Source organism: Micrasema longulum, unplaced genomic scaffold (genome assembly GCF_059751315.1).
Source record: "Micrasema longulum isolate JH-2025_06_02 unplaced genomic scaffold, ASM5975131v1 h1tg000480l, whole genome shotgun sequence".
NCBI lineage: Eukaryota > Metazoa > Arthropoda > Insecta > Trichoptera > Brachycentridae > Micrasema > Micrasema longulum.
In genome coordinates, this window is record NW_028277677.1 from 27,548 (window position 1) to 159,165 (window position 131,618).

General features: G+C 32.4%; 3 protein-coding genes and 1 long non-coding RNA gene across 5 annotated transcripts; 2 read left to right on the plus strand and 2 right to left on the minus strand.

Moving 5' to 3' along the window:
- The first annotated feature begins 11,887 nt into the window (after positions 1-11,887).
- Positions 11,888-14,743, plus strand: LOC148281265 (uncharacterized). Of its 2 annotated transcripts, none has more exons than XR_015822392.1 (4): positions 11,888-12,021; positions 12,214-12,394; positions 12,873-12,944; positions 13,026-14,743. It is a non-coding gene; the product is annotated as an uncharacterized LOC148281265 (long non-coding RNA). The 2 variants fall into 2 exon arrangements; XR_015822391.1 differs by having other exon boundaries at positions 11,895-12,060.
- A 3,007-nt stretch (positions 14,744-17,750) lies between these two features.
- On the minus strand, positions 17,751-23,677 carry Vamp7 (Vesicle-associated membrane protein 7). The gene is made up of 4 exons (XM_088226937.1): positions 23,160-23,677; positions 20,377-20,605; positions 19,290-19,357; positions 17,751-18,451 (listed from the first exon to the last, which is right to left on the minus strand). The coding sequence occupies exons 1-4, from the start codon at positions 23,361-23,363 to the stop codon at positions 18,290-18,292; spliced, it is 663 nt and encodes a 220-aa protein (XP_088083063.1). The 5' UTR covers positions 23,364-23,677; the 3' UTR covers positions 17,751-18,289.
- An 85-nt stretch (positions 23,678-23,762) lies between these two features.
- snz (sorting nexin snazarus) lies at positions 23,763-47,862 on the plus strand. Its single transcript, XM_088226936.1, has 17 exons — positions 23,763-23,938; positions 24,017-24,245; positions 27,405-27,718; positions 27,980-28,152; positions 29,532-29,718; positions 32,058-32,331; positions 33,580-33,789; positions 33,870-34,041; positions 35,094-35,257; positions 35,350-35,523; positions 36,286-36,420; positions 40,130-40,270; positions 40,586-40,719; positions 42,016-42,318; positions 44,461-44,594; positions 45,886-46,034; positions 47,670-47,862. Exons 2-17 carry the CDS (start codon positions 24,018-24,020, stop codon positions 47,724-47,726), a joined length of 2,949 nt encoding a protein of 982 aa, XP_088083062.1. The 5' UTR covers positions 23,763-23,938; position 24,017; the 3' UTR covers positions 47,727-47,862.
- A 12,136-nt stretch (positions 47,863-59,998) lies between these two features.
- Lrp4 (LDL receptor related protein 4) lies at positions 59,999-116,456 on the minus strand. The gene is made up of 32 exons (XM_088226938.1): positions 116,220-116,456; positions 105,732-106,104; positions 94,209-94,991; positions 93,170-93,299; positions 77,181-77,287; positions 76,431-76,590; positions 72,257-72,407; positions 70,169-70,491; positions 69,317-69,503; positions 69,074-69,227; positions 68,102-68,311; positions 67,840-68,021; positions 67,280-67,443; positions 67,017-67,151; positions 66,827-66,932; positions 66,584-66,734; positions 66,324-66,485; positions 66,011-66,226; positions 65,643-65,923; positions 65,397-65,559; positions 65,187-65,320; positions 65,013-65,100; positions 64,820-64,925; positions 64,425-64,728; positions 64,006-64,346; positions 63,777-63,900; positions 63,581-63,678; positions 63,265-63,508; positions 61,641-61,899; positions 61,081-61,308; positions 60,530-60,708; positions 59,999-60,289 (listed from the first exon to the last, which is right to left on the minus strand). The coding sequence occupies exons 2-32, from the start codon at positions 105,892-105,894 to the stop codon at positions 60,140-60,142; spliced, it is 6,183 nt and encodes a 2,060-aa protein (XP_088083064.1). The 5' UTR covers positions 105,895-106,104; positions 116,220-116,456; the 3' UTR covers positions 59,999-60,139.
- Between the last annotated feature and the right edge of the window lie 15,162 nt (positions 116,457-131,618).

Sequence of the window (131,618 nt, forward strand, 5' to 3'; positions counted from 1 at the left end):
AAAAGTGACGACATAACTTTGTAGTAACGTCAAAGGAGTTATTTATACTGACACACGAAAAATAATTTGTATCTGGCGTGTTCATTTATTTTTTTAATACAATGCTTGAAACATAAATCAACATTAATATATAAAATCAGCTTTAAAACTAAAATAAAACTAAAATAAACCTAATTATTAACAATTTATTTCAACAGAGAGGGAAAACGTTTTTGAGAAGGAAATATGGAAGTCTAGGCATTTACAGGGCTGATGACCTGTCATTGGCTGGTTTAAGTGGCCACTTTACACACTGTGTAACATTCACCATTCTGCCTATATTTGAACATCTTTATTCCTTCAATTCTTTCATCTGTTGATGTTTGTGAAGTTAAAGAGCTGAAACCTTTATTTATGCGGGTGAGATTCATTCAGCCAGTCTGCAAGCATTTGGACATACTCAAACATTGTCTAATTATTGACGACGTTTTACAAGGTTACATCATTTTGCAAAAAACGTTAGAGATGGGACAAATTGATCAATGTAAATTGATCGAATAAAAAAATAATTCATTTGATGTTGTTCATGAAAAAAGTATAAATGTCTCATTTTTTGGTGAATAATTGTGTTTAAAACACTATAATAGGCTTGTTTTTGCGTTTTTTATATCAATTTTCGGAAACAGAGTTTCATGATTGCATGAAATAACTTATGAAATCGATTTGATCAGTGATCAGTAATTTCCTATCACTAATGAAATTAGTTTGACAGCTGTCATTCTAATCAAGCTATGTTTTAAGGACTATAATTGAAAAATTAATTTAAATATGGATTAATATAAAACTTTCGTTTATTTGACTTCATTGTGTTGAATTCGAATATAATGAACCCATTATTTTTATCGCTTGGTAGTTAATTTGAAGTGGTTTGGGATTTTTTTCCCCCTTATTAATAAAGCCTTAAGGCCTTCTACCAAAACTTGATAACATCGCCCAAAAACAAGTTACATTAATAAACATAAGAAAAAGATAAACAGAAAGGAATAACAATATAGATACAAACAATAGACAACAAAAATATAAGGGGATTCTACAATTCTAAAAAGTTTGGAACGAGTTAAAAATGAGAAAATATAATTTTTTTTTTAATGTATCACTTACAAAAAATATTTAATTTCATTGGTTAGCATAGAATTAGGGAAAGCCCAGAAATCACTTACACACATAAAAAAAAAGGCGACTAAACTATTCCTTAAAATTAGTTTTACGTTTTGACCTCATAAGTTTCTTTGTAGACGTCGCTCAGTACACAACTCCCGATTTGAATTCAACTATGTCGTGTTGTGTCGTTTTAAAGTGTAGAAATACTGCTGGGATCAAAAAGAAACAGGATGGGATCACATTTCATATGTAAGTAGAAAAAGCATTACTTAAAACTTTAATTATTTTCCCATTGTCAGATTGTCAAAGAAAACAAAATGGAAATTTTGTTAGTGTTGCCAGGGTAGTCAAACTTTTTAAGCTACTTTGCTCATCTAATGAGAGAACGAACGAAAATTTTACTTCTCGGATTAAACAATGCCGGGGTGGACATTTGACCGACATTATCTTTAATACGTTAAATATTATTTAACATGACATAAAAATAATCGCTTTATGTCAAATAAAATTTGATATATTTTTTAATTCAAAGTTCATTAATTAAAAAAATTATAAAAACTATTAAACTATTATCAAATGACCCTTTACTTATCTACTCTGTTGTGTCAATCAATGTTTCAGCGTGTACAATAAAATTTTAGAGAAATTAACAAATTGCTTTTTTTTAAAAATATAATTATCTAACATTTGTGTTATGATTATATTTTTCACGATCTGGCAACATTACGCGGCAAATTCACGCATGCGCGCAACGAAAGTGGGGCAAAGTTACATTTTTTCAAATTGTGGACTGGCTGCTTTCTGCATAACTACGTTCAGTTTTTTATCCAGTATGATAAAGACGTATCATTCTTAATTAGTGCCTTTTCGACCACAGGTAGGCAGGAACGGGCAGACGGGATATAAATAGTAAAAAAAATGATCTGGTGAGCGGGAGGGAGGCTGCTACTACCGCGTGTTCAATCAAGCGGGCTTAAATACATTAGTGTCTTTTCTGGACGATAAAAAAACCACAAGGCAGACCTAAATGTAAAGGCAAACTTGAAATATGACACTCTGGGCTTCCGCCGTCTACAGAGGGATTAAAGCTTCCTACTTATGAAGGGACGGACGTCGATATCGCCGACAACGAAACACGAGTGTAATTATAGATAACTTATTTAGCGTCATTTACCGAAGCTATTTTATGCAATATTGAAGTAAAGCATTCGTCATTACATGTTGAAGAACTACATAATGGGCCTTACTTATAAACCTGGTATAAAGTTACGCCTAGGCATAGTGGCAAAACCAGGATGCAAATACCATCCTTATTCTACCACTATAAGGATTTTATTCTGTATTATGGATAACTTACATAGCGCTATTTTTGTATAAAATAAAATACCTCAAGGGCGCTTTACATAATGATTCTATAGATAAATACATTTGACTTTCAATGCTGCAGAGCGGCGTTTATTTAATTTTAAAAAAATAATATAAGAATTTAAGTCTAAAGACTAGGTAGCTAGGTTGCATTACCAACATTTTATCTAATTAAACCGAATTGGCATGAAATTAGGTTTCATTAAAAAACTTTTTTTTTTCCTCAATCAAATTTTTTTCCAGCAAGTATAATACTGTTTTAGAATTCAAACTAAATGCGCCATCTTTTAAAGTCACTCGCCAAAATAGCACAGTACTTTTTTTTTCAGTACAGTCGGTTAAAGTTGGGTGATGTAATTATTCTAATTCAATGTTGGGCAAAAATCTAACATTTTATCAAAAACTGAGGCAGTAACGTTTTAATTTTAAACTGAAATTTGCAGAAGGATTATTCATGGTTGCATTACAGAAAAAAAATCTAAGAAAAGTTAATATTTGTAGTCACAGGAATTGAAAGATCATCACAGGGTGTCAGTTTTTCCGAATTATTTTTTGATACTTATAATTTAAAAAGTGCTTTGCCAAATTTTTCAAAAATATTTTTCTGATAACTGTCACGACTTGGCCTATCACCCGTTTCCGGGCTGACGTTGATTTCTGGGACGCCTGTATATAATAGAAAATGCGTGAAAGTATATTCGAATGAACGCCCTGACTGAAAGGGTTCGTAATAAATATTTTTGAAATAGGATAATTTACAGTCTGGTAGCTTAATTATTTAAAGAACATGTAGTTAGGAAAAAAAAATCTTGACAAAAGTAAAAATAATCTACATCGAAAAGAGGTTAAAAATGTCAATGCTTAGTAGTAAATTTAATCTCAATAATCAAGTTACGACCAACTGGCGATATTTTGTAATATATACATAAATTAAACTGGCATAATTTTACTGCAATAAGCATTTTTATTATTATTCTTAAAGGTGGGGGTTAATGCTATACAAGCTCCTGACGTCACTGCGACCTGTGAAAATCTATTGTGTTCTCGCCCTGGGTTGGTTGGTATTCTGAGCGGAACTGGGGGCGAAAAGATCGGTCTGTTAGCGTGTATTTAGTACGTAAATAGTCAATACGCGTTAAAAATGCGTTTTCTAAGCGCGCTTTTGCGTTCAGAATACCACCTCAGGTCTTTCAAGAACATGGCTACTGTGTGAAAGGCGAGAGTTCTCATTTCGCTAAATCTCCCCCTCCAAGCCCAGATCCGTAAAGTATCGGGCTATTAGGTAGGGGGCGAGCTCATTAACATCCTCAGATTTAACCAGTGGTCTCCCGAGGATGCGACTTCTTTTATGATGTAAAGCATCACATTCACATGGAATTTGTATAGGTGTTTGCTCGGCAGAACCTACATCGAAAAGTTTCGGAAAGGTTCATTCTAGAAAGGTGTCTGTTCAATCTGCAGTGCCCTGTGTAGGCTCTAGTGATAACCCTCACTTGATTTAATTACCGTACCTTCGGTAAGATACGGAAAATGGAGCGGGTTCACAATAAAATACCAAAATATAGTGACGTTGGCAAGTTGTAAACAGACATGGTGGAGACAAGGAAGGCGAGTGGCGTTTCTTTCTTTATATATTGTTTTTGCTTGTTTTTTTGATTAAAATAATGACATCAATGTTCGATTGTTGCAAACTTATCAATTTGATTAATGTGCGAGTGCCTGGTCGAGTTACCTGATATAATACTCTGTTCTACTGCGGTCCATCATCGACCAATTACAGCGCGAATTCACCAGTAATGCGGATGCATATACTCGCGAACCAATATGCTAACAACGTCGATGTCTTTGACGTGAGTCTTGTAAATTTTAAATATCAATGTATATGTTCCATATCAAATAGAACTTAATATTCTGTTTATATTGTATTTTATAAAATTATGTACCTAGCTGCTTTAAACCTTTAACTGCATTTCTTTAGCTTATTTTTTTTATTATTGTTATGACTATTTTTTATTTTTTTTAAACCAACTAAACTTCTAAACACAGTTCAATATTTTATTTATTTACATTGTATTTTATTAAATTTATGTTCTTTATACACTCATCTTTTTATTTTTATACCAACTATACTTCTTAACACTGATCCTATCTTTAATTTCTTTATATTGTATTTAAAAAAAAAAATGTTGTTTATATACTCATCTTTTTTTATACCAACATTACTTCTAAACACTGTTCTATCTTTTATTGGTTTATATTGTATTTTTAAAATTTTATGTTGTTTATATACTCATGTTTTATATAACTTCCATGTATGTAAAAGCCTTTTGGGAGTGAAAAATTAATAAAATAAATAAATATATGTATATAATTCTTCTGTACGTGTGATGTCACTGAACTTCTCCTAAACGGCTTAACCGATTTACGTGCGGTTTTCAGAGAAATATAGATCTTTGCGCTGTGCGTGTTCGTAGATATTAAATCGAATTTTTTTTTCATCGACCTACTAGGGTTACATTCGACGAGAACGCATATACAAAAAAAATGGAAAGATGTTGTTTTTTTTGTGATTAAAAAAGTTTGTTTTTGAATGTTTACAAACAACATTCGCTTTTTATGGATCCCAAACAGATTCTTTCCTTACATTCCTTACAATTTCTTCCCATTTATTTATTTTTACTGGATTTTTGGTAATACTAAAATAATATTAACTGACATTAAATAAACTTTTGAAAATCGCATTCATGAATAAAGTGCTTTCTTGTTGGTGAGAAGAGTTTGACATTTGCAAAAAAAATTCTATATTTAAAAATAAATTATTTTATTTTTAGAAATTCAACCATAAACAAGTACCTAGGTATCTACTTAAATTCAATATTTGAACATTAATAATTTCTAGTTTTGAAATTCAATCATAAACAAGTACCTGGGTACCTACTTATCAATAAAAAGTATTTTTCCAAAGTAATAGCAGGCAATCCAGCGATCGGGCAGGACAACGTCTGTCGGGTCCGCTAGTTTACTATAAAGAACAATTTACTACCGTCACTCTACTCTGGGCCCCGCAATACTTACTTATTTATTGATTAAAAATAACACGTACTGACTAATACTAAATAAGCACCTATCTATCGGATCAGATTCTCGCTAGAATCATTATTAAAAGTTCGCTGAAGGGTAGCGAAATGGTAGAAATCGCAGATTTCATCAGACGCGAAGGCGCGCGGAAAAGGGGATCCGAGTTCGGAACAACAGTATTGAGTTTCACAAGATGGGTAGGTAGGTATTTATCGTCAGATCATTAAAATTTAGGTGAATAATCACTACCCGAATATTGTTGAAAGGGGACAGCAACCAGATAAGTATAAAATCTTGCGTCAGACTTTTATGGCTAACCTACAGGCGTAGGTTAGGAAACCACTACACTTCGTGTCACACATGCAATACTTCAGGAGTGATATTCTGGATCTTCTCTACCCCCTAGAGAGTGATTAACTTAAAGTTTTTATTTATTTATTTGCTTTATACAATGGCTACACTGATGATTAAAGTCAAATGGTGTATAAAACTGATTCAAAAACGAAAAAAAACGCATACGGTTTGGTCAATTCAATTTAATTAAGTGTTTTGGGTAATGAATGCTTAAGGTCGCATTAATGGTCTAAATTGAAATTTTCATATTTAGTTGCCGTGTTCGTATTTGTTTGACGTTTAATCATCAGTGTGGCCATTATATGAAACAAATAAACATCTTCAAATTAATCCCTACCTAAGGGGGTAGAGACGATCCAGAATACCACTCCAGGTCACCCATGACGGGAATCGAACCCGCGAACTCTTGCATGGTACGAAAACGAACTGAGCATTTCGCCGGGATCGTAGAACAACGACGCATGTGATTTTCTCGAACTTTACGTGAGACCGGTTTAAAAAAAATACACTTTCTATCACAACTTAATAAGTACAAAAGTATACCATTTGATTCCTGGATAAATTATACATATTTTTTAAACCTAGAATAAAAAGCCTTTATATAACTTTTTCAATACCAAATATAGAAGAAAGTCAATATCGCATTTTTCGCACGTTCGTCGTTGTTCTACAATACCGACGATTTGATCACAAGGACTAACAAGAGAGAATGGCCGTTTTCACACCACATCAAAAATCCACTCGGCACAATAAAATTACATAGGGTGAATTGATTGTCATCATATTATAATTCATTATTTAAATTATTTTATTTATTTAATGGCAGGTAAACGCTGCCAGTGAGCCTTGAGGCCGACTTTTGCATTTTTTCCTGAGAGTAAAAGCTTAATAAATGAAACGAAAAAAATAAATTATAAATTAGCATCCACCCACCCTAATTTCATCGTACGGTGTACCTATGCATGTGAAACGGGCCAATAGGCCGAATTCACACCGGCCGCGGTAGTACAAATCTACACGGCACGGTAAAATGAGGAACTTCAGCCCTACGGGAAAATGTATACAAAAAATGTTTTCTTGCGCGCGGTAAAAATTAGATAATTAAATGGTACGGCAAAGTTTATTGAAAACGTACGAAAAAAATATTTTATAAAAAACGCACTACTTTGAACGACGTCACTGGTTCATATGAACCAACCAATGATAAGAGAGCTGTGAAGGATATCCGGTTTGCTTACGGTAAACTAACTAATTCGAAGAACTGGCAGAGAAGAACCTCTGACGTCACACGCGGAGTTATTTCAGAAATACAAAACTTCAAAAAATCATAGCGCTGATAATATTAAGATATGTATTTTTTTTTCAAAATTGGCTTAGTTTAATAGTCAATTAACACATAAAAAAATACAAAAAGAAATATAAACTTTCTCATAAGGGTGGATTGATTGTCATACTACATAATATTCTTATTTTAAATTTATTTAGTGGCTACTATCAGGTTAAATTCTTGCCAAAAGAAAATCAAGTGGAGATTTTTAGTCGGCCTCATGGTGTACTGCTTACTGCTTAGTGCGCCTGCCCGCCATTAAACAATAAAAAAATATTTTTTCAAATATATCAATCGGCCCTGTCATCTTGTCGTGTCGTGTGGATTTTTACTGTCGTCTGAAATGGAAGATTGAAATACACAGTACCTATTTATTCACGATTGAAGGTAAAAATAATACAGGTACGAACTCAGTAATTTAGATAAAAGGCGCCTGTAAAGGAGATTCCATCGAGCTAAACGACGCAATTTGAGATAGTTGAATGAGTGAGAAAAATCTAAAATGATATAATAAGTATTCGAGAAAGTCTTACTGCGGGGGAAGCTCCTTGGGATCATCCAGCCCCGAGGGTGTCGCCAGCGTGTCCGTGTCTCCCCCCTCGGCGGTCTTGTCCTGAGGTCTGGGGCCTTCAATGGTGGTTACTTCCTCAATGTCAGAGTCGATCCCTTGGGCAAAGTCCATGTAAAACGAGTCCCGAGAATCGCTGGATCCCCGCCGAAGCTTCAGCGAAAGGTCCGGAGAACTGTCTTCCATTTTGAAGACCAGTTTTTTCTTCGGAAATTCCACAAAATGTTAGTCGAAGAAAACCTGTATCTTACACATCTTATCAATTAAAATGTCAGCATTTAATTTGAGAGTAACTGATTAGAATATGCTTAAAATATTATTTAATATTTTGGTGTGATTTCCACTGAGCCAAAGGGTTCCATAGTTTCATTTTATAGTTTACGTGATGCGACAATAATTAATTACTAACGTATACATGTTTGTACAATTTAAAGTTATTCATTTAGGGCATTGCATAAGAATTAATTGGTGTTTTTATTTCCGAGGCGTAATGTTAAAAAAATGTTTTACAAAATAATATCTCTGTTTTTTTTGTTTTAACAGGATATAAGTTTTATTGTTATCGGTGCGCGTTGGTGTGACCATTTTATTTTAATCGTGGCATTGTACTTTTTGTGACAGATTCATTTGGGCAAATCTGGTTTTAACTGTTCGTTGGATCATACAAATTTGGAAGCGCCATTGTCTGTAAACGAGTTTACGTTTTGTAGTACTACGATAATATCGTGAACTTGGCATCTGTAAGAATAGTGTGAAGTTATCCAGCATCTCGCTCCTTTTCGTTCATACCTACCGCTGAACACATTGACATCAAGTGTTTATGTTTCTCATAGGACTCACAGTTTTGGACACAGTATTTCATTACATTCAATATAATTATCAGTCACCATACTATAACTTTGTTTAGATATTCAATTAAATACATAAACATTATATGGATGGCGCAAGACGTATTGTCAAATAATCGTCAGAGAAATGTTATTAATCTATGCAGTCGATACGTGTAACATAAACTTAACACTAAATTGCCATGTCCTCATAAATAAACTGTCAAACTATTTTTAATCACTTAGTCACAGGTAAATATTTATGAAATACAATGAAAACAAGCGCAACTCGATTAGCAGGCCGCGGCGCATAACACAAGCTCCCGCCACATCAACAATCTCAGATTGACTGATTTCTTTTAGTTCGTAGATTGGCCGCTAGATGTACCGCAAGTTGCCTGGAAAACCCGAGTAAGTAAAAGTAGACGTATAAATGCTGACCACCTAAGCCAAATGTCAACGAGCTCCTTGCATTGAAGCATTAATTTCATACAAGAATTGGTATTTTTTTACTAATATGCACATTATGAGCATGGAAGCGGGGACTTTTTTTAAACTTCTGCGCACTCTAGCGGGTGGATGCGATACCAAACGCCAAAGGAAGGCAAAAGGCGTATCCAGGCGTATCTTTTCGCCCCTTTTCTATTTCGTCTTTAATTTATAGCCGCGCCGTCAAAAAAATGCACATTTTATTTGTAGCAAATGGCGTTTACTATGCTGTTTTTGAGTGCATCAAGCGATATCTGCGTAGGGAGCCGAGTGTTACACCAATATATTAAGATACCTAAAGGGAGATTTTAAAGGGTTGAATAAAAACTTATATTCAAGTTTTAAGATATATCCGAAACAATGGATAAAAATAATACTTTTGCTCAGGAATATTTTATTTATATCCAATATATTCATGGTAGTATATAGCTAATTCTACATGATACGTAGATATTTTTTATTAGCGATGACTGGATTCGGAACACAGTCCGTTTTTTTGTCAGGGTGACAAAATTATTTAAAATAGGAAATTACGAAGTTAGTGAAATATACTCCAAATAATTTATGTATACTGTTGCGTGGATATAATGTAATTGCAATTATAATTATTGGATTAAATAAAAGTAGTCATTATTGGTTTGATTAATGTATATTTTTTATAGTATTTGTACATTTATATATTAAGTTTTAATTTGTAACGTTCATATTATGAATAAGTATTTACTTTAAGATTATGGAAAACTTACACCTGAAAATATTTGGCCCATCTGATTTTTTAAGTCGAAATTCAAAACAGCATAGTTTTTATAAAGTATAATCGGTGAAAAATTCGGAGTAATGGAAAATGAATGGAAAAACTGCCATTCTTGCAACTGACGTTCTGATTACAGTGCCTTGTGCATCATCGGGAACAGATATATTATAAAGTTCTTAGCAGAATCTGATTTGAAACATTTACATCTAGCCGGAATTTACAAACAAATCATCACGCCATTTCCCCGTAAGGGTAGGCAGAGAAGATAGAACACCACATGACTTTATCTTCGCATCCAGATCTCGCTTCCCGTACATTCATACATCTTCTCATGCACCCCCTCCGATTATTTCGACTTTTGACATGTCCATCTTCACGTATTTGTTGGATTTTATGGGATATACCTATATAAATTAACTTTCAATCTCTCTCACTTCTTTTTAACATAACTAGCTTTTACCCGCGGCTTCCCTCACGTGGTATTTGCGAGAAATGAATTACGTAATTTATAACTTTTGTCGTTATAATCAATAGAATTTTTCCGGTGGAATGATACATTTTTTCGGGACAGAAAGTAGCTTGTATCGATTACCGATCCTCTAACTACCGCTATGAAGAAAGTGCGACGATCCATTAGTCCATGGCGACATCGCATTTTTGTTATTCTGTTTACAAATCCAAAATATTACTACAAAACCAAAGCGGAAAGCAAACCAAACTAACCATAGATAAAACAAGTCAATTATAGAAATTCCAAGAATTAATTTTGAATTGATTCTTTATTTTGACCTGATTCCACCTTACCACTTGATCATTTTCAAATAATGTTGCCCATTGTTGATATATTTTTTTTTCTTTGTTATTCTGGATGAAAAATAAGCATCCTATTTTACTTCTCACCTCTATGACTATCTCTATGCAAAAAATTATGTCAATCAGTCGCTCTGTTGAGACGTGAAGAAAACACAAATAAACACAGTGTACACTTTCACATTTATAATACTATTGTGGATTCACAACCCTTGCGCACCAAAAATGTTTATTTCTGATAATGGTCTAACACTCCAATCTTCTCAAGAGAGAAGACATTTTAGTCTTTGACATACTACATCATTCTTCAACAGTTCCTTTTTGGATGAGCTACCTCTTCATATAAAAAATGCACCTTCCTTAGCCGCTTTTAAGAAACACTCCTTTCTTTCTGTAAGTATATTTTTTATCCTTTTCTTTCTTTCCTAGGTCCTCTTTATGTCTCTTTCCAAGCCCATTACCTGATTCAGACATGTAAAATCGCCATTCCACGTTTCTCGGCTTCAACTCGTATGGCACCCAATTTCCTTTCTTTTGGATAAATCCCAATGCTTTTAGGCGCTTGGAAATGGCTGCTTGAGTCACGCCCAATGATTCCGCCAGTTCTTCTTATGTTTGACACGAATCTTGATCGACTAACGCTTCTAATTCTTCATCTTCAAACATTTTCGGCAGTTCAGGCCGCTCTTTGTCTTTGCTATCAAAATTGCCACTTTAAAAGTGTTGAAACCACTCAAAACACTGTGATTTTGCAAGAGCATGTTCGCCATACAATTCCATGAGCAAACAATGACTTTCGGCTGCAGTTTTCTTTGCAAAAAAGTGACTTAGCAAAACTTCCCGCGAATGCTGTTTTTTTTTGCCAATTTTCAAAATTTTCCACGATTGAAAACAATATGATGCGCACAAGCAAATCAAACACTGTCGACTGATTTTGACAGCTTATGAATAGAGCCTTAAAATGACATGTATGTCAATGATTTGCTACAGCGCATACACAAGTGCAGACATTAAGTGTCAAATTCCGGTTAAGTTATAGACCTAATACATATTTTGACCAGTCTATTTTTTGATTGGCTGGAAGATATTGCTTTTAGCCATAGCAGAAACCGCATGCGCACATCAAACTGAAGGCGACTCAATTAGGTACTCATAAACTCATAAATACGTTTTGACCCGTTAGTTTCTTTGCAGACGTCGCTCAGTACGCAACTCCCGATTTTAATTCAACTATGCCGTGTTGTGTCGTTTTGAAGTGTAAAAATACTGCTAGGATCCTTATAAAACAGGATGGGATCACATTTCATGTGTAAGTACCGAATACATGTGTATGTAGCAAATGAATTAGGTAAGCACTCAAAATTTTTATTATTTTTCCACCTGTCAGATTTTCAAAATAACAAAATAGACATTTTTTTAGTGTTGCCAGGGTAGTCAAATTTTTTACGCCACTTATTGTTAATAAGAAAATTGTTTTTTTATCGATTTAGTTGAATTTTAGCTTCCCCGCTGATATAAGAAGGAAAACGGAGTGGATAAAAATAGTACAAAGAGTACGGCAAGATGAGTTTTGGAAACCAACAAAGCTAAGCATAATTTGCTCAATTCATTTTGAGGAGAAATATTTTTATGTCACAAAAGGTAGATTGAAAAAATTAAGCAAAGGAGCTTTTCCACATAAGGTATGGTTAATTTAAATAAATATATTTTAAACATTATTTACATCTATCTTGTTTCCCTTTAAGTGGATTTTGATGCAGTTTTTAAGAAAAATGTTTTTTATTAAATATTATTTTTGTTCTTGCCCGTGGCTTCATTCGTATACAAATTTCGATGTATTTTTTCTCAACTCTCACGATGATGGAGCCGCAGGTTAAAACTGGTTTATACATACAGTAAAAAAGTGAAAATTTCGTGAAAATATTAAAATAAATCAAATAAAATACCTAATTTATATAACACATTGAATATTTTGTTTGGACATGGAGACCAAATATTGTCTTTTAAGTATTTTTATGTCTGCGCATTGCACGCGCATCACATGAAAACTACTGGAAAAATTATTTATTCTGTTTTATATCAATACGCTTACAAGGGATCGGGAAAACGAGAAAACACAGGTGGGTGAAGAGATTTAATAATACTATGTTATTTTTTCAGCATTTGGTCACGACAGCAGAAAAGTTCGAGACACATATGGTAAAAAAAACTGGACCTTCGACATCGGACAATGTGTGTATTGTTATAACTTATGAAATAAATAAGCTTGTTTTTGCATTTTTATTACATGACAGTTTTTTTTTTCAATTTCAGGGTCCATATCCAAAATCACCTGTTCGATCAAACTCGGAGATTGGTGATGTAAATATTTCCAATCTTCGATCTTGACAGTTTATTTGACTCACCGAGAAAACTCAAACTGAAATCACAATTACGCCATAAACAACTGTTTTGTGAGAAACATGTTCGACAAGTAAAAACATTGCATCAAAAAATAAACGTCTTGCTAAGAAGAACAAATCATTATAAATTATCTTAAGAAATTTAAAAACCAATCGCTATGTCAATGATGATGTTTATGAGCTACTTTCAATTACTCTTATTAAATATATTAACTGTTTTTTTCTATGATATATTTGTGGCCCTTTAATAATAAGGAATATATTTGTTTTTTAAAATATTTTATTTCCTTTTTTAAATGCTATAAAATAAAAATGTACCTTCTAATCTTTTCCAAAATATTTTCTCCTCTTTCTTATATTACACAAAAATATTATACCTGTCTATTTATTATAGGAGCAAACAATTCATAAACATTTCTTGTACACCCACGAACAGGCCATGCCTTTGTGCGATTTTTGTTGACTATTTTTACTGTTAATATGCATTTCATTGCTATGTAATTATCCTTTATTTTCTGAATGCTCTGTTTTACCTCTTATAAATTTTGTATAAAAAAAAAGTGAAATAATTAAAAAAAATACAATTTACTTATTAACTCTGTTGTGTCAATCAATGTTTTCGCGTGTACAATTAAACTTTTAGAGAAATTAACAAATTGCTTTTTTTTTTTATATTACATTTGAGTTACGGTTATATTTTTCGCAACATGGCAACACTAAGTGGCGACGTTAAGTATGCGCGCGGCGAAAGTGCGACATAGTGGGGGCATTTTTGGACACAGTCCGATGTATTCAAATATGATTGTAACGGACGGTTAGAAATGTGAATAAAGTATGCAAAAATATAGTTACGGACCCCGGTATCTATAGGCTAAATGTTGGACCTACAATAAAGGATGAATATTCCACTTTCGGGTCTGACTTTAGCGATACCGGGGTACTATAGAGTAGAAATTTGTGTTACAGGCCCTAAAAAGGGCCTGAAGCTAGACGTTTGACCAATTATTGCCCTAAAATGGGACTTTGCATTTGTGTAAACGAGACTAAGGACTGCTTTAAAAAAGGCATTTGTAAACGCGACTAAGGTCTGCCTTTAGAAATGCATTTTTGTAATTGATGTAGCGCGTGCGGTGGCTCCCAGCGAAGTGACCGAACCGAGTGCCGGCACCTCCCTATGTGCACTTTGGTGGAGGCGCGCCGACCGGGTAAAGTGGGAGCGGTATTTCCCCCCCACTCCCGTTTTGGCCTAACGCCGGTTCGGACGCAGGTAGCGGGAGCCCGCAACACGCCCTATATAATGTGTACATTTTAAATAATAAATATTGAGTTCGCCTCGAGACATCACGTTAGTCAGATCGTTTCATTTCGTCACCCCGCCCGACCTCCCGCTCTACTACTGGATCTACTGGACTTGACCATCGCTTCACCCCAGGACTACGAACCAGTATCTTCCACCGAACTACGCAGTGACACCGGACTTGAGAGGAATTTCGAGACTTCATAACTTTCGGGATTTACGACCCCGAGAGCGACGACGGCAGCGAGACACGGCCAACACCTACCCCTTGCTACAGGATTGTGGAATACAGTCCAAACTGTTACTTGTACAGTACAATGATTCTACGCTCCTTCCGGACTATTCCCAATTCTATGCTTTTAGCAATAAGCACGCGAAAGAGAACTTTTTTGTAATATAATTTTTAAATAAATAAATATATATACATATAAGAAAAACAAAAAACTGAGTATTCATAAATATATTTATTTTTAAATTATTACAGTGCTTATTATAAGAAATCATAATATATACAATTTTATGAACTAATTACACATTTTATACAGTAATAATAACTAAAGACATTCATGAATGCAAAATACTAACACTGAACAGAATGACAATGTAGCATCTCGCAATGAACTTTGTTCAGCATGCTTATTTTGCAAAATAATATAATTAGCCTAATGCTCATTGAGGTAAATAAATATAAAGTGCGATATGATGTCTGTTTCATAACACTGGGGGATCAATCTTTAAGAACCAATTTTGATTATCCACATCAAGCCAGAAAAACATTTTTGTAATGTGGACCTTGTGTATTTTAAAATGAGTAATTAATTAATTCACTGGTTTACTGGCTCAAATATAGTTAGTAGTTCAGTTAGTTATTTTCAGTCATGCTTGAAAACGGTCCATAACATTGGCTTTATCAACAAACAAAAAAAATTGTAATAATGGTCATAAAATTATCTATCAACAGCTATCATGAAATGTCATACATCAGTTAATATGTACATATAAAAGTGTACCAAAAAACTTACATTTTTTTTTTGATTTTTTTTATTAATTTACATTAAATAATATGGATCGAAAGCATCGATTCTTTTTTATCCATCTAGTGATCATGATTCTGAGGCAACTTTTTAACATATCATTAGACTTGTGAGTGTTTTAAGTCGAACTAAGACTAACGATGGGTCTTCAAAACTCTTAGTTTCTATGCCAGTCGGAATATTTAACTTGATTGAAATAATTAAGTCACCTTTTACCAATTTCATAATTGCTAATTTACAAATTAATCAACTCAACTAAAAGGTGGCGGATTTAGGATCAGTTGCATTAAAAGTATTTTTTTTATCTAAATAGATTAGTAGTACGAAAGTACCTTTTATTTATCTTTCAATGCAACTAGCCGTCAATCAAAAATTTCAGTATAAATAAACCAATACAAAGCAAAATGATTTTGGTTGCAAAATCTGTCAATTTTCCACTAAATACATATTTATACTTTGAATAAAAAAAGTTAAAGCAAAAACCATGCATTGAATGCAGTATGTAGAACAGATTCTTAAAGAAGTCGCATCACCATGGAGTATCTAGTACTTAAAATAAATACACATTAGTTTTCAAACAAACAATCCAGAAATCAAGTTGCCTTTTCCAAAAAAACATCACCAGACCCAATGAAAACTGTTCATATAAATTTAGAATGAAAAAATAATTGAAACTATTGATTTTTTTAGGGCAATTGACTTCGCACATTTCATTCTTAAAAAACTCAAATGTCATAGAAAAATTGCACAATTGAAATTACAGAATTAAATAATTAGAAATTAATAAATCGTATTTTAAATGATTTTTAATGTTTGACTTGACACCTGTATCTTTGTTAGAGTGTAAAATAAACTCGACAAAGGTAATTTTAACATATTACAACAGAGATGAAGAACATTTTAGAGAAGGTAATATAGAAGTCTAGGCATCTACAGGGCTTATGAGCTGTCATTGGCTGGTTTAAGTGGCCACTTTACACACTGTGTAACATTCACCATTCTGCACATATTTGAGCATCTATATTAATTAATTCAATCCTTTCATCTGTCGATGTTTGTGAAGTTAGGTAGTTTTATTTGAGTATTTTGTGATTTTAAACAACGGCATCTTTTTTTATTTCTAAAATCACACTAGTGCTTCAAATATCAATTGAGGAGCAAACATTAAAAAAGTGATTTGTCACATAAATATAGAGCTTAATTTATCAAGCTCTATATTTATCATATATTATTCATTTATGAAGGAAAACCTGTTTTTAACAAAACTATTTGTTTGAATGTATGAAATATTTTATGTAGGAAAAAACACGTTCTGAATGCATAGTGTGTTTTTTATCATGGATTTACATATGAACAATGAAATTTGATATAAACATATTTTTTTCAAATTTGGACAAATCACTTTTTGAATGTTTGCTCCTCAATTATAAATATTCTTACATAAACCAGTCTAAATGAAGACACAGTTTTTTATTGTTTCATTGTTTGCAATTTGGCAGCAATCACAAAAGAAAAACAATAATCTGAAATTAATATTAAAAATAAGAAAAAAAAAAAAGAAACCAATCATTTACTAAGTATGCATTTATAAACGAGAAATATAAATATTTGATTTCAAATCAGACTTTAATAGAATTTTCAGGAACTTAATGATACTGATTTTACACGCTACTTCATACATCTATTATTTTATTAATTAAAATATTTCTGACATATTACCCAGAACATCTCAAGATAATTTCAAAATCTAAAAAATGTAATATTATTTGCAGTGCATTTGAAGCATATTATATACTAAAACAGGACAAAAACTATGTAGTATAAAATAAAACATAAATTTATGCGTAATTGAATCAAATAATTGGTTTTGACATTTACAAAAACAGATAGCAAAAGTTTCCTATTTCCAAAAGGCTTTCACTTTGAAACATGACAATCTCTTTCCTTCTGAAATTTGGCACAAATAGTAAAAGATATTGTTCCTTTATCCATTAAAAATATCATACTTATGTTTATGAGAATAAATCTATGAACTTTGAATGTGTATTATTTATTCATTAAATTAGATCACAAAAAAAACTATTACCGAACAATACAACAAAAATAATAACAAACAATAACAATTTCACAATATATTAATGATTATTGTAATAATTCGTATGTGCCAAATGCTTGAAACAATATATTATAAATGTATAACACAACTGTTTTTTTAATTTACCATAACAGATTTTTCATAGTAAATCACAATTAAAAATTGACCTAAGTTGAGCAGTGGTTACATTATATTTTACTTTGATTCTTATTTATTTTCACCACAATAGGTTAGGAGGTCTAATTAGTGGTGAATTACAGCACAGAATAATCAGGCAAAAGAATAAAAAATGTTCTTACGAACTCAGAACCTTCCACGTGTGAATCAAGTGTTTTAGCCATTGCAACACGGAGGCCACATATATTCAATATTAAAATAAATTTCTGAGAATTTTTTTAACAGGGTTGCATGTTTTGTTTATCTAACACTTTTTGTCAAATGTACAATGATTTAAGCTGTGAAATATTGTAAAGAACATTTGCATAAACAACAATTATCATAATTTTTAAATTCAAATGTAAATGGTTTCGATAATTTTTTTACATTACAGTTAAACGACATTCAAAAAAATATGTGTAGGACATTAGAAATAACCTTGATTTTTGTCAGCATAAGCGATTTAAAATTTAGTTAAAAAAATTACTTTATATATAATAAATTTTGATCTACAAAATTAATATTTTTGGTTGTAAAAACTTAACACAGGAATGAATATTATTGCGCCATTGTTAGAATTTGGTACCAACAAATCACTTACCCACACACGAAGGCCAAGATAAACCACCACAAGAGATGGAAATAATAAAATATATGATTACAACAACCACGGATCCCAAAACAACATATAACTTTATGTTCTTCCAAAACATTGATCTTGCCAGGTTTCTGGATGTACTTCTAAAGGAGACCGACTGAAAAATATAATAAAATCATTATTTGTGGCACAATTATCTACGACAGGTGTGCAAATGAAAGCGAATGGAAAGCACAAAAGATCTGTTAAAAGATTTACATATTCTATGGCAATGTTGAAGGATGTAGAGAGGGAAAAAGACTAATGAGAACAGGACATGACCAAATTCAACAAATACTTAAAGATAGACATGTTATAACTTGAATGACTTCAGAATACATGCATAAGGTTTATTTTTAGTTGGTTGGAAGAAATTGCCGTTTGCCAATAAACCTGCCAATGTACAATTTATATTATGTACAAAAAGTTAAATAATAAAAAATAAGTAAGAATAATCAACGTTCATGCATATATGTACAGAAACAGCGTAATGGTTGGTTTGTTTAAACATAAATGAGTTTTGAACAAGTGATTAACATTTTTAGTGACTTGCATATTTTAGAACATCAATGAAGGAAAATAATATTTCATTTTATTGTAACATTTTTGAGAAATATTTGATTCTATCAATGACTCTAAAGAACATACATATACATATGTATTATATTATAAAAAAATATGATAATTAAGTTTGCCTTGACAGAGGAAAAGATCAATAAAAAAAAAGGACAACACAGATCAATGTATAAAGAAAACCAATATAAATTGACAGCCTATAAATATCAAAACAAATAAACATGAATATTGTACTATACAATATTTGAAAATTTCCATAACAATATCATCGAGATAGTGAAATGAATCACCAATCACCAATTTAGTAATCAATAATTATTTTATACGGGTTTTAGGATGAGAAAATTTTGATTTATTTAAGAAAATGAATAAACACATACATTATTTGACAAATTTTCCGTTTTGTTCACCAGAAGTTCAAGTCGTTCCCCACGCAGAGCAACATTATCTATAACAAAAACAAATAAATAAGTTTAAAGCATATTATAAGTTTAATATATGTATGCATACGTATTTTACAATAAATGCTTGTGCTTTTAAGGACACACCAGAAGTTGAATTTTATAATGAGTTCAGTCATTTTAAATAGAACTAATAAGCTAATAGCCCAGGAATTTTAGGTTTTAAACATCAAATGTTTCATAACCAGCTGATTTTTTGCATATGTGTGGTACTGGATGTGGTACTTAATTAATACTCAAAACTCCCTACCCGTCCCCCGCTTGCGTCTTGAGATATTTCATTATAAAGTGTGTTTGGAGGTATATTATATACTTAAAACCGTTATAACGTTTAAACGCAAGTAGCTAGAATAATTTGAAGTATGGGGTTTTAATCACAAAATTACATTTTTATTTATTACAAAAAAACATTGGCTGAAAGAGCTGCGTTGTTTCACTATCAAGGCGTAATAAAAATACTATTTTTGCTCACAGCGATGGCGGGGCTACGCACATTCTGTAAAAGTTCCAATATTTGCGCGATAAGTTTCGTGCCTTGAATAAAATAAATGGGGAATTGAGTTGACAAATAAAAGGCTTATGAAACAGCTGTAAACAGTCGTGGCCAAATTTGTATTGTCTGGGTCTGATGAAAAGGTCTAGCGCGGAAGTGATTCGATGTTGAAAAATCGACAAATGTCAACCGCCGATAGCAAAAGCATGCCGCTCCAGAGTATAATAATAATTTTAAAATCTGCAACTTCTATTATTTCAACGCCATTCTCCGAGTTTTTCTAGCTGCTTGCGTTCAAAAGTTATACAGTTAAACTGCGATAAGGGTCTAGAGATTGGAAGGAGTTAATGAAAAGAGTGAGTAGCTATTTCGGAGAAATAGCTACTGCTACTCACTCTATTTAGAAATTATGTTCCGCGGAACATAATTTTGGAAACCCTGCTATAAATAAACACGTAATATTATTTATCAATTAAATTTTTTTTAATTTAAAAATAATAATTTTATCATTACCTATATTTTTGACCATGATATTTTTAAGTTCGTCTAGCTCTCCATGGACTCTGGAAATGGTGTCAATATCTTTAGATTCACTGTAATGTTTCATCTCTGCAGCTAGCACTCGGGAGAATTCACTATTCATGGCGTATGCAATAGCAGTAGTGGCAGTTTCACCAAATGAGGCGTTGAAGCGTCTCTTGACTTCGTATAGGAAGAGAAAAGCGCGAGATCTTTCAAATTGCTGAAAAGAAAAATAGAACACATCCAGTGAGGTAAAATCGTCATCTGAGGACACTAGTGTATAAAGAAGTTAAGTTATTTTTTTAATTCAAAATGTACATCTGAAATATACACATACAAAATAAATATAAAGAAAAACTGATTAACCCGCGAGACCAGGTTGTAAGCAAGTTTTTGTGTTTTACAAAGGTATGTGTAATTACTAGTTACATAAATACGTATGTTTGTTAGTGAAAAATCTTAGTGGACGCTCATTGTAATTTATTATAGACACTCACACAGAGACACTTCTTACATGTTGGTCCAAGATCCTTCAATCTTCTAACTAAGGAACTACAAAACATTAAATCACTGGTTCAGTTTAAAGTAGGTTTGAGGTCTTGGATTAGCATGGAAGGAACAGATAGACACATTCTTTAAAAAATTAATTAAAATGAAAAATAAATGCATTCTGCAAATAAATCATGTCTTCGTAATATCAGCATATGTTAATTTGGTTTTTCTTTTATTTTTCTTTTCTTTTCATGTCATACCATATTTATATGCTATAAACTTTTTAATAAATAAAAAAGGAATGGCCCACGCTCAGACGCGGAAGTCTTTACGGGCATTTTTTCCAATTTATGTTATAGCTTAATTTTAAGATGTATTTTTCTAAAGTGTATTTTTGAAATTATATTTCTATGTAAGTAATACATGCATGGAAAAATAAACAAAAAAAAAAATAGAATTAAAAGACACGAATGTCAAATTTGGAATAACATCGCAAAAGCAATAAATCCGTTATTTCAAATTTGTTATTTTAAGTATCACTCATCTTTTATTTTTACAATAAAATAAATAAATACTCTTCTTTTTTTACATTCGCTCCGAAGTGGAGCATGTGGAAATCTTAGAATTATAATTAAGTAATATTGTAAATGAGGTAAACTTTATAAATTATGGTTGCGAGCTATCTCGCTAGGTGCATTTTACATCACAAAAGTCAGTAGATGGAAAAGTCGAGGAAATTTCAAAATAAAAGCAAAACATACTGTTCAAACAAAAATATCCACAAGGTAATATAACATCTAAGTACTTAAGTTGTTTTTTCAATTAAAATATAGGTATGCATTAAGTATTTTAATATGTACCTTAACCACCATATGGACAAAGATATATTTACCAGTGAACAATAATAAAGTGAGTCATATATAGATAAAAGTGTAACAATTGTACTGGCTGCACATTAACATTATTGTTTATTTCACTGATATAAAATTATCCAAGCCATTTTAAATTGCTTTATTGATTTGGTAATCTTTGCTTCAGCTGCTGTTGTGATCATTTTGTATAAACGATAACTTCAATATTAAAGTTAAAATCACATTAGGAGATTTATTCATCAATATAAATATATTTCGTCAGGTTTATAATTACACTGATCAGCTACATGAAAAGTAACATTGCATTATTCCAGTCAATTAAAGATTTTGAGGAGTAATAGCAGGTATGATTTTAAGGTAGTATTGTACGTTTGATATAATTTAAGAGATTTTAATAGCAATAGGCCCTGTAACGGCGTAAGTGGGAAGCCGCCATCCCAGACAGAGTCAAAGACAAAGTCAGAAGGTAGGGGCACAGCTGCGCCGACCGCAAGTCAACCTCAATAGCCCTGAAAAGGGCTTTCCACCCGGTCCAAGTGGTGTAGAGAGGCGAAGGCAGTCAGCAGGCAAAGTGGAGCGAAGAGCGAAGTGCAGGAGGGCGAACAGGGCGGTGAACGGAATAAAACGCGTCTGAACTGTTCAGAGTTAGGAACTCAACTGAACTTTATTCATACAAAATAATAGCTTTATAAAGCGGTGCGCGTCGGGCTCCGTGAGTCAGCCGTCCCACCCGCTTCGGCTGCCTGAGAGTGGTGGGGGTAGCTCACCCCCGCCACTCGCTACATGCCGCCGGCCGCAGGTGGCGTAAATACGGGCCCCTAGCGCCCGTATGGGCTATTAACACGATTAAGATACAATATGAAATGCAGACATAAAAGAGTAATCTCTGACTATATTCCCCCGGTATTACTGAGGTCAGGCTCAAAAGCGAATCATTTATCTTTATTGGAAGTCTAGCGCTCAGTCACACAAATACCGGGTTCCTAGTTAGTATAGTATATCAATTCACTCAGTTATCATTTACATAATATATCACTTTCATTTGTCCATTTCAACGCTATTCGCGTGTCCGGAACAGGCCCGATTGAATCAGTGATTTACAGTATAGAACAAGAATTGATAAAAAATATATATTAGCTGATCTTATCAGGAATTGAACCTGGAACTCGCACGTGAAATGATTTTTTTGTCCATTTAATATGTAATAATTATTGGATATAAAACGCAGTGATGTTTAAATGATAGTTAGACGTAAATAGATCGTTATAAAACACACTAAATGATTCGGAACACAGAAATGAATATTCTTTAAGCCTTTTAACACTAATTGAGAGTCGACTATATTATTTTTTTGTAAGTAGAGACGAGTAGGTGTTAGTTAAGATTAAACGATGTATTGTTTATACTTACATCGTCTGTGATGCAGAAATAAACAATGCGGTTTTCACAGACATAGTGAAACAAATAATTTCCATGTGAATAAGTAAGCTTATCATTAAATGGAGGAATTTTGGAAAGTATTTGTTCGGTAACTTCGGCAAAATTTCCTGCACACGAGGCATATTTAGCGAGGACTACGGTTCCTCTTGATATAACACTGTATAAAATCGGCATTTTAATGCGCCTTAAAAAAAACAATATCAGACAAAGAAATTTTCAACAATAAGTTCCTGCGTATATCCTTATAGTATATTCAGCAACAAACTCTCAGACTTTCCAGATTCATGAAGTGTGTGGACTGTTTGTTTAAAAAAATATTAGTCGTGAGATCACACTAAGAAAAAGATTTTTTCCAAACGATGAAGCCACAAAATTTCACAAAACCAACGTATTCATGCACTGTCAAATCAGATAAAAAAATATATGTGACAGCGAGTGAGCAAATTGTCTACAGAGCGGTGATAGTCATTGCCATAATTAAAAATAAAGAGGATATTCAGATACTTTTTTATATTTATATAGTAGTTACAGTTGAACATTTTATAGCCATACAAATAATGACATTTGTGTTCTGTCAAATGTCAAACCAACAAAAAAGGTATACAAATAATAAATCCGGGGTTTCGAGATTCGTTTTATTGCGCGCCGGCAAATCTATCATTGTTTGGTTTTGTTGCAGACATTAAAATTAACGCGATTTTAATCGTTAATATGATTTATATCTTGAAGTTATCGGAGTTGAAGTAAACGTATGTTGTCGATTATTGATTTATTGTCATTTAACATGTAATTTTGGACTATATTTAAGTTTGTTATTTTTGTTTTAGAATGGATTGGCTTTTGACCGGATCTGGGATATTGGCTTTGCTGTTTTCTCTACTTTGGCCATGGTTTTGGTCTCTAACTTCATTTTCATTGCTAACAATATCATCATTAGTATTTGGTTTATGTTGCGCTATTTGGGCACACATTTATCTATCATCACAGCACTACACACCAACCTGTCTTCTGGAACACATTGAGAAAGATCTGCAAGTGTTTCGGGAAAATATAAGTGTAAGTTGTTGATATTGTATTATAAGTTAAAACCTGTTGATATTGCATAATTTTAACCATATTTTAATAAACAGCTCGAAGCCAATGCACTTCAATCGTGTTAGTTTATTGTTCAATTTTTCGGTATCAGTTTTTCATAATATATAGTATGTTTGCATGTTCTTGATAATAGTTAAGATTACAGATGTAGACCATTTGTTTAGGTAGTTTTTTTCCTAATTATCTACAATTGTATTGCTCTGAGAGAGTATAAGTTTTGGTAAATTGAATTTATTCGCCATTTTTATACTCCACACTAACGGGATATTGATGAATCATAAATATTACCAAAAACTGGCAGTAATTTTATTTATGTCATCAACAATTCTTGATATAATTCCATTGTATTTAGGTAAAAATGTCATTTTCATAGAAGTTATAAATTAAAATACTTGGTACACGACCACTTATTTATTTGAACAATCAAAGCTTTCACTCTCTAATGGGCATCTTTGGTCTAGTAAACATTATACAGTGCCAAAAACATTTATAAAAAAATATTGTCTTAAGTACATTTAAAAACTGAGTCGACAGCGATTTGACAATATATCTGTGCAAAAGAAAGGCACAATGTTTTGGGATATGCGTGTTGGCAGTGTACAGTAAAGGCGGATTTAATTATATAAAAATGTTTATTGTCTTACTGTCGTCATGTACAGGGTCAAGCTAAGGGGGTTAAAAATGGTGAGTTTTTGAATTCTGTCTATTGATTTATTAATATTCTATTGCTTTAATTTTTGTTATTATATTTTTTTTTAGTTTCTAATCTATCTAATTTTGGACCTTTATTTTCTACATGTTAAGTTTTTGGATCTTTTGATTCGTCTCAATTTTGTTTAAAACTAATTTAAAGTATCTCTGTTTAAATCATGTCTGAAGAAACATCCCCTTTCTCTTCCTTAATCTCTCCTCCTTTCATCTTTCCTCTTTATTCCTTTTACCCATTGAGTAATAGTATTGCTTTCAGGTAATTTATATACAGAAACAGTTATTTCTACTTTTGTATATCTCTAGCCATAGAATTAAGAATAGTCCAGAAACCGCATACGCACATCAAACAGAAGGCGACTAAACTACTCACAAATGAGTAGGTTTACGTTTTGACCTATTAGTTTCTTTGCAGACGTCGCTCAACTCCTGATTTGAATTCAACTTTGCCGTGTTGAGTCCTTTTAAAGTGTAGAAATACTGCTGAGATCTTAAAGTAACAGGATGGCATCACATTTCATGTGTAATTAGCAAACTAATGTTTAAGTAGCAAATGCATTACTTAAAATTTAATCATTTTTCCATCTGTCAGATTGTCGAAGAAACAAAATAGACATTTCGTTAGTGCTGCCAAGGTAGTAATTTTTTTACCCTACTTTGCTCATTTAATGAAATAACTAATGAAAATTAGACCTCGGATTAAACAACGCCGTGGGGTACATTTGAACGACATTATCTTTAAAACATCAAATATTATTTAACATGATATAAAAATGACAGTTTTATGTAAAATAAAATTAGTTTTATATTGTAAGTTCAAAGTTCATTAATTCAATTACTCTTATTAAATGACCCTTTACTTATTTACTCTGTTGTGTCAATCAATGCTTCTGCGTGCACAATAACATTTTAGAGAAATTAACAGATTGCTTTTTTTTTACCTTACATTTGTGTTATGATTATTTTTTTTCCCATCTAGCAACATTACGCGGCGACATCACGAATGCGCGCGGCGAAAGTAGGGCATAGTGGAGGAATTATTGGACACAGTCCGATGTATTCAAATATGATTCTATGCTCCTTCTGGACTATTCTTAATTCTATGTCTTTAGCCTTTTTTCTTTTGAATATGTTTTTTAACTTGAATTATCTAAATAAAACTTTTATTTTATTGATTGGTTGAAAGAAATTGCCATTTGGCAATAAGCTCCTCAATGTACAATTTACATTATGTAAAAAAAGTTAAATAAATTTTAATAGGATTTATAGTTTGATGGTTTGAAATGTCACTGTTAAGTTTATATCAAGCTAAATGTTTTTTTAATGTAAGTTTTATTGCCCTTCCGCATTGTCCTCCAGGGCTGTTACATGTTGATTCATAAATACTACTTTGTCAAATTTGTTGACCTGATTAATTGATGTTTGGCCATAAGATTTTTCATTACAAAACTAAACTAATAAATTACCTTTACCTAAATTTGGTTTTATTTTGTTGCTATAGCTTGACTAACCTTATGTGGCAGTTAACTAATTTTATATCTAGATCCCTATCACTTCCCACCCTTCTGTTCCCCGCACCCCGTAACTTAGTTGCAAGCATTCGTTTGGGGTGGAACATTGTGCATTATTTCTATGTTTACTTCTATAATTAATTCAATGCTTTGCCGAGATCATGCTCTTATCAAAATGCCATGTAAGTCATTGTAATTTAATTTTACCCACTTTTCATTTTTGCACACGATTGAGATACTTAATGTATTTTTCTTTGGTTTTTTGTGAATTGAATTATATTAGTTACCGTTAGAGGGTGAAAGCGCTGATTGGCCTAAAAGTGTTTTAATTTGCGAATGTGAATATTTAAGTTATTACCATATATAGTATAGCAGTAATTGATTACATACAGAATTACAATGATTTTTAAATGAAATGTTACGCACCATATTATATCCTTATTTCACACCTTTAACCCATTGCAACATAAAGCCGGCGAATCGCCGGCCCAGGTCAATTTGTCACAGACTAACAAAGCTGGCGATTCGCCGGTTTGTCTTTGAAGTGATTTTTTTTTCATTAAAATTGAATGACAATAACTTTATTCATAAAAATGAAATAAATAAGTATATTTCGGTTACTGATTTCATAATAAAATGTAATAATCACCATTTATTTCACATTATTTATTACAAAATATTAATTCTTTTCGTCTTAAGGTTATTTTAATTAAAAAATATGTCAAAATTAAATAGTGTGTTGTAGGAACAAATAATGTGATCTTTACTAGTGGTGCAATGGGTTAAAGAAAAAATGACACGGTTAACTATATAAAATATATTATAAATAAATTTATGTGCTGATATGGTATGCCATATTTTTTTTTTTTTTTACTTAAATGTGCACTATTCTTTGTTCTAGATTGAACCCATAAAAGCTTCCAAAACTCTCTCTGGTCAACAATCTCATTTACCTGTAGTTTTCGGGAGAACTGTAGATGGTCTATTGCAGCAGTTAATCGATCTTATTCTACGGGATTTCCTTGTGTCTTGGCTAAAAGAATATGCGTTCAAGCCCGAAATCACTATTGAACAGTTCAAAGAAGATCTATGGGGAGCAGTACAGGATCTCAACGAGAGAATATCACGAATCGATGGGGATAAGCTTATTGCTTGTGATATGGTTACTAAAATCACCTTGCATTTTGAAAAGATTCGAATCGCACAAAGCTGTGTGTAAGTGTTCTTGTTTTGAAATGAATTTTTGAAAAGTTTTAGCAATATTAATCATATTTTCGTTTTGGATAAAGGAAGTGATCTTATTGTTACAAATTCAGTAATTTCTCAATTAGTCAGTGCTTCGTTTTATTTATTTTATTCACTAAAAAGGCTCTATATAAATTATTCTAAATTATTATTACTACTGCAAACAAAAACAATCTAGAAAAGTATACATATTATCTATGCTGTCTATTAATATTTCAATTAAATTTTTAGTGCGGAATCAAACATGTCTCCAGTGTTTGCCTTGTCTCCATATTTGATGTCTCCCATTGCGGAAATGAATTTTCTAAGGCAAATCAGTGAACTATTTATAATGTTTTTACTTCCGCGCTGTTATTCTCTCGCTCCTGCTACACATTTGTTAAGAGAAGTCTTGACTTGTAAAAGTAAGTGAACTCTCTCGATTTTATACAGGTACGCATGTCAATAAAAAAATAAAAATCTGTTAAAATATATAAATTTTGGAGATATTTATTTATTTGGATTTTTAAAAAATAACCATCCAAAATAAAAGGATAATATTTTTATATAGTGTGTAGTTGAAATGCGTTGAATACATCATATCTACTAGCTACACCGCAGTAAGCGAGGTTAATAAAGCCATCAAAACATTGAAATTATTTCCTTTATTATTTCTTTAGTTTTTTTTAGAATAGATGATAAAAAATTTAGTGACTCTATCTATATTTTTAACTGTAACTGGATGCATGTACAATTTTTTATACTTATTTTTATAATTTCTGTTGTTTTTCCTACTAAGATTTTTTTTTTTTAATTTACAAAATATATGCATGTTGATGGTTAAAGAGTTATGTAAGGAATGATTACAAACCACTCAGAATAACGTTTAAATTATTTTTAGTATTTAAATAGTATTTTTATGATTCTTTTTCTTTACAATCTTAATATTTGTTCAGTATTCTAATTGTTAACCTTTCTAAATCATTTTTAAATATTTATCTATTGAGAGAAAAATATATATAAAATTCAGCTCTCGTTATAATATTATGTGAATAGTTTTCTGAATAAATTCGAAGTACATTCCTCCACATACCTGAAACCGTTTTAAAGACCGTGGGTCTTCCTATCAGTTTCACTCGTACAAAAATTCAATGTTTTTTTGTCAATAAACGAGTTTCTCTTTCAAAATTTAATTTCATATATATCGCGATTTCAATTGAATTTAACTCTACTATTTTCACTGCCCTTTTATTGTGGGTTTGGCAAATTATATGGAGGGCCTTTGTCAGATATTGTCATTCATCCTCATAACCATAATATTGCAAACGCGAATAGTAGCAAAAACTTTTATTTATTCAATCACAATAACCTTTGTCCATTATTGTAATTTTATAAATTTAATTTAAACAGATTGGATTGTTATCATTATTAAAAAAAAAGTTGACTCCGACGCCCTTCACGTCACCAAAGTCACCAAAAGATAAATCCCACAATCATGCATGTAGCACTGCTTATTTAAAGGTCTAAACTACTTCAATTTAATCAAGTCTCAGTGAAAGGATTGTTAGTAGGTAGGTACTATGTTTAACAATTTCAACACCAAGGGTTAGCAACACTACTTCCCTTTGATGGGAAAGGACGGCACAAAATATTAGTTCAGTTTATTCATACTCAGAGACATTTAAATAATAAAAAGGGTTAAAAGACATTAAATTAATTAAAAGGGTAAAATAACTCCCCTTTCAATCAAATTAAATGTGTATCTTAATATTATTGACTCTTTACTTACTGTTGTTCTCTTCAGTTTTACAGCCAGCTGTAAATATGATAACTGAGCCGGACTATTTGAACCAGAAGATTTTGAGTTATTTAGAAGCCCAGAGAGCGGCAACTGCTGTACACAACAGGACGCACGAATATGCAAGAAGCTTCGAAGATTTTCTCAAACTTATACATAATTGCAATGATATTGACACATTGAAAAGGATAAGGTGATTAAATTACTCATTTTGCATTATAATACGTTGACAAAAAAACTACATTGTTCTTACAACATTTTAATAAAACATGATTCATGTGATGATATTGTAATGTTTATTGTTTCTTCATTTGCTTTATGGAGTAATGCAAGTTAATATAACACTTCATGTAATATATAAGTTTCGGCTATTTAGTATTATCTGACACAGGTGTAAAATAACAACTAACATGTTACAACAGAGATGGAGAACATTTTAGAGAAGAGAATAAGGAAGTCTGGATACTAAATATTTTTTTGCATTTTTATGATTTACCCAAATATTTAAATTTTGGGCCATTTATTTTAGTCGTAAATAGCCTTGTTAGAAAATGGGAAAAAAGTTGTAATGTGGTGAGATTCGAACTTTGGACCTCCTGATCCGGAGTCCGCGACACTGCCTACGGGACCATAACCCGTCTCATTTTTAGTTAGAGGGCTTATAACCAGTCATTGTCTGGTTTATGTAGCCACTTTATGCACTGTAATATTCATCATTCTGCCTGTTTATTTGTGTTCTATGTTTAAATATCCATTTTTCTTCAGCTCTTCCATCTGTTGACTTTTGTGAGATTAATGAATGTTCTAAATTTGTTGCAACAGAGAGGGAAAACATTTTTCAGAATGGAATATGAAAGTCTAGGCGTTTACAGGCAGGGCAGGGCTTATGACCTATCATTGGCTGGTTTAAGTGGCCACTTTACACACTGTATAACATTCACCATTCTGCCCATGTTAAAACATCCACATTTTCTCAACTTTTTCATCTGTTGACTTTTCTGATATAAAACCTTTATCCTGTGGGTGAGATTCATCCGGCTGAACCAATTCACCTACTAGGTAACGCCTGAAAACAATTTTGAAATTTTTATGCTTCTTCTTTTGTGTTACACAATGCATGAAGTGGCCACTTAAACCAGCCAGTGACAGGCCATAAGTCCTCTAAATGCCTAGACTTCCATATTCTCTTTTTGAAAAATTTTTTTTTCATCTCTTTTGTAATATGTTAATCTTAATAACCCGCTAGGTGGTATAATATATCAAATTTCTAAGTAAAGTTTTGTGTGATCTCAAAAAAAATAGTTCGTTTTTAATTATGATTCATACATATTATGATCATGAGTTTTCAACGAAAAAAAGCATTTGAGTATAAATACATAATATAATATGTAATTCGTAAAGATTACGTATAAATTACTTGGAAAAGGATGATGATGAGTGTTTTAGACTCACTCACAGTGTGACGAACTCGATACATGTAATATGTACCCCGTTAAGCAGTCGATGTTCTTGTTGAACAGTGCATGTTTGTTTAGTAAATTGAAATTTTTCTTTGTTTTAAGTGTTAAGTTTCTTTTTGTTTGTAGATATTATTCAGAATATTTATTCATGCGTCACATTCTGTAGATTCAGAGCCATACTGCGAAATTTCAAAGGAACATTTTTTGTGATGTCTTTTTGAAAATAATTCTAATGAATTTTTTGGAAAATGGCGTTTTTAATTAAAAAAAATAATTTAGATTAAAAACGTATTTGACCAATACGCACTGGACGGGGAGAAGGGAAGCGGCTGGGTAGGGGAGAGGTAGAGGTTTGTGGAAGGGCGGCAAGTCTGAGGAATAAAGGATTGTTGTTGTGTAGTTTTAAAAAAAATAAAATATTATTGTATTTTAAAAAGTTTGCAATGAGGAACGTTCGTAATACCAATACCAATTAAATATCAAGTTATTTTAATAATATAAATAAATTATGACTTCACACAAACATAAAAATAGTATGGAAATAAACCAAGATGTTTTTTTTTATTTCAATTTTATTAACACAAGCAGTATGCTTATTATTAGCTATACAATTTGTAAATATTAACTTTTTATGTAGTATCAGAGGGCGCCCTGGAAATTGCATATTTTCTGCAAGCTTATCATGATTTGATTCATAGCTACTTACAGCTGTTCCAAAACATCCTGTCAAATAGTAATCTGTCAAACAGGAACAATGTTTTGTATTGATTGCATTCGTTTAGAAAATGTACATTCGTAGAGGAAAGTGGATCCAAAAAAATGCCGGGCGACTAGGAATGGATACGGGGTCGACGCTTTGGCTACCTATGCTGTATTAAAACAAATAATGTGAACAGTCTCATTGATTAATGGATGGGAAAAAGTGGGTCCAACCACTTAAAATTTATGAAACGCATTGTACGCATTGAACGCACAAATTAACAAACACGCTTTCCAATGTGTTTGTTAATTTTTAGGTTACATCACTTTTGAGCTGAACGCCTCATAAAGTGTGATACTGTTTCTCTTTTAGGTATAACATTGTAGCAGAGATAATGCAGGCAACTACTCTACAGAACATGAACAGGGCGAGGGGTGTAGAAGTAGACGTGGGCACTGAGGGTGGCAGCGGTGGAGCGGGGGGCAGAGCAGGTGGGGCCGGGGTTGGGAGGCGCCAGGTGGCAGCAGCCAGGAAGCTAAGAAGATACATCTCACAGCTGTCGTATGCCAAGGGACAGTGTGAATCAGCTCTAACTGCTCTCGGGTGGGAAGGTCCGTTTCCTTCTCACGATTCTGATAATGCTAAGGTATTCATTTGGATTTATTATTTCTTGAAATATTTATTTTGTGAATTCCGTGAAGATGGAGATTTAATAAAATATTTAAAATTATGTATTGGGTGTAACGTTTCACTAACTATAATATAACTATCATATTTAACTATCTTGCTTGCTGTGTGTTAAATAGAACCAGAACCCTGGACGAGTGTTTTTGGCTCGATGGCTGCTCTCAGGTCAAAGTCCTGAATAAAGAAATCGAGTGTAGATAAGTCTGCCTCATTATTTAGTAGTTGGCGCGTTAGCCTACCTGAGGTCCTAGGTTCGATTCCTGGCGGGGTGGATTTTATTGTTCCTGGACTGATACCTGAAGCGTAAGACTGATCACCTTACCTTCATGTAACAGGTGATTGAACTATACTGCATTTGGTTTACAAATGCAGTGCTCTATGCACCACTGGGTGTAGAAAGGGGAATGATGATGATGGTACGGATTTTGTTTATAGTTAAATAATCATACCATGACATTTGATGTAAAATCTTTGAATTATAACTTTTTGTTGTTATAAGCAACCTTCAGAATAAACTGATGCTTCGAAGAAGATCTTTATCCTTTCTCATCCATATTCGTAACCGGTTTTCTAGCGAGTTGGAGTAAGTTCACAGGCATTAGTTGTTCCAGGGCCCGTATTCCAATGGGAAGTTGACTTTTATCTTAAATTTTATCTACAAAGTAAAATAAAGTTTTCTGAATGAAAAATATAATATTTTACAATTTTTTTTTTCTAAACATTTTCAATTACAGGTTACCGACGAATTTTCTTAGCATTTTCATACATAAATATTGATTTTTCGATATAAAAATATTAGTCAAGCTAAATTATGTCTCGTCTGATTAGTATAGCCATCGTGTGCTTTAATTAAACTCAATATGACTTCTATGTTTGATCTGTTGGCTTTACGGTAATCAGTGTGACCAGAAATGACAAATTAATAGCTTGTTTTTGTGTCAATGTTCGAATAATTGGCGCGCATGCATGAGAAGATTTATGAATGTAGAGAAAACAAGATCTGTACATTGCGTTCTGTCCTCCCAGCCTGCTTCTATGCCCAAACGGCATGATGATTTGTGTTTTTTATTTAAGCACATCACCTTTGCTGGTATACGTGCAGTATGTATGTGTATACCTAGCCAAGAGTTTAAACGATCGTATCTACCAAAAGTTCCCTTATTCACAAAACTCATTTTACTTCTTACATTTTTTTATTTTCTTGTAGGTTTTATCGCTCGGTACAATCTTAGAAAGTGTACTGGGTCGTCGCCACCTCTCGACATTCTTAGAAACTCTGTGTTCCCAAGGTTTAGTGGGATACTGGACAGCCGTAGAAGAACTTCGATCTAGTCATAGGAGTAATTGGCATCAACTTGGGGCTGAGATATTTTACACATACATACGCTCTCCCAGTGCGGAAATTAAAGTTGATAAGGTTTGTGTAATTTTCTTTACTTTATTTGCTCGCTATCTTTAACCACAGAGGCATAGTTTATATGTTTATTAATGTTTTAGGAAACTCGCAAAAGAATGGAAGCCTTTCTGCTCGGAGACAAAGGCCCGGAAGTGTTTTATGAAGTCCAACAAATGGTCATCAATACCTTACAAGATAAATACTATCAGTCATTCATTATCAGTGAACAATATAGAAGTTTAATCAAAGCGCTGGCTGATGATGAAAATAAAGGTTTTTTATTTTATTTAAAGTAATAGTTTGCTTGGCCTGTATTAAGGCTTGTCAGTAGACGGGACAGGGAGGATATGGAAAGAATTTATAAAAAATACTCCACAAAACCCAGATCTGATATTGAGAAAAAATGTTTCTTTGATGTTTTTCTCGCTCTTTATTAATAATAAAATTCACATTTGGAGATATAGAATTGTAAAATAGTACTTGCCATATAAATGCCTTAATCCTCCCTTACCTGTGACGTGTAGCTAGTACACATTGCATAAAATAACTTTAATATCTCTATAAATATAATAAATACTGAGTTAAAATTTTCAGTATTCTTCCGTTACACATTTATATATCGGTTAAAATAATTTATTATTAAATAATAAATACTTATTTGGCACAGAAAAAGCATTGAATATCAGAAATCGGAGATAAATCACCTATACAACCAATATGTCGCAAGTCGCGGCGTATGAAGTAAAAAAAGTACTGAATCACACACTCTTTAAGTCTTTCTCTCGATGCTACATGTATATTGACGAGCGAAAGACACAATTTTACACGTCACATAGTCCAATAACCAAGACCTAGTACACTGCACTGCCCGATACCACTAGCTCGAGCTCCGTTGTGCATCATCTGACTTATTTTTCTTGTTTTTAGCATTTAGATTAAAAATATTAGCATTTTCGACTTCAACTATAAATAATTGAAGAGATTATCTATGAATATGCTATTTTTCCCATTTGAAATCTCTCAATTTTGCATGTGCGACAGCACTGGAACCCGAGGATGTTTTTGGCACTGTAGGGGAATGGTTAATCACTATTATTGCTGTATTATTTACTTAACCTAATATTGTAGTGTTGATTTGAACTAAATTTGGTTTGAAAAATTTAATAGAGCTTGTATACTGGCTAGAACACATCTGTTAAACAGTGAAAAAAAAACATTAAACAACAAAAAAGATGAAGAAGAATATAACTTGTAAATAAAACTTTTTATTAGAAATTCAAATTTAAGATTTATTGATATTTAATAATATGTTAATATTTTTTTAGACCAACAAATTATTGAGAGCTCCCCCATGGAAGAGAGACAGCTATCGGGTGATTCTGTATCCTCTAATGACAGTGCCATCGGAGCTCTAAATGTTGGTGAGCACTCAAGCTATGCGCGTAAAAAGTTAGAGCAACTTCAAGAAAGATTTGATAACAAAACACAGGTGGACATGAAATAGAAAATAATATGCTCAATGCATTATTATCATTATGTTTTCTGTAAAATAAATTTTAATTTGAATGTATATTTTAATAGGCTCTGCAAGCATTACGAGCATCGCTCAAACCGGAATCAAAAGTCTTGGAGCTGCTGCAGAGAGAAGTTGTTGCTTTAGCCGGGGAGAGGAGGCGGTTAGAGGCTCATTTAGCTCGAGCGCACACCTGGGCGCAGCATCTAGGCAAATGGAGGGCCACTGTACAGAGTGCAGAGGTAAATTATAGATAAAGTATCTAATTAATATTTGAAGTCCTAACTACATTATTTTTTATTTAAAACAATTGTTATATATCACTTATTAAACTTCAAAATATGCACATGACATAATTGTACCGTCACGAGTTTGCAAACTCATTCTGCAGAGTGATTCTGAACGCTCTTGAAAGCATTGCTAGCACATAATTAGTATGTAAATTACATATTAACAAAACTTTCTCTACCACTTAGAGAGTGTTCAGAATCAATTAATTAGATTTAAACATAATAAAATATAGATAGGTATACAATTCAATATTAATAAAATATATAGTGAACAAATTTCGGAAATCTTTAAGGACAATTTTACATGATATAATAATAATGGATCAAGGAAGTTATGAACTTTATTTAAAATCACCTTATAAAATAATTGTATTTCTTATGATCTGTCACCGGCTGCTTTATTTGATCACTTCACACACTGTGTATTGTTATACATAGTTTTTACATCAAGTTTCTTGAATTATTCTATTTGTTGTATTTTGTGGAGCAAAAGAGCTGGAATCTTCAGTTTCACAGTTGGGCATCTAACCAACTGCGCCATGTAGCACTAAATATTCTTAAAACTATAGAAATTCAATTAAGTCTCAACCTAGGTAAGTGTAGAAAACATTTGGATTGAGAGACATTCTTGTATTTAAACTTTTATTTTTATTTAAATAATCTTTTTTCTCTTAAATTATTAGTTTGTTGATTCAATATGTTTATGTATTTTAGATAATAGAAGAATCACAGCCTCCGCAGTTTGTTTTGGTTGTCCAAAAAGATGAACCCTCAGGTGATGGAGAGGAAGAAGATCCTGAAGCCATTTCAACTGGTTGGGTGTTGTTGAGGTCTTTGCAACATTTTCAGGTAACAATAATAATTTTTTTAAAAAGAAGTTCATGAAATATTTTAAACTTTTCAATAGATTTGTTCCTAACTCTAGTTAGAATAAACTCTAAATTAATCTTTATACAAACAACAATAACAAACTCTTATCTGCACTATTTATATCCGAAAAATAAAATAAGGCGGTGCATTGGTAAAGTAAATACAGCCTATCTCAATCATCTGTTACCGGAAGATGAGGTGATCAGTCATACGCTTCAGGAGTGCAATTATGAATCTTCTCTATCCCCTGGAGAGTAGTTAATTTAGGGATATTTATTTTTTCCATGCGACAAATTTTTGCCTCATATATGGCCACACTGATTATAGATAATAAAATATGAACACGTGAAATCTACGATGATTTTCATTTAGAACATTATTGCGACCTTAAGAATTACCCGAAACATTTAATTAGGTTGAAATGACCAAACCGTATTAGTTTTATTTCCTTTTTTGAAGCAGTTTTATACACTATTTGACATTTAATCATCAGTGTGGCCATTATATGAAGCAAAAAGTCGTCACATTGAAAAAATAAAAATCTTCAAATTAATCACTTTCTAGGGGGTAGAGAAGATTCAGAATACCACCACTGGTGCAGTTCAGGGGCAATAAAATATTACAGTGTAAAACCACCTTATAAACAAATATTTCTTGTCAACCCTCGACCGCGGACTTATCCCCATTCTATTTCCCTTTTCAGGGTTTTTTTTTTGAGTAAAATCATTCCAGGATTCTGCTTCTTTTTCGCAAACAGAACTGTATTCTTTATCTAAGCACACACAGAATCAAAAGAAACCTTATCTTTTCTACAGACCAGCAGTTCTTAAATGGTGTTCCGCGGAACCCTGGGGTTCTGCGGAAAGGTTTTATTTATTTATTTCATTTATTTCATTTATTTATTCAGATATTTAGAACATTACAGAAAAAGACCCAATTCATTCTAAATACAATAATAAATCACAAATTACAGTAGATAATTATGTTATTAAAATAATATAACAAAATGTAAAAAGAAAAATTAAATGTTAGAAAGTGCTTTCCTAAGGGAAGGCCCACTGTCGTGAAATATGTCGACATCCGAGGCGATGCGATTAAGTAGCAAGATTGCCCTACCAACCGGCATAACCATTGGCAGGTTGGTTCTGCATCGCGGTAGGTAAAACAATCGATGCTGTCTTTGTCGAAGATAGTTATCAGGTACGAACAGACCTACATCCATCAGAATTTCTGAGTTATGTATGCGACCACCGATCACCTGGAAAAAGTGAACACCCAAATGAACGTCCCTCCTCCTCCATAATGACTGATAGCCTAGCATTCCCAGTAAAAAGTCAGTTGGGAAGAGCCAAGGATAATATCCACACTCTTTAAGGTACAGATAGCGCAGAAATTTTTTCTGCACTCTCTCCACCATCAAAGAGTATCGAGTCTCATGTGGCGACCAAATAATGGAACTAAACTCCAAACGACTTCTTACCAAGGAATTATACAATGTCCTCAAAATCTGAGTGTTAGAAAAGATCTTGGCATTTCTAAGAACAAAACCAAGCATTTTAAGGGAGTCATTACATAGATTAACTATATGAAGATTAAAAGATAACTGAGCATCAAACAACACCCCGAGATCTCTGGACGTTGAAACCCTTTCAAGTCTTACTCCGTCCATGAGATAACGATAGTATATTGTTTTGGATGCTCTTGTGTATGCCATTACAAAACATTTGGAAACATTGAAGAACAATTTGTTTTGTTTGCTCCATTGAATTATATTTTGAATGTCACACTGAAGTTTAATACAATCAGAAGAAGTCAGTATTTCACAAAAAATTTTTAGGTCGTCAGCAAATAAGAGAAAATTACAAAATTTTATGACTTTACCAATATCATTTATAAAGATTAAAAATAACAATGGTCCCAAATTAGATCCTTGAGGAACCCCTGAAGAGGTATTAAATGTTTCAGATTGATACAGTCCATATGACACATATTGCTTACGATCTGTAAGATAATTTGTGAATAGCTTCAGAAGAATGTCGCTAAAGCCAATCCTCTGAAGTTTCAGAAGCAAAAGTTGGTGATCTACCTTATCAAACGCTTTGGAAAAATCGTTGTACGAACAGTCTACTTGAGCACCTTTGTCGAGTGACTTAGTGACAAAATTCGTAAACACCATCAAATTTGTATTGGTTGAACGCCCAGGCCGAAATCCATGTTGTTCGTTTGATATGAATGGTTCTAATTGGGGATAGACAAAATGATATATCAACCATTCAAATGCCTTTGCAGGAGCAGATAAAATTGCCACCGGCCTATAGTTTTCGATACATGTTTTATTCCCTTTTTTAAACACTGGAGAAATTTTGGAGATCTTCCATAACTCCGGAAAGACACCTGTTTTTAAGGACAGATTGAAAATAACAGTTAGTGGTTTTTTGAAAATGTGTACACAACTCTTCAGCACAGCGGTTGGAACAAAATCGGGACCAAGTGAACAAGTGTTCTTTAAAGAACTAATAGATTTGAAGACATCAGTTTCGCTGAAATAATCTATTGAAATATTTTGCGAGCCTTGAGACGAACTTTGTTTATTTAGATGCACCTCTTTATTCGGAGTAGAACAGTAAACAGATTTAAAATTACTAGCAAAAGCATTCACAATATCCACATTTCGAACGTCTTGACATTTCCAGGTCATAGAGTCCATGATCCCTCCATCCCGGCGCTTAGAGCCAATATATCTCCAAAAGTCACTGGGATTTCGCAAGATATTTGATTCGATATCGGAAATATAAAAGTCAAAGGCTGCATTTCTTTTCTGTTTTACCTCGGTTCGAAGATTACTAAAAAGAGAGTAGTAGTATGGATCACCAGAAGACTTCCACTTACAGGGGTTACAGGGGTTCCGAGAGTTAGTTACTTTTATCGGTACATAGTTTCACCTTTGATGCTGCCCGCACGTACAGAAGCCATTCGCAAATCAGATTAAACCATCAATATTACTGTGTCAGAATTTGATCAATATTATGAATTCGTCCTCTCTAAAACAAAAATCCAAATTTGAATGCCTTTTGGATTGAACTTAAAGACAAATACCCTGCCCTGCAGTCGTTGAGAAGGCTATCATGGTTCTGCTACATTTGTATCGACTTACCGATGTGATTTTCAAACAAATTCAGAACTAGATTGGATGCCGCTCCAGAGCTCTGTATAAAATTGCCAAACATTTAATCTAATTTTAGTGCAATTATAAGTAAATCTGTGAAAAAAAAAAAAAAATTTCTCATTCAATATGTAAAGGTTTTTAATTCAAAATATATTTTTTCTTTTCAAGTCGAACATTACAACATGCAATCAATAAGGTGTCATGGGTCTGAAAAATAACATTTTTGACAATTTACTTTTTTATTGTCGAGATAGGGTTCCACCAAAGGTCGATCAGTTTGTGTTCCAGAGCCAAAAAAATTCAGAACCGCTTCTATAGACCTTTATTATTTTTAATTCTGCGACTCTCCATCCTCAGATTGTGGTTTTATTATTATTTAATTATGACAAACAAAATATTTATTTATTTTTAATACACTGACATATACCTACAGCTCTTAAAAAATGCAGGTATCCAAATGGATGTAGTCCAGATCTTAGATTACCTTGGTGTCTTTATAACCATTATTAAATATTTTTTTAGGAGCTACATAGGAAACTACGCCCATTGTGTTCTGGAATAAAAAATCTGGAATTACCTTCCAATACATTCAAATTTCTGTTTGGGAAAACTGACAAAAATGCTTTGGAAAAAGCTAAAATGCAAATACAGAAATACCTTGATGTAAGTTTTTTATTCAACAGTATTTGAAAATAAATTTAGCTCCTTACAATCAAAGTTTTTTGGTTTTGAAATTTTCACAATAAAGTTGTTTATTTATTTCTCAAATAAACATGGATCCCGATGAGCTTTAAAGGAAATTTTTGATAAACCAACCGTAAGGTTTTTTACTTCCTTTCTATTGCGTTCTCTCCTTTCTTCCTGTTTCTTCATTTTTAACTTCATTCTTCTTTTTTTTCAAAATTACAGTTTTGATTTATATTATTTTTTCAATACTTTTCTTGTTATAACATTTTCTTTTATCTTTTGTTCTTGCAGTTTATATTAGAAGATGAACATCTCAACCAGAGTGAAGCTATCTACGCTTTTTTAAGTCCAAGCTCTGAGCATTTGAAACACAACATGCCTTCCCCCAAGAAGTCAAGATTTTCTTTTTCTACACTTTTCAAAAGGTATTTTATTTACTTTTACGCTTAATGAACAGTTAGTGCACTACAATAGTAGTGAAAGTAAATTTAAATATACACAATAATAACAATGTAAAAATGCAATATTTACATTCATAATCTATTCAATTTTGCCGATGGAATGATACATTTTATCAGGATTGCAAGTAGCTTACTATCGCCATGAAAGAAAAACGATGACCAGTTAGTCTATGCAACGTTATTCCAAGACAAGACGAAAAGCAAACCAAACTAACCATAGATAAAGCAAGTCGGCATTTAAATAATTAATTTCAAATTTATTATTTTTGACATCTCACCTTACGGCTTACTCATTTTCAAATAATTTTGCTCATTGTTGATATATTGTGTATTTTTTTCACCATGCTTTTTAAAAATTCTGGATGAAAAATAAGTATCCTATTTCACTTCTCACCTCTCCGGCTATTCTTGTGCAAAAAATAGGTCAATCAGTTGCTCTTCTAAGACGTGAAGGAAACACAAACAAACACACTTTCTCATTTATAATATTATATTAGCATGTATTTGGATAGTGCTGAATGTTTTTTAAAGCAAAAATACAATTTTGTTTACATATTAAGGTACATGTAAATGGGATTCCAATATACGTATTATAAACAAAGCATATTCATGGTTGTATAATATATTTAGTTTATTTTGAATTTACGTTTATCTTGTCTTGATTTGATCAGAATTGCATGTTGTATCTTTTTGTGACTCTTTGATAGAGACAATTGATTTTTTTTTAATTAATGTGTCAGTCTCTTATCTAAAAGCTGTTGTCCAATACGTTGCCAAATCATGTATGATATAGGTATATTAAACAACAGTAATAAACTATCACACCGTTTCTCCATAGTAGGCAAAAAAGATAGAACATCACATCGCTCTATCTTTGCCTACGGACCTCGCTTGCTCTATATTCAAATACTCATGCATATCTTCAAGTATTTGTCTAATTTGATCATGCCATATGATCAGGTATTTTGAGATATACAAAAATACACTTCTGTGATTTGAGATTGTTGAACTAGAGAAAAAAAATTATACTTAATCGCATAGCCTCGGATGTCGAAATATTTCACGACAGTGGGCCTTCCCTTAGGAAAGCACTTTCTAACTTTTAATTTTTCTTTTTACATTTTGTTATATTATTTTAATAACATAACTATCTACTGTAATTTGTGATCTATTATTGTATTTAGAATGAATTGGGTCTTTTTTCTGTAATGTTCTAAATATCTGAATAAATAAATGAAATAATATTTCTTTATTTTTCAGTGGTAGCAATGATAGTGCTCCAAGAATCGACCGTGGCGAGTTACCGATTCGTGAATCTGGTGAAGATGACGAGATATCTCTTTACCTGGACGGGGAGAGTGGGGAAGCGGGTTCTAAGACTGTTAGTAATGGTGGTCGGGGTATCCTGGGAGTGCAGTCAGGAGCTGATGACGGAAAGGATGGAATAGCCGAGCCCCTATACACTCTGATGGGAGAAGTGTTTGATATGAGAGGAGTATTCAAGTGGCTTAGGAAAACGTTAATCTCATTTGTGCAGATTACATATGGTCGTACTATTAATAGGTACATAATTAATTCAAACCATTTTTGATATTTTGAATTATACTTGATACGTGAAATTAAGTAAATTATGATCATTTTAAGTACAGTAATAATTTAATTGCATAAGTCACTATCGTATAATAAATATAAATATTGCGTTGCCTTCAATAATTAAAAAAGAAAGAGATTGCAAATCCCTATGTGAAATGACATTTATTCTGTTTAGCATAGTTGTAGTGTATTTAAAGCATTTTCATCGATATGATTATATTTTTCTACATAGTGTCACACTTATAAAAATCATGGCATCGACTATGTGCTTGTAACGAGTCTATGTAATTATACGTTATTGGTATAAGTATTATAAATATCTGCATACAATTTCCCCAGCTTATAAAGTTGATAAAGTTATGTGCACAAATAATATTTTAGAATAATAAATTTTAATCAATTCCGTGCTTGTACAAACTAAAAGGTATTATAAATAAGGCCCTGTAATTCCTTTTTTTGGACATGTAAAGTCGAGCTTGGTTATTACAAGTATGATGGGGCCAATTGAATTTAATCATTATAAGCATTACTCATTGTACTAGAGATAGGTTTTTTAAAATCCATATATGCAATGGCAAATAATCCATCCATGTATATTTGCCATTGCATATTTTTACCAAGGAAACAAATAAACACAGTAAAATCCCCAAATTATATTTTTTAAGGGACCGACAAAAAAAATGTAAATTTCCCACAATGTTGACACTGGGGATAAGTATAGAGAAAACTTTTTACCCACCTCAACATTTTTTTATTTCACAAATATGTAATTGCCAATTTTTCTCAAATTGAGACACTTCCTCTTCTTAGTAGACATGTTCATAGGATTAGTTTTTAACTAATCTGATATAACCCCCTCCTAATGTTTATTACTCATTGACCATTTCTCTCTATTGAATCTGCGCCTCATGTCTGAGGAAAGTGATCACACTCGACTCCAGGCATGGCTCTTCTGTGAACAGTCTCCCTCCATCTAGAACAGTCTGTGCTGCTCTGTAGGCATTTTGTTGCTTTAGTTCTTGTCCAACAGACAATTTTCAACAAAATTGAGTTAAGTATACAGGAGTTCTGAAAAACCTTTATTTATAAAACTCAAATGAAAAAATGTTTTCAAAAAATTGTTTAATGGGTTTTTAAAACTAATTTTGTCTCAAGTTGTGGTCATTATTTATGCCTTTTCATAAAAAAAACTTAATAGCTCATTTTAACCGAAGCGACGATTTGTCACTGATGATTCTGGTGATTCAGCGACCGAGCCGCTCCATTTTGTCGGTTGACGCCCATGCGACCTTGTCCCTTCGACACTTCCCAGGAGAATAGTTTTCTCCAAACCATCAGAGTTCCCTCTGTAAATATGTCCAAAAAATTGTAGTCTTTATTGATCATAGAACATAAAAAAAAACTGAAAAACATTGTAAACACCCTCGAAACAAGGATGTCATTCATAAACTACAAAAGAAGTTGTAAATTGTAATGTGGTGCCAAATCTGTACTTACCAAGTTCACAAAGCTTGGACTTTTTACATTCAATTTAAACCATATGTGTGATGCTTCGTCAATGTTGTTGGTGAAAACACCAATTAGGTACATGAACACTTAAATAGTGTCCTAAACGTAATTCAATCCTGACACACAGTGGCATCAGTCCTAAGTTCGCCGCCTGTTTGGATTTTATTGGGTTCTTATGTTGAAAATTATGTTTTTAAACAATTTGAGTTTTTGCTCAACTGTTAATGATATTTTTGTTGGGTAAGTCCGAGAAGTAGCTTGCACAACAGACCTCGAGGCCCAATTACAGTAATGAATTACAGCTTAAAGCAGGGCTTGAGAAAAATCACATTTTAATTTTTGTTTTCTCATCGGAAATCAAAGCCGGAACCTTCCAAGCATCTTAACCACTACACCACGAGGCCGCCATGTAAATACAATTGAATAAATGTATGGCGAAAACAATAAACTAAAATGTCAAGGAATATTTCCTCATTACAACCGAAATCTCGCTATTTCTGTGAGGGTTATAACCGAGTTCGATTGTATTTGTATATCCTTGGTTTTTGTGTTTCTATTTAAAAGTATATTATGAAATAATATTAATGATGTCAATTGTTTTAGGCAAATTCGAGATACAATAACGTGGGTATTCTCTGAACCCATGCTCCACTATTATATTAGTATTATAATGAAGTCGTGGTGGCCCGGAGGAGTTTTATCACAACCAATAGAAGATCGAACTCCGCCAATCAAAGGTATTGGTTTATATACAAATACGTTTAATTTTGTAATAATTTCCTTAGCCATCTGAAATAATTAAACGATTAAGGGTACACGGCTTAAATGGGCTCATTGCATTTTTTCGATTTATGAAACATTAATGGTTTTTTTTTTTTCCTGAATGAGTTCTATAGAATGGTTCAAATCTGGTTCCTTGATTTTGTAAATTGTCCAAAATGAATGTGGGGTCAAGGCTGGCAAAAAACAGTCCAAATGTGACAGAAAGAAAGTTCAGTAGATTTTTTTATTTGTTAATAGACTATCAAACCAAGTCAAATTATTTTTTTATGTTTGTGTGTTGTATTATCATCTCTACGATTTTTTGAAGTTTTGTAATTTTTTCTTTCACTAGTTCTCTTCGGTGAATTGCCCTGATTCGTGGGTTGGCTTCTCGAAAATCGGAAATCTATCACAACACTATCATTGGTTGATTTAGAAGAACTTGTGACATCATTTAAAGTTGTTATTTTTATAAATTTTTTCGTGCATTTTAGAGAAATTTTTCTGTACAATTAAATGCTGTAATTTTTACCGCCTATAAGAAAATATTTATATCTAATTTCCTGTAGAACTGAACTTCTTCATTGCTGTAACGATATTGTTTTTGTATATTCAAGAAAGGGGTTTTTTTTTATTCAAGTATGTAAATATTTTTGTTAATTTTTTTGTGATTGTATGTAAAAATATCATCATCATCAGTCCCTTTCCGCACCTAATGGTGCAAAAGGCACTGCATTGGTACACCAATCTCAGCGTACCTTGATCATTTTTGTTACATGGAGGAAAGATGATCAGTCTTATGCTTCAGGTACCAGTCCAGGGACTATGAAATGTTCTATTGTGAAAACACCCTTTTAAATATATATTTCATATCAACCATGTCGGAAATCGAACCCGATAACTCATGCATGGTCGGCAAACGCGATGACCATTACACCACGATGCCGACTGTAAAAATATATTTGACATTGATTGAAAACATATTTGATTAAAAATGTGAACCTAGTGTCCCACAAATAAGGTCTTTATTCTTCTTTTTGCTTTCCTGTAAAATATGTTATTTGTTAATGAGCCTGTTTTTGCCATGTACCGTTCATTTGTATTTCAGTAAACCATTGAAAACTTACTACAAAAATACTATCATTACGTTTTAATCATAAACTAATGAGACCGTCTGTTCATTTATTTTCTCTCGGATATAGCGATGTTAGCTGATTCTAAAGATATGTACTATTTGAAGTTATTAGAAATATCATAAAATTTCAGATGAGACTAGGCACCAAGCTCGTCAACAATTCATCAATAATATTCCAGAAGTATTGACAAGTTTGATGGGAGCACAGTCTGCCCAGAGAGGTGCACAGAAAATATTTGATACTTTACAAAATCATATGCAGAACAAACAATTGTTTTATGTAAGTATTTTCTATTGTTTATAACCTCTATGATACATAAATACTTTTTATATACAACTCTGTTAAATAGAACACACTATTGAAAGTTAATGTAGGCTGAATGCTATCTCAATGTAATCTTTTGGGCGAATATTTGGCAAAACTATTTACAATATTTGTACAAATGTCGAGATCCGTGCTGAATGCAATGCAAGGTAATAAACATTATCAACAAAATTAGAAAGGGGTGAGGCAATGATTTGAATATGCAGTAGGGCCCTGACAATCTGGATAGGCAAAAAACAGGACCTTGGCACATTACCGAGGCGTCCGGATTGTGGTCTGCAATACTCAAATGGTAATAAAACATATATGTTTAACATTAGAAATTTAACCTGGTAAGGGCTATTGCGTCACAGCACAGCATGTGTGAAGATGAATGGGTCATTCACATCGTGGTTTAACATTCCTAAAGGAGTCAAACAGGGATGTGTAATGTCACCATAGTTGTTCAACATATACATCGATAACTGAAAGAATTGAAAGATTTAAGAATGGGAGTAAAAATGAGTGGTATAACTGTCTTCTGTATGCTGACGATTCTGTGCTTCTTGCTAGCAGCAAAGAAGACCTGCAATTCTTGGTAACAAAAGTCTATGATGTATGAAAGAAAAGTGATTTGCTTATAAATGTTGATAAATCGAAAGTGATGGTTTTTGAAAGGGATAAAAATATAACTAAATGTGAGATCAGTGTGAACGGAGATATTCTGAATCAGCATGCATTATCGGCAGAATCAAGCAAGGGGTGCTGTTTTGGTTTGGACATGTAGAGCGAATGGACAGCGAAAGAACGGCTAAAAGAATCTACGATGCGAATGTTGATGGATGCAGAAAACGAAAAAGACCGAGAAAGACATGGCACGATCAAGTCCATCAAACACTTGAAGATGGACATATCAAGAGTAGGAATAATCGGCGTGCGTGCATGAGCAGATGTATGAATGTAGAGGAAGCGAGGTCTGTATGCAAAGACAGAGTGATATGGCGTTCTATCCTCTCTGCCTACCCCTACGGAGAAACGGCGTGGTTTGTTGTTGTTAGAAATTTCTTTAATTATCATAAGAAAACCTCTACAATTAATAAACATGTAGGAAGGTTGTACGTTTGAAATGAAGATAAAAAACAAAAGCTTAAGTTGTTGTCTTAAAAAAGTTTGTAATACTCTTCTGCTTATATTTTTCCAACTTTATGCTTCCCCGCGAACGCCCCCGCCCCATCCTTCCGGATTACCGCGATTACCGGATAAGCGGGGGTTCGGATTAACGGGGCCCTACTGTACATATGCACCGAAAATGAAAAACACATTGAATGACCAGATTAAACAAATACTAGACGATGGAAACATTAAAAGTCGGAATAATCGGCCTTCATGCATGAGAAGATGCATGAATGTAGAGGTAGCTGAGTCTGTATATAAAGATAGTGGTGTGGCGTTCTATCCCATTTGCCTGCCCTGGAAAAAAGGCATAATTGTTTGTTTTCAATACACATTTTTTGAGTACAGGGAATATAAAGGTTAATGAATAATCTAAAAATTTTATTATTTTCGTACATTTATAAAGTTGATAACATATATCATTTTACATTTTTTCAGGAATTGTTTGAGGTTTTACTGGTCGAAGTTTTTCCTGAACTTAAGCAACATATGTAAATACATATATTTACTACGTACAAACAAATATGGCGATAAATATTGGATAAGTATTTACATTTAATTTTAAATCTAAAAGGAAATCGGAATCAACAATGCAATTGTGAAGTGTTAAAGTTTTGGTAGAATAAAGAAATCAATGTTTAATAATTGTTGCTTAATATTATAATAATATGTAGGTACTACATAATGAACTTGCCTATGAATATTTTTCTAATGATTTTTAAAGGAATCTGTCTTTAAAGTCTATAGAATGTTGTGACACACATGAAATTAAATTGTATTGCGACATCTTGTTCTTAGGACTATTGAATCACAAATGCTTTTATTTTGAATTTTTTAATATTTTTATATATTTTTACATATACATTACTTCAAAAGCATAATGTATGTGCATGTGACATCACTTTAGATCTTACATTGCACATTGTAAAATTGACAGTGTATTGTATTATGCAAATGAAGAATTTAATGGTTTTTATAATACAATATAAATTTACATATTAATAAAAATATCTTGTACTCTTTGCAACATGTAAGTCCAATATGACTAAATACAGTTGTACATTTTCATTCTGCAATTCAAAGTTCCGTATTGTGATCTCGTCGGAAATTGAACTTTGAATTCTTGGGTGTGTTGGAAGCATTTTAGCCATTATACTACAGAGACCACCTAGCAATAAATCATAAAAATTTCAATTTTATTACTTTTTATTGATTTTAATCAAAACAAACTACTTTGAACAATGTCATTAGTTCTTCCAAATTAATCAATGATAAAGTGTTGTGATAGATTTCTGGTTTAGAGGAAGCCAATTCACCAGTTGGCAGAACTCACCAAAGAGAACTTGTGACGTCATGTGCGAAGTAATTTCAAAATTATGAAACTTTATAAAATCATAGCGCTAATAGCACAATAGCATAATATATATATATATATATATATATATATATATATATATATATATATATATAAATATATATTTATATATATATTTATATATATATTTAAATTTGGCTTAGTTTGATAGTCTATTAACAAATATAAAAAACAACTGAACTTCTTCATTGTAATTGATTGTCTTATTTAAAGACTTATTCTTTTTTATATTGCTTAATATTGTTGTCAGCATATTGCGAAATATGTAAGACTGATGTTTTTTGTGTTGTAAAATTTTCAAAAAGCTTTTGGAAACATGACAGTACTTTGAAATATCTACCAGTAATCTTTCAAAAATCACTTTACAAAATCTGGAAAATAATAAAGTTGATAATAAATTGGTGGCAAGTTTTAAATATTAAAATAATAATAATAATCCATGGATTCTGTCAACAGTTTAAAAATGAAAATACCTTAAAATGACCTTCGTAGATTGTATAAAAAAAATATTTTTAATTGAAATTTTAATCCATTTGAAAATGATGCTTAAAGTATAAGTTGAATTGATTTTACATTCAGTGTGCTGTATAACAATTTAAAAGCACTGATTTAAATAATCTGTTTTTTGAGAAATATGATTTATTTTATGTTCAATTCAAAATATATGTAGGATACGCTAACTATTAAGATGTATTGTTATATTTTGCCAGTACTTCTGACATGATGCCAAAAAACATTTAATTTAAGTGTTTTGTTAATTTAAGCACACATTATTCAAACTATGACATTACATTTAATTTAAGTGTTTTGTTAATTTAAGCACACATTATTCAAACTATGACATTACATATTACATAGTAAATTTAAGATAATGTTATGCTGTGAACTTACACAATTGTTGTAGGTACTAAGTATAATGTGAAAAGTTCACAGCGATAATTAGAAATACTTTTTACGGGTTTTACAATCATATCAGCTGGTTCTTATGCAGGTTTTACTTATGAGTTACTGTCAAAAATAGGTAATTCCTCACTTTTGGCAATAATTTTTATTAGAGAAAAAGATAGATTCCATGCTAACCGATTTTTTTTTACTAACTATTGTATTGGGCACATGTATAGTTAAAGATCCAACTTATAACTTATTGTGTTCTCCATTTAAAAAGCATTTAAATTTAACCAAAGCCTATCCTAGAATATTGCCATTTCTAATATTGTTAAATCTAATTTATACTTGATCTATTTTGACTTGATCCTTTTGACAGTTATGATTTGCCATCTTATTTATAAATGCTGATATATTTTAGCTGACTAGACCTTTGAAATATTAAAATTTCTTTTATTTAATTATTAATTTTGTTGAAAGTTGATTTTTAAATCCTGAGTAAAGCATTTTAGTTATTATATCGATAAAATGGTGCCTAGAAAAACATTTTTTTCATTTTTAATTTTTCTGAAATTAATTTACCTTACTATCTACAAATGTATTTTAATTAATTAAATGTAACCTTTTAATACATTTTGAAATGTTACCAACTTTTGGCAACAACTCTATAATATTCTCAACATGCCTCCATTTCTATAGTTCATGTTTGTTTTAAGAATGGAATGCCTAAAGATTTTTTACTTATCTTAAAGCTACACTGGCTTCGGAATTGGTATATTCTATGTGACTTCAAATTATTTTAGGACTTTTATAACATGATATTGTGTTATTAGTTTATAGTTAAAGTATGTACCTAATATTTAAGGTTTAAAAGTATGAATTTATGACATTATACAGAATTCTAATATTACACACAATAATGTATTCCACAGATACTGCCATTAATGAAGTACCTTCTATAATATTTCTTTAATTTTGTCAATTTATGAAGTATACATAAATGCACTGAGACATTACAAATGAAATTTATTTTTTTAAAGCAGGACTAGGTGTAGTAAGTATTTAGCAGTTGGTATGTTGAATGTTGGAATAATCTATGCGCATGGATGAAAATATGATTTAAGAAAGAGAAATGTATGAAAATATAGTGGCATGAGGTTATTTCTTGTCTATTTTCTTCTGCGATGAAACATTGTAGTTGTTAGTTAGCCATTGTGCTATCTTATTTTTTTTAAATAACAATTTTAACTTTAATAAAAAATAGTTGCTAGATTTTTCTTTTCCATGAAAAATATATTCCGTAAGCTCGGGTAACTTTGTTCCACTTTTCCCATTTTTTTAACAGTATCTGCTACAAACAGCTATATAAGAATTAACATTTAAGTTGCTTGTGTTATAAACAAAACATAGACCTACCAATGCAACCAAGTTTTGAAGTCCCCAAAATGTTTCTTCAATGGTGACGGTATTCACGGTATTCGGGTGACAGTATTCAAGGTGTTCGTTAAAATTTGTAACTATGAAGCAAAGGACAGTTCTAACTTTTTATACTAACAGCATTTATATTATTATATTTAATATTGTGGGTGTATTTTCTGACAATTTAAAATATAATATAGGTAAGATGTCAGAATAATGAAAAAAAAGGTGAATTTACCTTCGGGACGCAGAAAATAAAAATGTATCTTGAGGACACTGCAAATATGAATGATATTTTTTATCTAAACTAAATTAGCATTACGACAATAATAACAATGAAAATGTATATACAACAATGCAATTTGAAAATTTTCAATGAGATATTTTTATAAGCTGGAAAAAATAATTACAATTTAAGCTTCCTGTTGCCATAAATAACACCTACAAAATAAGCTTAAAAAAGAATACATTTTGTTTGATAATTATTATTTTACATAAACCTGAAAATATTTTAGAAGCAGTACTGAGAACAAATCATTTTATTACCTGCGTTAGTAGTATAACAGTATTGCAAACATCATCATCCTATTAAATTCATAGACGTTCTCGGAGCTTCAGGATTCTCTACGCGTATTTAGTCATTCTTTGACCACCAGCCAGGTGAGTGTGAGCTTGACATTTAGAATCGAAACCAAAATGCTTGTGCTGAGAAAGCGTGTAAAAACAGCTAAGATAAATATTGCAAAAATAATGATTTTACTTTTCAATGGGAAGTATTTGTTTACAGGTGATTAACGAATCTTAAATGATTAATAATTACATCATCATCATCGTCATTCTCTCTCCGTACCTAATGGTGGTAAGATGATCAGTCTTACACTTCAGGTACCAGTCCAGGGACTATGAAATATTCCAGTGCGAAAACACCATTTTAAATAAATATTTCATATCAACCATGCCGGAAATCGAACCCGAGACCTCTTGCATGGTAGGCAAACGCTCTGACGTCTAGCGGCACAAAACCGAAGCTCTACTATATAACAGGGGTGCACTAATAAGAATATGTTTTTAAAAATGTAATAAATGTGATTTAATATTATTATAGTATTCCCCAATATTTGGTAAAAACAAATCAGTAGAAATTAAAGGAATGAATCTGATTGGGATCCATATTTATTGATTGTTGTTTTGAAACATTTAAATACAAACTTTTTTACAAATTGAAAATGGCTATCCTCTCAGTTTTTGTAGTATATACACTCTCCTCGAATAAAGCCCTGGTATAAATAAACAAAAAAGTAACTATGGGTAGGTTTTTGAGTCACTACTTTTTAAATATTTTACTCTATAGGGTGCGTCTATGTATATTAATAGGTTGATGGCAAACCCAAATAGGTATACAGTAAAACCCCTGTTTTACGTTTTTCAAGGGAACAGCTAAGAAAAGTGTTAAACTGAGGAAACCACTAAAGTGAGAAAATGAAAAACTGCAGAAAAATTGTAAGAACTGTCTTAATTGGGTATTATTCATATTTACCAATGATTTAGTTTAAAATATTTTGTATTATTTCAAGCAATAGTACAATGTGTTATTTTTTTATTGAATAAAAAAAAACACGTTTAAACATTTTTATGTAGGTACTCAACCTTAAAAACACAAAAATTTGAATTTGCATAAAGTGCATACAATGATTTTTTCCCAAGTATTGGGAAATTTTATTTATATGGTATAACTTTTTTTAGTATGGCACCACATAATTCAACTGTCATTTTCACCGCGGCAAAACCTTTTCACACTTTTATGAAAACTGTTTAAACAATCTTCTTTCCAAATTATGTTTATAACTTCAAATAATATTTCTATTACCAAACTTTTAAACTTTCTGCATTGTAATTTATTTATGTTAAGACTTTATTCTTCCTAAACATGCATCAACAACATGTCACAATTTAGTTAAATGTCACAATTAGACACTAAATTAAAATGGCCAATTACGCTGAACCTTCTTTGAATTTAGTTTGGGACAACAATTTACACATTTTTTTGTTTACCTTGATTTTATTCGCCATTTTGGGCAAACGTGGCAGCGCGCAGCTCGACGTCTTTTGACAGACTGAATGAGTTTCGAATTTTTTTCAATGTGAAACCGGGGTTAAGAATAACGTTGATCGGGGGGTTATTTGAATGAGAATGTATGGAAAAAATGGGACCTAAATATTTCGGCGTAAAAAGCGGGAAAACGTAAAATTGAGGAATGTAAAAACAAGGTTTTAACTGTACATACCAACACTGGAAAGGAAAAAGTTTACCAAGGGACATGTTGCAACTTTACAGAAGAGGCAATTAAAGTGTTTTTTTAATCAATAAAAAAATCTCCTGCATGCATATTATATTAGCGTGATTCCTAAACAATCTAAATAAAAATTTCAAATATGAGATTCATGATTACAAAAAAAAACAGCTTGGTAACTTTTTCCTTTCCAACGTCATTATAAAGATCATGGCAGCTACAATACAATATAATTTGTTATAAATAGTATGTAGAGATACATATATTATTGTCTGAATTATTTGTGTTCTTTCTAGTCGTAATTTTTAAAATTTGCTTTCAGTATTTGTATGGAATTTTCACTCTCCTTGAATTTTCTTACATCATAAAAATTTCTTCTGGTGCTTGCACCCACATTCGTTGGAATTGGGAAAAAAGTATCATAGTTTATTTTTATGTAAACTGTTTGTTTTGCCATGGTTAGATTTGATACAATTGTATGTAATTTGCTAACTAATTGTCATGGCTCAGTGGTAATGGTTATGGATTTCAGATCTAATGGTTGATAGGTCAATAACCTCCCCCCCCTGTATTTGTTTTTAAATATTTATTGTACTTCATAATATGTATTTTTATATTGTCTTTTCTATAAAAATGGTTTTATGTAAATTTAGTATTGACAAACCTAAGCCGAGATTTTTTTTTTTTTTTAGGAAAGAATAAATATTTGTGTTTTTATGATTTAGATAAAAATTTCCATTTTGGGACCATTTTCAACGAGTTGAAAATAACTCACTATTAGAAAATGGGATTGTTAAATTAAATTAAAGATTAAATTCAATTATTGTTTTTAAATATATGATTATTTGTTAATTCAGTCATATAAATATGATCTCATCTTTATCACTGCTTGTTTTTTAATAAATAAAAATAGTGTCCAATTGTATAATTTATAAAATAATATAGGTACACACACAGATGTATACGTAATACACATTATTTCTATACTAGCTACTCCTAAAAGAATATAACAAACAGCCTTGCCCAGAACAAATTGAAAATAAAAGATATTATGAAACAAATCCAAACATTCATGTAAGAAAGAAATGTTCATATTTCCTTTGTTCGTATTTAGGTTATTTATGTATACTCATTATCATATATACAACGCTAGCGGGCAGCTATAAAAAATGTAGGTATTTAAAATATAACATATTATCTACAGAGTCAATAAGTTGGATTGTATTTACAAATGAAACGATAGATCTTTACTATTTTTCACAAGGTTACAGTGTAATTAAAGCATTTTCTCATCACACATGGTGGCGTTTTCCTTTATAGTGTCACGTCTGAATACGACAAAAGTTCATTAGAGAATGGAGGCAATTACCGACCAACTGAAATGCCATCTTTTACACACTTGTAATGTGTCTTTGTAATTTTACTGTGTTGGATACAAACATATTGATTTGATTATTTCAATATTTAATTGTAATGTACCTGTGAGAAATCTTTTGGTAACTTTTTTTTTAGAACGTGTATACCTGGTGGCTCAGGGATAAACTGGTATCATAAAAAAATACAAAAAAATCATTAGAAACACGTTTTTCTGAAAACATTCTTAAAACTTTATGGATTTTCCAAGGTCTTTTCGCTGGTTGCATTTATCTGCATCGCTATGCCGTGTGCCAGTTGAATTTCTTGCCGACGTTTTGGACAGCATTGTAACATTCATCCTCTAGGGTGATGTACATCTGCTATACACACGGCATAACGTCTCAGAAAACTTTTAATAGCAACCGGTAAAATATTTCCACAGATTATCACTAGATAATATCCCTTAAAAATTTTATGTACTGAAACACGGAGTGAAAAATCTTATCTTACTAATTTTTGTAGTTGTTTTTGACCATAAACAAAACACAATTCTGTTAAATTAATTGATTAATTTTTAGTATACTTTCCACCATACTTACAATATGTAAATTTTTTAAAACTGTTCTGGTGCTGGAAGTTCTTGTGTATAAGAATTTTATCTGTATTGTGAAAGAGGCCTTAGGATAAATGCTTTTTTGGTTCAGGGTGTGTATTTGCCTCGACAAATAATAAATACTTCAAAACATTTAAAATAAAATTTTATTCAATGTTTTTAAGACAATCATTCGAGTACTTCACATGGAGGCACAGAAGTATCGAATGATCCACACATTTGGTTGGAGAAATATCAGGCGATGTACAAATGAGTATTTATTTTCTATTACCCAATACCTCAAATTCTTCTAAAGATGTCAGCTATCACAGATCATTCCATTTTATAATATTTATAGAACTCATTTGTTCACCGTGTGATATTCCCACAAAATAATTTACAAGAATGAAACATCATGCAGACATGAGATAATATTATTTATGAATAATCTTACCAACATTCAATTATGTGAATATGTATTTGACAAATTCAACTGAAGAATTCAATAATCTGCATATTGCTGAAATAAAATTTTGATCTAGTTTTCACAAAATAATTTGTTTGCTTCACTCTGAACTGGATAAAAATAATGGAATTTGTCAAAAATTATCTCACTCCTAATGGAATTAAGTATTGTGCTAAATTATTTATATAACAACATTAATATTGTACAAAATAAAATATATTAAAGTAAGATTTTAAATAAATATGTGTAACCAAATTTACTGTTAAGGATACTTAAGTCTTATAAAAATACACACATTTAGACCAATTATTTGTTGAACATTTATACAAATTTCAGTATTTATTACAAAAATATGGAACAATGGACACATTGAGATTGTTCTTGTTTGTTGGAGGTGCCATTTTTAATAGATTAAAACATTATACTTGGCACCATAGAAATACTTTTTACATTTTTTCTGTATCTATATCTAAAATGATTTTTTCCTATGGGTCATAGTTTTTACACAATGGTAGTGTTTAATATTAAAATTATATCAGTCACATAGCGCACGCATACAACTATAATACGAAATTCTTGTAATTGTATTATTTGCTAAATAAAATTGAACCAACTCACCTAATACAACTTTTAATTTTGAACTCTATGCTGACTGCTATAACATCGGATAATTTGAACTGTTGATGTTTTTCTTTCCAACAGAAAGCTTTTAGCAATGAGTATTGTCATAACTTAATCCTCAAGATAGTTACTACCTACTAGAATTGAGAAAAAATACCTTAACATCCAACTATTATGTAAGACAGAGTTATGACATTGTACGGTTCCCTGAGCCAAGAACGTTTACAGTAGCTCATTGCTTGCAGCTTTCAGGTCTAACTTCTAAATGACATGTTTTGTCAGTTATAATTTGTTTAGCACCTAATATTAATAAATCATATTAAATATAAGTTGGTATGATTTTTCATTTTATTTTCCCCAAAACCAACCATAGTATGAAGGATACTTTTAAATAAAATATTGAGGTACCAAATATAAACTCCCGTGTAAACATTACTAAAAATAGATTCAGCTTTTAATATGCAGTTTTTTTCTAAAATTTGCAGATGCCAAGTAGATACATATTATTGTACAATTTTTCTAGAAGTAACAAATACAAATCTACTTCTCATGTTTTAAAAAACATAGTGTACAATACATTTAAAATTGAGTGTTTGCTAAGTAATCTTAACTACAGTATTTCAAATAATCAATCGACTTTGTATGTGATATTTTTTTCTCGACTTAATTTGTAGCTCATGGGAGTATTATTGCCATAATTAGAGAGGAAAGGAGGGCAAGAATGACGTTGAAAAAACACCATTATTTAAAAAAAAATGTATTTGAAGAGTGTGAATGGATTGGAGGAATATTTAGGCTGAGAAAGCAGGATTGAAGAGTAAAATATTTTTTCAAAATTAAATAGGAAATTTAAATTTAAATCGCTAAGTTACATATTTATATGGTTCTATTTTTGTTTAATAGTTCTGCAAAAACTATTTAAAAATGATTAAATTTTCATTTTAAATAAATTTGATAAAATTACGTATTCAAAGATTTCTTAATGATTGGGATATGGCCCGCAATGCTTGGCCAAATGCTACATGCTTGCCGAATTTAGCGTACTTTTGCATTTTTATAAAATGACTGTGTGTGGTTGTACGTTTCACCGATTGAAGTATTAGACACATTTGATGAATTCATTTTCTTTCACAAACACTCCGTATGAATATAAATTTAATTTTAAAAGCCATGTAATTGTGAAGTTGTATTTTGGAATATATAAGCTGCAAAGAAAAACATACATTGAAAAAAGATATATAGTATAAGAATGCATAAGAATACAATCCGTATGTCATACAATTTTATAATTGATTACAAAAATATTTTTCAAAGCTAGTTTTAGTCTAAACAAATGAAATATTGTCATAGAGGAAATTAAAACTTCATAAGATCAGGTAACAATATTTTCCGTTTTGGTAGAAACAGATCATACTGATAAAAGATGTAAATTATTAGAAAAAATGCGATCTAATCACAATCATAAATTATTACTCCTTTCTCAATATGAAGTACACCAAATAAAAATCGTCATTATACACATTTGTGCCTAGTAACGATAAAGTAATTGATCGATTGATAAATTTGTTGGAGTAATTAAAATACTGTTTAACACATTTCTGATGATAAATAAAAGTTATAAACACATTTTTCAGTCACAGCCTCATTATTTCAAATAAATAATCATCCTTATGTGTTTACAATCTTACCTATTTGTTGTGCGGTCATTTTAAAGGTCATTATTTTGAATTCAAATTTGCATTCAGATTTTAAATTGTGTTAGACAGAGAAAATGACGTATAGGATCAATAAGGACAGACATACACACTCACAGACATACATTATACATACTTAGCAATTTTCATTTTCACAAAAACCTTTAAATGAATCGAATTTTAAAAGGTTTAATCCGAAATGAACATATTGGAATTCATTAACCTTTCGGGTTTGAAATTTTTTCATTCCGTCTGTATAAAAATCAGTTCACAACACTTTCAAATGAAAATTTATCAAGACCTTAAAGTACATAATATTTTATTTGGCATATAAAAACAACCAATGTAAAACCCAGACAACTTGATATAGTTTGATTTGTGACAAAACTTATATTGTTGACTTAGTTATTTGCACATGGCTACCCATTACTAATAGCTTAACATTAAATTTCCTGAAATTTTGTTTATATCAGCGTTCCATCAATCCTTTAATCGGATTTGGATTTCCAATCTTTATTCTGTCAAATTCATCAACTTGACGACATTTGTGACGAGCACTTACACAAAAAAAAAGTGATTAAACGACAATCTTCGCTGATCTCTAAACAAACTTTAAATAAACTAAATACAGAATGAATTTTATGTATGATGAGAAATTAAAAAAAAAGAATGAATGTTTGAATTTGATAAATCTCTCAAAACTTTCGAGATATTAAAAACACATTTGAACAAAATTTAGAATTCAACAACACGTATATTTTATATACACATGTTTTTAAATAGAAATAAAAATGGATATAAACATCATTAGAACCTACTTATTTACAATAAATACTTAGTTATTTTCAGGCATAGGATGTACCTGATAAATACGCCAGGCCAAAACAAAACTGAGTTATTTAATACTTAAAATGTATGTAATACCTACATTTTAATTTACACTCAACAAATTTGAGTATGGGTACATTTATGCATTTCTTATTTGAAAATACCTGTCCTAAAGATGCATTATTATTTTCCAAAACGTAATTAAAGAATTCAACAAGATTAATATTATGAAGATCATTACTTAAAACGGCCTAGATATGTTAAGATTAGATTGATTGCCGCACAGGTAGTGCACAATCTTAATATTTCTCTACACTTAGCACTGCTATACACAAAGGTCTCGCGAGTGGGAAATCCAAAGTCTGATCCGAAGTTCATTCGAAACGAGGATTTACTTCAGTATTCTAAATGGATTCGATGGAAAAAAAAATTTCCGCAAAATAAAGTTAAATATATTTACATTAAGAAATGGAGCATTAACCAATCTATTGAATAAATTTATTTAACCAGAAAAACAAAACAAACAAATAAATGTGATATGTATGAATGTATAAGATAAATACAATATCTTATATTTAAATATAGCTCAAATCACCTTTGGCTTTGGGTGACTTGACATATTCTGGACTGAAAACATGACAAAAAATAAAATACTGTTCAATGTGCTTCCAAACTATCGACAACTGTACTTTGTATGTCGACGCATCAGATTAAATGAGAACTATATCTTAAAATGTACTTACATGAACATACATTGTGTAGTTTTCTTAAGTACTTATGTAACATTTATCTATTTTTGGATATTTTTTATGCAGGTGTCCCCGATGAATCATTGTATCCATAAAATGAAAAATTCAACTCACGTTTAATCTATGTCAAATGAAATTCATGAGCAGTGAAAAAAGATCTAAACCCTGTACCTAGAATACATAGAAGTAACAATCATATTAGATTTACCTTATACAACACTATGTATATACAATGATGAAATTTATTATAACACATATTCTTTAATTATTTTTTTATAATAAAAATCATATTGCATCTATTTGTTTAGAATGAAAGCAATATTTTTACTTTTTATAGTAAAATGAGCTGCCGTTTTTTCACCACTCGACGATGAAAACAAACCTTTTACCTTTCCCGATATTAACTTTATTTAGTTCATTATTCAGGTGGCCTCTACAAAGCGTAATCCTTCTACATTTCCCGTAGCATATAGTCTGTTCTCACTATTTGGTAGCCGATCCGGATACACTAGCTCCACTGAGCTGCGGGGATCCTATCGGCCTACTCTGCGCACACCGGTTGGAGAGGGGATGTATCGGTGTGGTGCTTGATGGTGGACTGTTCGGGGTCGGACTGGTTGTGAGGGTTGCGTTCACCCGATGGGGTTGAGGGCGATGGAGTCGAAGCCGTCGTGCTGGGGTGAGGGGTGGGACTCGGGAGTCACGGTACACGGGGTGTGTGTATTGGAGGGAGCGGGTATCAGGCTGGTTCCCTCTGCCGAGTATACATTAGTCACTCTTTCCTACAAACAAATTCCTCTAATATTACCCATAATTCACTTTTTCAAACACTACATTAAGTATGCTGAAATTACTAAATTTAACTCTCGGGGGATTTTTACCAAGACAGATCAATATCTCAACAGAGATGGAAAAACTTTTTGAGTGGGTAATTTCACATTTAAAGGGCTAATGATTGTTATTGCAAAGTTATTTATCATCAATTTTATTTTGTGTACAATATACATAGTATGACGGTGTACCTGAGAACGGTCATATTTGAATATTTGGAAGCGATTGTTTCTGCGCCTTTCTCCATTGCCAACATTGCCACCATTTCCTTCTGTATTGCAGTTGTAGTTTGGATTTGGGAAGGAAATAACTCGCCTGCCTCTTGCATTGTATTCCTTTTTGGCAGCTTGTTGTTTTTTAAAGTACAATACTAAAAAACAAAATACTTTAAAAAACATCGCAGTACTGAGAGAACAGTAAGAGTGTTAGCATCCTATAGTAAATATAATATAAATAAATGGCTCGACGCGGGTTGTGCCCAGTTCATATAGAAAAGAAAAAAAAAAGATTTTTGTGAAATGATTAAATAATAAATAACATGAAAATAATCCTGTTTACATACACCATATTATTTACACTAAAAGATGGGTGTGTTTTAAAAGCTAATTTATTTTTGAAAATCAGTAAGATTAATATTTTTTGTTGAAAGGTTCAACCAAAAAATTAAACTTCAGTTAAACTTAAACTAATGAATAAACATTAAAACTTATCAATATTTTCTTAAAAACGCTTAAATACTCACCGAGAAAAACAATAATCACAACCACCAGAAGCATAACAGTAAGACTCATACAAAAGATAACAAGAGATATGGGAATACTCGGTTCCTTCCTCTGTGGCGGCTTTATTGGCGTACTGACATTGAAAATTTGATCAATTAAGAATGAATCATCATACTCCTTCTCTTGGTCGTACTCATCTGGAGCTATATTAGATCCAGGGCGGACCATGGACACCCAGCGGACAGGAACTTAAAAAAAAAAGAACAAAACCTTAATACATATTACATTCATAAAATTATATTTTCTTGTCAAAGTTTGATAAAAGAGCATGGATTAATAACAAAAATATAAGGAAGATTGCTTAATTGACTGAGCCTAGGGCAAGTTAGGATTTTAAGTATGAAAATAATTACATTTTGTGAAGAGCGAAGTTGTATTGCTACTAGAACTGCCATCATTTTATTTACTCAAATGGGTAGGAAGAAATAGAAAAACACAAAACACATAACCAAGCATTTTAACAATCCGTAATTTTAATTTATCGTGATTTATCTGAACTGTATTTTAATGCAATGGGTACCTGTTTTGCAGGGTCTGTCATCGGGAATGTCTGGACAAGCGCAAGTGTAGTTCTCCCCGCTAAATAAACACAAATGGCTGCATCCGCCATTCTTTTCTCTGCATGGGTTCCACCCCTTCTGCCTCTCGGCTGAGACAGCTTTGATCTCCATCACCACCTCTAACTCCATCTTGATAGCGGTCACATTATTGCCGGTGGTTTTATTGGCTCGCATCACTGACTTCTTAAACCAGTCTGTCCAGTATATGTGGTCACCATACTAAAGCGAAAGTATATACGTAAGTACCCAGCCACATTCGAAATGTAGACAATACAAACTTGTAGTAAAAAAAGTTTAAATAAAAATTAGACTGAAGGAAAAACTTTGTCAAAATCTAGTTTGTCTTTGACAAATTAACATTAGTTAACAATTATAATGATATTTTAACTCTAGTAAAACTTTAACAAAACACATTACTTATGCTGTTAAATAACACATAATAGTCTCATCACATCTATTTTCTAGCATGTCGTTCATGATAACATATTGTCGGTTAACAGATAAAACTCATTAAGTACAGATTTACGGTAGAGTGACATGGTAACACTAAGTTCTATATTTTCATACAATCTCTTGAAAAAAAAGTCCATATAATCCGAAAATGCTATTTATGATTTATAATTTCACTTATTACAGTTTTGCGAGATTGTTGAAAACTATAGAACTTGACATAGTCACTATATCACAGTGGCGAGCCGTGATTTATTTTATGGGTTATCTACAAAAAAATGTTCATTAATTAGTACCTACATATAAGTACATAATATGTAAGTACAATAAAATCATAAATGACTTTTTTTTCTGTGGTTTTGTGTAAATCAACTCAAATAACAATTATTATTAACCCCGCGATATACGTAGCTTTATTCTACACTATTTTTTATACAATACTTTACTTTACTTGACTTTTAGTCCCATAGGGTTGGGACTTATGTCTCAAATAATGTGTAATAAACCGCCTTTGACTAAATAAATAAATACTTGTATAAGAGTTTATTTACAAATACCACAATGATATTCAGCAGTAAATGTCAACACTGAGCACAGGCCGATTAATTTTAAAATTAATAATGCCACTGCGAACGCCACATGCCCTATATGATGCAAATATGTCAAAGGTATCCAATCAAATAGTTCTTTGAAAATAATGTTCGATTGACTAGTTTCCAAAAAATTTTTTTTTTTTTGTATGGAGGAATAAGTTGAGGTAATTGGCTAGTTTCATCGTTCACTGAGAACGGGCTGGGCCCTGGGCGCACTTAATAGATATATTTTTGTATAAACGGTGGTGCTGATTTATAATAAATAACAATTTTAAAATTTATTTTCACATAAACATATTGACTATAAAGCATTATTATCAAACGTCAAATATAATGGTAAGCTGTGCATAATTACTTATTTCGACAATTCGCCCCTGCTGTATCATGAATCTGTATACAATGAGTTTTACCTGTCAACCAAAAAAAATATTGGTTGACAGGTAAAATTTAAATATGTATATTAATTAAAATATTTTTTAATATACTATTAAATATTATATTTGCAAAATATCCTCTTTTTACAAAACAACATTATTCCTACTTGTGTTAATCCAAAAGGATGAGTCGCTTCAGGTACAAGTTGAATCCTATTTCCTCCATGCAAATCAGCTGTTTCTATACGGTCTTTCAAAGCGTCCGCCCAGTACAACCGTTTTGCTTTATAATCCAAAGCCAAGCCATTAGGAAAGCCGAGATCTGTATTGATAATCACTTTTCGTTGAGAGCCATCGAGCATGGCGCGCTCTATTTTGGGGACATCACCCCAATCCGTCCAGTAAATATACCTACGAAAAGTAAGATTCTCTAATGATACTCATTGAAAACATACATTTATTTGACTGTTAGGTATTCTTTACCCTTTTCTAGGAAACACGGCCAACGCTCTCGGTTCATCGAGTCCATCTTTAATAAGGGCCTTCCTGCATGACCCGTCTAGTCTCGCCACCTCAAGAACCTAAGAATTCATAACAAAATCCATCGATAGTAATAATGTTTTTTTTAGAAGGACTTTAGAAGGAAAGAATTACATATAATTTAAACATTAAACGTTACCTTGTAATCATTATCAGTCCAATAAATATTGTTAGCTATCCAATCCACGCCAAGACCGTTTGGTGTTTCCAGTTTTCCAGAAACAATAACTTTGGTGTCAGAATTATCCAGCATATTAACACTCCTGGAATAAAAACAACACTTAGTTAATATATACGAGACTTTCACTCCTCCATTTCTTAATTGAATATTTTATTTCATAAATAAAAATTTAAACAAGGTTATTTACTTTATGAGATTAGCATTGACATCAGAATAAAAAATCAGCCTTTTTTCCCAACTGAAGTCAACAGCAATAGCATTCTTGATATCCGTTACTGGGAGTGTAACATCCCAGAGTTCGGGAGTGTCCAGGGAAACACGAGCCAATGTTGTCCTTGTTGCAAACACCAAGTAGTTCGAGGGGTGAGGTTGGCATTCGGTAAGGGATGTGTTGGTAGAGTTGAAAGGATGATTTGCGAATAAAGTTCCGGTAGGACAGGTGCAGGTGTACCCAACAGGGGATCGCAAGCAGAGGTGAGAACAGCCACCATTGTTTCGTCCGCAAGCATTCTCCGCTATGTTATCAGCCTAGAATAACAATCATGTAAAGAAATGGAAATATCTCTTAAGCACATAACTCTACAATTTAAAAAAAATAGCACAAACCTGAACAGATCTCACATCCATAAGACCTTCTAGTTTCTCCCTGATGATAGTTCTCTCACTTCCGTTCCTCTTATCAGCTCTGTGTAATGCTTCCGTTTTCCAATCTGTCCAGTAGACATGAGACCCGACTACAACTAAACCATACGGATAAGGAACATTTTTCAAGACAACTTTTCTGTCTTTTCCAGCGAGGTCTGAAGATTCTATAGTGAGCCGTTTAGCATCATTCCAATACAAACGGCCGGCAGGACGATCAATCGCCAATCCATTTGGCCAGACCAAATTATCTCCGATTATAATTTTCCTGGTGAAATGAAAATAAAACTTTAATTCAATTAAGCAAGTAAGAATTTAGAATAATATTTTCCAAACCATTAAGTGCAGTAAACAATGACCTGTTTTGTCCATCCATATCCGCTTGCTCGATCCTGGCGTGTCTGCCCCAATCAGACCAAAACATTACACCTTTGTGGTAATGTAATGTTATAGCACGTGGTGAATCTACAAACAAAAATAAAAGAGTAAGATTTTGTCTAGTTGGATATTTTTTTACAGATTTTACAGAATAATGTAGCATCGGTAATTTACCTAATCTATCCCAAATCAGTAGTTTTCTATTTGAACCATCTAGTTCAGCCACTTCGATACTGTTTCGGCCTGCATCAGTCCAGTACAGCTACAAAAAAGATATAATTTATAAAAATACATCTAATTTTTGTTATAAAATATTATTGTGTTAAAAAATAATATGCTCAAAAATACCTTTCTTCCAGTAGAATCGATAACTATTCCATCCGCAGTGTGAAGTCCATTAGTTATAACTGCTGAAACTTTTTTACCATCTGGTGTTGCTTTGTGAATAATATCTTCAGCAGTATCCGTCCAGTAAATTTCACCTATAATTGCCGATAACATTTTTTAGTACATTTTGAGTTAAAGCTGCATCTAAACATTATTAGTAAGTCTAATTACCAGATTTCCTGTCAACGTCTACAGCTAACGCATTTTTCAGCCTCGGCAATGGTAGAACCACATCAATAATATATGGGACATCTAAAGATATTTGTCTAATGTCAACTCGATGGGCGAAAATAAGGAAGTTCGTAGGCCCATTAGCGCAAGTTCTCTTGTCATCCTGGAATGATAAAACATGTTAATCAACAATATCATTAAATTAATCAATTTTATGTTAACATATTCTTGGCATTGATATCTCACTTGAAGTTTCACACCAATTGGACATCTGCAAGAGAATCCTTGGGGTTTCAGTAAACAAAGGTGAGAACATCCACCATTGTTCTTTCCACATCTATTGACACCCATTTTTCTATCTTTGTGAAAAACTTGGACATCATTGAGCACCATAGTATTAGTAAATAAGGTTTTCTGCCCTTTTCCATTTACTTTGCTGGCAGAATGTATAGATTTTGTTTTCCAGTCAGTCCAGAACAAATCATCTCCATAAATATCCAGGCCAACGGGATATGGCTCATCTAATTCTAAAATCAATTGATATTTTAGGCTTAAGTACACTAAAAAAAAAGAAATAATTGGAATAAGTAGTTATTGCATGAAAACTAACATACCTATTATAATAACTCTATCAGTGCCATCAAACTTGGCATTTTCAATGCGCTGTGCACCAATGTCTGACCAATATATTCGTCCTCTACTGTAATCTAGGGCCAGGCTTTGTGGAGAAATAATTCCAGTGTAAATTATTTTTTTCCTGTTAGACCCATCCATATAAGCGCTATTTATGCTCGGTGTTTTACCCCAATCAGACCAAAACATTAATCCACCTGTAAAATATATTTAAAAAAACAACAGATTATTCAAAGATCTGAATTAAGATAACAAAACACATTAAAAAATGTCTAAATAGGTACTGATTATTACCAAAAGGATCAACTACAATGTCTCTTGGCTTATCAATCTGATCCCAAATGAGAACAGTCCTCATACTGCCGTCTGTGTTACAAGCTTCAATACGTTTTGAGCCTTCATCTGTCCAGTACAATTTGTCTGTAATCCAATCATATGCGAGCCCAGTTGCATTTGCTATAAATAAAATATTTGATGTTGTAGTTGGGTATAAGTGTTGATAATTTGATTAAGTAATCTATAATGATTTACATAAGTATAATATAGGCACATACATATGCTAGTGCTGACGATAACAGATTGTTGACTGCCATTGAGAGAAGCACGGTTGATAGTATATTTTTCAATATCTGTCCAAAATATTGAATTGGTCAACTGGTCCCAGGCTAAAGAAGATACGGATTTGACTCCGTTCAATGGAATTACCTGTAAACAATATTTCGACATTGGAAATATAATTGATAAACGTTAGATTGTAAAGGGTTGATTATTAAAACATACAAAAAATAAGCGTTTACCATATCAATATTAGTTTCTGGTTTGCGGGACTCCAAATATTTTATGCGTATTTCACGTTTCCTTGCGAATAGTAAGAGTTTTTCAGTTGTATCTTCACAAGTGCGGCTGTAATAGGGAAAAATTTCATAATTAGCGAATGACCTCAAAAGTAATGTGATTTTAAGGATTCAAATTTAAGTGACAGCATACCCATCATTGCCGATTGTATTTCCCAAGGGGCAGTGACAAGAATAGGAAGATCTATTTGGAAGACACATGTGAGAGCATCCTCCATTGTTTTTTCCACAGTGATTGTTATAAGGAGGTTGTCTTTGAGGATGAAAACTAAAAAAATACATTTAAGTTAGTTGTGGCAAAGCACTATACATACTACCAAAAGAGAAGAAGTACCTATATATGTAAACTAAGGTTTGATTATATATAACTATTGTTAATAGTAATAAGATGCAGACCTGTGAATGTCCATAGGAAAGCTCAAGCCACTGTGAACAGTTTGGAAACCAACACCAGTTTTCTTGTTGACGGTAGAAATGCTTTTTGTGTGCCAATCAGTCCAAAATATTGCATCTTCGAAAATGGTTATGGCGTAAGGATGTGGTAAACCTTTACTAACAACCTATGAGAAAAAATGACATTAAGATCAGGCAAATACAAAATGAAAATGATGCAAGTGAAAATTCTTGATGGAAGTTCAATGTAATTTATTATAGAAATAAAAGACGAGTGATACTTTAATCCACAAATTTGGAATATCCATTGACCCAAAAAATTTTTGTTAATGATCCTTAAGATAAAAACAATTTTATTTAATTTACTTTCATATAATTTTGAATCCTCTATCCTTACCTCTGTTTTGTGTAAATACACTGAACTCTTAAAAAATATACCAGTCTGGAAGATGTCGCGAAAGTGATGAAACCGATCTCTGGATATTACAAAGTTGTGGATTAAAGTATCACTCGTCTTTTATTTCTATAGTAAAGATGATGGTTTAAAATATATCTCCTCTCACCTTTTTCCTATCACTTCCATCGAAGTGTGAACTTTCTATAACATGATGTTTCGCATCTACCCAATATACGCGGCTGGTTGTGTAATCGAGAGTAAGACCATTCGGCCAAAATATGGATTCAGTCACGATGCTTTTTCTGCTAGAGCCGTCCATATCCGAGCGCTCAATTTTGGGATTTGGACCTGTAAAGAAAAAAATTGTATTAAAATCATAAACCAATAGTTTTTAAAAAGCCTAATATTCAACCTTTTTTAGTCTTTACCCCAGTCTGTCCAGAAAACTATAGCATCTCCAGGGTGGACGGTAATGGCTCTCGGTTTATCCAAATCACACGCAGCGATCACAGCCCTCTGTCGACCATCTAGAGTCGCTACTTCAACACGCCGAGTACCAGAGTCTGTCCAGAACAAGAGGTTGTGAATCCAGTCGACAGAGATCCCAGCAGGAGAATTCAATCCCCATTTTATAACATCTGTAAAAAAAATATCAACCGTAAGTGTTTACTTTAAGCAACTATCTATTTAACATATTACAATAGAGATGGAGAACACTTCAGAGAAGGGGATATAGAAGTCCAGGCATCCACAGGGCTTATGACCGTACATTGGCTGGTTTAAGTGGACACTTTAAACCAGCCAATGATGGGTCATAAGCCTCGTAGATGCCTGGACTTCTATATTTTCTTCTCTGAAGTTTTCGACGTCTTTGTTGTAATATGTTAATATTAACAGCCCCTAGGGGGTTGAATCTAGTCTTTGTCTACAAAACTTTGGACAAACTCAAAACTTTGTTGAACTTTTTATTTCATCAATCAATCATGAGCCCTGATTCTAATTTTTGAGACTCGGCTAGTAATACTTGCACCTCAGATTTAACTAATATTGCAATGCCCTCAACAACTAGAAAGAAAGAGATAACAAATCATGATACACATGCTAACATTCTTCACTGGTGTTATAATATATCCATGACAAAAATTATGTCTGATCACACAAAAGTGCGTTAGAGAATGAAGATAAGGAAGGCGACTACCCACGATTTTGAATTCCATCTACTATGATAAAATACTTACGCATCTAATGCGCTTGTAACATCGGTTTCTAATATTTATATTTACAGTAAAATAAATATCTACTGAGCTAAATTAGGGACTTTTTTTTAAATAAAGTAAGCTCAAGGTAATTTCTAAATAATTTTGATTACGATAACAAAGTTCGATAAGTATAATATGTACCATTGATGTTAGTTCCATTGACATTAGCAACTCGTATGGAATCTAGCATGACTTCAGCCCAAAATATTTGCTTCTTCTCGTAATGGTAATCCAACGCAACAGCATTATGTAAGCCTTTGAGTATAGATGTATACTTCTCACTATTTAGTGACACCTAGAAATAAAAGTACGCAACATTGAATTTACAATTTTACAAGAAAGAAAATGTGTATGAATCGGTAATCAATTTATTATATGTATTACCTGTCTCACTTCTGCTCGATTGGTAAACAAAAGAGTGGGAGATGCTCCGAGTGCTTTGCAAGTTCTGAGATCGGGACGAAGGACATACCCTGTCATGCAACCACAAGCAAATGTTCCTACGGTGTTACTGCAAGTTTGGGAACAAACTGGATCTTGTTCATACATGCATTCATCAATGTCTCGGCAACTGTAACAGGTAGAAGTGTTCAAATGAAATACAAATAATAAAAACAAGATTTTGTTTTGTTAATTTATTTTAAAAATATCATAAAAAATGTTGGTGAAAAAAGTATGTATATTATATTTTAATTAACTTTAATGTCCAGTAGTTTGATTATTAGTAAAAGTGGAAAATCATCATTAAGGAGCGAACAATAAGGAGAGGTATCATCAAAACAAACGTTTACAACATACGAGGTTTTCCCAGGCAATTTATATGTTAAACCCAAAACCTGGACGACTTTTGCTCAGAGATACCTCTCCTTTATCGCACCGAGAGTGTTGTAATATTTTGGAAGAGCGTGTTAAGCTCTCGAGGACTAAATCTATTTTCAAAAAAGAGTTTCAGGACAGGGAATTGAGTAAGAAACTCCTTGATGGTTTTTCAAATATTTGAGCTGGTATTATTTGAATTTTGTTTTTTAATATATTTTAAATGTTTTTTTACTGAATGTTTTTTTTGATATTTGATTTGCCTTGTATTTTTTAATTATGTTTTTGTTATAAGTAGTAAACATGGTGATATTGTCTGTAAAAGTTTTATACATTGTTGGACTTTGGAAAATCAAAGAATTTCTTATGAAATAAATAAAACTTGTCATTCAACAGCATTGAAAAAAAAACTTTACTTACGAGAATCCATCATCAGAGAGCAAGTAGCCAGGACTACATGTGCAAGCCGGTTTTCCGGCAGCCGTTGTGATGCAGAGTTGCTCGCACTTGGTTCCTGATTCGCAGTCCCTCTTCTGCGGACAGTTCTCTTCATCGTCTCCCAGTGGACAATCCTTCTGCCCGTCGCAGATGTGCTTCCGGTTAACGCAGGATCGGAAGGCGGTGCTGACGGTGCTGTTTGTGTGGGCCTTGCACATAAACTGACCTTCTTCACAAGACACTTCGCATTTGGTTTCATCGTCTCCGTTGGAACAATCCGGAACTCCGTCACACACCCAAGTTAACTAGAAAATATATTTGACATTAGTCACTTAATACATAATATCACAAAGCCAAAAGTTTGAGGCAACTTTATTATATTCGTGCATATTGATTGCGTTTGTCAGTTAAAGATTTTATTCCTTAAAACAATCTTCACAATGCAATTTTATTTTTATTGTTTTGTTTTATATTTTAAGTGTGTTATGTAATTTATTTAAGGAGAAAAATCAGTAAAAAAAAAATAGTGACACAAATGCTTAGTATCTTAAACAACAAAGTCCAATGATTAAAATTATGTAAGTCAAGTAGAAAGAAGTATAAAATAATGAAGGAACCGGGAAAAAAATGGAATTTACTTGACTTTTAATAATTATTTTGTAATGTTTTCATTTTAATACGAAGTCCTTTATCATAATCAATTCCGCCTGGATTCTAATAAAACGATAAAAGTGGTGATTCCACTAAGAAAGCTAACATAAAAATTTCAATGGTGTGTGATAGCGGCCATTACATAATTTTCAAATATGTAATATATTACTTGGAGTATAAGATAAAGCATAAGGGTGGGATTGCAAAAGGAATATCAATTTTGGGAGGGATCAGAGGATTTATTGATAAGGACTCCTGCAAAACTATTTACAAAGCAATTATTGAACCACACGTTAACTACTGTAGTAGCATTTTATTTTTATCAAACAAAGAAAACATAGATAAACTAACTGTATTACAAAATAAAGCCTTTAGAATCATTTTGAAAAAAAAAACAGATATAAGAGGGTAAAGTCGATGGTAAATGAAATGAAATTATTAACATATAAACAAAGAATATTTTACAATACAATGATATTTGTTCATAAAATTATAAACTCTAATAAAAAAACAGAATTTTGGAAAAAAATTGATCGGGACCAGCATGAACACGATCACAATACTAGAGAAAAGAACAAAATTAGACTTCCATTTAGGAAAAAGGCAAAGTCACAAAATTCAATTTTATTTAAAGCAATTAAAAAGTATTACGAAATGGAACAAAATATTTATGAAGAAAAAAACATATCAAAATTTAAAATAATGGTCAAGACATATGTGATAAACAATTTATAAATTAAATATATTTGCAATGTTATTATTAGAACACACATAACAATATGTATGATATGTGTGCCCTACTTTAAGATTTAAATAAATAAAATAAAATAAGTGCAGTAATAAAAAAACATTATGATTTAGCAGCTACATAACCACTTTTTTTAATTTACAGTTTTAAAGTAAAAAGGGTCCATGAAATACTGTCGAGTAAAAAAAACACTTTTTACTACTTATTAGTAGCATAAAAAATATTTTTAAATGTATAATTTTGAATTCCCGCGAAAACGGTCATAGCACTGGCCGTGCCTCTAATAAATTACGATTTATGTTAATTTTGGACCTTGTTTGTAATCATTAAATTTTTTATAGAATTTCGTCATGAATCTTGACGTCACAATTATCAATGACAAACATGTCGCGTTTATATAATTCTTTTATAGTTTTTTTAATGTTATAACTAACTTTTCTAGGGATTTTTTTTATAATTTATTTTTTAAAGTTATTTATGAAAACATTTCTCCACAATATCCATAATGATTTTGAAAATACGATTAATTTTTCTAAATCATTTTTATATATTTTTACCAGTATTTGTAGTACTGGCAAAACACCTTTAAGGTGACACGCCATTAAAATTATTTAAAAAAAGTATTTGTAGTATGTGATATTTCCCTATTGAATAAAATATATTTTGTTTACCAATATGCATTTTCCATCCAAGCAAGTAAACTCATCAGGAGTGCAAGTCCTGTAATTAGTCGGGCCACAATCCTCCTCATCTTCTCCTCCATCACAGTCTCTCTCCTTGTCGCATTTCCAAATTCCAGGAAGGCATTTACCATCGAGACATCTACAAGAAAGCCAAAAAATTATATTAATTTAAATACTTATTTTATTTTATTTTATTTTTATTTTATTAGGGAAATCAACAGTTCTACATACATATTTTTAGTAAACAAACAGATATAGTGTATAAACTCAGAACCAATAACAGATTTCCACATAGTATACAAAGCTAGTAAAGAATATATATATTACATATCAAATAAATACAAACAATTTATACATATAAAAAAGTTATTTTCAAGTACTCAATAATCAAAGATTTTTTAAATATTAATTTTAAGAACATTAAGTTACTGTAAATTGGGCGGGATAAGGACAAAAAAGGACAAAAATGCTTGAAGAGAGGATAAGGAGGGGGGGGGGGGAGATGTACATATTTATTATTATAATGTCTACTAAGTTACATAATACATTTTTAGTTTAAATTTTAAATCTGACAGAGTGATGTTTGTATAATCTATATTTTTAAATTTTGTATTGTACATTGAAAAAGTCCTACGAAAAAAAGCATTTTTAACATACGATGTCTTACTTGTTGGTACATGAAACAGGTGGTACCGTCTACAAATCCTGGCTGGCACATGTATTGTTATTAAAACAAGCAGCTCTGTACAGTCAACCATTCCTGTCACAATTTTGTAAAGCAGTAGTTGGTCCGCACACACTCTGCGGTATTGTAGAGAAATGATTCCATGGAAGGTGGAGGCAGTGAGAGTAGATACATAAGAAATACCGGTTTTGTAAATGTAAAACCTTAAATAAGGTACTTTATAAATTTGTTTTGAATATTTTCTATTCTACTTATATATATGGCATACTGGGGATTCCATATCTGAGAGGCGTATTCCAAATGGCTTCTGACAAATGTATAATATAATGAAATAAGGGCCTTTGGATTATCAAAGTGTTTACTCATTCGAATTATGAAACCTAACATGCTCAATGCTTTGGAGGTAATTTTATTGATATGCGATTCAAAAAGTAGTTTTGAGTCTAAAACAATCCCAAGATCTTTAATTTCGTGCTTTCTCATTAGTACATTATTGTTTAGTTTGTAATCAAAATTAAGAATTTTTCTTTTCCTTGTGAATGTAATACAGACACATTTATTTATATTCAAAAACAGTTTATTTTCAATACAATAGTCAGTTAGACGATTAAGATCGTCTTGAATCATTAGGCAATCTTCTTGAGATTTAACTTTAGCGTATATTTTCATATCATCGGCATAAAGAAGAAATTTTGAATAACGAAAGCAAACATCAATGTCATTTATATATATAAGAAATAATAGGGGACCGAGTAGACTTCCCTGGGGAACACCAGAGGAGATTTCTGCCCAGTCAGATTTATACCCACCAATTACTACCGATTGACATCGATTACTAATATATGATATCAGCCAGCGCAGAAGATCACCATGTATACCTATAGCCAAAAGTTTGCGTGTTAAGACTGAATGGTCAACTTTGTCAAAGGCTTTGCTGTAGTCAGTATATATAGCATCAGTTTGGAAACCACTTTCCATTGTGTTTAAAATATCATTTGTAAATAAAGTAAGGTTTGTAACGGTCGAGCGTCCGGAGAAAAAGCCATGTTGTTGAGGACAGATATAGGATTTTACTGCATGGAATAATTTTTCATAAATAATTTTTTCAAATAATTTAGCGAATGTCGATAGTATTGAAATTGGCCTATAGTTGTTTGCGTCATTTTTTGATCCAGATTTAAATATGGGTGTGATGTTTGCTTTCTTCCATTGAGATGGAAAAACACATTCCTGGAGAGACTTTTTAAATAATATAAAAAGTGGGAGAGATAAATTTTGGTAGCACGCTTTAATAAAAATAGGAGGGATCCCGTCTGGTCCACTACCTTTATTTATGTCAAGTTCCTTAATGAATTTTTTTACGATTGCTTGGGTTATATCCGCATATTGGATATCAGCTGATCCATAATTAGAGTTATTTTGATTGAACAGAATAGGTATTGTTTTTGGAGTAAAAACGGATTTAAAGTAGTCGGAAAATAAATTGCATATGTCTATTCCATTATTTGCAGTTTGGTTTAGGTAGATAATTTTATTAGGAATAACATGAGAGGTATTTTTAGATTTTACATATGACCAAAAACGTTTAGGATCTGTAAGAATTTCGCTCTCAATTTTTTTATTATAATTTATATAACTAATATAAGATAAATGTTTTAATCTTGATCGTAATAATGAGAATGCTTTGTAATCAAGTGGGTTTTTATGTAATTTATATTTTTTGTGGTATTTAAATTTTTCTTTGCTTATTTTAATAATAGCAGGATTATACCAAGGTGGGTATTTGTTTACCCAGACATCCTTCACGGGAATATAATTATTAATCAGGTCATTAATAATATTATAAAAGACAGTAAGTGCATCATCCACATTGTTGTGAGCAAATAAAATTTTCCAATCGTAGGTTATAAGTTTTTCATTTATAGATTGGTAATCACCATTATGAAATTTTTTAATTTTTTTCTTTGACGATGTGTTAAGAGGATTATTAGAAGCTATAGAAAGAGACATGTTAATTGCTTTATGATGCGAATCCTCAGTCACCAGTGGACTATCACATACAGATAAAGTACTAATATTTTGATTGCAAAGTGCCATTGATGTTTCAAATTAAAATTTTTAAATACTGCACATATACATATTCTTATGTGCTTTAAAAAAAACATTTTGTACATGATCTATAAATTATTCAACATATATGCTAAGGCATATGTCATTGTCATCATGGCATTATGTCACATAAGGGCTATGTATAGCGTGTGAGCTCGCCAATATATGACAGTTAAAATTTTATTGTCTTTGAATTTCCTAGAGTTTTAAACATCGAAAAAAAAGAAGATTGCAAATAAAATCAACAGACAATGGAAATTTGATGTGTATTATTTTAATAGATTGTTTATAACAGAAAAATACATAGAGAAATATGCATTTTTATTTTTTGTAATAAAAACAGTCAAGTAAATTCGAATAAATAAAAATACGCTTTATATTAACAATATTAATTAAAATGCAAAAATAACATTGAATACTTGAAAAATAAATATTACTGAGTGTTACAAACATAATTTAAAAAACGGATAGCGATTAAAAGTAAAAACTATCTTTAGTTTAATTCTTATAGCGATAAATACATAAACATTTTAAAACAGGAGTTATACAAATACAAAAATAATATTGTAACTAGGTGGCTACCTACACGGTTAAATTTCGAAACACCACGCAATTTCTTATTTCGGCTACGCTATGTAAAATGAAAAAAAATATTTAAATTAATAATTTCATCACGTCATGAAGTCGCCCCTGGGTAGCGCCTGCTAACGTCAATCAACAAAAACATCCTCGTTTTAATTACAATATTTCGGCTACGCCATAAATCTCTTTTTTTTAATAATTTCTCACGTCACAAAGTCGCCCCTGGGTAGCGCCTGCTAACGTCAATCAACAAAAACATCCTCGTTTTTATAACAGTATTTCGGCTACGCCATGAATTTCTTATAAAAAATGTCAAAACGTCACAAAGCCACTCTCTGAGTGTCGCTACTGACATCATTTACAAAAACATAATTATTTGTGCTTTTTTCAGGTACGCAACATTTTTTTTTAAATACACCTACCTAACCGATAAAATACTATTAGTAATGAAACCAAGGTGTGCTTTAAAGTTCCGTATGGCCAAATAATATTATTTATTATTAGAATATTATTGACATGTAGTTCAAGCATTGCTGCATTCACGTTGCTTTACTTCTGAGAGCTCAACTGCTATGTTTTTCTATGGTTATGTTAATGTCATCTGTCATGTATTGGCGAGCTCACAGGCTATACTTACGCCTCACATAATCTTGAGTTACCCAAGAACGGTTATTACCCACGAATTAAAATGCCATTTATTTAATGTTTTTTAACATGTCTATTCAATTATACGCCATTATTTATTATTCAAGTGTCACTTTATATTACAAACAAAATATTGCTCACTTGAATTCTCCCGAGTTACACTTTCCTTTGAGCATTGGGCAGCCATCTTCATCACTCCAGTCCTCGCAATCGTTGTCTCCATCACACCTGAAGTCTTTGCGAATACATTTTCTGTTCGAGCACTGAAACTCTCCTTCGTGACATGTTGGTGGATCCACAGCTTAAAAATAACAACAAAGTTATTGTTACATGACTATTTCAATATTAAATATAGTTTTATTTCATTCTATTTTCTTTTTTGTTAGGTATGACATGATGGAAAGTCAAATTGAAAAACATGAGAACACAGATTATGTAAAACAAATAATTTTTTTTGCCTAAAATGTAAAACAAAAACATGTTATTGAGAATGAAAACAAAACAAATGAACTGCTTACCCGGTTTTGTTCTGATTTCAAAATTAGTGCCTATTTAAAAAAAAGTTGTTCATTTATAAAACGGGGCAGGTTGACAATATGTCAGTAAAATAATTCTAATGCATAAACAAAATGCCCTATTGTTTTTTTATTACAGGAGCCTAATAGTCTGAAGTCTATTAGTTTAAGGTATTGGAGACATTTTCGTAACGCATTGAAATTAAATCAATCATTCAAAGCAAATACACTTCTTTAGTTATTTTTTCCTACTTGTTTTTTATTTATGAATAATAAACTAAAAACTGTTATGTTGTTTTCCAGTTAAGTAAATAAATTTAGTGACGTATTGAAAATATGATAATATTATGCTATTATTTGGATGTGAAATACTTACGACATTCAGCTTCATCAGATCCATCGTCACAGTCATTTTCTCTATCACAACGCCAAGCTAGGGAGACGCATTTGCCATCTGCACACCGGAATTCGTTGGATGTACATCTGCAAATAGACAATTATTACCACATTATTTTTATAACCTACAAAAGGCATATATCTGAATAATTAGGTACTGTCTCTCCGAAACTTTAATAGCCTTTATTTATGTGTGGGTAACAAGGTTCACCAATAGGCTATACAATATGATTGTAGAATAGGCTGTACCTTTGTAATCAATTTTGATCTAAATATTGATAGTTTATTATTAATAGTAAAAATTAGTGCAATTTTGTGCTTATACCATGGGTTGGTTATTTAGCGCCATTTAAGTAATAAAATTCTTCAAGAGCGTACTTATGGATACCAACAATAATACATAAATTCACAGCTTTTTAATTTCGGTTTTTAATAAATCGTAAATTTCATGTACTTATGTTTGAATGAATAACCGGGATGAAAGGGTTAAATTATTGACTAATTAATACATAGACGCGCCCTATAGAGTAAAATATTTTTTTTAATTAGTGACACTAAAACGTACCCATAGTTACTGAGTTCGTTTATTTATATCAGGGCTGCATTCAACGAGCACGCATATGCTACTAAAAATTGGAGTATACTCATTTTTGGTACATAAAAAAGTTTGTATTTTAACATTACCAATCAACATTCATTTTTTGGTGGATCCCAATCAGATTCTCTCCTTATAATTTCGACCCGTTTATTTATCCCCTGGATTTTGAGGAACGCAAAATAAGTATCGTTAACTCACATTTATTTTATTTTAAATACGTATTCCTATCAGTGCAGCCCTGTAAGTAAGAAAAACCTCGCAATTGCGACGCTAGGCGTAGTTTGACAAATAAACAAAATAATATTTAAATTTGAATATTAATTGTTTTAAGCTTTGTTCATCACTCATGAACAAATATTTTCCAATCAAAAGTTACTCTAACCATTTTAAATATTTATCCAAAAGGTTTTAACACGCTTTTCTGACACATGCAGGCATTTTGGTTTCGATTCTGAACGTCACGCATAGCTGGAGGTCGAAGAAAGACTAAATACGAGTTGGGCATGACTGATAATTTGGGCATGAGTTAATAAGTGTCATCAGTTTTGAGAGCTCAGGGCATGTCTATGTTTATTTCTATGTTAATGGGTTGAACAGATAAAATAGAGCTCATTGCAGCGATCATAGTATTTTTGATTGGTTTTTTGCCAGCCAGCGTCAAAAACTACCATTAATATTTCGAAAATCGAAGAAATGTAATAAGCCCGTTATTATAGCCCGTCATACGCAAAGAAATAGAAAAATGGCAAATAAAAATGTATTGCATGTATGGTGTTATTAATGTTCCACTGGATGGTTGATGAAACGGGGGTCAATGTAATTATTGATAAAATAATCGATCGCATTATGATATGGTAGCATTTCAAAACTAAAATATGCAACAGTTTTTGAGTTTCAACTATTTGTTTAAGGTAGGCAGCCAAGATCATTAGCTTCTCGAAGCTCCTCTAAGCTTAGTGAAATCATTGTCGGAACACAATAGCGCCAATCAGTAAAAAGGCGTTAAAATGTTCATCGAAGCCCGAGGGAACGAGGTACTGAAAAAACTTTTTTATAAATAGCCGACCGACTGGGAAATTTTCGGAATATATCGGCCCACTCAAAGGCGTTTTTGCTACATTCAGAAGGTTGCTATGGAGACGCAGCTTCCCCGGTCCGCTCCTTACCCCTCGCCGGGATGTTCCCACCACAGCCTACAAGGGAGGCTCTATCGATCTGTCTCTACTGCTTCACTCTTCTAACTTTACACCTGCTCTTCCCGCTTGCTCGTGTTCCATCCATAATTATTCACAGTGTACATGGTAAACTTAAAAAAACAATATATCAAAACCTTGTTACTAAATAATAATGATATCTTTAAAGATGAGCATTATATTTTTGTCGGCCTCGTGGTGTAATGGTCAGCGCGTTAGCCTGCCATGCGAGAGGTCTCGGGTTCGATGCCTGACATGGTTGATGTGAAATATTTATTTCAATGGGAGTTTTCACACTAGAATATTTTATAGTCCCTGGATTGGTACCTGGAGCGTAAGACTGATTATCTTACCTTCATGTAACAAAAATGATCAAGATACGCTGCGATTGATGTACCAATGCAGTGCCCTATGCACCATTAGGTGCGGAAAGAGAACGATGACGATGATATTTTTTTCACGAGAAACACACCTATGTACATCATTGAAATCGAACATCGCCGTAAGTTTTGCCAATTTATTTTTATTTATTTTAAAGCTTAAAATAGGGCACACATAAATACATTATTATGTGTGCTGTAATAATAACATAGTATATATATATTTCATTTGTAAATTTTAAAATGAACAAGTTTAGTTCTAGAAACTTCAAATTATTTGGTAGGTACACGCAAATACGATTTGTATTCATTATAAAATGGTACTCATTTTATTTGTAATGACCGACCGAAGTTTCGATTTCGGCCAGTTTTTGCCAATGAAGCGAGTGTCGGCTGCTTTTTCGGATGTGTCAGATTACATTCGGCTGTGTTCGGGTGCATCTTACGGCTCGTGACTCTCTTTAGCTCTCCCGAGTTCTAAGATCATTTATATTTATATATTGGTTATTCTTTTATTGTCAATAAGTTAAAATTCCCATAACGTATATTGGAGAACTGTTGCATTCAGTTATTTTAAGAATAACATAAACAACGAACCAATATGCGCAAAAAAAAACTACTCATTAAATTAACGCATTTTATTACATTGTGTATTTTATGAAATACTTATTTTAATTAACTCGTAAGGTTTAATGATGAAAACTTCTAATTTTGGGCGTTTCGAAGTGACTTTTAACTTATTTAAATAAGTTTCGGTTTCGGAGAAAACTAAAACAGAAGCCGAAATTCGGCTTAGGTTTCAGCTGACTACTACTTATTTGGTTAAATATGCATTTTTTTATTGTGTTTTTTCATTTTTTTAAATTTACAAGTTCATAATGTACATATTAAAAACGCCACGCATTCTACAATGTTTTTTTCCTCTTTTTCCCTTTCATTTTTTCCCACTGAAGACAAGTATCGATATTAAATAATTTATATATATAATATACTCGTACATATTGCCAGTTCTATTTATGCATAAATTTTATTTTTGCATAGTATTTTTTCTCGCATACCTACGCTTCGAAACTGAAATTATATAAATAAAACTTTTCATTTTGTGATTGGTTGGAAGAAACTTCCATTTGGCAATAAGACTTCTAATGTACAAATATGTATTATGAACTAAAAGTGAAATTGAATGAAGTATTATAAAAAAAACCGTGTCCACATAAAATTTACTCATATAAAATGATTACGGAAAACAGTTACGGTGCTGCGTTACCACGTATGAGATTCCGTGTTCAATGAGGAAGTTCAGAACTACGGGAAATTGGATGTAAAAAATGTTTTCTTACCAGAAAAATTACAGTATTAAGTTGTATGGCGAAATTGTTTGAAAATGTATGAAAGAAAAGAATAAAAGTAATTTGAATAAAAACGATATATTTTCAACGACGTTACTAGTTCTTCCAAATCCACCAATGATAAAATGTTGTGATAGATTTCCGGTTTACGGGAAGCCAATTCATCAATCAGTAGAACTCACCGCAGATAATTTGTGACGTCACATGCGAAATAATTACAAAACTTGTTTGTTTTTTTGGCTTTGTTTGATAGACTTTTAACAAATAAAAAAATACGGACAAAACTACTAAACGTCCTCATTCCCCGTCGAGTCATAACAAAAAATATAAGTTTTACTGTGATAAATATGCCTAAGAATATTTCAAATCAAAATAGATTCATAATCATTCAAAAATCGTACCAAACGGCACTAAATTTCTTAACCAATCAAACTGAATGCCTTATTTTTTTTTGTTACTTAAAGGAAATATTACTAGCCTTACGCTTAACTAATATTTTATGTCAACCATGCCGGGAATTGAACTTGAGAAGCGGTAGGCAAACGCACTACTACTAAGCCAGAATACAGACAATAAATAATATTTACTTATGAAAATATATTTGTTTAACTACTTCGGTGTTTTCTGTGTCCGGGCAGATCTGTGTGTGAAATAAAATCAGATTCCTAGACGAGCGCTTTCCACTCGATTGCTTCTCTTGGGTGAAAATCCTGAATAAGGAAATCGTGTGGAAATGGGTCCGCCTAGTTTGTAAAGTAATAAGGGTTTATGAAATACTGCTCTGTAAAAAGTAAATTTTTTGTTACTTATTAGAGCATAAAAATACTTTTTAATTTGTAATTTAGAATTCCGCAAAAACGGTAATTGCATTGGCCACGCCCCTAATACGTCACGATTCATGTTAATTTTCAACTTTGTTCCTAACCATTCAAATTTTGATGAAACATCGTCACACTCATCTTGACGTCACAGTTATCAATGCCAAACATGTCGCGTTTTTCTGGTGACATATTTTTTTATAATTTATATTTTAAAGTTATATACTTGTATGAAAATATTTCTCCACAATATCCACGTTGATTTTGAAAATGCGACCTATGCGACTGTTCGACTTTACGACCACAATCCGCGATCAGTTGGTCGCCTGCGCTGAATACAATAAATCGAGATTTTCAAGTAAGGTAATGATTATTTAACCACAGACTAAAATTAAATAATTTAAAAAGAAACATATGGAAATCCGATAAATGACAGTGACACGCTATCTCATTTTCGTCGTATATCAATATCATCATGCAGCGTAAGTAATTGTATATACCCCTGGAGCATAAGACTGATCACCTTACACTCATGTAACAGATGATCGAGATATAGTGCATGGGTTGTACCATTGTACCAATACAGTACCCTATGCACCATCAGGTACGGATAAGAGTTTATGATGATGAACTTATGAAAAATTTGAACTTCGTAAACCTTAAGGTGCGTATTAAAAAAACATTGAAGATCTTAATGTGTACTGGGTTTTACGTCGTTGTATCCCGACCAAGCCCACGTCCCAGTGCTTACCACGATCATGGTAAAAATAAATTAATTTTCTTTGCCGGTTGGTTTTCCGCTACCCGTACAAGCTCGGCGCCTCTTTTAAAGACACCCCAATGAAAATCTACCACCAGCAAACAACCCTTAAGGTTGACCGCATGTAAACAGCATGATGCCCCTGCAGCCAACGATGATAGTGCGGATTTAGACGCCCCTTGTCTATTAAAACTAACCCTGATCATTTGGTATTAATTAAGTCGCAATTATTGACGGCCCTTTGGGGCTGCGCATTTCACGAGAATGAACAACAACGAACATTTATACTGTTAGTCGACAAAAAAATCATTTTTAAATAATATAAATCAAACTGGTCTAAGAAGTATAAAAAAATAAAGTGTTTCCAGGAATTTCATTGGTGAATTAATTCGGCCAATTTTCACCCAAAGCTCTTTACTTCACAAAAATCAACTCATGGAAAAATTTAAGAAACAAAGATATATCCGCCTCGTGGTCTAATAATTAGAGCGTTGGTCTATCATGCAAGAGGTCTCAGGTTCGATTCCCAACATGGTTGACATAAAAATATTTATTCAAAAAAGTTTTATTCTCTCTTTTCTTTTGTATGCTGATGATGCAATGCTTCTTGCTAACAACAAAGAGGAACTTCAATTCTTGGTAACAAAGGTCTACGATGCGTGCAAGGGAAGCGATTTGTTGATGAACGTCGATAGATCCAATGTGATGGTTTTTTAAAGAAATGAAAGTATGACTAAATGTGAAATCACTTTGAATGGAGTTATACTAAAACAAGTAGAGGAATTTGTGTATCTGGGAAGAATATTTACTAGGGATGGAATGGCTGAGAAAGATATTGAAAGGAGGGTGAGTGCCGGGAACAGAGTGAACGGCGCACTTAAATCAACCTTGACAAATAAATGTTTGTCGCAAGAGGCAAAATTAGCAGTTCACAATGGAGTCCTGGTCCTGACCCTGATGTATGGACTTGGAAAAAAAGGGATGAAAGTAGGCTGATGCTGTCGAAATTCGATCTTTCAGGCGAATATGTGGTAAAACTATGTACGATAGATGCGCAAATGTTGAGATTCGTACAATATGTAAGATTGAGATAAGTATTATCGACAAAATCAAGAAAGGAGCTCTGCGCTGGTTTGGACATGTAGAGCGAATGGATAGCGAAAGAACGGCTAAAAATATATTTGGAATGCGAATGTTGATGGATGCAGAAATAGAGGAAGACCGAGAAAGACAAGGCATGATCAAATCCAACAAATACTTGAAGATGGACATGTTAAAAGTCGAAATAATCGGCCCGCGTGCATGTGAAGATGTACGAATGTAGAGGAAGCTAGAGCTGTATGCAAAGATAGAGTGATGTAGCGTTCTATTCTCTCTGCCTACCCTTACGGAGAAACGGCGCGATGGTTTGTTGTTGTTGTTGCAATATTTCATAGTCCCTTGAAGCTTAAAACTGATTATCATACCTTCATGTGACAAAAGTGACTGAGATACTCTGCGGTCGGTGAACCACTGGAGTGCCCTGTGCACTATTATGCGGATAGGGAAACGATGAGCTGCTCAAACAGAGTGGAAAGTGATTTCTTAAATCAGCCAATCACAGGTCATAAGTCCTCTAAACTAAACATAAGTCTACCAAATCTGGAGTCCCTATTTTTAAAAAGACATAAAGTTGTTGGAGAAAGTTCAGAGAGTAGTTTCTCTAAGAAATAAATCATACGAGGACCGCTCAAGGGAGCTCGGGTTGAGTTCACAGGAAGAGCGGAGGCAGCGTGGTGACTTGATTGAAACGTTCAAAATCTTAACTGAGCAATATAATGTGCCCAAGTTGAAATCAATGTTCACTGTGAATGAAAACCGCCATCTCAGAGGTCATTCATTGAAACTAAACACTACATCCTTCTCATCCAACCCCAGGAAGAATTTTCTGACAAACCGAGTTGTGGAGAAATGGAATGTCCTTTCCGAGAAAGTCATTGGTGCTAGTTCGGTTAATGTGTTAAAAATCGTCTAGATGCACACATCAATTTATAATGTTTAATAACCATGTACACTTGATATACACGCATTAGCTTAATAGCTTCTAGTGTATTATTGATATTATTAATAATAATAACAAAACGTCTGGACTTCACAAACAGGTTCCATTTCGGTTGAATTATTTACAAAAGGAGTTTATTTATTTTATTTTATTTTTATTTTATTTATTAATTTACACGCCCTACGGGCTTTTACATATATTAGAAATTACATTCAAGTGCAGCAGTGAAACATAAGTATGTAAATTTAGTTAAAATTAAAGATAACATAAGAAAAGCTAAAATATACAATAATAAGTAAAAATCAGTAAATGTACCAACATAGGTATAGGGTACATAGAAAAATATTTCATAAATTTACATATGAAAACATACACACATACATATACATACATAAAAGTTTATACATTATTATAGAGATACATGAGAAAAAAAATAAAATAAAGAACAATATTAAGAAATTTTATACAAATTAATTTATAACCTTTTGAATACTTAACCTATCTTTATATAAAGACAGACGAAATATATCAACTTCACCATACTCGTTACCTAGCCGGTGGCCGGTGTAGTCTATGTATTGGTGAATTTTTATAATAATTATGACTGCCATGAGATTCAAAAAATAACTTTAGCTGCCGAGTATTTCGAACAGGTACTTTTATGCTGATGATAACACTAATAATTCCGGGACGTCCAATACGCAATTTGCTATTTTATATAAATTTAATAAAGCATTTATAATTCTTCTTTAATATTCAGTGTATATAATGAATTATCGTAATCAATATTTTCAGTTTGTAATTGATGAATCTAAGGAATTTACGTTGTACTCTTTCTAACTTTAAAATATGAACATTGTAATAAGGTGACCAAATTGTTGAATTGAATTCTAAATTACTTCTAACCAAGGCAGTAAATAGCACTTTAAGGGTAGTGATGGAATTAAAATCCTTTACAGTTCGCGGCAAATATCCAAGACATTTCATTGCCTTATTAGTGATGGTATCAATGTGAGGAATAAATGTCAATTTTTCGTCAAAAACTATCCCCAAATCCTTTATTTGTGTTACTATTAATTTTATTATATAATATATACATAATTGTTATAACAGGGCCTTACTTATAAACTTGGTATAAATTTACGCCTAGGCATAGTAATAAAATAAGGATATGCCTAAGAGTAACTTTTACCGGGTTTATAAGTAAGGTCCTCAAGGCCCCGATTACAATGGAAAGTTAACAGAGTTATCTTCGACTATCTATAAAGAAAAACAGATATTTGTGTAAAAAAATGAGTATATTTGCATGAACATTTAGAGTATCTTTGTCGGTAACCTATAATTGAACATGTTTAGAAGAAAAAAATGTATGCATATTCTGCTTTTCACACAGAAAACTTAATTTTACTTTGCAGATAAATTGAAGAAAAATGTTAAGTTCCCATTGTAATCGAGGCCCAGTAATACAAAGTTGCTATGACTGTCTTAACTAGGGTAAGTAACCCAGTTCTAAGACAGTAAAAATATATTATGTATTTTAAGCACCTACTTCTAATAACACCAAACTAGTTATGATTGTTTTTTTTAATTTTTAATTTATGGCCAATTTTCAAATCAATTTATATATTATATACAACCTTTTACCAGCGGTTTCGCATTTCAAGTACCGTGTATCGATTACCGGCCCTCCAACTAGCCCTATACAAAAAGTCACGTCAGTCGGTAGGTCCGTTGTGACGTGAAAGAAAATTCATTTTTCCATTAATTTTTTTTCCGAGGGAGTGATATTTTTTTTCGTGACGAAAAGTAGTCTTAGCTCTCCGGCTATCCCTATGCAAAAAATCACCTTGATCGGTTCCTCCTTTGTGATGTTAAGCTAACACAAACCAACATACAAACATACTATCACATTTAAAATATGTTAATTTTTTCTACTAACATTTTTTGGTGGAACTGTATTTTAATATTAATATACCAACACGTAGAACTAGACAAAATACTATATATTATTTTCATCCCTCTCAAACCAACTATCTTAGTCAACCGCCAATACCGCGTGTATACAAACTAGGAAATTAATGTACCTCTCATGTCAACATTTTTAACTCGAGTCTCTGTGAATTCAAATCATATCTTTATAAATATTTTATGATGTTTTACTTTGCAAAAGCTACTTATGGTAATGATCTGCTGTTAACTCATTTAATATTCATAATATACCGAATTTTTACACATTTTGTATGCTGACATACATATATGTATATAATCGTATATTTTACTTGTTATTTTAATGTTTCTTTTTATATACCCATGTTTTAATACTGTTTTTTTATATTTTTGTAGAACTCAACTCATTATAATGTTATATTTTATATTGTGCAGTTATATTTTATATTATTTACTTGTTCCGTATAATAAATAAACACATACTAATAAACTACGTATTTGTTTCGAAATTTGTTTGGCTTCCCAACAGTCTGACGATATCGGTTACGACGAAATTCGGTTACTGGTAAAAATTATAAATTAAAGTGGAATAAAACTAAATGCATACTTTATTATTATAATTTGTAATAATGTATTTGTACGTATTTCGTATTATATTTTTTCCATCTGTTTTACTATCTTTCCGAGTGCATGTATCGAGACGTTAAAGGAGCCGGCTTTGTAGTCGATCGGTAGATACATACAGACGATCATTAAGCGTACTGTCTTGGTGATTTCCAAAAGTCATGTTCAAGCGAGCATTTTTTGCTTGAATTGGGATTTATTGGAGTTTATAATCGCCTTGAAGTGAGTACTTTTTATTACAGAAGCCTATTTAAACTATAAATGAGAACTATTTTAAATGTTAATGAAGTAAGGAACGCGGACTTATTGTTTGCGGTCATTCCATTAGCTTGTTTCGATCATATTATGTCGATATGACAAGTAGGTAGAACATACCGAGGTAAGATAAAGATAGTACAGAAGTTAAGTATACCGTCTCGATATATACAGATGAAGATAGCGATCATAATCGAGGCACTGAATACCGAAAGAGATGTACGGAGAATTCTGTGATGCCAAAATATCCTACTGTGGTCAGCGATTGCGATTTAAAGATGTCTGTAAACGTAAGATGAAGACCTTTTGCATTGACGCTGATCACGTGAAAGATCACTCCAAGGAAAGAGATGTGTGGAGAGGATCAAAGGAAGGCAAATTGGCACACGATGACTTCCAGCTGAAAAGTCTGAGGCTTAGAAGACAGCGAGCAAAGCAGCTACCTCCTGGAGCCTTTCTCGCAACCTGGAAGTATGAGAGATGTGGCGGACTGTGCTGGTTCCTTATAAGACTTGACAGTCACCGGAATACTTGTTTGTCTCATTTTAAATCGTCCTTCGTAGACGGGCAGTTGCCAAAGATGTTCGAGAAAATAATGTCTGAACTCTTTTGCACGGGGAGGATATTTTTTCAATAGTCCCTATCCCAAAAATTATTGAAATTCCTGACAAGAGAAAAATTATTGCGATATCACGTGGAGTCGAATCTGGGTCCCGATTACAATACGAAGTTAACAGAGTTATCTTCAATGAAGAAGATAACATCTTTTATTTTCTCCCAAATAAAATAATCAATAACAATATGACCCATACGATTCCATATTCTGTGTGTCCAAGTGCGAAATATAACAAGAACCTTGGACGAGTGTTTTCGACTCGATGGCTGGACTTGAATAAGGATATCAATTGGAGATAAGTCCGCTTCGTTGTGAAATGGTTGACGCGTTTGCATACCATTCTTGAGGCCCTGTGTTCGATTTCTGGCAAGCTAGACGTGAGCTATTGATTTTAAAGGTTGTTTAAAGTGCAATATTTCATATTCCCCGAACTTGCTCCAGAAGCGTAACACTGATCACTTAATTTTTATGTAACAGATGATTCAAATACACTGCATTTGGTTTTTTGATATATAATGACGATGATGATATTATTTAATTGGCAATGACGCTCTTGATTGATTATCTAATATAAAAAAAAACTATTAAAGTAAGGACGCAGGAACAAAACCAAAAATTTTATACTTTTCGTTAATCATTTTCTTTAACTCTTGCGGTGGCTGTGGTGTAACACGAGTCTAAATATGATACAAGACTTTATGTATTATATCCGTCTTATTTATTTAAATGATGAAGTTGTATTTCTTGTAATCTTCAAATGGACATTTTCACATCAAATTTGAGAAGTCAAATTTGTATAAATATGTTGAATATCCAAACAATATTTATATTTACTGTGCGAAAAATAATAATACGAATGAAAGTGATGCCAATGCCACAATAAATCTCTTATACTGTATGAGAAAGAGCACAAGAATACAACTTATAACAAGGAAGACATAGATGCTGTTCTGTGGCCGTTGTTTGTGTGAAAGAGGCAAAAACAAAAACAAAGAAAAACTTCGTTCAATCAGTCGGTTATTTAATAAATAAATTATAAGTTTGTTTCAATGGTTTTTTTTTCAACGTCTGAACATCAGATTATTCAGTCTTTTGCTTGAAGTAACACGATGTTACATCACCGCGCGAAAAGGAATCTTGGAGTACAGCTTTTTACGAGACAATTTGAAAAAAATCGTGTTAGGAATATTTTTTTACAAAAACCATTAAGATGAAACTATTAAAAACTATTTGAAGAATACAGTTAAGTATGTGAAACAGATTCAGGACTCGATGGCTACTCTCAGGTAAAAAATCCGAAAAGGAAAATGGAGTGACGATAAGTCCGCTTCGTAGTGTAGAGGTTGGCAAATTCACCAACCATGCTTGAGGTTCGAGGTTAAATTCAATAAATATTTGTTTTAAAGGTGATTTGCTGCGACATTTCTTCGTCTCTGAACTGGCATACACTGCATTTATTTTACCAATGCAGTGCATATTATGTCGGCACTTTTGGATTACCTTCTTTCAGCACAATATTTTAGCTCCTTTGGGCAGCTTTTCTCGTTGAATTTTTCCTTGTATGCGAACGCCGCCGAGGAGACTTAAGTCCTCAGATAGGGTATGTATGCAGTATGTGGCGGGTAAGCTGTACCAATGAAGTGTCGTATACTCCATCAGGTGCGGATAAAGGTTTGATGATGATGATGATGGTCGAGGTACGTCGATACAGTATCTTTTAGGTGCGTATAAAATAATGTATAATATTAAAACCATCGAAAATAAACAAATCTGTTCGAAATTAAATCACCTGGGTGTGTTTTTCCATTTAGTCACACAATAAGCTAACAATTTACCCCTAAATGTCTCCCTAGCTGTCTCACCACATGACGGTAGAGTCCAAAGGGAAAGAGTATTGGGGTAGTTCTCTGTTCCCTATTCACTCCCTTTGTTGTATCCATAGAAATAAATCGCTAGGGGTGTTTTCCACGTCTTTCTCCCAGGTCAGGATTTGAGAGGGTGGAGCAGTGATAACAGACGGAAATGAAGAGATTCAGACCAAGTTAAATCTTTGTAAATATTTGCTGTAGAAACGCATTTCATGATTGATAGCTTTTACTGCTTACCCGCAGATAAGAAGAAGTATCAAACGTTTGCAGCAAGGGGAAACATTGCAAACGGTTTTGTTATTTTTTTTAACAATAACAGATTACCAGTAACAGAGACACACAAAACAAAATATTTCTTGGCCAGAAATCATTTTTATTCATCCTCACCATGTGAGTTTTAAGAATCGTATGAAAACAAACGAAGCAAAAAAATATATACGGGTAGCAAAAATAATAACAATGAATGAACTTAAAAATATCAACAAAATATATACAAAGATGATCTAAGGTGAAAACTTTCATCTCGAAAACGCTTAACCGGTTTCTAAAGATACTGTATGTTAAAATTTATATCAAAAGAGAGGGAAAACATTTTTGAGAAGGGATATCGAATTTTAGGCATTTACATGGCTTATGACCCGTCACTGGCTGGTTTAAGTTACTGTTTTATACAGTATGTAAAGCAAAGTACGTGCGATTTTTTCTACCTAAAATTCTCAGTCCGATACGGTCATTTGAATAAATTCTTACCATATTGTGATGTCAAAATAAATTGATTTACTTAAAAATTTCAGTATTTTTTTCTTTAAAGCATTCAAGTTTGTTAGTGAAAATTCTCAGTGGAAGTTTATTGTAATTTGTTATGGAAGAAAAAGACGAGTAAAACTGAAATCCACACATTTGGAATAACTAATGACCTGTTTCATCGCTTTCGCGACGTCTTCGAGACTGGTATCCTTATTTTAAAATTTAATGTTTTTTTCTCTGCATTGAACAAATTGGTTGGTTCCACGTCTCGTAAAATAATACGAAAACATTATGAGACTTAATTTTTTTTGCCATAGAACAGGACTAAATTTTAAGAGCAGTGTCCTATCCATCGGCGGTAGAAATTAAGCGCGTTGATATAGGGATAAGTATAATTGTTAGGTAGAGTAGAACTCTGTTTATCCGAACTCTAGTCCTCCGGATTGTCAAATATTCGGATCGTTATCAGGAAATAAAAAACGTATGCGGGACCTCGCTGTTCGCAAACAAGTTTCTTCGTCAAAGCAAGCAACTTTGCTGGACATGTTTAAGTAAGTTTTAAATGTTATTTTAATAGGCTGTGTTATTTCAAAAGCAATAAAAAGTGATCTTAGGATAACTTTGCGTTTTCTATCAAATCATTGCAGATTTGTAGAAATCCGGATAACGCCTTGGCATTTGTTTATCGGAATAATTGGAGTTTTAATGTATATTATGTATTATATATATTTTTTTGTATTATATGTTTTATTAATAATAATAAAAAAATATTGTTTGTATTAAAATATTAGGAAATCGCATGTGCCCGAAAGTTCCCTGTGGGAATTTTGGGTATATATTTAGAATTGTTTTCATGTTTACGATTTTTTTTAAATATCGAAACACCCAACAGTTTTTAAGGTACGCCGCATACGGAGATGTATGGACGAAACGGGCGGTAGGTATTCTAAATCTTCTTTATCCACTAGATAGTGGTTAATTTGGGGGTTTTCATTTTTTGCATCCGACTACACTTTGCTTCATATATGGCCCCACACTGATGATTAAACGTCGAATTACGTACGAAACATAAAAAAAAACGGAAAAAACGAATACGGTTTGGTCAAATCAACTCAAGTGTTTTGGGTAATGCTGAAGGTCGCAATAATATTCAAATGTAAATCATCATATTTGGTTACATGTATTCATATTTATTTGACGTTTCATCATCAGTATGAAGCAAAGAGAAGTCGCATGCAAAAAATAAAAAATCCACAACTCAATTACTCTCGAGGGGCTTAAGAAAATTCAGAATAGCACCCCTGGTATTTACGTCATTTGTTTACGATGTTTGCAAGAGATTTTCTGAATCCAATGTGAATTTTCAAATAAAATTGGTATTGAAATTTAGTTTTGGTAATACGTTGGGGCAAACATGTCGCGTTAATCGATTAGGATGACACAATACCGCTTTATTTATAATTGTAGATATCGCTCAAACACGAAACAGAATTTCTCTAAAGCTGAAATAGAAAAGATATTTATTCTGTGGATGTAAGGTTAAAAACAGTCATTCATGCGGGGATGAATAGATGCGAAGGGGAATGCTTGTGAAGGGGAGGAGAAGACTGGTTGGTACGCCCACACAAGATTTCTACCCTCAATAACCCCTCCCTACCCCTACCCGTTTCCCTTCACCGAAGGTGATTCCATCCCTTGAGCTCAAATTGCGACTTATTTTAGCCACTCGATTTTGATACATCACCAAATGATTGAACAAACAATATGTTATCACTTGAATTAAGTTGAGGTATTATTGTAATAATTATTTATTCGAGCATGGGTATATTTTATCAATGATCTCCGAGTCTAAAAGTAGAATCGTGTGGAGTTGTAAAATACCGAGAATCATGTTGTTATTGAGTGGAATTCTACATAAACAAGGACAATATTGAATCCAATATTATTTGTGATAAATGCCATGACTCTATCTTGTAATCCATAAAATGAGTTTTCGCCATGCATTGCTAGATTTATTTTACTGATTCCACACCTCGGCTAATACATAAAGACCATACCTTTTCCAAACAAAAATACAAACGTGAGCATTTATATAAGTTTTAATCGATATGATAAATAATTATTACTTGCCAGTCGTAAAATATCCCTAATTACATCAAATTTAGGCACAACAAAATGGTGACACGAAATAATGAAAAAAATATGCTGATGTCGTGTTTTTCGATGTTGTCCTCCTTACATATTGTGCCAAAATGTGAAAAAATAACAAAGAATCTTTGTCTAACTTTGAGGTTTTAGAATAATATCTGGTTCATAAGTTTTGTGTGAAATTATCTATTGTGTTGTGGAATCCATACATTTTGTTCTTTCTAATAAAAAATACACCGAAATAGACTTAAATAGAAACAAAATGTATCACTTTCAGAATTTTATTTTAATACAATCCTCACGGATAAATGCATAACAATTGATTAAATATTAAATCGCCAATTTCACAATTACTACATCTCTTGTTTTGAATTTAGCTGGTTTATTATCGATAACGATTTTGTAATAAGAAGGTCAAAAATTTCATTAAAAAAAGATTCACATTTACAAAAAAACGGCAAGACCGCATAGGCAAGACAATATAAATTCGAGTACTTTTTGATGACCTGTTTTAACAAGAGCAGTTTTTGAAGTTATATGTATTCAATTATTATTTTTTTAATGTTTAAATATTGTTTTGAACTAAGAATTAATTTAGAAATTGATGAATATAAATTTGACTTACTCTGTTTTGGTGCAATTCAGTTCATCGGAGTTGTCTTTACAATCGTTGTCATCGTCGCACAGCCAACTCCTGTGCACGCAAAGTCCGTTGGCGCATTCGAACTGATCCACACTGCAGTTAGCTGACACCCCTGAAACAAATATCGCTACGTCAAATGGACACAAAAGACTTGACACAAATTTGATACATTAGAAGACGAGGAAGGAAATACTACATAAATGATCCTGTGAAGTACAGTCCAGTTTTTGCCATTATTTGTGTAATTGCAATTTGGTCATGAGAAAAAATAACAATATCCGACATAAGCTAGACAGGTGCCACCGTTTTGTAGCAACAATTCACGGACAGTGTATACTTGTAATGCCGTATTAAACAGACTTCATGAACTCAGCAATAGTTATTCCCACGTATCCGATATATTTAGTGTAGGGTATTGTTCCCATAGAACAAGCCTTTTGAACTTTTTCAAAGATGGTGAATGGTAATTATATTTATTTATTCATGCATTTCATAATATACACTTTGTCCATCTGTATGAAACAGTACTTATGATTTTCTTGTTGTTTTACTGTAGAATGTTTTATCATTTAAACTTTCTACTGAATATGCTGTATAATTTTTAGGTTAATTTTCTAAATATAAATCTTGTATAATTTTTAGGGGTAATTTTTTTAAATAAATCTTGGGTATAAGGAAATTTATGTTTAAAAAAAAAAAACTAAGCCATATTTGTAGTATTATAAATGTTTGTAAAAGGCAGATTTGCCGTTTATGTTAGTAAAATAAAATAAAATAAGCTCTCCATATAATTTTTCAATCACGCAGTGAAGGAAGCGATAAAATCAGTAGTTATTTAGATTGAATTTAAATCGCCGTTTCTGAAAATGAAAATAAATAAGGCTATGTACTTGATATTTGACGAAAAAATGACGTTTTTTAGTATGAGCGAATACGATAAGAAGACCCTTGGTCTTTCAAACAGTTTTTAGGTGTGAAGGAAGTGCTTTCTCCGATACATAAGATAAAAACTATGTCTCACCGCAATGTGTTTCATCAGAAAAGTCTCCGCAATCGTCGTCTCCGTCGCAGAGCCAGTCCCGGGATATGCAGAGGGCGGAGCGGGGGCACCTCAGGCGCCCCGCAGCCTCCTGACACGGGGCCCGCGCGGGTCCTGGCCTGCAGTCAGCCTCGTCTTCGCCCCCGACACAATCAGTGTCTCCGTCACAACGGTGTTCCAAGCTGATACAAGCGCAACTGCTCGAGCACTCGAACTGTCCCCTCTCGCACACTCGCCTGCAGCCCTCGTCCATGTCTCCGTCTATTCCTTCTTCTATCAGATCTTCCTCTTCGCCCTGCATCAGTCTGTTGCCTCTCCCGCCGAGTGGATGGTCTATCATTTTGCCGTGGACGATGGATCCCCGGTTGGGGTTCATTCCGTAGGCGATGTGTTCTTGCCTGTGGATGGGGTTGATTCCGGGGTTCATTCCCCTGCTCTTTCCGGGTACGATGATGTGGTCGCCTCGTCCGTAGATGCCGCCTCGGTCTCCGACTTTGCCGGTCCCGACCGGTTGGATGTGACCCCCGCTGCCGTACGGTGCTCCGTTGGGGACGCGCACGCCGCTGCGCGCGTAGGGGACCTCGTACTCCGGGGGCAGCTGGTGGTCCAGGGAGTCGTAGCCGGGGGGCGGCGCGGGCAGGGTGGGGGTGGCCACGTGGGACGGGGGCGCGGCTGCTCGCACGGACCCGGAGCCGTACATGATGCGGGCGGCCCCCCGCTGTACCGGTGGCTCCGTCACTGCGTGTCCCATGTCCTCTCCCATACCTACAATATTACAGCTGATTAATTCCCATCTAGTATTATAATTTATAAGTAAGTCGAGAATGATAAATACAAAGTTAGTTTCGATTTTGATTCACAGATTAAGACTTTCGTTTTTCATTTCATTTTAGACTGTTTAATAAATAAAATAAAACAAAACAAAACAAGACCAACGATCACAGTAACATACAATATGACGTTTCGACATATTATTTAATTCAACAATATTTTGAGTTTGTCCAAATTTTTGTAGACAAGGACTGGATTCAACTCCCCGGGGAGCTGTTAATATTACCATATAACAACAGAGATGAAGAACATTTAAGATAAGGTAAGATGCCTAGACTTCTATATTACCTTCTCTTAAACGTTCTTCATCTCTGTTGTTATATGTTAATATAAACAGCTCCCCAGGGAGTTGAATCCAGTCCTTGTTCACAAAAATTTGGACAAACTCAAAATATTGTTGATAAATCCACCTGGTCCATGAAGAAGTATAGAAATTGAAAAAAAACTTTTTCAGGCGCTGCATAGTATTAAGGTGAAATAATTCAATTAGATGAATCTCACCCGCATAAATAAAGGTTTCAGCTCTTTAACTTCACAAACATCAACAGATGAAAGTATTGAAGGAATATAGATCTTCAAATATGGACAGAATGGTGAATGTTACACAGTGTGTAAAGTGGCCACTTAAGCCAGCCATTGACAGGTCATAAACCCTGTAGATGCCTAGACTTCTATATTACTTTCTCTTAAATGTTCTTCATCTCTGTTGTTATATATTATTTCAATGATTATGATAAAATTATAAATAAACTTATCAATGAAACTTCTTGGTTTAGTCTTGAAGATGCCTACTTAGGCGAAAGCGCTCGTTGGTCAAAATAATAAAAAGTAAAACTAAACCAAGATGTTTCGTTGATAAGTTTATTTATAATTTTATCATAATCATTAACTATGGAGTTTTATCAAGAAATATCAACAAAAAACATCAATATTATATTATTTCAACGCTCTATTCCTTGTTATCCGATGGCTTTGATTTTTCTAAATATCCTTTCTGTGCAAATTTAAAGACCTATTACTATTGCTTGGTGCTATTTTGAACCGCTCTCGCAGCTCGAGAAAACAGTTTTATCGTGTATTTTGTATGTAAATACGCGAGATAATACGGCAGCGAGAGCGTTTGGAAATACCACCCCAAGGCCCGTATTATCAAACTTTACTTGTTTATTTACAGATTACAGACGAAGATACTTTGAGCCCCAGGGTCCCGATTAAAATGGGAAGTTTGCAGACTTCAATCATCTAAAAACAAAATTTTTCGTAAAAAAAAAAAGAATATTCATATCAAAATAATTGATTTTCGTACAAATGTACACATTTTCACACAAAAAAAATACATTTACTTTATTATCGAGTTAGGGACCATATCTCATTTCAGAAGAATTTTATTGTAATAGAAAATCATCTAAATGGAGAATGTTCACACTTTTGAGAAACTGGTAGAATGATGGAAAATAATTGTGTCAATTTTTTTCGTATTATTGTTTGTCGATCGTGAATAAAATTAATTTAGCGATTTTTTGCATTTATTAAATAAATCGTTTTCAAGGATTCTTAAATCACAGTTTAAATCTAAGTGATCGTGAAAGCTAAGAAATTTACATAACTCTTCATCCGTGTTGAATTATCTGTCAATCTTGATAAAATCGATTTGTAGGATAAATTAAGTTATTCTCTATTAATATCTGGACGCACTCTGATTAAAAATGTTGTCAATATTTTTGAATATTGCGTAATAAACCAGTTCAAGTTGTTTTCACCACGAAAATAAAATATGTTTTATATAAATAGAACATGATCGACGCCACAGAGATGTGAATCCTTTTTATAGGATACAAATAAACAGATTAAATATTTACTGGTCAACATCCAGTGGAGCGTAATGAGAGATGCTTTTGTTTACCACGTACAAAAATAATTTCTTTGGAAACGTATTTCTGTATTTTTAAAAGATATTTGTAAACAGTAAACCTATATTTTTATTATATTATAAAATTATTATATTACAAAAACATATGTTGACTGTTTACAAAAATCTTTTGAAAATACAGAAATACGTTCCCAAATATGATAATGTGATGGTCAATAGATTATTAATAAGTTAATAATTGTTTATTAGCATATAACGACAGAGATAAAGAACTTTTTAGATAAGGGGATATAAAAGTTTAGGCATCCACAGGGCTTATTACCTGTCATTGGCTGGTTTGAGTGGCCACTTTACACACCGTCTAACATTCACCATTCTTCCTATATTTAAACATTTACATTCCTTCAAATCTTCCATCTGTTGACGTTTGTGAAGTTATTATGGCGAAGTTAAGAAATATTTTCTTGTGTTAGCACAGTTTTCTTTTTCAGCTAAGGGAAGGTAACCCTGACAGAAAAATCCACCAGATAAGGCAACGGGAAACCATTCTGGTCATCTTTTCCCAGGAATCACTATGGCCAGTACATCCAATAAGCAGTTGTCCTGGCTGCGGAGTAGCGCAGGACCGAGATGCTTGCGCTGTAGTGATCGCCAAAGTCGGGGGACCTGATAAGGCACAGCGAGAATAAAAAGAAATATTTTCAGGCTTTGCCTAACGTAGGTGAAATAATTCAATCGTACGAATCTTACCCGCAACAATAAAGGTTTCAGCTCTTTAACTTCACAAACGTCAACAGATGAAAAATTTGAAGGAATATAGATGTTTAAATATAGGCAGAATGGTAAATTTTACATAGTGTGTAAAGTGGCCACTCAAACCAGCCAATGACAGGTCATAAGCCATGTAGATGCCTAGACTTCTATATTCCCTTGTCTAAATAGTTCATTATCTCTGTTGTAATATGTTAATATTAATAGCTCCCTAGGGGGTTGAATCCAGTTCTCGCTACAAAAATTTGGACAAACTCAAAACATTGTTGATATCGTTTATGGTTGGCCGCCATATTTTTTTTTTAAAAATAAATATTTGCTTTCTTATAATTTACCCAAATACTAATTTAGGGGCCATTTTCAACGAGCCGAAAATAACTCTCTATAAGAAAATGCGAATCAAATTGGGGTAGAGTGATCCGTTAGTCTGCGACACTAGCCGCGAAACCTCAACCTGAATAAGCAAATTGATAATGGAAAACATACCTATGAACTGAATATAGAAGCCTAGGCAATTATAGGGTTTATGGCTTGCCACTGGCTGGTTTTAGTGGTCACATTATTTGTTAATTTTGTTTACGAAAATTATTGCATATTCATGCATACATAATACTTCTTATCAGGGAATCTATATAACACTAGAGTATTTTAACATGAATATGGAGTGTTTTTTGGTTGGGTTAGTTTCTATCTAACATGGATAAGACTGTTCTAAAATGGGGTTATTTGTGTTTAAAATTACAAGTAGTTGTATACCAACATCGAAAGACCTTATACTGCCATTGTTGTTAATGTACTTATGTTTTATATGTAAAAGCCTTACGGGCGTGAAAATTAATCAAAATAAAACATAATTTATTCGCGTTTGATAATCCGTAAGTATTTTTTTTTTGCACAGCAACAGACCCAAAAAAGAGCATCCAGGTTTGAGAAAAATCACGAAAATTTTTCATTTTTTGATCTCACCGGGAATCGAACCTAGAACCAGCTATTAAACTACAAGGGCTGTTTGCAAAACACATTACAAAACGATGCAGGTGAAACAATTCAGTCCGACGAATCTCCATCAAAAAATGTTTCAACTCTTGAAGAATTGAATAAATACGAATGTTCAAATATAGGTAGAATAGTGGACATTACACAGTCAACCCATGACAGGTCATAAGATCTGTAAATACGTAAACATCCATGTTCCCTTTTCTGAAACGTAATAAATGTAATCTCTGTTGTAATATGGCGGTCTCCGTGGTGTAGTGGTTAAGAGGAATTGCGGTCTGACTTCATTCATACAAACGTATTTTGTATTTTCTCCCTGGGTTATGGCACTAGAGCAATGATTTTACACTATGTAGTTAATGAACATTAGAGTATCTCTATAATTTTTCTTTTTTGAAAAAATGTTTTGAGCTAGGACCATCCAAAAACCCAAAAAATCGCCCTGTTTTATCTGACGTTTTCGGACGTATGGTATGCAAAATAAATAATGTAGAAAAACAGAAAATTCACTGATATAAAATATTTCAATCTGATAATTTAAAAAAAAAACAAAATCGGTTCAGTTTTGGGACGCGCAAAAAAATCGAGACAGCGAAACCTCTTTTTTTTCGATTATAGTTTGACATCTCAAGTGCTGTTGTCTTTTTGCACAACGTCGGAGAGGCATCTGCGAGGGAGTGAAAGAAAGACTAGGGTTAAATACCAATTCATCAAATTTCTCTGACACCGCGTATCCTCTTTGGACATTGGAGCGAGAATACATCAACTCATTTTTACTCAGGACTCCGATTGCAATGATCTATAAAGTAACAACTAATTTTCTTTTTTAGATTTATTTCAACAGAGAGGGAAAAAGTTTTCGAGAAGAAATTTGGAAGCCAAATTTCTTCTCGAAAAAAACTTTTTCCCTCTCTGTTGAAATAAATCTAAATATGAACAACTCCCTAGGGAGGAAATCCAGCCAGTCTGCAAGCATTTGGACATAATCAAACATTGTTGAACTAATTTTCTGTTTAAAAAGTTTTACTCATACAATATTAAATGACAGATAAGTAATGAAGATATTTCAACAATATTGAGAGTTTCTCCAAATTTTTGTAGACATGGACTGGTAACAACTCCCCGGGGAGCTCTTAATATTGACATATTACAACAGATATGTAGAAAACTTCAGAAAAGAGAATATAGAAGTCCAGGCATCTACCGGGTTTATGACCTGTCATTGGCTGGTTAAAAGTGTGTATAGCGGCCAATTAAACCAGCCAATGTCAAGTCATTAGCCCTGTGGATGCCTGGACTTCTATATCCCCTTCTCTAAAGTGTTCTTCATCTCTGTTGTAATATAATAAATATATAGTTGCTTACAGTTGATATTTTTTTATATTCAATTAAAATAATTCAATTAGATGAATCTCACACACATAAATAAAGGCTTCAGCTATTTGACTTCACAAACATCAACAGATGAAAGAATTGAAGGAATATAGATGTTCAAATATGGGCAGAATGGTGAATGTTACGCAGTGTGAAAAGTGGCCATTTAAACCAGCCAATGAGAGGTCACAATCCCTGTAGATGCCTAGACTTCTATATTGCCTTCTCTACTACTACTACTACTACTACTACCATCACGCCATTTCCCCGTAGGGGTAGGCAGAGAGAATGGACCGCCACACACTTCTATCCTGGCATACAACCCTAGCCTCTCCCACATTCAAGCCTCTCTAAAGAAGATATTTTAATTTTTCAACTAAATACACACATTTTCGTACAGAAAATGCGATCTTATTTAAAATAGGTACAGTTGAAGATAATTCTGTGAACTTTCCATTGTTATCGGGGCGTTGATGTTTTTTTTGTAGACAAATACCAACTGGATGTTGTAAAATTAAAATGTATAAATACGATATTTTTTATTTCAGTTATTTTTAACCCATCTTCCTTGAGGTGTTTTTTTATTTGTTTTGTGATTTACTTTCTATCGATCAGATTTTTACAATCCATTCATGGCAAGGACCGAGTTGTGCAGTATGGTGTTACAACTCATGAAGGTCGAGAAATGGTAATCTAGGCAGAAGATATATGAGTTTTGATGGAATTATTGCTAATTTTAAATAAAGTCATTACACTGCGAAATTAACTAGTTTAGCACGTTAAATGCTATTCATGTTGCTATGCTAAATGGTTATTATTTCAGAGCACATTTCACACGTTCTCAAAAGAAATCTGTTCAAAAATTCTGACGACTTCTATGTATGCCAAATTGGAAAAAAAGATTGGTTCCAAAATTTTATTAGCAACCTGACGGGATAGCTAGGATATTTTACATTTTTTAAAACACAAAGATAGAGTCACTACCGATGATTGTTTCTGATTGTTTTATATTAAGGGCGCGGAATAGGTTATCAAAAGTATGGGCGAAAACATCAAAAATGCCTTGGAAGGCACAAAGAGGAAGTTCAGAGGTTATTTTTTTATTTGTTCATAGACTATTCAACTAAGCCTTTTTTTTATGAATTGCATTATCATTGTTGCGATTTTTTTAAGTTTTGCAATTTTTTAATTACTCCGCGTATGACGTCACTAGTTCCCTTCGTTGGGTTGTCCTGATTGGTGGGTTGGATTCCTGGAAGCCAGAGTTTTATCACAACACTCTACCATTGGTTGATTTAGAAGAACTTGTGTCGCCATTCAAAGTGGTTCATTTTTATTAAAATCGCTTCTATTATTTTTTTCATTAATTTTTAGAGAAATTTCCCCGTACAATCAAATGCTATAATTTTTACAATTTTAAAAAAAAAACATTTTTGAAATCAAATTTTTCGTAGCTCTGAACTTCCTTATTAAAAGTCTTACAAGCATGTAAACAAAAAAAATAATTTAATAGTAAAATTAAAAAAGGAACATTATAAAGCCAATAAAAAAATACGTACATGAGCATTATTTGTTCTGTCATTTACTTAAACATTTTTAAATTTCATTGATTTCGCTGTGCGCGGTTTTCATATAAATTTGTATGGAGTGAACCGAGTAAATATTGTTTTCTGTAGAACTCAAACTTACGAAATCACATAATCTTTGCTACAAATCGAATACGGGACCTCGCACAATGGCTTTTAACAACAATGTCGATTTTTATGAATTATTTTATCACCGCTTTACCCTCCTTTGCGGCTCCTCTCTACACATCTCTATCCCTGGTGAGATCCTACCAATGATCAGCGCCAATGCAAAACGTTTTCATGTCACGTTTACAGACATCTTTAAATCGCAATTGCTGACCACCGGGAGATCTTTTAGCATCACAAAGCTCTCTATACATTATATCTTTCAGTATTCAGCCTTCCTCCATTCGATTCACATGACCGAGCCATCGCAGGCGTTTTTTTTTTAAGATCGCTATCGCCGAAGACATTTTGATCATGTGTTACATGTGATTAAGATCAGTCTTACGCTTCAAGTGTCAATCCAGGGATAAAGAAACATTGCTGTGTTAAACTACCTTATAAACAAGCCCCCCCAGAAATCGAACCCATGAGCTCAAGCATGGTAGGCAAACATTACAACCACTGCACTACGAGGCGAACTTTTCTCAACTCGATTTCCTTTATCAAGATTATTATCTGAGAGTCGCCATCGAGTCGAAAACGCTTCGAGCCATGATCGTCAAAACATCGTAACTGACAAAAAAAATATTTTACGGGAGAACACTTCTACCTCTCAATTAACAAGGAATACACTTTGAAAATCAAACTCAGTTCGGCTATTTATTTTATTGATATCAATTATAAAATATTGTTTTTATCAGTTGTGATGTTTTGGCGAGCATAGCTCGATTTGGTCAGAATTCTGGTTCTATTTCTCATACAGAAGCGTATTCTTTATCCACCCGGATACAGACACATAAATAAAAATATTGATTTGGAAAAAAAAATAGCGTGTGATTTAAGCAGTTGTTATTGCTATTGTAAATGAATCGTGAATTCACGATGCTAATAATAATTCCATAGCTAGTAGTTTCTTCCAGAGCCGATGAATGAAAGGGCGGCGCATGCGCGGCCGATCGATACACACCCCCGCCCCGCCTCCGCCCCGCCTCCGCCGCCGGCTACCGGATACAGAGAAGTTACATTTCTTGCCGCCAGATGGCTCTTTCACTACTCATAAACCGGCATTACCCAAGGATATTAACCCTTACGCTGCTACGCAGTTTTTCAAGAATCTAATCAGAAATCCTCTTATTTATACATTTCAAAAATATTTTATCGAATACGTTGTTTTCCAAACACACTACTGTTTTATCAATTAATAGCAATTCCAAGAAAAATCTTCCATTTCATAAATATCTAGTTCAAACCCAATGGAGTGAGCAAGATAGAAAATTCGTGCCGCAAATAGACAATTTTCGTACAGCGGTTGTAAACCCTTTCTAAATTGAAAATAAAAACAAACAAAACTGATCTCGTACTGCAATCTCAAGGCGCATTGTTATTATTGAAACGAAATAATTATGATAGTTTTTTTGTTGATTGCGGGGCAAAGTGCTCTGTTATATATTATTAAACCTACCACTTCCATAAATGCATGCTAAACAAAAATTGAGTAAAATATATCTTGAAATTTGTAAACCGGTAAATGTACTAAGTGATATTATTTCTTGGTAGTTGTCATAATACAATTTTAATTTAAAAAAATAATGTTTTTGTACAACTGTCTCACAAATTGATATCTCTTCTAAGAAAAATATTCCGTTTCACTAATAGCTAGTTCACGCATAATGGATTGAGCGAGATAGACAACAGTTGCCGAAATTACAAACAGCTTTCATACGTTTTCATTAAAATATTTTAAATTATTTTTTATTCATTTTCAAGAAACTTTGCTGTACAATTTAATGCTTAAATTTTTACTGCGCGTAAGAAAATATTTTTTGTATTAAATTTTCCGTAGGCTTGAAATAGGTACGAAACTAAATAATAACCCGTCGAATAAGTAATTTTTATGTTTTGAAAATGTTTTATACCACTGACGGTTAAGTGCAACAAGCAGTTCCCGAATTCATTTACCCTTTTGGGGATTATGACGTCAGCATCAGTCTAGTTAGAACTTTATGATAGGGATTAACAACAACGATATATCGTTGTTTAGCAGTATAAGGGTTAAGGTAAAACTAACCACCACGCCGTCTTCCGAAGATTAGGCAGAGTGGATAGATGGCCAAGCCGTTCAACAATTTGTTTTTTTTTTATAAAATAGAAATATTAGCGTTCTTATGACTTACCTAAATATTTCAATTTTGGTGACTATTTTCAACGAGTTGTAAATAACTCACTTTTAGAAAATGGAAATCAAATTGGGCTAGAGGCTAGAGTGGGGTTTTAATCTCGGACCTCTGATCCGTGAGTCTGCAACACTAACCACGGGACCACCACCCGATTAAATAAATGATTTTACACATAGATTTTCTAGTCGTCTATCGTCGTTTCAACATGTTGAAATAAGCAATATCTTTGCATTTTTATCAATGTACGCACAATTCAGTTTTAGGTTCCGCTGTCAGACGCATAAAGGAATAAAAATGTGGTTTTTAGTTTAAATATGCTTTGTACCTAGTAACCGACTTCGGTCAGTTTTGGGCACGGTTTCGATTTTAGTTTAGCTGAAACCGGCGGTCGGGGTGTGTCGGATTACGTTCGGCTGTACTCGGGTATCGTCGTGTAGTGGTCAGCGCGTTTACCTACCATGTAAGGGGTCTCGAATTCAATCCGTGACATGGTTGACATGAAATATTTACTTAAAAAGGCCCTGAGCCCTACCGTGGGTTGCCTAAATGTGCTCCTTATACTTAGCTTAGGTCACGGGTCAGGAAGCAGAGCGTAATGGCAAAAAGTACCTGGTCCGCACCATGCGAAGAAACCGAAAAAAGACCATTTTGATGAACGGGTATTTGAACATTGTTTTTCTGTCACGCAAATACGTACCCGATACTGTGTGAAAAGAGAACTGCACGTCGAATTAATTTTGCCTAACTAAAATTGACAAAATCGACGTTAGGCAGATTCGTTTTCCGCACCACAAAACTGAACTGATTTAGTTATTTCTTTTAAAAAAGAGAGTTAAAATTAAATTTTCTGTATCGGAAGTTTTTTTTGTTTTTCAAAATTATATATCATATTTTTTTATCGATAATTCTATAACTTGTAATTTTTTTTATGATAGTTTATCTTTTTTAGACTTTCTTAATTTGTTAATTAATAATATTGTTTTAAATGCTCTGTATTACTTATGCTTACATGTATGTATATTTAATTGTTTTTGTAACTAATATGTAAAAGGCACTAAGTTCCGTTTATTTCAATAAAATAAATAAAAATATTTGCATACCGTACGTCGGAAGGAGGGAAAGATAAAACTTGACGCTTTTTTGGGGTTTCGGATGGTCCTAGATTCTATAAGAAACAATTTATCAAAATATCAAAACAGTAAGGACATGCTAATGGTAAATATCCATAGATATAGTGTGTAAAAAAATCATTGCTCAAGTGCCATAATCCAGGGAGAAAATATGGGAATACGTTTGTATGAAGAAAAGTGAGACCCCGTTTCATCTTAAGAATTGACAAGTTGACAACGGTTGTTTTCAGATATGAGAAATATTAAATGTTACACAGCGTTGATAACTCGTTTGCCTTGAACCATCAATTATTTTCTTATTTGGGACTCTATTACTATTAAAATAAAACAAACAGCCACGACAAGACAGAAGCTCTGTAAATATCTACACGTCTAATATTACCTTCTAAAAAAGGTTATTCGTTTGGGTATGTAATTATATCTATTTAAAATAAATATTAGGTAGTGTGCCCAGTTCAGATGTTTTCCAAAAAATATAAGTAATCATTCTAAATTTGTATTTCAAAACTTATTTCACTTATGAGGATTTTTAATCAATAAAACTTAACAAGCAGCCCCGTAAGTTTGCTTTTCATTTATTGAGAATGGTGACTAAATGAATAAAATAGTTTTAAAATTCTCACCTTGGCAATCCACCGTCCCGAGGAAGAGCAGGAACGCTGCAAACATTTTCACCAGGGACCACCTGAAGGTCTGGTGATGGTATTCCAAGGTCCTGACTTTCTTTCCATGGCGAAGAGTCTCTTCAAGATGGCGGACGGGCAATGCGCTGAATGTAGTATACATTGCCGCCGTTAGAGTCACAAAGATTAAACTGTATCACATTTCTACACAACTTAAGTCTCAGCGTTTTCACTACAAAGTATTAAACCCTTAGAACAATCCACACACATTTAATGATCGAATTTTGAAATGCTTTAAATACAACGATTAGTTTTTCTTCTATTATCTGTGACACATTTCAATTTCTCCTAAGTGTTTCTTCTTAGTCTTTCACTTAAAATAAATTAATGTGTTAAGGCCCACGTACAACAACATTAAATAAACATCGTAACCATGAATTTTTATTATCTCCACTAGACAGACTTCAATATGAATTCAACGATAACTTATTTGAACTCAAAAATCAATACGATCTCACCATTAATCAAATATACAAATATTAACTGATTTAAAAACGCTCGGTCTTTTAAAGTTCAACAAATATTTTTTTTCTAACAGTTTACTTGAAACTTTAGAATTAAAGCGACAGCTTACTATCGTCCTTAAAATATAGCTTGATTAGAATGACAGCTGATAAACTAATGTCATTAGTGATGGGAAATTACTGATCACTGATCAAATCGATTTTATCAGATATTTCATACAATCATGAAACTCTGTTTCCGAGAATTGATATAAAAGACGCGAAAACATGCCTATTAAAGTGTGTTTAACACAATTATTCATAAAAAATAAGACATCTATACTTTTTTTATGAACAACATCAAATGAATTATTTTTTTATTCGATCAATTTACATCAATCAATTTGTCCCATCTCTAACGTTTTTGCAAAATGATGTAACCTTGTAAGAACGTCGTTAATAATTAGATTTATTTTAGTTTTTTTTAGTTTTAAGGCTGATTTTATATATAAATGTTGATTTAGGTGTCAAGCACTGTATAAAAAAATTTATTAACACGTCGGATACGAAAGATTTTTCGTGTGTCAATATAAATAACTCCTTTGACGTTACTACAAAGTTATGTCGTCACTTTTTCTGACAAATGTCATTCTAATCAAGCTATATTTTAAAGGCTATAGATTATTTTTAGTTCTCTCAAAGCTTATTATTTAGAATCATTAAAATTAAACAAAACAGACAAACATATTCAAATCCGTTATGAATAAATAAGATGGACTGGTACCGAAGATGTGCGATGAAGCAGAGCAAGAAGAAAATTATGGAGAGATCATGTAAACAGAATGGACAACTCCAAAATCCCTTGCATTGCAGCTAAGCAAATTCCTTTTGGTCATAGTCTTCCTGGTAGACCGCCTAAATGAAGGGACAGTTGGATCTCAACGTCCCAAGAGTAGCAGCTTTCTGCCAGAACAGATCAACAGATCTAGACAAAGAGGAAGACGAAGAAGATTCACATTTTAACCTTCGAATACCTGCACCTGTTTGTTAAATTATAAGTTTTAATGTACTACAAGGCACCATGCGAAGGAACTGACAAAAGGGTACTCGCTAAGTTTTGCTTTTGACCTAATAAAGTTTGGCCGAAATCGAGTGCGGGATATCACTAAAACTCTTACTGGGCTCTACGGATTGCATAAACACCTTGCTAGAATGAACCTTTCCGAAACTTCTTGATGCAGGTTTTGCAGTGCAGATAAGGAAACACCTATACACATTATATGTGAAGCTTTACATCATAAAAGGAGCCTCATGCTCGGGGGACCACTGATTAAACCCGAGGATGTTAAAAAGCACGCCCCCTACTTAATAGCCCAATACTTTATGGAACTAGGCTTGGAGGAGGAGATTTGGCGAAATGTAAGCTCTCGCCTTCCACTGAGTGGCCAGGATCTTTATAGACCGGGGCTTGGGAGGCGAGAACTATTGACGGGGACCCGTCACAATAGATCTTCATAGGTCGCAGTGACGTCAGGAACTCGCATAGCATTGACCTCCACCTCTAATAATTTTGAATTTTTTGAAATATGTGTATTTTTTTATTGACATCAACACTACAAAATGTTGGCAAGAAAAAATTAAACGCAACATTGGTCCTTTTAGACCCAGGACAGGTACTTTTTGTTTTTATTTACAAATTTTTGACCACGAAGTTAAGTCTTTAAATATTAATAATATTAGGTATCTATTGTGTGTTTTTCTATTGACATTTCTTGGTGTAACTGCATTTTAATTATAATAATAAAAAATACGTAGATAGTTTATTCCACTGTCTGATGACGTCGGTCACGATAAAACCCGGTCACTGGTAAAATTTATAAATAAAAGTAGTATAAAGCTCCTTGTTAAGTTTTTTGTTTAATAGTTCTTAATTTAAATTCTTACTAATTTTGGTGCGTGCCACACCAGAGTATTGTTACTTAGTATACAAAGATAGCACAAGGGCTATAATCTCTCTCTATTTCGTTTTTTCTTGAAGTCTTCGGTCGTACGGAGCGCACTGTGCTTTAAAATAAATTGCTTTAATTTTTTTAAAACCAACTTAACTTTAAAACACAGTTCTATATTTTATTACAGTATATTATATATTTTTTTAAAAATTTATGTTGTTAATACACTCATCTTTTTATTTTTATACCAACTATACTTCTTAACACTGTTCCTTTATTTTGTTCCTTTATTTTATTTCTTTATATTGTGTTTTTTTTTAAAATCTATGCTGTTTATATACTCATCTTCTTTTTTTATACCAACTTTACTTCTTAACACCGTTCTATCTTTTGTTGCTTTATATTGTATTTTTTTAAATTTAATGTTGTTTATATACTTATATTTTGTAAAATTTTCATGTATGTAAAAGCCTTATGGGCGTGAAAAAATAATAAAATAAAAAAAATAAAAAATAATAAAAATAAAACATAGTGGTTTCGCGTTGCCTTCTCTAATGGGTTTCTGTAGGGGTCGCCTTCCCTTAGCTGGATGAGTCCTGTTATTTGGCGCCGGACATTCGCCATTCGCTCTCTCACTATCTGCTATGACACTGATGGTAATGGTCACATTTCCCCGGGTTCGTTAGCTCGGGGTAGCGTACCTACCGGAAAACCCGCTAGCCACGAGGTGGTTTTAAATTAAGTACAGTCCATTTAAATTGTTAATATTCTCTGCTTTATGCGGGCGTAACAATAACCTTTCTTTTAAATAATTCAATTATACCAACACAAATTTGAATGTTTACACCGACAGCTACATAGTGCAGAGCCAATAATTCTACCACACAAAAGAAAATTATCTTATAGATTTTATATTTCAAGCACTTATGGTGGTCTGAACATATCCCGCCGTCGCTCGAACAAGGGTGAATGAATCCACCCTGCAGTGGCTTGTAGAAGCGCGTTATTGGAGCTTTTCAGGCATTCCCATAAGCTACAGCCTCTTTGGCAAACTAGGGCAGCGAAGGTGTTTACCTATCTAACTGTAAACATTTTGGAGGCACTACAGTACCTAGGCAGTCCAAATAGTTGCCTGTAAGACGTGAATCTTAATTTATTCCAAGCTGCTTGGGTATAATTGTTCCATAGTTCCGTTGTATACATGGACGTCAAATACGATGAAAAGATGATTGTCTTCACTTCGTCGCTGCACTGAAAGAAGCGTCTTGCTAGCATAGGGGTCCTGATATTGATGGCATAGATAATAGGCTAAATCAATTCACCTACTAAGCAACGCCTGAAATCAACGCCTGATAATCTCACCCACATGATAAAGCTTTCAGCTCTTTTACTTCACAAAAGTCAACAAATGGAATAGTTGAGGAAATGTGGATGTTCAAACATATGCAGAATGGTGAATGTAACACAGTGTGTGAAGTGATCACTTAAACCAGCCAACGACAGGTCATAAGCCCTGTAAATCCCTAGACTTCCATATTCCCTTCTCAAAAGTGTTTTCTCTCTCTGTTGCAACAAATTTTAATATGAACAACTCCATAGGGAGGAAATCCAGCCAGTCTGCAAGCATTTAGACATACTAAAAACATTGTTTAATTCGAAATAGCTCATTTTCATTAATTTTTTTATACATTTTCGAGATACTTCGCCGTGCAACTAAATGCTTTAATTTTTACCGCGTCTAAGAAAATATTTTTTCTATCTAATTTTTCGTAGCACTGAACTTCCTCACTCATGTCTATAAAAAATATTTTCAATATAATTTCTGTATCAGCCACTCAGGGATGCAAAGGGTGCTGCATTGGTACATTAATTGCCGAGCATCTGCATCTTTTTCGTTACATGGCAGTTATGGTGATAAGTCTTATGCATCAGACGTCAATCCAGCAACAATGAAATACTGCAGTAGGAACCACCTTTTAAATCAATATTTCACCTTCATCCTGCCAGGAATCGAAACTAGGACCTCGAGCATGGCAGGCGATCGCGTCAACACTGCACTGCGAAGCGAACTTACGAGTACCTCCACTCGATTAACTTTTTCAGGATTTTTATCCGAAGGCAGCCATTAATTAAAATACACTCGTCTAGAATTCTGGTTCTATTATATTTCACGCACGTACACATACACGGAATATAACCATTATTCCCCACCCTTATTTCACAAACATTTTTGATAAGCTATTTTCGTATTTAATGCATTTCCAAATACTGGTATATAACAAAGTTGTATTTCGATGGAATAAATTACAAACTTTTTATTATTCATGACTTCGAGCTATTATTCAAACGTTAAAAAATGTTTCCCTTTTCATATATAATCCTTATAAATGAAATAACTCGAGCTACGCGTGGGGCGTTTTAGTGTGTATAATTGAGTATTAGCGTGACGAAGACCATTTCATTAGTCTGTTTAAATTGTTTTGCATATAAAACCACAGGTTCGCGTATTTAAACCAAGGGGAGAGATTTAAGAAGGGGTCTGACAAATAAATAGGCTATGTTTACCATATTACAGCAACCGAGATGGAGAACATGGAAGTCTAGCCATTTACAGGGCTTATGACCTGGTATTGGTTGGTTTTATAAGAAAATATTTATTTAAAAGGAAATCCCCTTAACCCTTTATTTTGAAGCTTTTCAGGAAGTAGGAAAGAGGGGAAGAAGGTAATCAAATATAAACCACAACACCCAGACTAATGAGAAAAAACCTTTCTTGGATTTTTTTCTTGCAACTGGGGAGAATCGAACCCGACGCCTGTTTCGTAGTTAGCTGTCCCAAGTCCCAACTGCACCACGGCATCTGTCTATGGTATGAGTGGTCACTTTACACTTTGTGTAAAATTCATAATTCTGCCTTTATTTTTTTTTTCGACGGCCTACGCCTTTGACAAAGTAAAGAATAATAATGAAAAACAATTATTATAAAATATATGGATACACGAAATAAAATCAGCAGAAAATAAGGAAATAACAAAGAAAAATTAAATAAGAAGTTATAACATAGGTATGGAGCAAATTCACAATAAATAAAGGGTTTAAATAAAAAAGTATTGAAGTAAAAGAGGCGATGTATCATAGCATAAACAGTAAAACAAGTATAACATTTAGTACATTTTTATAATTTAGAAAAGAAGTGATTAAAAAGTAATGATTTTAATTGGTATAAAGATAAATTGAATAAAAATAAGTTTCCATGTTTGTTTGCTAACATGTGGAACCGTGGAATATGTAAGTATTTGGCATAGTTTGAACTGTGCATATCAACAGCAAAAAAAGTATTTTGTCTCGTCCCACGCTGTCTCACATAAAAATGCACACAATTTAAAAGTTCGACTCTGTCAAGAACATTATTTAATAACTTGAAAAGCAGCACTAAACCTGAAATTGATCTTCTATCACTAATATATATTAATTTTAACTACTTCATGAACATTAGTTAAGCTCTTCAACTGGAATATTTCATTTAAAATTTATAAATCTTAAACACTTTATATGAACATTCATTCAATTCTTCCTACAATTGAGTTTGTCAAGTAAAAGAGGTAAAACCTTTATCGATACGGGTTAGATTCTGACACGCCTGAAACTACATTTCATTTTTTGTTCTTCTTCTTGAACCTGTTGTACTGACTTGTAATAAAAAATAATGTCAACAATATTTTTTCAAGTCGGAGAGTTGTATATTGTTAATTTTAATAACTGCCTAAGGGGTTAAATCGAGTCTTTGTCTGCAAAATTGAGACATAATCAAAATAAAAGTTGAGTTATTAGTGTTTAAAATATTAGTTACCCACACATCCAGGCAAAAAATAATAGTAACTCTTTTCTTTCAAAATCAAGCGTGTTCGCATATGCGTCAAGAAAACAAGTGCTCCGCTAAGTATCGTAATATCAAATATTTTGATATTTTCGAACCCCGATTCATTGTGAATTAGTTGGTTGCGATTCGTGGTCTCAATTAACATAACTAATGTAAGTCATTTTGAGATAGAATGGTGTGGAAGGCTTGGCACCCATTCATGAAACTATAAATACCCCCTAATCATCCATCACGTTTTATGATTTGATTAGGCGCGGTTAATCGGGTCTACTGTTCAAGTGTTACAGAAATACTCTATTACGATTGAAAAACAGGGCTTTAAATAAACCGATTTAATGAATTGATTTATCATTCAAATCTATTTAAATCACTTTGTTGAATTTGATGACTTATTTCATTTTAGTTGAGCAGATTCATCATCATTCCTGTGGTGCGTATGGTACTCCTGTCCTAAGGCACATAGAGTCCTGGAGAACTCTATTGATTTATTTATACTTTGTTAAGTTAGTTCATAACATCTTAAGAACTATTATAAACTTTTAATAAAATTACATTTTTTTAATCAAAATTACTCAATAACATATTTTTTCAAATTGATTTTATATTTAAATTTTTTCTATCTCCTTTATTTCTTCAGGTAACTTATTGTACAGCTTCAATTCCTTGTACAATGAGTTTTGAGATTCTGTTTTTCTCTTAATTGGTAATCTTATTCTTTTTTATCCCTTGTTTCATATGTATAACATTGTTGGTTAAATTTTATTATTGTTTTTATTTTATTCATCCCCTTAATTAATTTATGGCAGCTGCGGGTGGATTGTGGTCTTTTATTTCAAATATGTGTTTTAAAGAATGACCCGCCAAGCCTCTATTTTTAAAGGCCTATCAACGTTTCTTGGATTTTTGACCATCTGGCCGTCTAAATACGTCACGGCGCCTGTTAATAAAATTTATTTCGCTTACAAAACTTCATTCAATGAACGGTCTGATTTTTTTGATCAGAAATGTTTCCTGTTTAGCTTGGTAGATAAGCCTTAAGTTCTAATCTCGGAGAAGGTATTTTCAGTATTTCAGTAGCAAGTGTTAATCAAGCTGGAAGACATAAAAAACTTCAAAAATATTGCTAAAAAATATTTTCTTATCTTGTAAACTTTTCTGACATTGACGGGTAAGACATTGACATGTTTTGATCTAATCCTGGGGTGTCAAAACTGTGAACATCCTAACTGTAATTATTTTGCTACTTGCTACAAGATGGCTCTGTGTTTTTTAGTGAAAGCACTTCCTCTACATACTCGAAAACCGCTATAAAGATTGATGGTCTTGATGGTTTCACTGACACTTTTTAAAAAAATGCTTTGACTGTAGTAGTGCCTGTTTCCTGTCCACCCCCGCGCCCTACGCCGCGCCGAAGATACCTCACTCACCGGCTGATCTCAAAACATACAATTGCGTTGGAATGATGACCTAGCTGGGTTTTTATCTTTTTTTTTCATTTTATTTATTTATTATTTTAAAAAACCTGTCAGGGTTTTATAAGAAATATTGTAAAGTCTAGTCATGTTATTTCTCGTCCGGTTAGTGAAGTCATCGCGTGCTTTTTCAGATTGATTTTAAATTTCTCTCCAGTGTAATTTTTCAAGTGGTAAGGTAAGTCACTGTAGTGTTTAAGTCCATTGTAAATTATTTTTGACTGTTGTACGTTTGTCTTAGTTTTAAAAATATTTTTGTGTTGTTGTCTCCCCTTCAGATAGGGTTACCTTTCTTTTTTTTTCTTCAATCCATCAGGGCTTACAATTTTCTTGGGTTATCCCCAATCACTGGACAACGCAGTTTTTATCAGGTCATGGTAAATTTAATAAAAAATTATTTGTTTTTAATATTGTCGACTTTCCTTTGTGCTGCTGCGGATATCCTAACCAATCTTCTGAACACATCCTGTGGTCTTGTCCCTTTCCCCTTCTCTATGATTACCGAATGGAGCTTCTCGCTGCTATCCGTGGCCCTGTTATAGGTTCTGTCAGATATACAGATCTGGTGGCTTCCAAAAAGAATTTCGAGGCCCTTAAAAAGTTTTGTTATTATTTCGGCGAATTGCTCATGTCCAATAAATTTAATCCCAGTCAGTGAAAAATTCACTTCCCTCTCGTCTCAATCCAATGAAGTACATATTATGTACTTCTGGATTACTTTCTTTCAGCACAAATATGCTGAGGCTATCAGATTTTAGAGAGTTCCTTCGGGCAGCTTTTCTCGTTTGACAAAGAGCAAATTTTCCGTGTATGTGGGCACCACCAAGGAGACTTGTGTCCTCAGATGCGGTGTGCGGTATGTGATGGGCAAGCTGTTGTTGTCTGGTATTATATTTGCATATATCAGCATTTTTTGTTACTGTTAAGCCATCGTCTTGTTTGTTTCTCAATGTAATTTTGTGTACAATTTTTATCGTATTAATTTTCGCCAAGTTGTTTATGTCAAACTAATGTGTTTTTTCGAAGAGTTCAGTCTAAGGGTCAGTTAGGGTACGTTTTGGTTAGTAAAATTACTTTATTTTATTATCTTTGTATCCTTGTTATGTCTGTTTTGTTACCGGTTTCCTAGAAGGCAATCATGTAACTCAATTTGCTTTTAACATAAGCTTCGTTCATTATGATTCCGACTCAGTGGAGAAATCAGCTGCTCCCTTAGGCAAAAAAGTGTGGAGACCCCTTGTGCTCAATCACAGATGTTTATCGCGTCGATTAACGTATCCATAAGAATTTTTTGACACGTGCGGCCATTGAGATTGAGCTGCTAATCTAATACTTCATTTAAATTAAACATATTAATTAGATTTATTTATTTTAAATCTATGGCAAGAATCATGAAGACAAGAAGTGGTCCGAACTGTGTTATGAAATATTTAATATAAGTATTAATTTTATGACTTAACCGTATATTCGTTATAGCCACAGCTTTCTTAACAACTTTCTATAAATAGCTCGGAACCCCCCTAAATTTAGTTATGTAGGATAATTATCCCGTAATTACGGGCTCCCTTAATTAGTTTATTTTCCCATTAAACAAATGGTATCTTTTAGGGAACCTCCCCCGTCGGAATGAATATTATAATTATTTTTGTAGGGAATACCTTACCCCTCTCATTTCTCTACAGTGAACCACCTGTAGAACTAAGGTAACAGCAATTCGGAGATCAATACTTTCGTCCCAGACTGAAAAATGTTTCGATAAAATTTATACTTTCCTGTTACGTGTATTATAACAGCAATTTTCAATATTAAAAAGGCATTAAAATTTAACAAATATTTCTTGAAGTATTTCAGCAATAATAATAAAACAAAAACATTTTAAAAATTATTTGATTACTGAGAAGAAAAAAACTACCTATTCATGTCGATATAAAAATACAACTCGTAAAAGCTTTCTGAACATCGTTTTTTATTAATCATCTTATGTATCTATTTTAAAACCTCGATCTAAGAAAAGGGCGTTCACTAATTCAAACAAAAATGGTCGCCAAAACATTTTCTGACAATCAAAAAACATTCTTGCTTAAAAAATTCATCTTTAATTTTTTTAAATGTAACTGCATTCATCTTTGTATTCTTGTTACATGATTTAACACAAATAAGATAAAATGAAATAAAATTAAGGGTTTGATTTTTTCATCGATCTCGCTAGCACTGCGCAAGCGCAGTGTACCTACCCTCGCACACTCCCCCTCCAACACCTACGCAGTATATTTATAACTTTAAATTACGCGTACATATTTTATTAAAATACATTTTATTATCAGTTTTATACGGAAATGCTTAACCTTCACAGAAATGCCTTGAACAGCGTCCTTAAACATAAAGAAACTTGCAATGTTTCACTCAAACTTCCGTGAATAAGTAAACAATTGATTCGAAGTATTTAGGATTGACAATATGCTCATCCTTTTACATATAGAATATGTGAAAAGAAACAAATTCATATATTAATGCACCAGCGTTTATAAAATCGTGAGAGTGAACTAAATGTCATTTTTTATTATGTTTTAGGAAAAAAATACAAATGCGATCGATTGAATACTGAAGTCTGTGTAAATAGCCCTTTTGAATGAGATATTGTAATAAGTATTGTTAGGATGTTTTTTTAAACAACATACTCCTACCTTTTCAATACGACGCACTTGTCTTTGATCGTTCACTCCCACTATCATTCGCTTGACATTGAGATAAAATTTTGGTCCAGCATTAAGAGACGTGGGCGAGACCGGACAGGGGCGCGAGACTTATCATAGCACGGGCAACTCGCGATGTTTCCAGGAATCCGTTCAATATGCGGCCCGAGTATCGATAGCCAGACGGTGCTTGCGGGATGTGTCCCTCACAATGTCCGGGCCTAGACTGAGGAAGGCTGCGCGCGCTTTTGCGAACATCCCCCGAAACTTCCGTTCACTGAAAGCGCTCTGCTGTTTCGAACAGAGAAAATCCATTCACAACACAATCGAACCAACTTAGAAAATACACCCATATTTGTTTTCGTCATCACACATTTTTATACACGAGAAAGCAGAGTATTGAAGCGAACAAATTTGTAAATTTCCTAGAAATTTTATTGCAATTTGAATTAGTAGAATAGTCAGAAACTGTAATTACTTGGAAATTGAAAAGGAGAATGAAAAGCGTTTCTTTAGTATTTTATCATCAACGGTTCAGAATTACACAGATAGTCGTCACATATTGGTTTAAGGTCACCACTGGAGTTTACCGAGGTTGCGTCCTACCACCAGTCCTTATGGACTGCATCCTAATGAAGTCAATTCCACAAGATCGAAGAATATCCAACTCCCCCTCCCAAGCGACCTAGATTATGCTGATGATGCGGTTATAGATGACGATTCTGTCGGGGGTCATCACATACTGTGTAACACTTCGTGCTTTGATGCTCAAAATCACCTGACTCAGTCTAACCAAATCATCAAAAGGGTCCCATCGATAATCTTATGTTAGCTATGCCATCGGATGAAATGACTATGGAATTCAACTTTCAAAAGCACTTTACGGTACTTATACCTGATAGGAAACAATGGCTGCTCAATAGCACCCTACCCCATAGGAAATGATACATTATATGGTACACCGATGGCTCCAAAGAAAGATAGACAAGCAGGTGCTGGGATACACTGATCTAGATCCGCTATAAGGTTCGCCATTAGCCTGGGGCTTTATCTCCCTGTTTTTCAAATGGAACTCTATGCCATCTATGCCTGCGCACATAAAAATTTGTGCAGACAACACAAAAACAAAAGAATTTACATTCTCTCAGACAGTCAGGTTGCTCTTAAAGCACGGAGGTCTGTCGAGGTTAATTCTAAATTAACGTTGGAATGTTTAATTATTTCCAAATACTTGCAGACTGGCTGGATTTCCTCCCTAGGGAGTTGTTCATATTTAAATTTATTTTAACAGAGAGGGAAAACATTTTTGAGAAGGTAATATGGAAGTCTAGGCATTTACAGGGCTTATGACCACTACCTGGTAAAAGAAGAAGTATAAAAATTGGAAAATTGTTTTCAGGCGTTGCGTAGTAGGTGAATTGGTTCAGCCGGATGAATCTCACCCGCGTGATAAAGGTTTCAGCTCTTTTACTTCACAAAATTCAACGGATGGAAGAGTTGAGGAAATGGGTGTTCAAACATGGGCAGAATGGTGAATGTTACACAGTGTGTAAAGTGGCCACTTAAACCAGCCAATGATAGATCATAAGCCCTGTAAATGCCTAGACTTCCACATTCCCTCCTCAAAAATGTTTTCTCTCTCTGTTGAAATAAATTTAACCTTGGAATGCCTACGGGCTGTTAATTATGTCGGTGAGTGTAAAAGTGTGACATTAATTTGAGTACCTGGACACTCAAACATCGACGGTAACGAGGCAGCTGATGAACTGGCAAGGCTGGGAGCTGAGACAGCCCCAATAGGCCCCGAGCCCTACTGTGGGTTGCCCAAATGTGCTCCTCGTAACTAGCTTAGATCATGGGCCAGGAAGCAGAGCGTAATGAAAACATTTTGATCGAGTACTGTACTGATGGATGTCTCTAATAAAAGCGGGCTTTATGTTACTGTGCATTGAGTCGAGAGTTGTATAGATCCTCACAGGTCGCAGTGACGTCGAGAACTTAAAGCATAGCACTGACCTCCATCTCTAAAAATAAGTCGTTCGCCAAGTAGCAGGTCTATTAAATCACCTTATATTAAATAAATAACCTACAAATTTTATTCGTTCAAGAGATGCAATGCCTTTTCATAAATAATGTTCTAGAACGAATAAACTAGGATTATTCCTCATTGTTTCCAATTAATTTTAGCCTTAATAAGATGTCACGATTTTAATTACCACAGTTTTTTTGTTGGTTTTTTTACTGTCAAAACAAACAGATAGTAATAAAAATAACCAAGCTTTAAAAATAAAACTCACGAGTATTTCAATGCCTCACCCTAAAACTTATTTCCAAAAAGCGTTGATAATTTCTATTCTAAATGTATCTATTACTTTTTGTAAATACAAGTTGATGCAAATAGATATATACATATTTTTTTGATTTATGATTGGTAAAACTAGTATTTTTTATTTTATTTATTGAAGATATCAACAGTAATACATGTAAAAAAAATATAGCAAATAAAATATACAGAGAATAAAACCAATGACAGATATCCACAGAAATACATGAAATACTCGTACAATGCATGCTAGTGTGTTTGTGTGAGTGTAAGAGTGTGAGAGGGTAGGTGAGTGGGTGTTATAATGTTATAATGAGGGTGGCAATATGTGTAAATATTATTGCACAAGTGTCGAAATTATATAAAATAATAAGAAATAGAGATAAAATAAGATTTTATTATAGAAACTAAGTATAAGATAAAAAAATATGTTTTAAAACGTGCATTTGAAATGTTAATTTGTTACAATAAAACTGATTAACAAGGGGAAAGTTCAAATTATAGTCACGACCTTAACGTATAAGTGGAGAGTTTAGTGCATAGTTAATCATATCGAATAAAAAAATAAGCTTAAAATCTTTTATTTCTACTCGGATTCTTTATTTTTCTATTATAAATTATTTTTCGGTTTATAATACTACTTGTAAATAATAAATACCATTTGAAAAAACCAAGAACTTAATTATTCAGCAGTAATTGTACATGATCACTGGAGGTAGGTACTGTATTCCAGTAGGATTTTAGAATATAATGCGTTTTCTGTGCTGTCACGAACAGCCCCTAATAAAATATTTTCCCTCGTGTCAAGTTTGCACCCCACGCTAATAATAATATGCGTTATGTAGCATGCGTTAATTTCGAAATCTAATTCATAAATAATTTTATCATTTTCCCCTAACGGGATCTTAACATTACTTTTAATTAGTTTTATCTCAATTTTTAAAAACTTTTTTTTAGTTATCGTTATAACGTTATTATATTATTAGCCACATTCCCAAAAATATGTTATATTTAAATAATAAACTTATGTTTTTAGAATGTCCAAATTATTATAGATAAGTATGTAGGTATAAGTCTGAATATTTTGTTAATTATCTCTGTTTATTAAGTTAGTCTTCTTTGTTTATTTTCAAATGTAAAAACATTTCAAAAAGTATATTGTTAAGTGTCCTCGGCACGGGTAACCCCAGTAAGGTCACATTATTTTTATTATTGTTTATAGTTTGAAAGAGTAAATAAATAAATAACTAAATATATTTTATTTTAGAAGTAATAGTTAAAATTAAAATTTGCATTATAATAATTTAGGTGATTTGACTTTGAGTAACATAGTTTTTATACTTTTAAACTAATTTTAATTACTTATTTTGTATATGCATATAAACATTGCTGCTCTTGAATTGTCTTGATTGATGTGTCAATTGATGTGTCATTAATTTTGAAGATGTTTTTTTAATTGCCTTAAATTAATTGTCTTATATTATTTCATTTAAATATTATTCTCATCGTTTCTTTGAATCCCATAAAATATAAATATATTTATGTTTTTACTTTTTGAAAATGTTTTTTTTTTACATCTGAGCATGTTTTTCATTCTTAATTTTAATTATTACCTTTTAATTACTTTTACAATTTTTTTTCTTCTTTATTTTAATATTATTTCCAATTGTAAATACTAACTACAAACTTTTAAATAACCTTTTTTAATTTAATTTAAATTTTTAAACAACTTCCATTTATGTTTTTTTTTCTTCTCTTTTTTTGTACTTAACCTTACATATAATTATTATATAATATGGAAACTTAACTGGTCCATTAGAGTTAAGTCTAACTGTGTAAAATGTAACACTCTGTAACCGTACCGTATGTTTCCTGAATAAAAGAAAAGAAAATAAAAATAGTAATTGTTGAAATGCAGTTATTACGTGTTGTCCGCCCATCAAAGATTTTTTAATTAATGATGTTCTTCTTTTGTTTAAAATTATTGTTCGACTCCAGTTTATTCATAACTAATTTAAATAAAATTATAGTGTTCCATTAAAAATATTACCTTTTTTTTCTTCCACTAATTTTCTTCATCATTTTATTTACATTTTTTTTCTCAAAATACGAGTTTTTTTTGTTTTATTGACATTTTAAATCAGTTTTTTTAAAATGTATATTCAAAAATGAAATTAATCTGTTCTCTTCTCCGCTTCTCTCTTTTCTCAATGAGTCCATTAAAACGTAACGCATTTTAAAAATATAAATATGTTAACCTAATTATCGTGAATGCAAAACAAAAAGGTGGACAAAACTATTAAACAATTTTTGTTTTACTTTATTTGACGAACTCAAATATATTTATACTACAATTTATTTGAAAGAAATATAATTTTAAGTCTCCTAAACAAACATGTCCAGCGTGTGGTTGCGGAAAGGATATTATTATTTACATTCCAACACACTTAGGAAAATTTACATTAGGGGTAAAAGTTATGTGCTGATATTTGCACCGAATCTGGCGGGCAAACAAGATTACTTTGCGGCGTTGCATTAGCAAAAGGATCCTCCCGTTTACTGTTCATTATTCACCCCTATTGCGTGGAATGATTGATTTTTACTAGACAGTATAAACCATTGAATCTTCTAAAGTTAAGATAAAATATTGTATAAGATAAATATTTATGTGGGACTTGTTTTTTTCCTTCTCAATTTATTGCATTTTTTTTAAAGACAGATTTAATCAAATCCTTTTTTTAGTTCCCCGGTTGACTGTTTTTTTTGGTGTTATATTTTACTGTTTAAATTTACTCGTGTATGTACTTTAAGAACCGTAACCGGAAAGGTAACCCCGACAGAAAAATCCACCAGAGAAGGCAACGGGAAACCACTCTGGTCATCTTTTCCCAGGAATCACTATGGCGAGTACATCCAATAAGCTGTTGTCCTGGCTGCGGAATACAAGAGTAGCGCAGGACCGAGGTGCTTTCGCTGCAGTGATCGCCAACGTCGAGGGGACCTGACAAGGCACCGCAAGAAGAAGAAGATATCCTTTATGTCAATACTTCATTTTTATTAATCACTTACCATATAGCCCTGATGTGTAAATGTCTCTCAAAATAAATAACTTATGAATATAACCAATATCAGAAATGATTAAAAAAACAAAAAAATATCTTAGATTCCAAATATTTTTTTTTTCCTATACTTCAAAACTGAAGTTGCAATAGTAATTGACATTAGTGCTGTGTTGTACATTTAAATAAATAAATAAATATGAAATATATTGCAGTTTGCAAACATATTTCCGAATAAGCATTTTTTTTTTGTCTTTCTTGTCTTTCTTACCTGAAGCATAGGGTAGATCGTCTTTCTTTCACGTAGATAACTATTGGGAAACGAATTGATTGGCGTACCAATTTAGTGCCGTGTGCAACATTATGTGCGTATAAGGCAATGATTGTAATGAAAGTTCCCTGATAAAGTACGGACGCATGTTCTTGCGAACCAATATGCTAACAACATCGATGTCGTAAACGTGAGTGTTGTAAATTTTAAAAATCAATTAACATATTACAAATTAAATAGAAGTTAAAATTCTATTAATATTTTATTATTACATTATGTACTAAGCTGCTTTAAACTATATTTATTTTATGTTTGTATTTTATTTGGTAATCTAATTTTTAATATCTCTTACAAATTTTTCTCTCTTTTATCTCTTTATATTGTATTTTTTAAATACTCATGTTTTATATAACTTCTATGTATGTAAAAGCCTTATGAGCGTGAAAAATTTATAAAATTAAATTTAAAAATATTTCATTTACAATATTTTTAATTTGTTCCAACGTTAGTAGACAAAATAATGAATTTTACCCCCTGAGTAGTCATTAAGGATAACACATTACAACAGAGATAAAGAAAAATTAAAGAAATATGGATGATCAAACATGGGATAAATTGTGGATGTTATACACAGTATAAAGTGGCCACTTAAACCAGTCAATGCTATATTTATTTTATGTTTGTTAATTTTTAATATCTCGTACAAATTTTTCTCTTTTTTACAACTTTTTTAAGCCAACTATACTTCTAAACACTGTTCTATCTTTTATTTCTTTAAATTGCATTTTTTAAATACTCATGTTTTATATAACTTCTATGTATGTAAAAGCCTCATGGGCGTGAAAAATTAATAAAATTAGATAAAAAAATATTTCATTTACAGTATTTTCAATTTGTTCCAACGTTAGTAGACAAAATAATGAATTTTACACTCTTGGATTGAATTTTACACTCATTAAGGATATGAATTTGGGATTGAATTTTACACTCATTAAGGATAAGGATGTGAATTTTACACTCATTAAAGATAACACATTACAACAGAGATAAAGAAAAATTTAAGAAATATGGATGATCAAACATGGGATAAATTGTGGATGTTATACACAGTGTAAAGTGGCCACTTAAACCAGTCAATGACAGGTCATAACCCCTGAAAATGCCTAGATATTCATGATTCCTTTTGTAAAATGTTTTTCATCAATTTAGTAATATTTTAATCCTTATAACTCCCTGGGGGGTAAAATCCAGTGTTTGTCTACAAACATTTGAACAAACTTTATGTATATATTTTAAAAATGTATTTTTAACGAATTGTTTTAAGAAGAATTATGCGTGGAAGCTAAAAAAATGTTGAATCTAGTACATTGTTCGGAGCAGATGTTTTTATTTTATTTATTAATTTACCATCAACATTAAAACAATAAAGCTTCAAACACTTTAGTTAAAATTATATGAAAACAATATGTCAAAGCCTCTTCTGTTCTATCTGTATATTATACAATACGAGATAAAAACCACTTTGTTTGATTTATTAATTTTCGTATGCATAATGTGTTAAATATTTTATGTTTTGAACGCATGTTAGCAGCAGCCCTTACTGGACATTATAATACAAGATAGGCACTTATGCACGCGTATCTGTTGAGTTTGAGGGGGGAGGTATGTATAGAAGGTTCAGGGAGGGGTAACTGCCCTAAATTAGGGTGCAATAAATAATCGGAATAATTAATCATTCCAACACCCCGGGTATTGCTCTCTGTAGTGACAGTAATCTCAATGTTATGCTTATTATTCGGTTAAAAAGATTTATGATGATAAATAAAATCGAAGATCCTTTTAGATATTACCGTGCAGTTTGTCTGCCTCCTGTCGAAGTAGTTGCCACTTTTACTTACCATACATGTTACATGTCGCGTTCACTTCCCGGAAAGATTAACACAAAAGGATATTGCTTTGAAGGGATGTTTATACACAAGTATTTTATGGTTTCGGGACCGGCACCTGAAGCGTAACGCTGATCATTTTGCCATCCTGTAACAAATTGGATTCCCGAGATACGCTGGGATTGGAAAATGCGCTTTAGAAACAGATAAGGAAATGGTGACGATTATAACGTCGATGTTAGCTGGTTGGACGAGTGTGCGTTTTTGTGAGTTTTTTAAATATTTAAATATCCAATATATATATATTTTTTTAAATATTTGCGTTCGTATGATTTACCCAAATATTTCATTTTGCGGGACATTTTCAACGAGTTGTAAATAATTCACTATTAGAAAATGGGAATCAAGTTGAGGTATAGTGAGAATCGAACCACGGATCTTTGAGCCGTGAGTCCGAGACACTAGCTACGGGACCACAACCCGATTCATTTTAACAGCTAAGCATAATAATAGCAACATTAATATTTGTAAAATGAATATAATACATGTACACTGGTAACAATGTAATATTTTCTGTATTCATATTAAAATCAAGTTATTATAATACTTTGATTTTAAGGTATATGCTCAAAAGTGTAGTGGTGTAGACGCTTGACCCACGCACGGTAGGTTCTGGGTTCGATTCCCGGTAAAAACACAAAAATTTAATGTAATTGTTCTAAAGCCTGGATGTTCTGTGCTGTAATTAACCACTGTAATTGGGCCTCCTGGCCTGTTGAGGTGCAAAAAAATATGTGTTGTTATTTTTGCAATATTTTCCTTTAATTTGATTTTTTTCAACATATTTTTTAAAGTTTGGTGTTAACATAAGTTGTCTCCTTTTTCAAATTAATAAATTGGAACCAAAAGTTTTTTAAAAATGGTGAGGGTTATACGCCATTCTTTTTGCTTTTACGTTACATACCTACATTATTTTATTCGATTACAAGCCTTCAACAATTAAGGTAGAATAGACAAAAGTGAGCATTTTCCACACCTTCTGATCGCGTTCAGCCGAGGGAATAAAGCTGCTCGGAATATTCGCACAGTGTATAGTAAAGATGCTATAAATTATTGACTAATTTGTCTTAAAATAATGAAGAGGAACAAATAATAGATTGATTTATTTTTATTTTTTTGTTGTGTCTGGTTGTTCTCTGTATTTGGAAAAAAATGGATACACTTATGTTTACACCAACGAATTAGTCAATAATGTATTGTCCTTCATTATTTTACAGTAAATTTGTCAGTAATTCATAACATCTACACTTTACACTATGTAAATACCGCGATCAGTTTTATTCCCTCGATGGAATACAAACAGAAGGTGTCAAAAATTCCCACTTTCGTCTATCTGACATTTCATTTTGAAGGCTTGTAATCAAAAAAAATAACACAACATTTAGTAATTTACCGGTTTTGCCTGTATACGTAATTTTCATTACTTTTGAAATGATTTATATGCCTTTTCATACTTTTTAAGCTAGTATTATGTTTATGTAACTTTAATACGCTTTTAATACTTTTTTATGGGAGCGAAGTATGGACTTGGAAAAACAGGGATGAAAGTAGGCTGAATGCTGTCGAGATGCGATCTCTCAGGTGAATGTGTGGTAAAACTATGTACGATAGATGCACAAATTTTTAGAGACGTTAAACTACTGGGAGTTTTACTCAATTCTGACCTATCTCTTGACGCTCAAATTAGTAGAACGATAAGTTCATGCTTCTACCAGCTGAGACAAATTAAATGCATACGCAAAAATTTGCCGGTTGATGCCGCCCGTCAATTAATAAATGCGTTTGTAGTGTCTAGAGTCGATTATTGTAATGGTATCTATGCAGGTCTACCAATGAACAAAATGACTCGCCTACAATCTGTATTGAATGCCGCAGCGAGACTTATTTTCGGAATCTCTAAGTTCAGTCATATCACTCCACTACTTCGGGAACTACACTGGCTACGTTTTCCACAGAGGGTCGAATACAAACTCTGTTGGCTTATGTATAAGTCACTGCACAACTCGGCTCCGGAATATCTAAGGGAACTATGCATTCCAGATGAACTAGCTGACAGGCGTCTCACGCTTAGATCAGCTACGTCTACGGCGAGAGGAAAAGTTATTATACCTCTACGCAAACAGCGCACTAAATTTGGTGAGCGCGCATTTGCGGTCGCAGGCCCTATGGCATGGAATGCTCTCCCAGCAGAGGTGCGAGGCTGTGAAAGTGAAGTGATGTTTCGGAAAAAACTTAAAACCCACTTGTTCTCTAAATCATTTGAATAAATCCGTAGCACGTGACAACAAAATAAATTATTTTAATCAAATTACAAATTTAAAGCTTCAATTAAATTAACTTAACAGTAGAATCACCATGTAAAGCGCCCTTGAGGTATTTTATTACGAAAATGGCGCTATATAAGTTATCCACAATAAATAAATATAAATGTTGAGATCCGTACATTATGTAAGGCTGAGACAAGCATTATCGACAAAATCATGAAAGGAGCTCTGCGCTGGTTTGGACATGTAGAACGAATGGACAGCGAGAGAACGGCTAAGAATATTTACAATGCGAATGTTGATGGATGCAGAAATCGAGGAAGACCGAGAAAGACACGGCATGACCAAATCCAACAAATAATTAAAGATGGACATGTCAAAAGTTGGAATAATCGGCGCGCGTGCATGAGAAGATGTATGAATGTAGAGGAAGCGAGATCTGTATGCAAAGATAGAGTGTTGTGGCGTTCTATCCTCTCTGCCTACCCTTACGGGGAAACGGCGTGATGGTTTGTTTGTTTGTTTATTTTGTAAATTTTAAAAACTTTTTCATTCTTGTAATTTTTTAACATTTGCACTCTCATACACGTTCAGTTTGTAATTTATAAACTTTTTATATTTTAAATTTTCTTTTTTTTTCTTTTATAGATTGTATTACGTATATATCATTTTGAATTCAATACCATTTTTTATGTTTATTTTGTAAATTTTTAAAACTTTTCCATACTTTTTTAATTTGTAGTGTATTATGATTTTTATTCCGCTTTTGTAAATAATTAAAAGTTTAAAATATAAAAACATCTGTACATAAATATTGTTATACGCATGTGCTTAAATGAGTTTTATACAAAAACTCCTTGGGAATATTATATAAAATTATGTATTCGTTTTCAATTTAAATATTAAAAAAAAAAAACAAAAAAACATGTGTTTTACGAAACGTAAAAGCAAACACAATAATTTATAGAGCAGAAAATTTTCTTTCGAATGACATTTTTTATTACTTTTGGTGCTCATGTTACACCTAAAACATGATTTCTTTTTTTAAAATATTTTTTATTTTTCTTATTTTTTCCAATTGTTTTCTTTTTTAAATATTTTTTCACACAGTAAAACATTTATCGCTGATCGAAAAATATTACTTTTGTGAATAATGTGGGCATACAAACTTTTTTTACCATTTATGTTTCAATTATTTTTACATTCTGTATGCATTTTACGTAAAATTTGTGGTTATTTTCTAAAAATAAATTTGTATATGAAATAATTCAGTCAGATGAATCTTTTCCCAACAATAATGGTTTCAGCTCTTTAACTTCACTAAAAACAACCAATGGAAGAATTGAAGAAGTATAGATGTTCAAACATAGGAAAAATGGTAAATGATACGCAGTGTGTAAAGTGGCCACTTAAACTAGCCATTGACAGGTCATAAGCCCTGTAAATGCCTGGACTTCCATATTTCCTTCTTTAAGGTATTCTTCATCCCTGTTGTAATTTGTTAATCTTAATGACTCCTGAGGGGGTGAAATCCAGTCTTTTGTCTACAAACATTTAGACAAACTCAAGTATTGTAATAAATATGTTTGTAGTAAAAAACCAATACTATTAATTGATTATGTGAATATGCATCCCGGTTTATATTTTTTTATCCGGTCGTGGTTTGATTATATTGAATATGGATGTAACATTCATTTGAAAACTAATAACAACTTAATACACCTTTCTGTAATAAAAAGGACAAATAATTAACTGTCAAATTAAACAATTCGTATTTGAAATCCTTTTCCACAGGTAAAGCAATCTTATTTTCTAAAATCTTTACAGGTAAAACTTTAATATTAAGAAGGTCTCGATTTCTACAATATTATATTTTCTATATTGTATTTTTTTTAGAAAATACTTAACTCCCTGGGAATATTGTTTGTTCTATAATTTTACTGAAATAAATAAAATACTCAGAAAAAAACACATCTTTCAGTTTTAGACATTGATTTATTTACAAATATTTACAGATTTAAGATTAAAATTATGTCTTAACGAAATCATTTCGGTAATTAATTTCTTATTATATTTAAATATATGTGAACTTTTATTGACAGTGAATTTCCAACTAGTTACTTATTTTATTTAAAATTAATATTTAAAAGTTTTTACGAATACTATTTTACGTAATCAATAATTGAGTGATTATTTTAGGTTAATGTTACGGTAGTTTTGCAATTCCGTTTTAAAATATGAAATAAAATATTGAGTTGAAGATGTTTAAGTATATATTGTTTTGATAAAAGAATCAAATATGAAAAAAAAATATCTCAATCCAAATGAAGCCAAAGTATTTGTATTTTTGTACAAAATAATTTTGAAATACTCGTAACATAACATGTAAGAAAAAAAGTTATATTTATTTCCATTGTAAAAATATTGTAGTAATAAGATTCACAATCCCAATCTTAACGATTAATCCATTCAAATATTCTTGTTGTTTCCCTAATAAGTATTTTGAATTTTCAAAGATCGGTGGTGATCTATTGATTGTAAGCGTTAAAATTAGATATTATAGTACTTAATATTTTATAAAATAATGTTACATGTGTTGATAGTAATTTGGATATAATGACATTAATATTTGAAGCCTATTTTTTTTTTCGTGTTAAATAATTTTACTGTACATTTGTTTTGTGTAAAATTACTGAATTTAAATTAAAAGAGACCTAAAATTAGATACTATAAATTAGAATTTCATAAAACGCTCAATAATTACATATATAATAAAAAACAAATAAAATATTAAAATAACAGCCGCTTGCCAAATAACATATAAAAAAACTGGTGATTTGAATATTGTTATTTAATCCAATACCCACCCCTTACTAATTTGACGATAAGCAGTAAGCACAATAATGTTAGCGAACATATTTTCAGATGATTTAAGATTTCTTTTAGTGTAGGTACTTTTAAAATATAGTGTACAGTTTTTGTAAAATTAAGAATATTTATTTAAAGGTTTAACACAAAATAAATACCAATCTTAGAATATTCGTATTAAAAAATACATAAACAAAAATATAAATAAAAAATTCATTCAAGTAAGCAGACAATTCTATTTACCCAAAAAATATAAAACAGATTTCTTTTAAATTGCCACTAGAGAAGCATAAAATATTTACACCATTTTTGACTAACATGTTTACATAAAAAACAAGATGGTATCATTCTTGCGGTATACATATGAAGTAAATAATATGTTCTTCATACATAACACAAGTATTAATCTTATAAGGAATGTAATTAGTTTAATGCTTTAAATATAAAAAGCTACAAAAATTATATTTCTAACCTGCTTGAGTAGATTGGCAAGAAATATTTATATAAAAAAAAATAGTAAATCATATATTTGTACAACCATATCATGAAAAAAATATGACCAAGAAAAATACTTAATGACATACATAATATCGTCGTAGGAAAATATAAAAGTCTGAAAGAGAAACAGAACAAAGTGAAGAAGAGGAAATAAAAAATATATTTGTTGTTTTGTAATAAATAGATATAAATATTTGTATTATGAGCACAATATTAAAAATATGTTCTGATATATCCAGTATTGATATTTTAACAAAACAAGGACATACGAGTATAACTTATTTTCAATACTCTTTTCCCTCACTTTAAAGAGAAATTTACTCTAAGTCACTTACAACATTACAAATTTCTGTAAATATTTTAACGAATGGTAATAAATCGTATTATGTTAGTAAGGAATCTGTGGTAAACTACATAACATATGTATAACTATAAGAAATTAACTTTTCCAATGGCTATATTATTCATTAGTATTAATTAAGTATCACCATATTTATAAAACCTTAAACAGTTTTTTTTAACATGCATTCAAGCAAATTGAAATTATTTTTACAGTTTAGAAGTGTTTTAATAGGAATGTTAATTTGATAGAGACATACTCAACTATAAATGATGCGCCTTTACATTCTACTATACTAAAATTCTAGAATTGACCAACAGATGAAATCAAGTTAAAGGTAAAAAATCTTTGGAATTTTCTCCATAAAGACTATTTCAAGGATCTAAGAATTTCTTCCATATAGGTGTAGGTAGACTAGGGTTATAATAAAGGCATAAAAATAGACATTACGTATCTAAATCACCTTCGTTTTGCAGGCGATGTAGTAATAATAAGTAAAAAAGTAAATGAACCGGAAACTGTGGTAAAATAATTAAACGAAGCCTCTAGAAAGATTGGTCTGGAAATAAATATAAACAAAACTAAAATTTTGAGTCCAGCACCAAGCAACGTATGTATTGGAAATAAAACTATTGGTGCTGTTGACGAGTACATTTACCATGAACACAAAATCAAATTGGGAAAATTAAATCAAACTGCGGAAATTCCAAGACAAATCGGGTTAAGTTAGGCTGCTTTTGGAAAGCTGAAACACATTTTCAGAAATAAGGAAATTCCAAACAATCTTAAGGCCAAAGTCTGCAACTTTTGTGTTCTGCCGGTGACAACATACGGTCTTGAAACCTTATCACTCACTGCCAGAAGTGTTCCCAAAATTAAGTGCACTCAGTGGTCTATTTAAGACAAATGTTGGGCGTCTCCTTAAGAGACCGAATAAGAAATGAGGAGATAAGACGTTGTACAAAGGTGGTCGATATCGCAGAAAAAAAAGGAAGACATAAATGGCAGTGGGCGGGTCATGTGGTGAAGAAAGAAATTGATAGGTGGACCTCCAGAATACTAAATTGCAGACCCTACAAAAATAAAAGGAAAGTAGGGAGACTACAAAAGAGATGGAATGACGAAATCGTCGAACTCGTGGGACATGGATAGAAACAGAGTGCCCAGGACATAAAAACACGGAAACATTTGGAAGAGGCCTATATCCAGCTGTGGAGAGAAACTGGCTGATAAGAAGAAGACTAGGTTATTAATATTTTAGATCGAAGTTTTGTGAAACAGTTTTTGTGAATCACTTTATTTATAAAACATTTTATTTTCTTGTGTTATACAAAATTTACGCACCCAAATTATTTTTTAATCGGTTTTTGAGGCTTCTGACTTTGTCCAATTGGTCGTGTCAGATTTTTATAGGACAACCCCCGATTTTTGCTTTCCGAAATAACTTTTATACATTTATCTTTTTAAAAATTCATAAATTATTTAAATATTATCTACGTATTATGAATACTTACTATTTTAATAATATTATCTAAATACGCTTTATTGTATAATTAATTTTACCATCAAGTATTTTATAAAACATTAAGTCACGGTATTTTATGCACGGTGCTTCAAAACCACGCCGCTAAAATTGAGGAATAAATTTTATTTCAAGTATTTCAAGACAAGCAAAAAATTCAGATAATTTTCGATTTACTCATTTTCAAAATTGTATAATCACAATTAGAAATATTATGTCGGGTCACCTCAAATCTCACTCCAAAATTTTTGCGTAATTTGTTATTTTCCACCTTGAAAACTAAACAGTAATTTTACATA

Coding starts and splice junctions, on each gene's coding strand:
- snz (XM_088226936.1), top strand. CDS start 24,018: ATGGATTGGCTTTTGACCGGATCTGGGATATTGGCTTTGCTGTTTTCT. Junction 42,319..44,460: donor TATGGTCGTACTATTAATAG/GTACATAATTAA, acceptor CAATTGTTTTAG/GCAAATTCGAGATACAATAA. Junction 44,595..45,885: donor TCGAACTCCGCCAATCAAAG/GTATTGGTTTAT, acceptor ATAAAATTTCAG/ATGAGACTAGGCACCAAGCT.
- Vamp7 (XM_088226937.1), bottom strand. CDS start 23,363: ATGCCGATTTTATACAGTGTTATATCAAGAGGAACCGTAGTCCTCGCT. Junction 20,606..23,159: donor ATTTCTGCATCACAGACGAT/GTAAGTATAAAC, acceptor TTTTCTTTTCAG/CAATTTGAAAGATCTCGCGC. Junction 18,452..19,289: donor CGGAAAATTTGTCAAATAAT/GTATGTGTTTAT, acceptor TATATTTTTCAG/TCGGTCTCCTTTAGAAGTAC.
- Lrp4 (XM_088226938.1), bottom strand. CDS start 105,894: ATGTATACTACATTCAGCGCATTGCCCGTCCGCCATCTTGAAGAGACT. Junction 68,312..69,073: donor CAATGGAACTAACATCAATG/GTACATATTATA, acceptor TTTTTTTTACAG/ATGTTATAAAATGGGGATTG. Junction 65,924..66,010: donor TGATAGAGTTATTATAATAG/GTATGTTAGTTT, acceptor AATTGATTTTAG/AATTAGATGAGCCATATCCC.